The sequence below is a fragment of the Urocampus carinirostris genome, chromosome 6 (genome assembly GCF_059441175.1).
Source record: "Urocampus carinirostris isolate Australia breed hairy pipefish chromosome 6, RoL_Ucar_1.0, whole genome shotgun sequence".
NCBI lineage: Eukaryota > Metazoa > Chordata > Actinopteri > Syngnathiformes > Syngnathidae > Urocampus > Urocampus carinirostris.
Window position 1 is genome coordinate 7,325,321 of NC_142354.1, and position 144,179 is coordinate 7,469,499.

At 41.2% G+C, this 144,179-nt stretch overlaps 5 protein-coding genes and 2 pseudogenes across 12 annotated transcripts in view; 4 read left to right on the forward strand and 3 right to left on the reverse strand.

The window, feature by feature from the left end:
- The first annotated feature begins 5,671 nt into the window (after window positions 1–5,671).
- On the forward strand, window positions 5,672–5,760 carry LOC148363689 (U2 spliceosomal RNA; annotated as a pseudogene).
- A 4,374-nt stretch (window positions 5,761–10,134) lies between these two features.
- On the forward strand, window positions 10,135–21,669 carry LOC148363690 (snaclec rhodocetin subunit delta-like). The gene is made up of 5 exons (XM_088337673.1): window positions 10,135–10,265; window positions 14,608–14,699; window positions 14,856–14,993; window positions 17,299–17,389; window positions 21,147–21,669. Exons 1-5 carry the CDS (start codon window positions 10,181–10,183, stop codon window positions 21,290–21,292), a joined length of 552 nt encoding a protein of 183 aa, XP_088193799.1. The 5' UTR covers window positions 10,135–10,180; the 3' UTR covers window positions 21,293–21,669.
- An 11,216-nt stretch (window positions 21,670–32,885) lies between these two features.
- On the reverse strand, window positions 32,886–84,597 carry LOC148363691 (uncharacterized). 8 transcript variants are annotated; one of them, XM_088337667.1, is made up of 26 exons: window positions 83,571–84,597; window positions 73,371–73,498; window positions 71,858–72,022; window positions 67,838–67,942; window positions 64,002–64,044; window positions 61,649–61,724; window positions 59,472–59,690; window positions 58,456–58,543; window positions 58,232–58,384; window positions 53,632–53,729; window positions 51,784–51,959; window positions 46,594–46,790; window positions 46,433–46,468; window positions 45,375–45,410; window positions 43,364–43,513; window positions 43,211–43,273; window positions 41,722–42,693; window positions 41,575–41,625; window positions 40,096–40,347; window positions 39,107–39,223; window positions 37,621–37,761; window positions 36,709–36,762; window positions 36,543–36,620; window positions 35,382–35,462; window positions 35,201–35,326; window positions 32,886–35,140 (listed from the first exon to the last, which is right to left on the reverse strand). In XM_088337667.1, the coding sequence occupies exons 2-26, from the start codon at window positions 73,407–73,409 to the stop codon at window positions 35,060–35,062; spliced, it is 3,597 nt and encodes a 1,198-aa protein (XP_088193793.1). In that variant the 5' UTR covers window positions 73,410–73,498; window positions 83,571–84,597; the 3' UTR covers window positions 32,886–35,059. The 8 variants fall into 8 exon arrangements, with proteins under 8 accessions (XP_088193793.1, XP_088193789.1, XP_088193794.1 ...); XM_088337663.1 differs by having other exon boundaries at window positions 40,096–40,350; XM_088337668.1 differs by having other exon boundaries at window positions 37,621–37,737; window positions 40,096–40,350; window positions 83,571–84,596.
- A 5,356-nt stretch (window positions 84,598–89,953) lies between these two features.
- On the forward strand, window positions 89,954–91,124 carry LOC148363692 (bactericidal permeability-increasing protein-like; annotated as a pseudogene).
- A 73-nt stretch (window positions 91,125–91,197) lies between these two features.
- Window positions 91,198–116,231, reverse strand: cdk5rap1 (CDK5 regulatory subunit associated protein 1). Its single transcript, XM_088337674.1, has 13 exons — window positions 115,922–116,231; window positions 114,378–114,481; window positions 114,282–114,316; window positions 114,094–114,194; window positions 112,862–113,072; window positions 109,762–109,882; window positions 107,121–107,351; window positions 105,691–105,788; window positions 105,554–105,609; window positions 98,875–99,005; window positions 98,663–98,812; window positions 95,563–95,667; window positions 91,198–93,161 (listed from the first exon to the last, which is right to left on the reverse strand). Exons 1-13 carry the CDS (start codon window positions 116,196–116,198, stop codon window positions 93,051–93,053), a joined length of 1,731 nt encoding a protein of 576 aa, XP_088193800.1. The 5' UTR covers window positions 116,199–116,231; the 3' UTR covers window positions 91,198–93,050.
- A 2,832-nt stretch (window positions 116,232–119,063) lies between these two features.
- ghrh (growth hormone releasing hormone) lies at window positions 119,064–122,087 on the forward strand. Its single transcript, XM_088337088.1, has 5 exons — window positions 119,064–119,329; window positions 120,461–120,553; window positions 121,675–121,779; window positions 121,871–121,975; window positions 122,048–122,087. The coding sequence occupies exons 1-4, from the start codon at window positions 119,250–119,252 to the stop codon at window positions 121,968–121,970; spliced, it is 378 nt and encodes a 125-aa protein (XP_088193214.1). The 5' UTR covers window positions 119,064–119,249; the 3' UTR covers window positions 121,971–121,975; window positions 122,048–122,087.
- A 7,453-nt stretch (window positions 122,088–129,540) lies between these two features.
- Window positions 129,541–144,179, reverse strand: part of klhdc8a (kelch domain containing 8A) — a 21,084-nt gene continuing 6,445 nt past the window's right edge. The window contains exons 4-8 of the mRNA XM_088337675.1: window positions 143,770–143,934; window positions 137,913–138,128; window positions 134,389–134,490; window positions 134,032–134,180; window positions 129,541–131,624 (exon numbers count right to left, since the gene is read on the reverse strand). Coding sequence (XP_088193801.1) covers window positions 131,571–131,624; window positions 134,032–134,180; window positions 134,389–134,490; window positions 137,913–138,128; window positions 143,770–143,934 — 686 coding nt within the window. The 3' untranslated portion in view covers window positions 129,541–131,570. The remainder of the gene's footprint in view (window positions 131,625–134,031; window positions 134,181–134,388; window positions 134,491–137,912; window positions 138,129–143,769; window positions 143,935–144,179) is intronic.

The window sequence follows — 144,179 nt, forward strand, 5'->3', positions numbered from 1 at the left end:
ATACAAATAAACATGACTTGACTTAGTATAACACATCCTTAAAACCTAAAGGGACTATGTTTAATTTGACCACTAGATGTCGCTGTTGTGTAGTGCAGGGGTCACCAAACTTTTTGAAGCTTTGAGCGACTATTTTGATATGCATTTGTCAAATTACAACTTGTGTTATCACTATATTGTTACTATGCAATTACGACCTTGTAATTATTAGATTTTAGGTCAACCACTGAGAACTAACAGAGAACTAATTTACTAGAAAATGGCAATGACCTGTCACTGCTATTTTTGGAACCTGTTCCCCAAGTTAGTGTTCTCAGCTCAGAGGGGTATTTGGTGCCTGCCAGCAACTCGTTTGAGACCCCTGGTGTAGTGCAACCGAAAATACGTGCTACAAAGCATAAGGACGAATACAAACAGTGACTCAAAGTGACAAAAAACCTTGGGGGGGTTCCAAGGTTATCGCCCGACTTAATTTAGAATTAGCAGTCACCAGACCCTGACATCCAGTTCTATAATATTATGCTGTCAGGTGAAAGCCTTCCAAAATTGTGGAGGGAACCCTCCAAATGAGTAAAGAGTTTACACTCATCCTCTGAGATGATTTTTTTTTTCTAAATTAAGAAAAAAATAAAAAATAATAATGTTATGCAGCCATGCTCTGAAAGCAGGACGTTCTGAGGATTTCCACAAAAGTAGAATCCTCTGACGGGCTTTCAGAGAAGCGAAGGCTAAAAGGTTATCCTGAATGACAGTTGTCGAAAGATTGTCAGGGGACCTGCATGCGGCGACTAATCGATATCCATCCAGCCATTATATGTGCCGCTTATCCTCAGTAGGGTCGTGGGGGAGCTGGAGCCCATCCCAGCTATCTTTGAGCAGTGGGCAGGGGACACCCTGAACTGGTTGCCAACCAGTCGCAGGGCACACAGACAGTCAACTCACTCGCTCATTCACACCTAGGGACAATATGGACCGTCCAATTAACCTGACCTGAATACTTTTGGGATGTGGCAGGAAACCGGAATGCTCGGTGGAAAGCCACGTAAGCACGGGGAGAACCTGCAAACTCCGAACAGGAAGGTCCGACCTCATGACCTCAGAACTGTGCCACACGCGCGCTAACCACTGCGCCGCTGTGCTGCACGAATTGATATGTTTTCCCAAAATATCTGAAATGCACCCAAAAAATAATCTCCAATATTCAATCAGTTTAGAACTTAACCAAAACATATGAGTTGAGTGACAATGATTTTGAGAGCACCTGTCTTGGAATGTTCATAACTTGAATTGGGAAAGATCTTGTGAAGTTTGTTTGCTATAATGGAGTCTGTGGAAAACCTTGAATTGAATAGGAGCCAGCTTTGCACAGCTAGTGGAGGAATTAACGGCTACAAGGGCCTTTTCCCAAAACTCTTGGGCGAAGTTCCATTATAACTCATACTTTCCGTCAACTTTTATCTCCATTAAGGTATATTCTATGTTTCAGAATAAAAGGCTATAGAGAATTGAAGAGACTTTTAGGTGAATGAGTTTCTTTAAGGGCCAAGCCAATTCCTGAGGAATTTGGGCTCTGTGGGAATGATGATGTGTTTTCTAGCAAAGTCCAGCAGCTGAAAGAACCCGAAAAAATCAGAGCCATTCAAACCAAACGCTGTGCATAATTGATTGAATTTTGCAAAGGTATTCTCCAGTGTTTTAAATCTTCCATTTATCATAGTTGGTGTAAAAAGGTAATTATTGTAGATGGGTGTCAGCTTCGGCAGTGACAGCAACCCAAAGTGTCGCCTGAGTTGAGAGCTCAATTAATTCACCTCAATTAGTTCACCTTTTTGTTGCAGTATGGATTTCAACATGTCCATGTCATTCCCAGGTTTAATTTGAGATGTTAGTGTAATTGTCATTTTGGTTGTCAATACAAATGCTGTCTACTTTGATACATGGCTGTTTAGTTTAGAAGATATTGAATCAACTCAAGACATTGCAATTTTTTTATTATTGTTATTTTTTATTATTAAAAAAAAAAAATGAACGACCACTGTAAGAGTGGTAAACTTGGAGTAACGGTACACTGTGAGCGATGTGGAGCAAGAATAGGCTTCCAACCGAAGCCAGCTACAATCAGTTCGCGATACCCTATTTATAAACTGCCCTATTTACGAACAAGACGATCGTTTGTAAGTTGAATTTGTTCATAAGTTGCTCCAGTGCTATATTTTGTATGAAATGTATGTTTAAGGTACATATATGAGTATGTTTAAGGCTTGTATAAGTAACCTGTTTTGTTTTGAAACTGAAAAACAAACGTTTAATAAAGTAATATGCTTTATAACGTTACAATGCAGGCTGAATTATATAGCATAGTACTGAAACAAAGCTACATATTAGGCGTTGACATTCTGTGGTCTGTGAACCTTTTAAGACTCAGTATGATTCAGGGCTATACAAATAAACATGACTTGACTTGACCATAAATATGAATAAAGTAAAGTTTAACTTACTTTTGGAAGAGTTAGGCAACTTCCTCCTCTGTGCTAAAAAGTGGACGAAAAAAAAGCGATCCAACTATTTTCTCAACCACATCAAGCTTTTTTATTCCACTTTCATTTCAAAAATAACGTTAAAACAACCATATTACATTAGCAAACGAATGCCTCCTTTTATAAAGCCTGTTTGGTCATGAATTTTCATGTCAACTGAAAGACGATAAACTGAGCAATCTGTCGGAAAAAGTAAATGGTGATTTAATTTGTTCACTCTGTAAAATGTCTTAGCCTTTTAGTCAAAAAACGTGCATGTATGAGATGGTTAGCCATGACATGATAAATTTTATGATCAGTCGCTATGTGTTCCATTTAATGACAGCAGCTCCAAGCAAAAAAAGGTCATTTAACTGTTTCTGTTAAAGAGGATATTGTGTATAATTCAGCGCCTTCTATGGGTAAAAAAAAACAAAAACCTTCAGAGTTCACAGATCCCTTAACTGCCTGGGCTATTGGTGCACCACTGAGGACGCAACTCTGGACAGCTTTCTCGATTGCTGCCCGTTCCAGGTCGAAGTTTGGGTTGCCGCAAAGTTGGCACCAGACTATTGCTTGATGTTGTTGGCCCAGTTATTTTTACGAGTTTCTCTCCTCCTGCCCCCTTGAACTGTGCCCTGGATAATAATCTTGGCCAGTCCTGATGAACTTCTGACGTGACCACTTTTAGGTTTTTAAATTGCACAATTCGGGCGCTATGAGGTAGACGGCAGCAAGGGAAGTAGCTCTGGCAAAAATCACTAAAGACTAATGTAATACTTACTAGGAAAATGACAGAAAGGGTACTATTTGTAACTCATATCAAAGAAAAACACTTCAAGAAAACATGGTCAAGAAGGGGAGACTTGTTGAGGAAACTGGCGCTACGGAGAAAAAGATCGAGGGAGCAGAAGGAATGTCATCGGTCGACGAGGGACGCGACTCGGCCATCCTCCATGAAATCCGTAAATTAAGGCAAGAACATGCCGAAGCAACCAGCGAGAACAAGATTGCCATGGCAAGACTTGAAAAAAACATCGAAGAGCTTCTGGAGCGCACTGCGTTGCTGGAGAGGAGGGTGGAAGGCACGGAGGAGCTCCATGCTAACGCGGAAGAGCGAACGATACGACTAGAACAATTCACAGCCTTCCTGCTCCAACAAACCGCCAAACTAGCAACAAAGTGTGAGGACTTGGAGTCAAGATCACGACGGAACAACATTTAAATACATGGCATTCCGGAGGGTGCCGAGAGGAACGACATAATCGGCTTCATAACAAACTTCGTGAAGTCGAACATTCCGACAACGGGACATATGGATTTGCGCAATGAGAGGGCACACCGCTCACTGTTGAACAAGTCTCATGGTAAAGCACTGCCACGGGCAATTATCGTACGTTTCACTGACTACAGAGTGAAAGAATCCGTGATGAAAGAAGCATGGAAACAGAAGACAACGTACGAACGCAAGACCGTTTACTTCAACAAAGACTACACCACGGAAATCCAAAAATAGAGGTAACAAGTAAGGGACGTCATCAAAAAGCTAAAGGAAAAAAACGTAAAGGCACAATCCCCATATCCCGCCCAGCTGAAGATGTTTTTGGACTCTGGAATAAAAACATTTTCTACACTGACGGAGGCAGCAACATTGCTAAAAGAAATGGGGATCGAAGTGGAAGAAGACAACACGGAGACATTTCAAAATATGTTGTCAAAGAACATTTGGACCACAGTGACCGGAACGAGAGGAGGGCGAAGGAACACCCCCATCACAGAAGGTGACTTCTGAGCTCTCATGAAGCAAGACAAAGCTAAATTCTGATTTGGGGTGAAGGAGTAAGGACAATTTCTACCCTTTCTATTAAATATTCAATAAAATAGAAGTACCGTAAATTCCGGACTATAAGTGCTACTTTTTTCCCAAACTTTCAACCCTGCGGCTTATTCAGTGATGCGGCCAATATATGTAATTTTTCTAACAGCCGCCAGCGACGCTCGAGTTCAAGGCACATGACGCAGCCTACAAGCTAAATGCAATCGAACAGTCCGTTAAAGAAGGAAACAGAGCTACTGCACTCACTTTACCTTGCGAGCATGTTTCTAGCGTGTTTTTGAATAAGGGAGCGTGGGATGACGACTATATGACAAAGTTTCTTTCCCATACTAAAGGAGGACAGCTTTGATGACGATGGTTATAGGGAGGAGGATGAGAATGGTTTACTGTGATTTCTACATAGATAGATAGATAGATGGCTGTGGGGATAAAACTGTCTCTGAGTCTGTTTGTTTTTGCTTTGTGTGACCTGTAGTGCTTGCCGGAAGGCAGCAGGTCGAAGAGGTCGTGGCTGGGGTGAGAAACGTCCTTGATGATGTTTTCTGCTCTGCTGAGGTAGCGAGAGCAGGCAACGTCCTCAAGACTGGGCAGAGAGCAACCGACGATTTTCTGGGCTGTTTTGATGATCCTCTGGAGCTTTTTCCTGTCTGCTGCTGTGCACCCAGCATACCACACCGTGCAGTATGTTAGAATGCTCTCCACTGTGGCTTTGTAAAAGGACACCTGCAGCTGCTGTTTTAGATTATTTTTCCTGAGCAATCTCAGGAAGTGCAGTCGCTGCTGGGCCTTCCCCACCACCGCTCTGGTGTTTGCAGACCAGGAGAGGTCATCGGAGATGTGCAAACCCAGAAATTTGAAGGAGTGGACTCTCTCTACACAGTCTCCTTTTATGATGAGTGGTTCTGGATTCCTGCTATTCCTTCTGAAATCCAGAATCAGTTCTTTTGTTTTTGTGGTGTTCAGTATGAGGTGGTTTTCCGAACACCACGTTGAAAGTGACTCCACCTCATCCTTGTATGCCGCCTCGTCCTCTTCAGAGATGAGGCCGATCAAGGTGGTATCATCAGCGAACTTAATTAGTGTTTGTGGGTAACTACCGGTATCATTTTCCGTTCAATTTGCCGGCTGTGGCTGTTGAACTGAGTACTTTATACGCATCAGACCTCTGTTAAAAAATATACGGCATAAGAGCTTGCTCTGCGTACTTTGTATTCAGTTTTTGAACTGCATACTTTATATTCAGTTTTGGACTGTGTACTTGTTTTGAAACTGCGTACTTTTTATGCCGGTTGTGAAGTGAGCACGGTAAGCCGTCCTCTTGATTTTTGCAATCGGGAGATGGAATAAGAGCTTGCTCTGTCCACTCCACGCATCGGCCCGGTATTGCAGTACCTCCGGGAACGGTGCATTCGCACTGATCGCTGCTTGGCGCTGTGGCTAGGACCTTGACTCAGCCTCTTGGCTGGGAGCAAGTGTCTCGGCCTCTTGGCTTTGTAGTATTATTATGATTTGACCGATAACGGATAATGGATAATTGATAAAGAATATAGAACAATAAACCTCTACAAAATACTAATAATAATAAAATGGGTGTTTTTTTTCTTTTTGGTGGGGTATTATGTTTGCTTGTTAGTATGTTTGCTAATTAGTTGGTTTGTTTTGTCAGTGAAGGTGTTAGCAGTCAATGTATTGTTTTTGTATGCTTCAAAAATCAGTGGGACTCAATATAAATCATGAGTACGTAATCTAAATATTGTTCCATTTAATGTACATGGGCTATACCACCCCAGCAAGAGAAAGAAGATATTGAATCAACTCAAGACATTGCAAAGCTCAATAGCCTTATTACAAGAGACACATTTGACAGAGATTGAACATAAGAAGCTAAAAAGATAACGGGTGAACCAGGTGTTTAAAGTCGAAAAAGAAGTGAAGGACAATCTGGGGCTATATATATATAATGATTCTAGGGTCAACGGCCGGTAGGGAAATATCAATAATGAATGTTTATGCACCAATTGAGGAAAAGGGGACATTTTTTCAAGTATTAGCCGAAGTAATAACCAACTGCGCGAAGGGAATGTTACTTATAATAATAATAATAATAATAATAATTTCCTTGTATTGTCATTCTGTGTAACAATGTACACAGAACGAAATGTCGATTGCACCTGACCCGTTGTAGCGAGCCGATGCAGCCGCAGCCAACAGAGGGCGCCGCCGACCACTTTTTAAGTCTTAGGAATGACTCGGCCGGGGCGCGAACCCGAACCTCCCAGTCTCAAAGCGGGCGCCTGGGAGGTTAGGAGGTGACTTTAACACTGTACAAAATGGCAAAGTGGACAAGTATCCATCAGTACATGGAACAAATACAAAGAGGTTGAGGATGTTAAATAACATAACTAAAGAATTGGGATTGATAGATCCATGGAGAGAGAAAAATCCCCAGACTAAAGACTATACTTTCTATTCAAACCCCATGGCAGCTATTCAAGATTTGATTTCTTTAACATTTCAAAGACAACATATACATACAGTAGTGGAGTGTGGTATAGAGAATATCACTATAAGTGACCATGCTCCAATTACTTTGAAATTAAGTTTAGACAATGAACCACATTTTAGGTATTGGAGGATGAATGTATCTCTCCTCTCAGATAAAAAAAAAAATAATTGAAATATTTCCCGACTGAAACAAACCCGATTAAAGAACCAGAAGGAATTGGAGGATAAGATTAAGGAACTAGAAGAAGAACATAAAAAACACGAAATGAATCCAGATTACAGGTATTAAAAACAACCAGAAGCAAATTAGATGAACTTTTGACAAATAAAGCAGAAGGGGCTCTGCATTTTGTGAACCAGAGATACTATGAAATGGGCAAGAGAGCCAGTCGATTGCCTTCCAACTTAAAAAGGCCCAAACAGATACAGTAGAATTATATCACAAATAAAACATCCTATCTCTACACAATGTTTAGTAAAACCCAAAGGTATTGCAGAAGCATTTGCAGATTACTGTAAAGATTTATACTAGGACTCAGAAAATGACTTGGATAACAACACGGCACAAAACTTTTTGGTAAAACTACATTTACCAATACTAACAGGGCGGGATACATTAGAAATGATTCGCCCCATTACAAAACAGGAAATACAAGATACAATAAATGAATTAAAAATAAATAAATCACCAGGAACAGATGGATTCCCGGGGGTGTTCTACAAAAGCTTTAAGGAAGAATTAACACCAGTACTGCATAAAGTATTTAACTATGCGCTAACAAAAGGAGATCCCCCAAATCATGGTCAGAAGCCATCATAACAGTCTTGCACAAAGAAGGAAAAGACCCAATATTGTGTGAAAGCTATAGACCAGTTAGTTTATTGTGTAACGATCTAAAAATTCTTACAAGCATACTGGCAAAAAGAATGCAGAAATTCATAGCGGAATTAATTAGAAATGATCAAACAGGGTTTATTCCGGGAAGGCAGGGTGCAAACAATATTAGGAGGATACTAAACATAATTACGAGCACAAAATCTTAGACCCAACCCTCGATGTTACTAAGCTTGGATGCACAAAAGGCTTTCGATAGGGTGAAATGGAGCTTCTTACATCAAACACTTGTAGCTTTTGGCTTCCCTCAAAAATTTGTAGAATGGGTGAAAATAATCTATAAAAATCCTAAATCTCGTTTTAGAGTAAATGGTCACTGCTCAGATTTATTCGATATCAAAAGAGGAGTCCGGCAAGGGGACTGATTAAGTCCACTCTTGTTTGCAATAAGCATAGAACCACTCGCGGAATCAATAAGTCAAAATGAGCAAACAAGGGGGATATTAGATGAAGGAGGAACAGAACATAAAATATCATTGTTTGCAGATGACCTGTTGGTAATGCTGAAAGAACCTTCGTTATCAATACCACCACTGTTGGAGAGCCATAAAATATATGGAGAAGTAGCTGGGTATTCGAATAATGAGAGCAAATCAATAGCAATGATGATATCAGGAAAATGTCCAACAGATGTGATTGAAAGATTTGATCTCAAATGGACAAATAAAGGGTTTAAATACTTGGGGGTGACCATTACACCACATTCCACACAGCTGTTTGATGCACATTATGGAATGTTGATAAAAGAAATAAGGAAAGATTTGGAAAGATGGGAAATTTTGCCCTTAAGCCTTATGGGAAGGATAGAAACAATTAGAATGAATATATTACCAAGACTATTATTTCTGTTTCAATCTCTTCCTATTCTGATCCCGGCATCCACATTTAAAATGTTAAATAAATTGATAACAAAATTCCTTTGGCAAAACAAGAAACCTAGAATAAAATACAAAACCCTGTTAGCTTCTAAAGAAAAAGGGGGCCTAGACCTACACAATATTAAATATTACTATTGGGCAGCTCAAATTAAAGCACTTATTTTGTGGATTACTGCAGACAAAGATATGATATGGGTGGACATGGAGCAGCGATCTTGTCCAAATATGCCTGTGGAATTGTTACCATACATATCAGTCAGAAGGTGGAAGAAATTAAAAATCCAGAATGAATGGATTAAGGGAACTATTAAAACTTGGTCAACAATACAAAAAAATTAAAAATATCAAGATCTGTGAATAGGGCTACAAAAATAGCGAAAAACCCAGCAACTAAGGCATTACCTCCAGAAACATGATGTATGCGGGAAAATTTGTAAGGAGCCAACTAAAGTTGAGGAATTATTAATTTCATATTCAAAAGGACAATCAATAAAGGGGGTTATATCAAAACTATATAAAGCCCTGAGAATGGATCTCGGTAATGATGACATGGTGGTTAAGGAAAAATGGGAACAAGAAACTAATGTAGTGATAAAAGACAACGAATGGGAAAAAACGTTGAAAGAGGGACACAAAATAACCAACAGCCGACATGGAGGGAGTTTGAATGGAAAGTAAAAATGTGATTCTTCTATACTCCCTCTATCACTTCAAAATATAAGAATACATCAAATCTATGTTGGCGTAACTCTGGGGGGGTCAGAGCATATTTTATGGAATTGCCCTGTAATATTAAATTTTTGGAGAAGTATCCAGACAGAAATAAAATTAGTTATTGGCTGCGAGTTGTGGTTGGACCCAATGGCCTACGTAGTAGGAATTTTTCCAGAAGAATTACTGTCTGGTCAACAGAAATATATACTAAAGTTTATGCTTCTGGTAGCAAAGAAAATGATCACAGTGTCCTGGCTGAAACCACAACCCCCTGACATAAAACAATGGAGAGACAAATTAAAGCAACTGTACATTATGGAAAAAAACTTAACGGAAACTCGATCAATTCACACAAATTTTACTTGGTGTCTAAACACCTCCCCTCCATTTTTATTGTATTGATTGTATTGTATTAACATTTATTTTTTTTATTTTTTTTTATTTTAATTTATTTTTTCCTGTTGTTCCTTCTGTTATTTATGGGTGTGTCAAGTGTATATGTTTTGTGTTTGTGTTGTTGTATGATGGTGGAATCGAACCTCTGTCAAAATTTGTGTGAGAAATAAAAAGTTATAAAAAAAAAATTGCACAATTCGTTCTTTTGATAATCTAAGAATTTGAATTTTTTTTATTCGTTTATTTGTGGTATAACCTGTCTGATGAACCATTAGTTTCTAATTGAGGTCCTCACATAAAAAGAAGCCTCTCCCTTCTCACACTTGTCACAACGAATCTCTACTGCTAAGGTATGGCTCCTCTTTTTTACTAGTATTCAATGAGATTTTGCTTTCAAAGACTGTATGGCAATGTATACTACTTAATTGTTTCTCTACAGATGGCATTGGCTCTTCGTTCGTTGCTTCTGCTTTTTGGAATCAGTCAACTGATCACCGGGCTTCTGAGTCAATCCATCATTCAGGGTAGACAAAATGTTTACGATAATGTACCAAAAAATACTGCCAGTTATAACTCATACTACTTTGTACAGTCGATTGATTAATACCTATTGTGATTGACCCATTAAGAGGGATGGGCAAACATCGAGGGTTAAAAAAATTGTCAAAAGGGCCGGGAAGAAAAAACAAGGATTTTATTGTTTGTATCTACCAATATAGTCTGTAATCCGATACCTCTGCAATACATGTGATACGATAATGTAGGTCTATCTTTTTTAGAAATTACTTTTTTTTACCCAATTTATTTAGCAAAAATAAATGATAACCAAAACATGGAGATAAAATGGCTTCATAGATTAAAAAACACTTATTAAATTGGTTGTGAAACACTCAGAATTCAAGCAAAGTAATAAATAGTGTCCCTGTTTAAATCACCCAATTTGCAATGAAAAACCCAAAAAGCCCAGTTATTTTTCTAAAACAAATTGAGAAATATCTTGATAAATAAAATGAATATATAATAAAAAATGGCAAGTTAAGAAAAATGTTAGAATGTTGGAATTGGTTTGGGGAAGAGTGGCACCTTATAAACACATTTTCATTAGTAGTGGTTTAAGAAAAATACATACGATATTATATTTTCAACATTTTTGTTTGGCGGGACAGATAAAAAAAAGCCTGACAGGCCGCATGTAGCCAGTGGGCCGTAGTTGGCCCACCCTGCCCTATAAAGTCCGATTAACACTTTCATAGTATTAAAATCACAATATGTGCTATGTTACATTTCAATACAGGAGAAATGAAACAAAATCTCAATGTCAAGTCCGTTTTACAGAACAAATAATCACTATAATGTCCGCACTTAAAATGGCATACTTTCTTTCTGCTTTTCTTAAGGCTTGTCTTGGCTCCTAATCTGGTGGACATGCCAACCAGTAAAAAGAAAAAATACTTGTAAGGTTCTGATTTAAAAGACAACAATAAGAATTCCCCAAATCATTTGCAGATTGTGTAACAAAGTGGTTTTCTCATGGAGCTCTTTGGCACGCCTTAGTCAATTTAATGTTAATGAGGGAGAGGTTTATAAAGCAAAAGAAGGAGGTAGCAGAGGGACTAGTTCAACAGCAATTAAAAACTGGCTTGAACTTCTGCTGCACCATGCTTCAGAGCACAAAATGTAATGGCCAATGCTTTTAAATACACCCAAATAACCTTATGAATATTGAAATCCAAATAACTCCTCTTGACTTTCGGGCCATTAAAATAGTGTTATCTTGATTAATTCTAATTGCAATTCCAAAATAAATTCTTTAAAATACCCTATTTTCTCAAACTGTTTATAAGGCGCATCTCTAAAATATAGTCTTTTGTCTTTCTTTTTTTTTCAAACATAAGGCGCACTGGACTACAAGGCAGTAATTAATTACAGTCATTAAAACAACAGTAAAATCTAAATATTCTAGTAATCATTTCAGGTGTATATTAGTGGAATGAGTGATCATTCGACATTAATGTCGCTGACCGAAATGATATCGTACGCAACGGGAATCGAAATCAGGTTGCGACAATGAGAGCGTCAAAACTAACCACTAAACCACGAGTGATACAGCATTACAAATGAAAAGGCAATTAAATTCTATCCCTCTATCACACTATACTTACAATGAGAGCATCAAAACTAACCACGAGATCACTAGTGATACAGATGACAAATGAAAAGGCATTCTTTTATCTCATTATCACACTATTTTTACGATGACAGGAAGAAATGTTAAAGAATGGAGAAAAAAGAACGTCGTTCTGAAAGATATAAATAAACGCAAAAAAAACACAACTCAGAGAAACAACTCTTTATTTATAACTTTCAGAAAGGCTTTTTGGTCTGTCCATTCTGTAACATTAATTTCTAGCTCCGTGCATAAAAATATTGTGATAATGAGATAAAACCTAAAGCCTTTTCATTTGTCCTCTGTATCACGGTGGTCTAGTGGTTTTGGGTTGGTGCTCACTGCTGCTATTTGTGTTTGATTCCCATAGCGATTTTGGTCTTTTTAGATTGACACAAGTAGGTACTGTATTTTGTAGTATGAAAGGCGCTCCGGAATTTTAAAGTGCACATCCAAAGTCAATTTGGGGTTTTTAGGTGCACCAGAGGCGTGTTCAGGAGAGTGAGTGATTGCTATCGCGAGCTATCGCTAGCTTCTGAACGGCCAGTGATTATTGAGCGCTCGCGTGCCCGAGTAATCACGGGAGAAAGACCGCTTACTTTGATTTCCAACATGGCGTCGACAGTGCAGAAGATGGAGGATCTCACCCTGACGAGTGCTGTTGGCGATGTAATATATCGTCTTACATTGCCTGGTAATGTTTGTGAACAATGCAAGACAGGTATGACCCTTCCACTGCGTTTAGGATAACCTTAACTGTGTCAATATGCGAACTGTCGCTCATATCAGCCAACTCGCTCAAAGCAAGCTGTAGAACGAAATCCATTGTACTGTCGTCGGCCATTTTGGTTTAGTAAGGCAATCACAGTGAGCGATTACAAAACGTTCAGCAGTGCGCGGCAAGCGATTATCAAGAGACTACATGTCTGATCACTCTCCTGAACACGCCTCTGATATTCTTAAAAATATGTGAAGTTCTTCTCACAAGTGTAATCAAGGCATTTGGCTAATAATTACATTTTGGAAAACACATTTTGAAGAAAAATCCAACTGTTTTATCCATCTGAAGGGCGGCCATTTTCAAACGAATTGTCGCGTAAAGATTACATTACAGTTGCCAGGCCTCCTAGGACCAATAACAGCTTTACTTCGGAAAGCAGGCGAACTTGATCCCTAGGAAATTTTTATATCATTTTTAATGTACAACATAAAACAAAATGGCCGCCCCCGAAATTGACTAAAACAGCTGGTTTTGCTAATTCTTCTTATATACAACCACAAAATTAATCAAAATGCATTACTACAAATTATTTGTAATAATCAGAATCATAATTATACCCGCCTTTGAGCAAATGCTACTGGTGGATCAGTGTATGTGCCAATGTGAATGATGCAGGAGTATTTAGCAATCAGAGAACACTGCGTTTCATGATCTGCATTTAATAGAAAGCGAATTAACGCAGTAGTGCACCAAGTACAGTGGAACCTCGGTTCTCGACCATAATCTGTTCCAGAACCCTGTTCGAAAACCGATTTGTTCGTTCACCGAAATCATTTTTCCCATTAAAAATAATGTAAATCGTTTTAATCCGTTCCGACACCCTGAATGTTTACCTTGAATGTTTAACGTAAACATAAGGCTAACCCAGGCTAATCGTACATTCGCGTTATTGTAATCTTCCGTACGAAAGATTACGCTAACGTGAACGTGTAAAAATTAAAAAATCAGGTCGTTTACAAGTCATTTAGCACCCGGGTCTCCACAACAAGTGGTGAGCGGTTCATTGGAAAGGGGGCTCCGTTCCAACACCTTGAATGTTGGACTCCGTTCCAATACCCTGAATGTTTACCTTGAATGTTTAACGTAAACATAAAGCTAACCCAGGCTAATCGTACGTTCGCGTTATTGCAATCTTTCGTACCGAAGATTACGATAACATGAACGTGTAGAAAATAAAAAACAGGATAAAGAAAAGAATGGATATGAATAGGATTTCTTACCTTTGTGGTGGTCAGCAGAAGGCGCAGGTGGACAGTGGGGAGAGGAATGGAGGAGGAAGGAAAATTATAGTTTGGAAGGATGTTCTTTTCTCTTAAAATACTGATCTAATGACACTTGCTTCTGCCTTCTTTTTAGCACTTTTCTTAAGTGACTCATGACTGTCATTAAAGTCCTTATTCTTTAGTATCGACTGATCGTAGATATAGCCATGCTGTATTCCCTAGCAAGATCAGACACTCGCACACCTCCTTCATATTTTGCTATTATTTCTTTCTTAAATGCAATAGTTGTACGCACTACTTTTCTTTTTTCACCTGTAGCAACATTTCTGCTTGCACTGACTTTCTTCGGAGGCATAATTAGGGGCTAAAACACTTCGCACAACTCACTCACACTTCTACACCCGTATTCCGCTCAGCATCGCACCCTAGCGTACGCACTCGCGCATTACCGGCGTTCGAACTCCGATTTTTTTGACCGTACAGCGTAGCAAGAATTTCTCGAAATTTTTGGTCGGACTCCGATTTGTTCAAACTGAGAAGCGTTTGAAAACCGAGGTTCCACTGTAGTAACAAAAGTAGTCGTGAAATTGCAAAAGGTTCTTAATAAAATATTAAAGTACTCATTACCGAGAACAGTAATTGTAAAGTTCCTTTGTAACGCGTTCGTCCCCAAACTGGTAATCCAATTTTTTCAGTTGCTGGTGATAGATGCCCCGCAGGCTGGACTCAGTTCAACAATCGCTGTTTCATCCTTCGAAGCGATTTAAGAACGTTTGACCAAGCAGAGGTGTGAAATTACTGCACAATGGCACTGTAATGAACATCAATACACAGAAAACACAAAACATTGAATGTATGTTCAACCTTTGCCTGTTTCTTGGGTTTTACAACCAAACCCCCCCCCCCCCCCCCCCACCCCCCCGTGATTGTCTGTTCCAATCAGATTGCATGCACATCTTTAGGAGCGAATCTGGTGTCCATCCATAATGAACTAGAAGACGCTTTGGTCGGTGGACTCATTTTTCTCAATAGAGGCATTGAAGGTGGAGATACTTACTGGATTGGACTCAGCTCGGATGAGGTGAATACTGACACATAGCTTTATAAATTACCATTTAAAACAGAGCTTCTTGGCGGATTGAATAATTTTTCATGTTTTTTTTTAATAAATTGTTTTCACTAAAGATATTCAAGAGATTTTTTTTATGTGTTTCAAATTATTTTCAGGGTTTTAAAAGATACTTTTCAGGGGTTTCTCCTATATTTATTTGTTATCTAAGTTTTTTAGTTTTAAAGAAAATACAGTTCCTAGCAAAAGTTTTACCCCTTGCCCCGCTCCCAAGAATCAGGCTACAGCTAAAAATTGAAAGTATTTCCTAGGAATCAATATCATGTGAGACACAATTTTGAAGTGGAATACAATTTTTAAACATTCTTTTTCATAGCTATAACAACAAAAACTGTAAAGTAGGTGTTGCGAAAATATTGCCCCCCTGTTCTCTCAGCTCAGCCAACCAAATCTAAAAGTTCCCTGATGACTTCTAAATGATCCAATATCATGTTAAATGACTAATTTTGCATATTTACACATCTACGGGAGCAATGTGTGAGCAATAATATCAAAATGGGGAGAGCATAAAACCACTGCAAATCTACCAAGACCTGTCTGTCCCTCCAAACCTTCGGCCCAAACAAGAAGAAAACTAATCAGAGAAGTAACCAGGAGGCCCATGATTACATTGGATGACCTGCAGGGGTACACATCTGAGCTGGAATAATCTGTGTATGGAAGTGTGGCAAGAAGAAAGCCCTTTCTGAAAGAATACCATAAAAAGGCCAAAACGCTGTTTACAAGATGCTACATGGGAGACACAGAAAAGACATGGAACAAGGTGCTCTGGTCAGATGAGAACAAAATTGAACTTTTTGGGCTTAAAGCAAATCGTTATGTTTGGCGTAAGAGTAACACTGCACATCCCCTTGAAAACACCATCCCCACTCTCAAACATGGTGGTGGCATCATCATGTTCTGGGTTTCTTTTCTTCTGCAAAGAAGATTGTTAGAGTTGATGGGGACATGGATGGAGTAGTACTTTTACAAGGCACTGTATCACCAAAAATAGAAACTTTTGAAAATCGTTTTTGATCTTTTTAGTCAATTCAGTTTGTTTTTTGTTATAAACACTGGAAATTATACTTACAGAATAATGACTGCCAGGTAAAAAGTTGACCCTGAACTTTGTGTTAAATTTTCAATTTTAATGTTTATTTCATATATAAGTGACAGTGTGTATTACTAATGGAAAAAACTATTGTTTATTAAAAAAAACCAACAACATTGATCTAGATTATAATTAAAAATGTATGAACTATCACATAAACGTGTATTTTTAAAATACTCGAAGATTGAGAAATTAGCATTGATTTAAAAACAATTTAAACCTCACTAAGGGGAGCTGGGATATTTGCTTGCCATCTTGCTGCTTCAAGTACCAAAAAAGGCCGGGCTCCGTAGTTTGCATTCTTCTGTCTGCTTTTTAGCACTTGTTTTATATATGCACTAGACCATGCAGCGACATTTTGTGGTCAAATAATACGCATTGTCCCTTTAAAAGAAAAACTTGAAGTGTTTTGAATTTAGGGGTATGCAAAAAATCCCTGGCGTTCAAAATTTCACCCTGATGTTTTTTTCAATTGTAGCCCGGAGCATGTAAAACAAAAATGACAAAAGATGAAACCTCGAAATATCTACCATTCTTTTCTAAGGAAATGTGCATTGCCGCAAAAAACATCTTGTTTTCTTTTCTTAAACAATCTAAGCAAGTTTTGTGCAAACAGTTCTTACCTAGAAGTAAATCACTTTGTTGAAGAAAACCACACCTCTCTCAACCAAAGCAGCGTTGACATTTTGCACATACGAGCGGTAGATTCAAAGAACAGGCAGACAGTCTGAACTTTAAAAAATTCAAAGAAATAGCTCTGGTATCTGAATATTTTGATGTCGTTATATTCCAGGTCTTTAACATAAATTACTTCTACAAAAATTAAGTTCTCCAAATGAGCTTTATTTGATCAACTCTCATTGTATCAGATGCACAAGCATGGCTGAGAAAACAGTGACCTGCTGCGTCTGTCAAGATTTTGAGACAGGGAGCTGTCAATCGGACTTATTGCATTCATTTATTACTTAAATTGAATGCTGGTGTTGATTGTATTATCTTTTAGTGCCCCTGCGATGTACATTGCAGGGGGTGTTAGTTGGAGTGCAAGCATGTGCTCTAATTTTTACAGATTTGTGATTTTGCATTTTAGAAATGTCAAAAGATCTGAAAGGTTGATGCAGATGTACCTGTAGTTTTAAATCTATGGTGATTTTTATCTTACAGACAGGCCTGATGTGGACTGATGGCTCAGTAGTAGACTTTAACAAAGGAGTGATCCCAGACGGCGTTGCCTGTTATGCAATTGACGCTAACGGTACTGTGTTCTCTTTGACTAAATTCAACAATACGCTGATTGTACCCCAACGTTCTTCTGATGGTGCTTGGTAGCAAACATTTGTGTAGGAATCTTAGGTCAATAGTCGTAACACACTTGTATACCATCCACCTCTATGTGAAACCAGCTACACTGGAACTCCGAATTGTTGAAAACAGAACTTTTATTGATGACATAAAACAAGGGTTGGCATGCATCCATCCGTCCATCCATTATCTACACCGCTTATCCCCAGTAGGGTAGCAGGGGTGCTGGATCCCATCCCAGTCATATTCGGGCAGTGTGCAGGGGACACCCTGAACTGGTTGCCAGCCAGTAGCAGTACACACAGGAACAGACAACTCACTTACTCATTCACACATAGGGACGATTTGCATGTTTTTGGAATGTGGGAGGGAATCGGAGTGCCCGGAGGAAACCCACGCAAGCACAGGGAGAACATGCAAACTCTGCACAGCCTGGTAGCTTTTTTTGAAACCTTGACCTGAGAACTGTGCCGTGGATGCGCTAACCACTCAGCTGCCGTGCCGCCCGCCCCCATCCATACATTGCATAATTACCGTAGTCGACAAACACAATCTTAGAAAGCTACCACAGAAAAACACACCTGGCCTAAACGCTATGTCAGAAAACAGTATTTTAAAGCAGTGAAAGAGTCAAATAAGACTAAATGAATACCAAAAACATAAGTATTCACATCTTTCAAAGGCACTCATCTCTATCAGTTTTATGAATGTGCATGCGCAATGGCCATTGGTAGGAAAGTTATTTGGGTAGGACGGAATTTCAGAACAACAGATCTAGACTTTATGTTCTCAGTAAAAAATGTCAACAGCAAATATTTGGCTTAGTTTTTAGTACAATGTTTTAACATTCAGCCTACATTTGTAGGAAATTATATATATATATATATATATATATATATATATATATATATATATATATATATATATATATATATATATATTGATATATATATATTGATATATATATATCTCATCTCATCTCATTAGCCGTACTACTTATCCTCATTAGGGTTGCGGGGGGGCTGGAGCCCATCCCAGCCATCTTCGGGCAGTGGGCAGGGGACACCCTGAACTGGTTGCCAGCCAATTGCAGGGCACACGGGGACAGACAACTCATTCGCTCATTCACACCTAGGGACAATTTGGACCGGCCAATTCACCTGAAAATGCATGTTTTTGGAATGTGGGAGGAAACCGGAGTGCCCGGAGGAAACCCACGCAAGCACGGGGAGAACATACAAACTCCGCACAGAAAGTCTGGAGCTGGATTTGAACCCACGACAGGTTCCCATGACATGAACTGTGCCGCACAAGTGCTAACCACTGCGCCGCCGTGCTGCCCATATATATATATATATATATATATATATATATATATATATATATATATATATATATATATATATATATATATATATATATATATATATATATATATATATATATATATACAGGACTGTCTCAGAAAATTAGAATATTGTGATAAAGTTCTTTATTTTCTGTAATGCAAATAAAAAAACAAAAATGTCATACATTCTGGATTCATTACACATCAACTGAACTATTTCAAGCCTTTTATTATTTGAATATTGCTGAATTTGGCTTACAGCTTAAGAAAACTCAAAATATATCAAAATATTAGATTATCATGAAAAAGTATACAAGTAGGCTATTCAACTAATCACCTGAATCATCTAATTAACTCGAAACACCTTGCGAGGGTTTCCTGAGCCTTAAAAACACTGAGCTTGGTTCAGTAAACTAAATCACAAGTATAGGGAAGACTGCTGATCTGACTGCTGTCCAGAGGACCATCATTGATACCCTCCATCAGGAGGGTAAGACACAAAAAGAAATTTCTCAAAGAGCAGGCTGTTCACAGAGTGCAGTTTCAAAGCATATCCACAAAAAGTCTGTTGGAAGGGAAAAATCTGGCCGGAAACGCTGCACAACCAAGAGAGATGACCGCAGCCTTAACAAAATTGTGAAGAAGAGCCGCTTCCAGAATTTGGGGGAGCTTCAAAGACAGTGGGCTGAAGCTGGAGTCCAGGAATCAAAAGCCACAGTTCACAGACGTGCCCGGGAAATGGGCTACAATAGCCGTATTCCCATGGTCAAGCCACTTCTGAACTCAAGACAACGGAAGAAGCGTCTGACTTGGGCTATGGAGAAGAAACACTGGACAGTTGCAGAGTGGTCCAAAGTCCTCTTTTCAGACGAAAGCAAGTTTTGCATTTCATTTGGAAGTCAAGGCGCCAGAGTCTGGAGAAAGGCTGGAGAGGAGCAAAATCCAAGTTGCTTGAAATCCAGTGTGAAGTTCCCACAGTCAGCAATGGTTTGGGGAGCCATGTCAGCTGCTGGTGTTGGTCCACTGTGTTTCATCAAGTCCAGAGTAAATGCAACTGTGTACCAAGAGATTTTAGAGCACTACATGCTTCCATCTGCTGAAAAGCTCTATGGAGATGAGGATTTCATTTTCCAGCACCTGCCCACAGTGCCAAAACCACCAGTAACTGGTGCACTGACCATGGCATCACTGTCCTTGATTGGCCTGCTAATTCCCCTGACCTGAACCCCATCGAGAATTTGTGGGGTATAGTTAAGAAGAAGATGAAAGACACCAGACCTACAAATGCAAATGAGCTGAAGGCCGCTATCGAAGCATCCTGGGCATCAATAACACCTCAGCAATGCCACAGGCTGATTGCCTCCATGCCCCGCCGGCTTGATGCAGTAATCCGTGCAAAAGGATTCCCAACCAAGTACTGAGTGCATCAATGGACATTTTCAAATGTTTGATTTAGTTTTGCTGTTATAAAATTATTTTTTTACTTGGTCCGAGGAAGTATTCTAATATTTTGAGATAGGATTTTTGAGTTTTTTTCAGCTGTAAGCCAAAATCAGCAATATTCAAATAATAAAAGGCTTGAAATAGTTCAGTTGATGTGTAATGAATCCAGAATGTATGACATTTTTGTTTTTAAAATTGCATTACAGAAAATAAAGAACTTTATCACAATATTCTAATTTTCTGAGACAGTCCTGTATGTGTATATATATATATATATATATATATATATATATATATATATATATATATATATATATATATATATATATATATATATATATATATATATATATATATATATATATATATATATATAATTAGAAATTATAATCACAGATCAAACGGGATATTTTCCAAGCACAACACTTTTATTCACAAACAATGGAAATAAATTATTTTCATGTTTGGCATTAAATGTTTTAACAGTATGTCTTTTTTAATGGTGGACCACAAACATCACACACAAAAACAAACTCAAGTGTTATTTATGAATAAAAAACATGCTTGCATTGATTCTCATACAGCTTTGTAAGATATAAAAGACATACAAAATAAAAGTTTTAGTAGCGAACGAACAATAACAGCACATCAAACTTGAAAAGATGTCTTTAACATGACACCAGACTGGACGTCTGCTCTTTTACGACTTTACTGCTCTCAAGTGGCAGGAAGGAGAATTGGGTTTGTAGTTACAGTATTTAAAAAAAAAAAACATAACTTTTGATAGAAATAAACTGGAGACCCCCTTTTTTTACATACCTAGAAATTAAATCATCCAATGGGTCGGATGTCTGACATGCCTGTTTGATATGAAATGTTCATATTGTGTTGATGTTCCTGTGGTAATGTTTTATTGCAGGTCTTGCCTGGTTTCCTGAGAATTGTGACACGGCAAACCCTTATATTTGTACCAGAGATGTGTTCCAATGTGCATCCGTCTGCTGGATAGAGAACTTGATAGTGAACATACCTCCCATAGATGACCCTCCTATCGCCCAGCAGTAAATTAACGAACCTCTAAATACGTGTTTAACTGTTATGACTTTAGGACCCGACATACCACACTCAAGATAAAAAGAAAAATCACTTTCCCTTACAGTCTGTAACGATCGTAAAGCCGAAATTTGGCTGCTAGAATGAAATCAGAATAAATAAATATGTCTTTCAAAACTTTCTGTTCAGATGTTTTGAACTTTTGGTTTTATATTGTTTGAACGTTTTTGGGATTTTCATACTAATTAAGAATTTGAGGAAATTATTGTGGAAAATACACAATTTTACCTAACATTCAGTGCAAAGCAATTGTTCAAAAGAATGATCTATTTAGTTACCTGATAAATTCAAGTCGGTAATGACGGTAAAAAATTGGCATAATGCTTTAATGTTTTTTTCTCCAAGATGTAAATTGCTCATGTGACTATTTTACATTTTGTGTTTGGACACTGCATTCTGGAAATTAACTAATGTATCACCGACATTCTTTTACCATAGAGGTGGATCTGTCATTAAATCATTAAATATGAGCAAATCTTCAGGAGTTTGAAAGTGCACTTTTTTTTAACCCAGTACTCAGAAAATATCTTGTTTTTGTCATAATGTGAAGACAACAACTCCAGGCTGAATTGTAACTCTTGTGTTCAGTTGGGGTAGGAGTTTCATGAGTTTATCTGCTTAAGTCAGTTTTGGATTATTTCAGAGGTGACCAAACTTTTCAGAAAACGGGATACATTTGGTGGACTGAAAATGTGTTAAGGCCAACTATTCGGCCTTAACACAATTTTGAACAGTTTGAACAATTTTTAATAAATTCCCCCTCCAGGAAAGGTTTGCAGCGCTCTTCAATCAGTGTCGCAACGTTGTAGATCGCTTTTTTACATTTTGACCCGCAGGGTCTCGAGAAAAATTTTGCTGTGCCATTAAAAGAGCTTCCAGTTGCTTCGCCTTTTCATTGTTTGTTTCCAGTAAGCTTTTTGTAGTCAGCATGTTTTGTCTGGCAGTGCCTCTTCATATTATATCTATTGAAAGCAGCCACACTCTCTTGGCAAATTAGGCAGTTGTTTTGGATCAGGGGGAAAATATACTCCAATTTCCACTTGTCCTGGAAGCGGCGGCTCTCACAGTCAACTTTCCTTTTTATTTCCAGCCGCCATGTTGAAAATGGGGTGGGCTAAAATTCTCGCAGAAAGCAAAAGGGCAAGGTGGCCAAAGGGCTACTGCTATCTTCTGGTGAAATGAAAAATATTTATTTGTCCTAATTTATTTTATACTGTGGTCAAGATTATTTGCGTCTCACATATTAATTTTATGACAGAGGCCGTGGGCCAGTAAAAATGTGATCATAGGCTGTAATTGGCACCCGGCCAAACTTTGGATATGCCTGGTTTACGAGAAACACTGTGTTCTTGTGAGGAATTGTTGAATGTTGATGATGATTATTATTTTAATTGTATGTGACTATTAAGGCCATTATCATTAATATTATTAACATTATCCGTATTCAAATAATGTTAGAGCAGAAGCCTTATACAGTCAAGCTTAATGTTATTATGAGTATTATCTTGACTATTATTTTAGTTGTTACTGATATTATCATTATTAATATCATTATTATCATCATCATCAACGATGACTATACATATTGTTCTTGTTGAACGTTGTTATTTTCATTATATTGTCGTCACCATTATTCTATCCAAATTCATGACAATCTAGATCTGTGTTTATTTAACAAAACAGTGAGATGAATAAATATGTTGGTGTTGATGGTAAAAACCAAACAAAAACTAAAAAAAATGGAGATACAATTACAGGGAGTGCAGAATTATTAGGCAAATGAGTATTTTGACCACATCATCCTCTTTATGCATGTTGTCTTACTCCAAGCTGTATAGGCTCGAAAGCCTACTACCAATTAAGCATATCAGGTGATGTGCATCTCTGTAATGAGAAGGGGTGTGGTCTAATGACATCAACACCCTATATCAGGTGTGCATAATTATTAGGCAACTTCCTTTCCTTTGGCAAAATGGGTCAGAAGAGGGACTTGACAGGCTCTGAAAAGTCAAAAATAGTGAGATATCTTGCAGAGGGATGCAGCACTCTTAAAATTGCCAAGCTTCTGAAGCGTGATCATCGAACAATCAAGCGTTACATTCAAAATAGTCAACAGGGTCGCAAGAAGCGTGTAGAAAAACCAAGGCGCAAAATAACTGCCCGTGAACTGAGAAAAGTCAAGCATACAACTGCCAAGATGCCACTTGCCACCAGTTTTGCCATATTTCAGAGCTGCAACATCACTGGAGTGCCCAAAAGCACAAAGTGTGCAATACTCAGAGACATGGCCAAGGTAAGAAAGGCTGAAAAACGACCACCACTGAACAAGACACACAAGCTGAAACGTCAAGACTGGGCCAAGAAAAATCTCAAGACGGATTTTTCTAAGGTTTTATGGACTGATGAAATGAGAGTGAGTCTTGATGGGCCAGATGGATGGGCCCGTGGCTGCATCGGTAAAGGGCAGAGAGCTCCAGTCCGCCTCAGACGCCAGCAAGGTGGAGGTGGGGTACTGGTATGGGCTGGTATCATCAAAGATGAGCTTGTGGGGCCTTTTCGGGTTGAGGATGGACTCAAGCTCAACTCCCAGTCCTACTGCCAGTTTCTGGAAGACACCTTCTTCAAGCAGTGGTACAGGAAGAAGTCCGCATCCTTCAAGAAAAACATGATTTTCATGCAGGACAACGCTCCATCACACGCATCCAAGTACTCCACAGCGTGGCTGGCAAGAAAGGGTCTAAAAGAAGAAAAACTAATGACATGGCCTCCTTGTTCACCTGATCTGAACCCCATAGAGAACCTGTGGTCCCTCATCAAATGTGAGATTTACAAGGAGGGAAAACAGTACACCTCTCTGAACAGTGTCTGGGAGGCTGTGGTTGCTGCTGCACGCAATGTTGATCGTGAACAGATCAAAGCACTGACAGAATCCATGGATGGCAGGCTTTTGAGTGTCCTTGCAAAGAAAGGTGGCTATATTGGTCACTGATTTGTTTTTGTTTTGTTTTTGAATGTCAGAAATGTATATTTGTGAATGTTGAGCTGTTATATTGGTTTCCCTGATGAAAATAAATAATTGAAATGGGTATACATTTGTTTTTTGTTAAGTTGCCTAATAATTATGCACAGTAATAGTCACCTGCACACACAGATATCCTCCTAAAATAGCTAAAACTAAAAAAGCCCCACTCCAACTTCCAAAATATTCAGCTTTGATATTAATGAGACTTTTGGGTTCATTAGGAACATGGTTGTTGTTCAATAATAAAATTAATCCTCAAAAATACAACTTGCCTAATAATTCTGCACTCCCTGTACATAGAGATAACTTTTAATAAATCACAAAACAGACATACCTGCACAACTCATAGTTAGGAAGGAGAGGGAGTTTTGATGCTGGAGGCATATGGTTCAAGCTTCCATGATTTGTCTTTTTAATGCACAGATCAGGGCATTTTGCTATTTGTGATCCTGCTGCTTAGGAGCGCCTCTCCTGTAGCCGCAGGTTCAATGATATTTTGTATGATGGTCAGCACACACCACAGAACAGTCAGTTGTCACTATGAGCACCAATAAGAATGATTGTCATTATAATAGATTATCTTATTATATGGTATGCTGAAAATATATGGAGGCAGCAATGATGAGGACAATGAAGATGATGACGTGACTGTGCATCCACAAAACCTATGTAAAAATTTATATTCATGAGAGTTTGTTATATGTAAATACACAGGAGCTGTAATACACAATTATCAAGGTAGTCGAAGGGGTAGGATCAAATAAGCATATGCTTCTTCCTATTCCTTTTCAGACATGTTTCTCTAACATTGTTTTTTTGGGTCTTGTTTTGTTCTCTTATGTTCAAAATAAAGTTTCATTCATTCATTAATTCAATGTAGTTGAATGGTTGGCCACCAAATACGACTTAATCTGCTAGTGTGGCGACTCATGACCAAATGAGCATGGACTAAACTATTGACAGCAAAATAAGGAGTCTGTTAACCACACAAGTCTAACTGTGCATTGAAAATTCCCATTGTATCATTGCTTATGGTGAAAAGGGGCTTCCATGCTTGTTAAATTTCATTAATGGTTTCCATCTAGCTTTATTTATACTACAATCAAAACTTTAATTTCACTTTCCTGCCATTGACGCTACTGGAAATATTGGTCTCATTTTGTTCGAACAAGTCACAGCTACCTGGCCTTGAAGACCATTTTTTTCATTAAGTTTTATTAAAGTTGTGTGTGAGCTTTTTAGATAAATTAAACACTATAACATATAGAGCGAGGAGTGTTTGTTATTATTACTAATGTTTTTGTTGAGCCGGGCTGCTAGAATATTGTCAGACATTAAACTGATCCATGGTACACCAAAGGTTGCAAACCACTGGCCTAGAGCACATTACTATCCAGGGTGGAATATGCTCAGAATTCCCTCATCTTCTCACTGTCTGTCGTCTCTCCCTTCATAGTTGTCTCAGTTTTAGACATCAGTCCACAGAATGTTTCTCCAAAAGTCTTGAGGATAATCAAGATGCTTTTTAGTAAATGTGAGACGACTCGTTTTTTGGTGACACCAGGGTTTACACCATGGAAGCTGACATTTTAGGTTAGTGTCTTTCTTATAGTGGAGTCATTAGCACTGACCTAAACTGGGCTGCTTTGCTGCCCCAAGACCAGGACAACTAGCTGTAGTTGACATAATAATGATGATAATAATAATAATAAAAATAATTCCGGTGTCCACCAGAAGATCCTGAAGGAAAACATCCGGCCATCAGTTCGTGTCTTCAAACTCAAGTGCTCTTGGATCATGCAGCAGGACAACGATCTGAAACACACCAGTTAGTCCACCTCAAAGTGCTAAAAACACAAAACAAAATGAAAGTTCTGGAGGGGCACCTGGTTTAGATTAAGTCAGGTGTTGGTCAGCAGTTAGAAAGAGTGCAGTTGTCAGACCTTGGAGGCCTCCTGGACTGAGTTGATTGGCAAGAATCATGGCTCCAACAAGAGATCCAATTGATAAGCTATGAAGTGATGTTGAACGGGCAGTTCATGCTAGAAAATCCTCCAATATGGCATTTTTGAAACAGATTTTGCAAGGAAGGGTGGGTCAAAATGCATCCACAGCATCGTGACAGACTCGTTACAAATTATCGTGAACGTTTGATTTCTTGTATCGCTGCCAAAGTTGGCCCAACTTCCTATTAGGTTCTGGGGGGTATTACTTTTTTCACATAGGGAATGAATGGTTTTGATTTTTTTGGGTGCCATAATAAATTTAATCAAAATTTTAAAACTACATTTTGTATCTTCTTGGGTTGACTCTGAATGATATTAAAATTAGGTTGATGATCTAAAACCATTGTTAGTGATAAATATGCAAAAAAATAATAATACAGAAATCAGGAAGGGGGCAAATACCTTTTCACGGAACTGTACTACCCCTGGCAAAAAGTATGGAATCATAAATCTTGGACTAGTACTGTACTCACTTCAACATTTTATTCTGTAGAAAAAACTCAGATAAAAAGCATTAAAAATGTCAAGAACCGGAACAGGAGGAGAACCCAAATGCGTGACGTTTCTCACACAAGCTTTTATTTGACGAGAAATTGGGCACTCATGCACGTTAACACAAAACGCCAGTGATTCGTTAATCGCTGGGCGAAAGAAGACAGAAGTCTGGCGTGGAAAAACAGAAAGCAAGGGACCAACGAGATCGATACCAGTTACACGAGCGGATGATGTTGATACCGGACAGAACGGGATTGCAAGGATTGATAACAGATATAAGAGACTGGAGACAGATATCAGACAGGACGAGAATGACAGGCACGATACTAGACACTGGAGACCAGAGACTGAAATCAAAACAGGACGAAACAGTCGAGTTCGAAACCAGACAGGGTACACAAACGGGAAACCGGACAGAGTCAAAACCCACGTCTAGCGGGTGCAGAGGTTCGTTGACGGACTGACAAAGGGTGAGTGAGAGTACTGAGCTTAAATAGAAGGGAAGCCAATCTGTCAACGAGCCGCAGCTGGCTCCAACTGGGCTCCATGGCAACCGTGACAAAAATATAATGAAGTTTTTCAAAAGTGCAATTCCTTGACGTTCAGAAATACTAAAATAAATGAATAAAAAGTTTTTGGTGGTCAGTAAATGCTACTATTTTAGACCAAACACTGAGGAGAAAATATGGAATCACTTCATTCCGAGGAAAAAAAATAGGAATCCTTAAAAACAGATAAGGAAATAACAGAATATATCACTAGTTTTTAGTTGCACCACCTTTGGCTTTTAAGACAGCTCGCAGTCTCTGGACTTGATGAGTGACAAACATTATTCTTCATCAGTCTGGTGCCAACTCTCTTTAGTTGCAGTTGCCAGATAATCTTTGCAGGTCGGAGTCTTGTTGTGGACATTTTTTCTCAATTTTCACCGCAGGTTTTCAATTGGGTTGGGATTTGGGCTATATGCAGGCTATGACATTGACTGGATGCATCTTTCTCCAAGGAATACTTTCACAGTTTTTGCTCTGTGGCACAATGCATTGTCATCGTGGAAAATGAGATCATCATCCCCAAACATTTTTTCAATTGAAGGAATAAGAAAGGTGTCCAAAATGTCAATGTCAAGTTGTGCATTTATTGCCTGACATGCAGAACCACTTCAGATTCAGATATATTTTATTGTCATTCTTGTACACGTGTATACAGAACTAAATGTCGATACATCCGACCCGCACAGTTTCCTTGAATGTACAGATATAAATAAAATGTTGTATTGTGTTGGAGTATTGAAGTACGAATAATATACTAAATAGTTATAGCTATGTACAGTGGGACCTCGGTTATCGTGGTTAATGGGGACCAAAACCACCCGCGAAAAGTGAAAATCCGCCAAGTAGCGGCATCCTGATGTGGAACCGCTTTCACTGCAGGGGTGCCATTATGTGCCTCGAACCTCCCAAAGAAGTTGTTGAGGTCATTCAGGAAGTCCATGCTAGTGTCCCCCACTGGGGCAGTGGTTGGCTTGTATCTGGCGATGGCCTGAATGCCTTTCCACATATCCCTGGTGTTGGTTGTGCTGAGGAAAAGGTCCTGGATTTTTTGACTGTGCGATCGCTTTGCTTGTCTGATAGCACGGTTCAGGTTGGCCCTCGCAGATCTCAGTGTCTCCTCATCACCAGATTTAAAGGCAAGGTTCCGTGCTTTTACAATTTGCGTATCTCAGCAGTCTCCAGGGCTTCTGATTGGCACGGGTGCAGATGGTTTTGGTGTTGCTGACGTCCTCTGCACATTTACTGATGTAGGCTGACACAGACATGGTGTACTCATCTATGTTTATTTTGTTGTTGTAAGTGGCAGCCAATTAAAACATGTCCCAACCTGTGCATTCAAAGCAGTCCTGTAGTATCTCCATTTCCCCCTCATTTCACACCCTCACCTGCTTCACTGTAGGTTTTTCTCTGGTCAGCAGGGGCTTGTATGCAGGAATTAGCATAACAGAAAGGTGATCCAAGAAGAGGTTCGCCCCCAACTTGGATCCAAAATGTTTGCCGTAGAGATGCTATAGGCTTGGTTATGATGGATGAGTGGAATGGATGGACGGATGGATAGAGAGAGGAATAAGGGTGGGGGCAGAGAAACTCAGGGATTGGGCCTCTGCTTGAAATTTCACATTAAGTGAGGACGTGTGCTATATTCTGTGTGTCAGTAGTGAGTAAAGAAATAAAAATCAACAAAAAGGTATCTATTATGGAGTGCTTTTCGGCCTGGACTGGGATATCCCTCGCTGTTAGCCAGGCAAAAAAAGCCGCCTTGTATCGTCACGTAACGTTGAAACGTATTTCCTTGGAAATATCTGATCCCGGACTACCAAGGGCTCGCACATAGACACAGCATAAACTGGTAGATGAATGAAAAGGCTGCTAAAATAATTTATTTCAATCAACAGCTATCCGAGATTTTTACTGAAAATACATTTGAATACCAATATATTTAATCACTAACATGGCATTTAATTTTATGGCAATTGGTCATTGTTTTAGTTTTAGACTCCTGATTGTTAAAAATTAAAAAGGTAAAAAAAAAAAAGATTGGCACCTTTACTGTTACCGGTTATTGCTCCTCCCTATAATTTATAGTTACATGTGTTGTCCAGTTACCTTAGTAATTCTCATATACCTTTTTTGTAGTTTTGTGAAAACAATATTCTTCTATCATCATAATTGCATTTCAAATCATTTATCAGTATAGTGGTAAAATAATTTCATACAATGTAAACCATTCACCACTTTTTGTGTTCTAACAAACATTTTTAAAGTATGAGAGTGAGAATCTGTAAGATAGAGAGTTAGTTTTCGAGGAAGATAAACAAAATTGTATATTCCGGTGTTTTATGTGTTTCAGTCAGTGTACATGCTCTGTTAGAAAATCAGTAATTCATTTTCCCATGTAGCTTGTTGTGCATTGTTAACACTAATCCAAAAAAGCTGTTCAAAGACCAAACAAACATGGTACCTCTTCATACGATTTTAATTTGCACCCAGGCTCTAGTTTTTTTCATATCTTGGTAGAATTTTCCCCATACAAAATAACTGAAAACTATTTAAGCCGTTCCCCGCCTCCAAAAGGCATTACTTAAAGTTAACAATAAATAGCGTAAAACACATCTTTTTGGTTACTAAAAACACATTCAAATTGTAATTGAACATAAAAATACAGCAATAAGATACTATACATAAGATGATCGTAAAATGACTTTAAAGTCAAAGGCTGGGTACAGGTTCCAAGAGCGGCGTGCATGGACAGGGAACAAGTTTGGGCCGAACTAATGCTGGCGGTGCGCAGTCTCGAGCAGTCCCTAGTGGTAGTGTCTAGAATTTATTGTATTTTGTATTTTCTCTCATATGTCAGGCAAGACTTTCGATCGAAATAATCGTGTGCAACGAGTTGAGGTGGGGGCCACGTTCTGGTCAAAAGAAAAACACAGGGGCCGGACTAGTCGATTTAAGAGAGGGAGAAACAAAGAGGGAGTGAGAAAAAGAGAGAGCAGGAAAAAGACAGATGAAGAGAGAGAAAATACAAAAGAGACGGCTTAAGACAGAAAAAGAAAGAAAGGGAGAATGAAAAGAGAGAAAAAGAGAGAGAACCAAATGAAGTAGAAAGAAAGAAACACAGCTAGAGAAAGAGAAAATAATGGGAGAAAGAGCGAGAAAGAAAGAAAAAGAGGGAAATCGAAAGGAAGTACAAAGAAAGAAAGCTGGTTAGAGAAAGAGAAAGAAGGGGATGATGAAAGAAAGGGAACCAAAAGAAGCAGCTAGAAAAAAAGAGATAAACAGAAAGAAAGGGATGATGAAAGAAATAAAAAGAGTGCGAACCCAAGGAAATAGAAAGAAAGAAAGAAAGAAAGAAAGAAAGAGAAAGAGGAAAAAAACGAGAAAGAAAGAGAAAGACAGAGAAAAGAAGAGAGAAGAGGGGTTAAATGGACTCAGCCAAACACTAAAAAAAATAATAATTTATCTAGAAAATCCCAATGACCCCGCATTTGTGAGCTCTTTTCAGATCAGTTCCGCGGGCACCAGGTTGAAAACCCCTCACCGATTGAGAATATCATCCCGGAATCCGAACGAGCGCCTTTGGGCCACCCGCCGCCATTTCTCCTTGGCGATCTACGTTACTTTGACTCTCTCTTGCGGTCACTTGACTCAAGTCCCAAGGCTAAGAATGCATAGGCGTCTCATTGATGGAATCAAAGAGACATTTTTAGGTGGGGAAACACTTGTGACTGTAATATGGTATGCATAAAAGTCTCAATTGTGGATTCAAAAGTAGAAATTCTAGGCAAAAATTAACGATTGTATCCATAAAAGTCCAATGGATAGAAGTGCAGACTTTTAGCCTAGTATATGGCGCACTCTAGTGGACCTTTTGCCTCATTGGTGCAAGACGGGAAAAATATTAATTTCATTAAAACAAAACAAAGAAAATAAATTAAGCGTTTCCTCGCCTCATTTATTCTATGACGAGAATCCGTTTCTAGGCGTAAACAACGACAAGACCGGGAAACAGCCGAAAAACAACCGGAAATCAAACCCAGGGTTCCTATTTTATGTTACTCAACTTTACCGGAGACTTCAGTGTGTACCTTGCAAATTGGTGCCCCCCTAGACCGCATCGGGTGAATCACATACATTGTAACAGCATAACCCCCACCCCCCAAACACAAAACATCCAAAACACACCAAAATGTGAGGGGAAACAACCGCAAAATAACCAAAAAACGCCTGAAAAAAAACAACTGAAAATCAAGCCAAAAAAATAAATAAATAAGAAACACGAATGGATGGAAAACAACCGAAACAAAACAAAAAACACCAAAATCAAGCAGAAAATAATTCTTGAAAAAGCTTGAAAAACGACCGGAAAAATAAACCCAAAACACCCCAAAAAAAACAAACATAAACGACCAAAAATCGACCAAAAAAAAAAAAAGGAAATTGAACAGAAAAGGCAGAAAAACGTCTGACAAACCATTCATGAAACAGAATCAACATCCATATTACGACATCGATGTCACAGCTACCATGGTGCCCAATTGGCCCCGCCCATGTGGCGCCAGCTGTGGCTCGTTGACAGATTGGATTCCCTTCTATTTAGGCTCGGTGCTCCCACTCTTCCTTTGTCAGTCCGTCAACGAACCTCTGCCCTGCAAAACGTAGGTTTTGACTCTGTCCTGTTTCCTGTTGGTATTTCCTGTCTGGTATTGTTCCTGTTTATTTTGTTCTGTTTAATATCGGTTTCCAGTTTCATCCCCGTTTATTTTTGTCCTGTTTATTATTCTCTCCAGTTTCCGTTCCCGTCTAGTTTGTCCGGTTTAATTTCAATATCCTGTTTTAATATCAATCCCATCAGTCCCGTCCTGTCCGGTATCGACCCCATTTGTCCGATATCTGCTCAGGCAATTGGTATTGATCTCGTCATTCTCTGGCTTCCTGTCTTTCCACGCCATGACTCCCAATTTCCCGTAAAATAAAAGCTTGTGTTAGAATCGTCATGCATTTGGGTCCTGATCCTTTTCTCGACACTCAAAACGACCAAAAAAAAAGAGCCAAAAAATCATACAAAAACAACCCAAAAATAAGCCCTGGTTGCCACTAAGCCAGGCACCACTCATTGAGCAACAGGAGCCGTATTTATCTCTCTCTATATATATATTTATATCCTTCCCAGTCTTTTATTTCCCTCGCTCTTTCTTCATATCTTTATTTCTTTTTGTCTCGCTCTTTGTCTTTTTTCTCTCTCCTGCTCTCCTCTTTCTCTCGCTTTATAACTATCTCTCTCTCTCCGTCTCTTTAATCTACCAGAACGCCCCCTGTGTGTTTTTTTTTTCCTACCATGCGGCCCCCGAGATGAAATGAGTTTGACAGCCTTGTTCTAAATTGTGTAGACTGCATGGACTCACTTTGTCCACTAGAGGGCACCCCCGTGACTGTTTTCCAGTTTCTAACACACACAAAATAAGGCAGAGTCCTTTTTGATGCATTTACCATTTTTTTTGTTCAGGCAAAGAAAAAGACAGCAGCACGTTTAGAAAACCGGAAATGGAATCTTTTTGAGGAATATCGTATCTCACGGTTTTTTTCCATTCAAGCAAAAGAAGAAAAAGAGGCTTTCCTCATCTTATCTACAACATGACTCCTTCGTACATTTCTCCACCGCAGTTAAAAAGACGAAAAAGCGTAACCCTGGATCCTGCCTTATAAGACGGTTTTGCGGCCCCTCCATAAAGCTTGCTTTTTAAGGCAGCTGTCTGCTATTGGTCAACGTCATTTAAGATGTCGGTTCGGTTGAACTTCAACTCCCATAATGCATTTCTCTATTGTACTTTGTTCGCCTTATAAATTAATTTGTGGATATAAACACGAAATGTACATCATTTTTTTCTATCGCTATTGCTAAAGTCAATGCTAAAATGGGAATGGCAGCAACAAGGGAAGGTTTATATGGAAAACGATCGGAAAACGACCGGGAAACGACAGAAAAAGGGACCAAAAAATGTAACAATGGTAAAAACCCCAAAACGATCCCATGAAGGACAAACATGGGGGCGGCAGTAGCTCAGGAGGTAGAGCGATCGTCTTAGGATTAAGGGATCCCAGTTCGAATTCCGGCTTGTCTGTGTTACATGTCGAAGTGTCCTTGGGTAAGACACTGAACCCCCGATACCCCCGATAAGCAGGTTGGCGCCTTACATGGCTGCACAGATCACGGCCGCTATTGGGAAATGTGAAGCACAATGTAAAGCGCTTTGGGAAGTCATTGACTTGAAAAGCGCTATATAAATGCAGACCATTTCATTTCACAAACAAATGCCCCAAAACGACAGAAAAAAATGTATAAAGATGACCCCAAAATCGACAACCAAAATGACTGAAAAATGATCGAAAATGAATCAAGAATTGACACGTAAAACAACCATCAACAAGCCGCAAAAGACCAAAAAAGACAAAAAAAACGACTACAAAAAGCCGAAAAAAAATGACAAAATAACAACTATAAACCGAGCACTAACCGACCTAAGAAATGACTGAAAAAAAACTAAAAAATAAACCGAAATACAAAAAAACAGATGGAAAAATACTAATGCCTAAGTCAATGCTAATGTCAATGCTAAAAGGAAACGAGCTGCGCTGAAGTTTTTTTTTCATATCTAATTCATATGCTCTTGGTCCATGAAAACTCTCACGATGCCCTTGCCATTGTAGTTTGATTGTTTCTTTAAATAAATATGCAGGAAGAAAAATCTTGGATATGAACACAGAAGGTGCATTTTTTGTCTAGCGCTAATGCTAAAGTGAATATTAAAAGGGAAATAGCAGGATGGATCTAGTTCAACGCTTTGACCTTTTTTCATATCGAAACCATCGGAAAAACAACCCAAAAGACTGAAAAATAAAGGACATTAGAAGGAATAAGCGACCGGAAAATGACAAAAAAATTATCAAACGACAACCATATAACGACCCTAAAACTATGCCATAGTTAACAAAGAATGCCCCAAAACAACAGAAAAATGGCAAAAAAAAACAACAAAAAAGACCCAACGTTTGACACAAAAAACGTCCAAAAAAAGAACAGAAAATGATCCAAAAAACAAGTACAAATAGTCCGAAAAACGACCACGACTGACCCAAAAAAAAAAAAAACACAGATTAGATGTAATGTTAAAGGGAGAAGCAAAAGAACGTTGAGTAAAATAAAAAAGCTTGTAAAAAAAGGAGGAAAGCGAAGCAAAATATTATCGTAATAGTGTTATTGTTAGTCCTTTTTAAAATCAGTATTGAATCCGACGTCTCATCCACGTCTTTGCATCCACCTGCTACTCCACTCCACCAGCTTGAGACACGTCACACCAAAAGTACATAAAATGTCATTTTTCAAATTTGTTATAATACAATCCTATACATAAAATAATTTCCTATATACTATTGTGTTTTCTAAACAGCAGGAGTTCAGGGCACATGAGTCCCTCGCCATACGGCCATTTCAGTTGGCGGACTGCGCCGCAAAACCCGTTGACGATGCGTCCTGGGAATATACTTTACACTTTACACCAGGGTCTCAAAAGACGGCTAGAGAGTGAGACTCCGCCCCTTTGTTTCCCGCAAAAAAGCGTCCCTCGCCGGCGTGGGCCCAAAGACGTCAGCGGGCGGGGTTACTGGGCGGGGGAGGAGCCAGCTGCTCGGAGGCGGGGCCGCACGTTGCGTCCTCTTCCGATGGGGACTGCGAGAGCGAGAAAAGACACGTTAAATTTTCGTTTTTTTTTTTTTTTTACGGGCTGACCGATATGGGTTGCAACGGGCGGACCTTGGGCGGCGAGACGGTGTCGCTCTCCCGGATGACCACGGCTTTGGTCACCAGCATGCCGGGATGCTGCTGCCGAGCCTCCCGGATGGCCATCGCCAGCGCCTGTCCGGAGGGGGCGGGGTCAAAGCTCGGAGGCGGAGTCTGTCGGCTTCCTCACCTGGTGCTGGTCCACGTCGTCGTCTCCCGTGATGACGATCCGCTTCTCAATTCGCGTTTCCGAGTAGCCGCCTTTCGCCGTCTGGTCCGAAAAACAAAGACTTTGACGCGTGGACGTTTAAACTCAAAGAGGGACGGGGAGAAAAAGTGTAGGAAAATGACCGGAAAACGACAAAAAAACAGACCAAAAATCACATAATGAAAACTGGAAACATCGACAGAAAAAGGACCCGAAAAACAACCAGAAAAGATCAAATAATGACTGAAAGAAGACAGAAAAAACAGCCAAAAAACAACGAATAAAATGACAAAATAACAATAAAAAAAAACATCTGTCAGGACCAGAACGAAAATGGGACCCACTCGCGTAACGTTTCTCACAAGTTTTATTAGAAGAAAGGAAAGGGGTTCGATTTGGTGATCACTGGTCGCGGGGAGCAGATCGAAGTGGGACTTCCGTGGCGAGTGATGGCGGTGTCGGGAACGGAAAAAACGGGTCAGTAGCTGGGATAGAAAAAAACGTGGTCGAGATGGGGAACAAGTCGAAAGCTAAGAGAGGAGAGTAGAAGTGGTCGAGATCAAAAAACGGATCGTTATCCGGGACGGGAGAACAGACGTGGTCGAGATCAAAACAGGTCGTAATTCGAGACGGGAGAGCAGACGTGGTCAAGATCAAAACAGATCGTAGCGGGAGACGAACAGGAGCAAAAAAACAGGACAGGTGAAAAAGAGCTTGCCGTGTAAAAACAGAGATTCACTGACAGACCGACAAAAGGGGACTGACAGGACAGAGTTTAAATACTTACAGGGAGACAATCCGTCAACAAGCTGCAGCTGGCGCCACACGGGCGGGGCCAATTGGGCGCCATGGCAATTGTGACACATGGGCGGGGCCAATTGGGCGCCATGGCAACCGTGACATTATCAATAGATCAACCAAGAAAATACAGCAAAAGACTGACAGAAAAGTGTCGGGAAAAAAAAAACTCAAAACGACAACAATCCAGAGAAAAATTCAACAACATAACCATCTGAAAATTACCGAAAAATAAAAAATGAGGACCAAAAAAACAATTGAAATTCAGTCCAAAAATGACATAAAAATATCCGAGCGGTCGGAAAAACGACCCGAAAGATAAGTGAAAAGTGACGGAAAACTGACCTTGGTCACTTGCGTGGTGGTTGCCGTGGTAACGCTCTCGGCCGTGACGTTGAGCAGCGACGGCCCCGACGCGTCCGCCTGTTTTGATCGTAGTACAAATACGTAAACTTTGGCAGATGAAAGCCGTCGCACAGCGAGACGCGATTCCGGCGAGGGTGGAGCTTACCGGCGATCCGTTTTCTTTAAGACTGCCGGAAGCGTCTCTGGCAAAAGACGTTTTCTGGAAAAAAGAACGGAAATTCAAATGAGAAGAAGGACGCATCGTATACACTGTTGATGTCAATTCACGTCAAAACACCAAAAATTGGATGCCTGACTCCCGACTTCAATCACGAAAACAGCCACAGTTTCTGGGTTTCTTTCAGAACTTTCATTTTTGTCTTTATAAATGAATCCCTGCCAACCCAGAAACGTGTCAAAACGTGTACCTCATAGATGTGGAAACCGTACTTTGAAACTCTCATGCAAAACCCTACCAAGCTCCAGACAGGTTTAAAAGCAGAATTTGAAACCCTACTACGGCTAAACTCTATTTTGAAACAAAAAAAGTTGAAACCTGACTTGAGAGAGAATTTCAAACCCTACTTTGAAAGCTCCAGACGAGTCTAAAACCTAAGTCTGAATTCAAAACCTCTTTAGAAAGGCCCTAACCAGCCGAAAACCTGAATTTAAAAACCAAACTGGTTTCAAAATCAAAGCGAAGTTTCAACACAATTTGGCCTTTGAAACCCAAATATTCATTTAGAACCCTACTCTAAAACCCCAAACCTGCGTTTGAAACCATGGGAAGATTTTAAAACGCTAAACTTATAAAGAGACAACGGGGCAGCGTGCTCAACCCGGGACCAAACGGTCACAGGTTCGATTCCCCGGCAAACCTTAATTTGTAACCCTCAAGATATTTTGAAACCCGAGGTGGTTTTTCAAAACCTATTTAGAAACATCCAAAACTTGAATTTCAAACCCTAAATTGGTTCACTGAATTCCTGTCAACTACAAATTGTAATTGAAGTCCGTTCCAGGCAGGGAGAAGGAGTCAAACCCCGAAAAAACGAGTGTGGCTGGACCTTTACTTTACCTTTGGGGAAACGGGCGAGACGGGACCTCGAGTTTCCGAGGCGTCGGGTCGAGAACTGGCCCGCTCGAGTCTTTGGGGCGCCGTCACGGCGCTGGGGTCTCTCCTCGTCACTGGAGGCTGTCCACAAAAAACCCCGCTTAGCTTCGTAAAAAGCAAAAAAACAAAACGGAAGTAGCGCAAGTTACCTGCAATGGAAATGTAGCATGAAGGCGACCGAACAAATGACAAAAAAAATCCATGGCAACAGTTGATGAAAGACTACTTTAAAACTATAACATAATCATAAAACAACTTGAAACAATAGGGAGAGTTGGAAACCCTCTGTCAAGACCAGAACGCAGACAGGACCCACTTGCGTTGCGTTTCTCAAAAGTTTTATTGGAAGAAAGAGAAAGGGTTGCGCCCACGATCCGGTGATAGCTGGACGCAGGAAGCAGGTCGCTCTGAACGCGAAGTGGATCTTCTGTGGCGAGCGATGGCGTTGTCGGGGACGGAAAAACCGGTCAGTAGCCGGGACAGAAGAGCAAAAAAGTGGTCGGGGTCGGAAGCGAGTTGTAAGCCAGAAAAGGAGAGAAGACGTGGACAAAAAGAGGTCGAAAGCCGGGATGGGAAAGTAGACAAGGTCAGGATCAAAACGGGTCAAGCCGGGGGGACAGACAGGAACAAAAAACTGGACAAGTGGGAATCAGGTTTAAAAAGGCTTGCCTAGTGTTAACTGAGGTTCGCAGACGGACTGACAAAAGGGGACAGACAGGACTGGGTACGAATACTGATCGGGAGCTAATCAGAGCTCGTGGCAGTTGGTGCCAAAGGAGCAGGCATAGCTGAATACCTCAGTAATCATGACACCCTCCTTTTAAACCCTAAAAATGATATCAAATCTTAAAAGGAAACGCTAAGATAAGTTTAAAACTTACATTTGAAATGACAACAACAATCTAAAATCCCCCCAAAATGACCAATAAACGACCGATAATGAACGAAAAAAAAACCATAAAAATACCCCAAAAAACAACTGAAAAGCAATCAGAAAACGGCGGAAAAACGGCCAGAAGAAAAGCAGAAAAAGGTCCCTAAAAATACAGATAATGTCCTAGGAAATCATTAACAAAGGACCCAAAAACGGGTTAAAATACGAAGCCCTAAAAATAATGTAAAACCCTCATTTCAAACCTGATGATGTATTCAATTTCCAACTTTGAAACCCTAAAAGTGACATCAAATTGGAATTTGCAACAATAGAAGTTTCAAACCCTGCCTTGAAAAAACACAAGAAGAATTTGAAACCCTACTTTCAATCCAAAAGTGTCAAAAACAATTTAAAACACAAATTCTAATCCCTAGGGGGAGTTTTAAACCCTAGCTAGAAACATCTTTTCAATTTGATTTCGACAATTCCCTTTCAACAACAAATTTTAATCAAAGCCCGCGCTGGGCAGGTGGAGGAAGCTGAAACCCAAAAAATCCAAGACAAAGAGAACCTTACTTGTGGAGAAACGGGCGATACGGGGGTTGGGGTTTCCGAGGCTTCCGTCTGAGAGCCGGCACGCTTGAGTCTTTGGGCCACCGTCACAGCGCCAGGGTCTCTCCTTGCCACGGGGGGCTGTCCGCAAAAACAAAACAAAAACACTTAGCTTGGTAAAAATGAACAACAAAACGAGGGAGAAGCACGAGAAACTTGAAATGGAAATGTAGCATAAAAGCGACAGAATAAATGAGAAAAATAGATGAATGAATACTTTGGAACCCGAGAAAAACGACATAAAAGCCTCATTTGAAACCCCAAAAGTTTCAAACCTTACTTTGAAACCCTAAAAATAATGTAACACTCTCATTTGAAACCCTAATATGAACCATAAAGTCCATGTAAAGCTCTCATAGAAAAGGAGTTTGAATAAAAGACCCCCAAAAACTTTCAAAAAATACCACAAATGGCCAAAAACATCATTGATTTGGACATAAATTGAGATTTTGAAAAATGACTGAAAAAACTTGACAAAAAGAAAAACAACCTCAGAAAAAAAAAATCACAAAATCAACCAAGAGATGACCTAAAAAGATTCAAAATATGACCAAAAAAACAAACGAAAAAGGACAACAACAAAAAAAACCAAAACATTTTCGATCAAAAAAAAAAAAAGGACTAGGAAAACAACCAGACGACCGAAAAACAATTGAGGAGTAACTGAAAATGACAAAAGAAAAAAGGACAAACAAAACCTAAATAACACGTCGAAATTAACAAAATAAAGGACCCAAAATGTCCATAAAATAACTGAAAAACAACCCATGGAAATGGAAATATAGCAGGCAGGCAACCCATGAAAAAAAATCCATTGTGATGGTGAATGAAATAAACGAACAAAGGGGGAGAGCCGTGAAAACTGTAACAAAAATGGGGCGGGGCTGACATGTCCAAGTCAACTAAAAAGGGGCGGGGTCAAGCGTGAAAAATCCCCCAAGAGTTCTGCAAACCTCCCCGATGAGATTTTCCTCCGCGGTGTCAGCTTGGCCCGTGAGCCTGGCGTCGTAGAACCTTGAAGAGTCTTCAAAGTCCTCCCGCCCCCCGGGGACCCCCCGCCGCTCCCCTCCACAGGACCTGTCGGCCGTGGCAGTGAAGTCGGCCTCGGCCTCCGGGCTGGAGGTGGAGCTCACCGTCACGCCGGAGCTCTTGCGTTCCTTGGCCAGAGGGGGCGCCACCGCCACCGACTGCTCCTCTGCTGACCTCTGCTGGAGGAGGACAGAACTACAGCGGTTGCTCCGCGATATGGCCACGGCGTGGGATGGCATGCTTTTTAAATTTCGAGTAAGACATGCTGGGACATTTCTGGGCAAATTTGGGGGAGTGATGGTGGCAGAGGTGAACGTGAGAGGATGAATTTCAAAGCCTGGTGTAAACTCTGAAAAGGCTGAAAAACCCTAATTTCATTTGTTTGAAACCCAAAAAATTATTTCAAAGCAATGAAAAAAAGCCGTAAAACAGGTTAAAAATAGGTCGAATCTTTATTTGCAACCCGAGGATGAGTTTAAAACCCTACTTCAAAAGCCAAAGAACAACAACAAATACTAATAAGTTTAAATCCTAGTCCACCCAAAAAAAAAAAAAATCGGAAACCCTACGAGGACTTCCAGACCCTGTGCAAAACCCTCAAAATAATTCAAACCCATAACTTGAAACCCTAGGAGGAGTTCAAAAGTCCATTTTGAAACCCTGAAAACAACGTAAAACCCTCGGTTGACTTCTCGGAAAGCTTAAAACCCTACTTTGAAACCCCAAAATCAATTTACTATCCTCATTTCAAACCCTAACTTTAAAACCTAATGTGAGTTAAAACACAAAAAAATATTTCAAAGCAATGAAAACAAAAGCCGAAAAACAGATTAAAAATAGATCAAACCCTTATTTGAAACCCAAGGATGAGTTTAAAACCCTACTTCGAAAGCCGACACCCAAAAAAAAAAAATCGGAAACCCTAGGAGGACTTCACGACCCTCTATGAAACCCTCAAAATAATTCAAAGCCATGACTTGAAACTTCGGTTGACTTCTCGGAAAGCTTGAAATCCTACTTTCAACCCCAAAATCAATTTACTACCCTCATTAGCAACCCAAGGAAGAGTTGGAAAACAATACTAAGAAACCCCAAAAGCAAAGGAAGGCCCTAACTTCAAAACCTAATGTTAGGGTTAGGGTAACCTAACCCTAACCCTCACCCCAACCCTAAACCTAACCCTATGTGAGTAAGTTTTCAACCCTATTTTAAACCCAAAAATTATCTTAAAACCCTAGAATGAGTTTTAAAGCCTGAGAAGTGAAGCCAATCCCTAATTTAAAGCAATAAAACGTCTTTATAACTCTAGTTTGCAACCTTATCCCTACGTCAAAGTTTGAAACCCTACATAAAAGCCTAAAGATGAATCCATTGATGAAGAAATGACCAAATGAAAGAAAAACCTTGGCGTCGAAGAGCGCCTCGTCGTAAACAAAGAGAGGGGAAACGGGCTCCTGCAAGTGCAAGCAGAACAAACGTTAGCCGGATCGGACGCCCGCCACGAAAACCGGAACAGAACCCGTGCCGGAGTGGACTCCCTAGGACGTTACCGAGTATCTCTTCCTGCCGACTTCCGCACCGCCGGTCCGGCTGTGGCGCAGGATCAGACCCGACTCCCGGGCCTTCTTGGTTTTGACGGGCGGGGGCGGGGCCGCTTTGCCGAGCCCAGCCCCTACGGGACTCTGCCGGACCTCCTCGGAACCGGATCTTTCCGAGCAGTCCTCGGACGGCGGCCGCAAGCCGGATATCCTCGTCCAAGCCTGATCGGAGGATGCTTCCGGAGAACCTAGTGACCAGCGGTACTCTCTCCTACTGGCGCTGGTGTTCTGATCTTGGTGGTCCTTGCCCGCCACACTCCTGGAACGCTCCGGTTTCAGCGGAACGATGCGAGTGATTTCGGCGGTATGTCCGCCGGAAAATCGATGGAGCGAGGACCGGTGGTCTCCGGAAGCACCGACCTTGCGCTGGTTCGTCTGGACTTGCCGAAGTTTGACCTCTGACAGTTCTTGGTCGTCGACGAAGCGCTTTTCTCGGTGTCGGCGGACCTTGCCGGGTCCGTTGGTTTCTGACGGCCCCTTCGAGGTCCAGGGGAGGGCTTCGGGATCTCGGACGACCGTTTCGTCTTCGCGCGGTGTTACCGTTTGAGATTGTTCTCCGCCTTCTGGAGAACGTCCATCTCCGGTTTCAGAACCTCCATCTAGGTCCGAGTCCTGGATTTCTTCTTCAGAAGAATCCTGAGGCATTCCCAGACCGATGCTTTCAGGTGGCGTCTCGTTTTTCCGGACAGGATCCGCCGTAGGGTCCGAGATGTCCGAATTTGCCGATAATTGAATCCGAAAACGTCCTTTGCTAGTTGGCGGCTCACAGAACCCGGTTTCCTCCCTGATAGATTTCCTCGACAGGAATTCGTCCGTACGACTTTTCATTTCTTGTCCGTCCAACTCGGAGCTACGGTCTTCCGGTTTCCTGTCCTGGTCTTGAGAACTTTTTACGTGTTCAATGAATACCCAATCCTCAGAGCCCTACGTTATAGTATAGACATAACAAAGTAAGATAAATAAAACACCAAACTAGAAATACAAAGAGCTCAATGGAAGTCATGGGAATGGTGTTGAAAGAGTTGGAATAATTTGGAATGAGTTAAAAACGTTACTTAAAAATCCTGAAAATACCAAAATATGGGAAACGAGTTATAAAATCAAAAGTTGCAAAATGTCCTGAAAATACTGAAAAGTATGAAGAAGGCATACAAATGTGGAAGAATATGCAAAAAAAACATACAATTCCAGAGATCTGGGAATTCTGGGAAAACCGGGGATGCCAAAAACAAGAATATGTTGAAATGATGAAGAATGCGGAGGGATGCAATTCTCAAAAAGAATCACGAATTTCTGGAAAAAGCGGAATTTTAGGAATACCAAAAGGAAAGCCTGGTAATGCGGGAACTGATCAGACTTGAATTTCAAAAGAAATAATTAAAAATAAGATGATGGACAATGGACGTGATGGACAAAAAGGGAACCTCATCACAAAAACAACCTCAGGAGAAGAGGCCAGGTTCTTCAAGACCGAAGCCTCGAGAGACGCCTCATCTTCTAAGGACTGGCCGCGAAAAGGACATATAGGAAGGAGAAGGAGACCGTTTGCAAAGAGACCAGGTCTGCTCTGATTGGTCGAAAATGTGGGACTCACAGCTTTTTTGAGGGGCGTGGCCGGCGGCGAGGAACCCGAGAGATGCTTTTCCCGGTTGCCCAACGTGCTGTTGGGTTCCTTCAGGGCTCGCTTGAGTTCGTCGATGCTGGCTTGGTGCTTCAGCAGGACCTCTTGCGACTTATCCCGGAACTGAAAAAGACGGCGGACGTCAGACACATTTGTCTCGTCGACGGTCTCCGTTACCACGTGACACACAGGTGGGCAACTGTTTGGGTTGGGGCCCATCTCAGGGACATATCCGCTTTTTTCATTTATCAATAACGAGCGTAATGGCCCGGCGATGGTGGGCATTCTACTCAAGCGAGGTGGTCGGGGCCGAGTGCCAAAGAGACGCAAGGCTGCGCGCAGCTCCGAGAGCACATGTTTATGGATTTTGTTGGTATCTACTGGGGGTACCATGACACAGAAACTAGCTAAAAACACTCCCAGAGGCCTTAAGTATAACTGTGTACATTTTCACCAAAATGGGTTCGGCTGTGTCGTAGCCTATATGTCACATACGAACACAGGCACACGCGTGTGCAAATCGTTTGGATTTAACAAGTTCTATTCCTTTCTATATTTGTCTTAAAAAGAAATAACTTCATCAAATTGGTTTTGAAATGCTCACATTTGAAACAAAAATGGAGTTTTACACTGAAAATCAATAGCAACCAGAAGAAGGTGCTGTATCTGAGTCAGTCCTGTCTGTGTCATGTGGGGGAAAAACCCACTAGTCCAAAAAATAGCCTGGAGAGGGATTGGTGCAACCAGGCTGAGGGATTATATTAGGACTCAAGTTAATATTTAGGTTTTTAAGATGAATAGAGTTTTGGAATTTTGTATTATTGCTGCAGGATTTTCCCCAGCCCACTGCCCGAAGATAGCTGGGATGGGCTCCAGCACCCCCGCGACCCTATTGAGGATAAGCGGCGCAGATAATGGATGGATGGATGGATGGATGGGTTTTATTGTAGTATTTCCATGGTAATGTTTTTGTAATATTACTGCAGTTGTATTTTTTTGTGGTTTGTCTGTCATCATATTTCTTAAGTAGTATTTTTGTAGTATTTGTCTACACATTTCTGTGGTAGAGTTTTGTATTCTAACATTACTGTGATGGTGTTTTTGTAGTATTTCTTTACATGTCGTCTTGAAGTATTTCCATTGCAGTATTTTTGTAGTATTTACATGTTAGTGTTTTTGTAGTATTCTTTTGTAATTTTTGTGGTGGTATTTCTATGGAATTTGTTTTCTTTCCAGAATAAAAGAAAATACATGTTTTTAAGCAATACATTACAAATTTAATTTTGCAGTATCTCTGTGAAATGTTTTTGTCGTTGTAGACACACAAAGGGACAATAGGGACAAAGTTGGCAGCCAAAAATATATTTTTATTAGTAGTTCTTTGTTTATCATTTTTTATATCGTCATTATAGATTGACCATTTTGGTTTGGTGGGCCGGATTTAATAGCCTGACAGACCCTGTGTGGTCTGAAGTATCATGACGATAAAACAGAATGTGTCCTTTAAATGAAGTTCTTTTTGAATGCGGTAGTACACTACAAATTATGTTAGAGCAACCCCACTCTGTGACACTTTCCGGCAGGGGTCTCAAACACGCGGCCTTTGAGAGGACTGTTTGAGGCCCCAACCTTTGAATCAAACTCATAGCACGCGAAAGACTTATTTTCGTTTACGTTTTTGAAAATCTTTGAAAATGTCAAACTTTGGACAAAGCTTTCCATGGCTATGTGGCGTGACTGATTGGAGTGACTGCTGACATTGTGAAGCCGCAACTTTGGTTCTGGAGCTACTTTTATCGATTCATTGTCGCAGCCCTACATTAGAATGTGCAGGAAAGCCAAAGAAAAAAGCAGAGGGCCAATGAGAATGAGACAAATAAGCCATAAAAAACCCAGAAACAAATAGAAAAACAAAGCCTTGTTGACTTTTTATGGCGTCTGGCAAAATCCTCTCCAAAAACCGTAATGTGAGCGAGTGCCATACCTCCTGTTTACTGTTCGCGGGTGAAGTTGGCGCCTCCTTTTGGTCAGCAGGGAAAATAAGAAATCAAGCCCGCATTACGAAGAGGTCGAGTGGAGGCTTGACCGAGTGTCGCTGCTACTTTTATAGAGAAGCAAAATCAATTCCCTGGGGAACATAAATGCTTCGAATAGCCACGCTCTCCAGTGCATCGCCCGCATTGCAGAGGAATCGATAGGAGACACAACCAAGTTGTGCAATAAATCCCATAGAAAATCACAATACATCATATATATCAAAAGGAGGAGAGACAACCAGATTGTGCTATGAATTTGATTAAAAAAAATTCCAAATATACTCTAAAGAGAAACATAAAGGCTTCACATTGTATCTTGGCCACTCACATTAAGAAGTGGTGCAGAGGGGACACAACCAAGATGTGCTACAACTTCTATAGAAAATCAATATCAATTTTAATGTGCATGATAATTCCTAAAAATATCCAAGTTTTCCAGTGCCTCGCACACATTACAAAGAGGTGGAGAGGAGACACAACTAAGTGGTGCCCATACTTGTAGAGATAAACGAAATATACAGCTCTAATTTTAGACATTGTGAAAGAATTGTAAACGTTTGACTACTTTTTCCAGAAGTCAATCATTGGTTGTGCACATTTGCGTGTGATATTTGAGGAACATAAACGCTTTGAATTTCATTTTGGCCGAGCTCTTCAGTGTCTCACGTACATTACGAAGAAGGAGGAAGGAGACAGGACCAAGTTGCGCTTCTTACTTCGGTAGAAGAGTCAAAATCTAATCTATTGAGGGAGTTAAAAACTTTGAATTGCCAATCTCTCCAGTGCCTCATGCACATTACAAGAAGGAAGAGAGAAGACAGGGCCCCGTGTTGCTGCTTCTTCTAGAGAAAATCAAAATCTATTCTTGTGAGGAACATGAATTCTTTGTTACCTATCTTGGCCAAGCTCTTTACAAAGAGGTAGGGAGGAAACACAACCAAGTGTTGCTACTACTTCTTTAAGAAATCAAAATATGCTTTAGTTATGGCGAGTCTGTTTGTCCTACCTCCTGTTTATCGTCAACAGGTGAAGTTGGCGCCTCCTTTAGGCCAGTTAGTGCAAAATAAGAAATGAAATAAGAGAAAGAGAGAGCACCACAAAGTCAAAGGTGAAGTTAAGCAAGCTAAAAATCCAGAAAAGTTTGCCCAATCGTACACGAGCACCCACCAACATTTCCTTATTCTTGCTGGGTGTGACTTCCCCGTCGTGTCCTTCGTCCTGCTCCAAACTGGGTTCAGTTTCCAGTTCTTCCGTCTCCGGTTCTTCCGCCGAGAGGGTTCGAACCCGGCGCCGTCGCTCGCCGAGGCCGGAACCCAAAAAAACGTCGCGGTTGTCGCAGGCCACCGAGGCCGGTCGGGTGAATTCTGCAGACAAAGTAATCCCCGTCAAGTCAAGTCTATTTGTTTGGACCTCGCAGGGGCTGCACAGAGTACAGAGTAGTATCACACCGTCCCCTGATCTGAAACCAAGGAAAAACTCAAAAAGTACAGCATGAGGAAATGAAGAAACATTGGGAGGGCGCTACACATGAGGTAATCCCCCCTTCCAGAGCAGGAACATTAAGACTAGAAGAGCCAAAAAATTTCTTACCTCTCCAGAACAACCAGCGGACAGCCAAAAGGCTGTGCTGTTTACAACTAACAACTTAACAACGAATCTCGTCACCATTGTTCTGAAAATGCGGCAATGTGGGTTGTTTGAATGGATTGCATTGGGTTGGGTGTGTTGTTGATAGAGATGCCTGAAGAGTCAGCGGGCAAAAATACGACAAAAATACGACAAAAATACGACAAAAATACGACAAAAATACGACAAATTTCCTACAAAATTATGACAAAATTAAATTACAAATTAAGTGCTTGAAAACAGATAGAACAGGAATACAGTACTATGATACAAAAATACTATTACAGATAGAACGATAGATATATAGATAGATAAATAGATAGAAAGATAGATAAATATATCCTTTATTCATACCCATAGGGAAATTCACACTTCTAGCAGTATCCTTGTGTTTAAAAATAAACACACCTGTGGCAATCGTTTGGCGCGCCGGAGAGCGCTCTCTGATTTGCTGACGTTCACTTCTTAAGCGGTCAGCGTCCAGACAAGGACGTCCGATCGTACTCCTGTGTTCCTGTGTGTTTCGCCAGATTAGCAAGTACCAAAGACTACTCTCCTGTTCTTTTACCTCTCATCTTTTCTTTGCTAAATACCTGCTCGGCAACTATCACCTTAAGTCGCCAGGAACTTAGTAACCTGGGTCTAAGATTAGATTTTCGACTCATTTCACGACTACAACACCAACAACAACATCCCAAAGGACATACGAAGACCACCGAGATCTCCCTGGGTGATCTGCCCGCCCAACAAGCGACGGAGACGGCGGAGGGAACGTAAACAAAAACGAGGCTCTCGGGAGGCTTAGCGGAGAAGCTAAAAAGGCGACCACACCGACAAGCGCTTCCAAATATCTTCCTGACCAACGCCAGATCCATCGTACACAAAATCAGTGAACTTGAGCTGCGGATAACTACCAACAGCTTCGTACGGAATAGCAATATTTTTGTGATCACGGAGTCTTGGCTTGACCCGCGGATCCCCGATGCTGCTCTCCAGCTAGCAGGACGCACGCTACACCGCTACGACCGCAACGAAGACTCCGGCAAAAAAAGAGGTGGGGGACTATGCATTTACGTACATAATGCGTGGTGCAATAACAGCAGAATCATTGATACACACTGCTCGCCCGATATAGAGTTTCTGGCGGTATCGTGTAGACCATTCTATATACCGCGAGAGCTAACTGCTCATTGTGATAGCTGTTTACATTCCTCCGAATGCTATCGCTAGCACAGCGCTAAACCTCCTGCTCGCTGCCATCAACAAACAACAGCTTGCACACCCCGACGGAGCTTTCATTATCGCTGGCGACTTTAATAAGGCATGTTTAAGGACTGTTCTTCCAAAATTCTTTCAACATGTGAACTGTGCAACAAGGGGTGAAAAAACTTAAGACCGCGTATACAGCAACATCAAAAACGCATACAAAGCCTCCCCCCCGCCCCCACCTAGTAAATTCCGATCACCTATGCCTATCCCTCACCCCCTCATACACCCCCATCCGGGGAAAAACAAAGCCTGTAACAAGGGCAATACAAACGTGGCCTGAGGGAGCCCTCTCTAAGCTGCAGGACTGTTTTGATCAAACTTGCTGGGAGGTATTTGAACACCATGACCTCCAGAAATTCACTGACACTGTTTTATCCTACATCCGATACTGCACGGATGAAGTCAGAGTAAATAAAAAAATTAAGGTCTACTCAAATCAAAAACCCTGGATGTCCAGTGAGGTGCGCACCCTCCTCAAACACCGCAACACCGCTTTCAGGTCTGGAGACAAGGCTCTTTACGGGGTGGCCAGGGCTGACCTGAAGAGAGGCATCAAGAAAGCAAAAGCAGTCTACACAAGGAGGATCGAGCACCTCTTCACTGGAAATTATCTGAGGATGTGGCAGGGCCTTCAACACATCACCAACTTCAGAGGCCACAACCTGGCAACTGTTGAGGCTGAGGCTTCACTAGCTGCGGACCTTAATCAGTTCTTCGCTCGCTTTGAATCCGGAAGGCCACAAACAGCCACATCACACCCACCAACAACCAGCAGCAACTCACTCATATTTCAGGAGCACGAAGTTAGGCGTGCGCTGAAAACCATAAACCCAAGGAAGGCAACTGGCCCGGATGGAGTATCAGGGAGGGTACTCAGGGACCGTTCTGATCCGCTGGCTGGGGTCTTCACCACCAGCTTCAACCGGTCCCTGTCACAGGCGACTGTCCCACCTTGCCTCAAAACCTCCACCATCATTCCCATCCCCAAAAAGTCCGCAGTGGAAAGCTTCAACGACTACAGGCCTGTCGCTCTTACGCTTGTGGTCATGAAGTGCTTCGAGAGGTTAGTGTCCCAGCACATCAAGAACTCCCTGCCACTCACACTGGACCCCCAACAGTTTGCCTACAGGGCAAACCGCTCCACTGACGACGCCATAAACACAGCACTTCACACCGTGCTGAAACACCTGGACCACCGGGGGAGCAACGTCAGAATGCTCTTTCTGGACTTCAGCTCAGCCTTCAACACCATTATCTCGGAGATGCTGGTGGAGAAACTTGCACACCTAGGACTCTCTCCCTCCATCTGCTACTGGATAATGGACTTCCTCTCCAACCGCCCACAGTCTGTGAAACTCGGTAACCACGTCTCTCCCACCCTAACACTGAACACTGGCTCCCCCCAAGGTTGTGCACTGAGCCCCCTGCTTTTAACCCTCTACAGCTCCGACTGCTCACCGACCCACCCCACAAACACTATAATTAAGTTCGCTGACGATACCACCTTGATCGGCCTCATCTCTGAAGGGGACATACAGGGATGAGGTGGAGTTACTTTCAACGTGGTGTTCGGAAAACCACCTCATACTGTACACCACAAAAACAAAAGAACTGATTCTGGATTTCAGAAGGAATGGCAGGAATCCAGAACCACTCATCATAAAAGGAGACTGTGTAGAGAGAGTCCACTCCTTCAAATTTCTGGGTGTGCACATCTCCGACGACCTCTCCTGGTCTGCAAACACCAGAGCGGTGGTAGGGAAGGCCCAGCAGCGACTGCACTTCCTGAGAGTGCTCAGGATAAATAATCTATAACAGCAGCTGCAGGTGTCATTTTACAAAGCCACAGTGGAGAGCATTCTAACATACTGCATCTCGGTGTGGTATGCTGGGTGCACAGCAGCAGACAGGAAAAAGCTCCAGAGGGTCATCAAAACAGCCCAGGAAATCGTCGGTTGCTCTCTGCCCAGTCTGGAGGACATTGCCTGCTCTCACTACTTCAGCAGAGCAGAAAACATCATCAAAAACTTTTCTCACCCCGGCCACCACCTCTTCGACCTGCTGCCTTCCGGCAAGCGCTACAGGTCACACAAAGCAAAAACAAACCACACAGCCATTACCACCCTTAACAGACACTGCACAAAAAAATGAAAACTCTTGCAAAAAACTACCTCACACAAATGTAAAATGGTACTCACGTACATGCTGACTGATGTTTGTTCACTGCTCAAACAGACACCGCACATAAAACTGGAAACTCTTGCCAACACTACCTCATACGAATGTAATGGTACTCATGTCTATGTTCTTGCACATGTCGACTGCACTATGTTTACTGCTCAGCTCACCTTGCACAATGTCTGACCATTTCTTTTTTTTGCACTGTGATGACTTTGTTTGCACCAATGCATATGCTGACTATTTTTTTGCACTATGATGACTTTTGCACCAAATGCAAAATCGCACAACCCTTACAATACCAACGGTATCACGATAACACTGTATGTAACATCCCACATGCCGACATTTCTTGTGTATATACCATGTAAATTATAACTATAGCCTTATCCCCCTTGTTTTATAACCTCATCTTCTCTGTTCCCTTATCTTCTTGGCTCATACCTCACTGTGAATGTGTAAATCTGGAGTGTCATGCCCAATTTCGTTGTCACAATATGTTAACCCATTTTGTAACAATGACAATAAAGGTATATTGTATTCTATTCTACTGTCATGAAAATATGGTAATTTGCAAATGTAGGGGTGGAGTTAAAGAGCCTCATGGCATGAGGAAGAAATGATCTCAGTCTGTCCGTGGAATATTACAACACAAATACTACAATCACTCAACTATAGTAATAGTGCAAGATAATAAAGAAATACTACAAAAATACTGGTGTGGAAATACTTCTACAGAAAAACTACAAAAATACCACTAATACTACAATACATAAATACTGCTACAAAAAATATTACAAAAGTAAAACTACAAAGGTTACCCAAGGGAAACACTACAAAATACTTCAAAATAAAAATACAGTTATGCTATAAAAATACGACAGAAATACAACTGGAGTAATATTAAAAAAGTAGGGTCTGGTTACGCCCCCACCAAACATTCTTTTCTTCACATTCGCGTGCAAAATGAGTTGTTGACATCAGAGTTTGCCTCGAATTTAAATGAATGGGGAAACTCATCCAGCCAGTTGGCTGTATTTTGGGCATTCTATGTAAGAAACACAAAGGGGTTGGCTGCCCTACTTCAAATGTTAAATCAGAAAGATATGAGAGGGCAAGTTCAGCAGAATATTAAAAACATATCTTAAACTGACAGTACAGGACCAGCTGCAGGCTTTTGATGCCAGACTTGGGGAGACCGGAGAGTACGGCATTACAGTCACGGAGACTTGAATCCTAATGCCAGCTGTTCTAGTCGTATTCTGAAGAGCAGTTTCGCCTCACCGCCGTCTAAGCTCCGGGAGAGGAGGTGCCTGGTGCTGGCGGAGCGCAGGACCTGCGGCGCCGGTCGGTGGATGAGAGCGCTCGCCTGACGACTTTGGGCTTGCGTCCGGCCACTGTAGCGGAATTTGGAACCCGTCACCAGGAAACCTTTGGGGGGCGGTTCGGGACAAACCAACCTGCCACAGGACCCAAAAAAAAGAAATGAGAAAACTTGAACGGGAACAAAGTCTTTATATTGATCATGTCACGGCTTCGACATTTGGGTAAAAAATATCCCAATATCCCAATCGATTGAATTAGATTATAAAATGTGTGGATCGTCGTTTCGTAGTATCGCGTAATTTGCGAGTCAAAAAGTACTTAAAATCAATGCGAATAAGAGGGCACGCTGAGAGTTGTAGTACCACTTTGGTCCAGCAGAGGATGCTAAGACATTTTTTCTAAAAAAAAATGGATCTTATTTTTTTTCAAAATCTTTTTTTATTGAAAATTGCGTCGTTACAAAAAAATTGGCATGAACGTTTCACCTTTGTAGTGTTAGACTGTTTCATCATGAAACAGTAACAATTTTCAAGAAAACAAAGTGCTGTTCAAGTACAGGGAAAGAAAACAAGATAGCTGGGATGGGCTCCAGCACCCCCACGACCCTACTGAGGATAAGCGGTGCAGATAATGGATAGATGGATGGACTATTGATGACATGTTTAACTATACACAAGGGGCGGATTCCTAAGCATATTATACATCGTTTTCATATCGAGAATGTTGATCATATTCAAAGATTTAACCAAAAACAAATGTGTTTAGAAAAGTCGGTTTACATTTCAAAAAAATGCTGCACATAAAATCAAATGTATTTCTTACTTTTTTGTTTTGGATGATAAGTCGAAACGTGATATTGGATAAGGTGTCATGACTTCTGATGTGAATTACCTGTGCCTGCTTCAACTGCCTCATTCTCTGATGGGCTCCCAATCAGTATTTGTACCCAGTCCTGTCTGTCCCCTTTTGTCAGTCCATCTGCGAACCTCAGTGTATACTAGGCAAGCCTTTTTCGACCCCGACTCCCACCTGTCCCATTTTTGCTCCAGTCTGTCTCCGGCTACGACCTGTTTTGATCCTGAGCACGTCTACTCCCCCGTTCTGGCTTACGACTCGTTTCCGACCCTGACCACATTTTCGACCTGTTTTCCCTTCCTTGACACCGCCATCGCTCGCTACGGAAGATCCACTTCCGTGTTCGGAGCGCAATCCGATTATCAGAGCGACTTTCTTCCTGCGTCCAGCGAATACTGGATTGTGGGCGCAGCCCTTTCTCTTTTTTCCAATACAACGTGTGACAAACGCTATGCAATTGGGTACTGTTTCCGTTCTGGTCCTGACATAAGGCGGACACATTTGTACATATTTTTGTCTATTGTCAAGATAGTTGAAGAACACAGGGATTTCTTTTAATGTTTTCCATTATCTAAAATAGCTTTGTGCACGTATTTTTCTATCCGTTCCAAACTTCGATATCAGAATAAAGAGGAGAAAATGCGATTCGTCTATTAATTGAAGAAGTCATCGATCATTTCGTCAATTATGAAAATATTTGTGCGTTGCAACCCAAATTTTGGATCAGGTGAGGACTGATCCGTTACTTGGGTTCCTAGTTGGCATATAAAAAACCTCAAGGTGAATTAATTTTGTTTTCATGAAAAAAATGAAAAAGAAAAGCTTGAAAATGTCAAATTGTTGATTACAACCCCACAACTGTACCAAAAACGATTGAAGGCAGGGAATAAACTTGCTTTTCCCGCCTCGATGATTTCGGTGCCTTTTCCAAAGTACCTAAAGTATTCTTACCTGAAGAAGGTGTGATGCTCAATGCAGACTTTCCACAACCTCTTGGCAGCTTTGTGGTTTGGTAGTTTGAAACCGATGGTGCTTTCAAACTGCTCGTACTGCGCAAAGGCAAATAAGAAAAGCGCAAGTTAGGATCCCGACAACCTTAGCCAGGTGAACCATGACGCCCGGAACACGTCTAAATTGTGCTAATACCTCGAAAGATAAGTCCCACAACAATCTCATGAAGAATGTAAATGCTTCAAATCTCATCACGGCCAAATACTTTAGTGCCTGGCTCACGTTAAGAAGCGATAGTGAGGAGACACAACCCAGTTGTGCTAAAACTATCCATCTACCTTGGTCATATCCCTTAATAATAATAATAATAATAATAATAATAATTTCCTTTGTATTGTCATTCTTTGTAACAATGTACACAGAACAAAATGTCGATACACCTGACCCGTTGTAGCGAGTCGGTGCAGTCGCAGCCAGAGGGCGCCGCCATTATACCAATTAGGTATGTCTCGGTCGAGGCGCGAACCAGCGACCTCCCAGTCTCAAAGCCGGCACACTACCATCTAGGCTACTGAGCTGGTTAAGAGGGGCGACTGACAGCAAGACAAACACATACACCTAAACAAAGAAAAATAAAAAAAGGAAAAAGTAGCAAAAAAACACACAACATTTTTTGGACCATGGCCAACCCAAATGCCCAAACACCCAAACAAGTTAGGCACCTCGGCACCCAGGTTGGTCATGCTTTTGTCCCTCCGGATGAAACGGGACACAGGTAGCGTCCGTGTCACTCGGGTCAGGGTGACACAACAGGGCCTGGCATCTTTCGCTGGTTTACCCCTGCCGCATCATACAGGTACCCTGCCCATCCCTTAGAAGGCGTCCAAACATCCCACTATCCTTTCACAATCATTCCTATCACCAACAAGAGCTCGAGCTTCCACTACATTGAGACCTCTTTTCTGCAGTGCACAATCCATCCATGTGCTAAAACTCCTACGGAAAATCAAAATCTAATCTGACAAGGAACACAAATGCTTCAAATCGTATCTTGGCTGACCTATCTGGTGATTAGCGATTATTATCATTTATGTTTCATCTGTCTTTCAGGAATAGCCTGCAAAACCTACTAAAAGACTGATTCATAGATAATTGGGTGCATCATGTTTGAATGTTATTGATAATATAACATTCAAAAATAACCATATCTGAGGAGCCGTTTGGGAGCCGGTTTTCTCAATGAGACAGTTTTCTAAATAGAGCTGACCTCTTGGGTGTGACCAGTAGGTGACAGTGACACTTCACATGACACCGCTATCATGATAATGTCGGCGTCATTTTCACACACTTTCTTTTTTATTATTATTTATTGCGCAGTCTATGGAGTCAGCCAAGAAACGTGGCAATGGCAACAATTTCAAGCATTTTTAAGCACTTCACCCAAAATCCAATTCTTTTCCTGACCTTGAAAACTCAAGAATATATTTTTATCTTTTTCAGGATTTCAAGCACCCGTGTTATGCTTATGAAGGTGGTCGGGAGTGGATGTTTGGGTTGCTGCAGCTGCTGCCACAACTCTTAAAGGGTCTCTTTATTTGAGGACCACAACCCTCAGCGTGCGGCTGACGCATTCAAGGACCAAGGCCCTCAGCACCAAAACTAAATACAGCGTTGCTTGGGTACTCAAAAGACTCTTTTCAGAACAAATGGGTTTTTGACCCAAAAATTCGAGTCGATGGAGTGAATAGGTACTCTAACACCCAACCAAGTAGCTGGGCGAGACGAGCGACCGGCTTGGCTATTCGGGTAGAATATTCCAGTCACGTTCCTGCGCTTTGGTTCTTGTGTCTCTGTAGACTCCCTCTCTCTTCCTCCCCTCTATGTCTCTCTTTTAATGATTTGGTCACTCACCTCCTGGTTCAAAATTCTTCCTTACCCTCCAATCACGACTCCCTCTGTTCACTATTAAAACACTCTGTCGCCTTGGCTCTGTGCTAGTTCATGCCTTACTCGTCACATCCTATGCCTTCTATAAATCCCTGCGTGACAAACCCTCGCCTGCCCTTCCGGATCGCTAGTGCCATTTGCCAAACCCTTGGACTGTTGCCTTTGCTGAGTGAGTTTACCGGACCACTGACCCCTCATCTGCATCTCGGATTGCGATCGTTGCCTCACCCCTTGGCTTCCTACGTACGAACCCTCCGTTACGGCACCTATTTGTGTTTCTGCGCTGTGCGGGTCGTAGCCGAAGACAGACAGGAGCAAAAACGGGACAGGTGGCAGTCAGGGTCGAAAAAGGCTTGCCTAGTATACACTGAGGTTCGTAGACGGACTGACAAAAGGGCACAGACAGGACTGGGTACAAATACTCTGCGCAGCACCCACAGTAAGTCCTTAACAAATTGATAAGTGATGAGTGATGTTTCTATCCCCTGCTATACGGCAATTAAACTGATTTGGTTTTGAGTTTGAGCTGGAGGTTTTGAGTTTTTCCTTTCCCGCATGTTGGTTTAAGATCAGGCAATGGTGTCATTGTAATCCTGTGCAGTCCTTTGAGACATTTTTGTGATTAAGGGACTAACAAAAAAAATGGGACTTGACTTGACTTAACGTGATCCCTACCTCAGGACCGATTCAGGTTGCCACATGTCTTTCAATGCTTTTCCTTCCCTCCAAATATGAACATTTGTGTCAGTTGGTTGGTACCAGAGTGGAAAATTGCATTGAGTTGATTTCAGTCTGAAATGGTATTTATTTATTTGTTCTGATCTATGTCTGATGCTCCAGAGTTTGGAAACCTCTGCTTCCTGTGAAGTGAAGGTCAGTTTGGCTGCTCAAGGGCATGCGAAACACTTCCTTAATATGGTTGACCAATCAACAGTTTTACCAAAAAGTCAAGCCATGTTTATTTGTTTGGCCCTTATTCAGAAGAAGTCTCAATGGGCTGTGCAGACTATTATGACACATCTGATCTAAAACCAACATGAGGGCCAGGAAAAATGGAGACACCTTGAGGCCCCACATGAGGTCATCACCCTTCCAGGATGACCGGACCGGATCCAAGATGGCGGCGCGCGCGAGTGCAGCGGCTTCAGGCTCTCCAGTTCGTCTTTTTGTCATGTTCTTTTATCCCTCATATTTTCCCTTTGACTCCTTTCACGACTACAATAACACCCACAACATCCCGAGGAATATACAGAGACCACCGGGATCTCCCTGGGTGATCAGCCTGCCGACAAACGACGTAGACGGCGGAGGGGAAAGTAAAAACGAGGCTGCCGAGCATGTTCCTGACCAATGCCATCGTTCACAAAATTAGTGAATTTGAGCTGCGGATCGCCACCAAAAGCTTCGTCCGGAATTGCAGTATTTTTGTCATCACGAAGTCTTGGCTTCTGCGACGCCACAATCCAACGAGCAGGACGCACCCTACACCGGCACGACCAAGACGGAGACTCCGGTAAAAACAGGGGTGGAGGACTATGCGCTGCAATAACAGCAGAATCATTGACACACACCACTCACCCGATATAGAATTTCTCGCAGAATCGGGTAGACCCTTCTATCTACCGAGAGCTAACTGTGGTCATTGCGATTGCTGTTTACGTTCCACCGGATGCTAACGTTAGCATAGTGCTAAATCTCCTGCTCGCTGCTATCAATAAACAGCGGCTCGCACACCCCGACAGAGCTTTTATCGTTGCCAGCAACTTTAATCAGGCATGCTTAAGGACTGTACTTCCCGAATTCATTGTAACTTAGGGGGAGAAAACACTGGACCGTGTGTACAGTAACATCAAACATGTGTACAGAGCTTCCCCCCTCCCCCACCTAGCTGGATCCGACCATCTCTGTCTGTCCCTCACCCCCTCATTCACCCCCTCTGGAGAAAAACAAAGCCTGCAACAAAGACAATACAAATATCTTCTTTGTTCCTTTATCTTCTTTCTTCTCTTCTATCCTCACTGTAAAATGTGAACTGGAGTGCCACGTCCAGTTTTGTTGCCACAATATGTTCAACCCATTTTGTAACAATGACAATAAAGGTATATTCTATTATTTTCTATTCTAAATGGATGCTGCAAAATACAATAGACAGTCGTCTCCTGAGGGCACACCTACATCTGCTGTTGTGAATAAACCCGCCCCCCGTGCGAAATTGCAGACTGCCTGATCATTTTTTTTATTTTCTCTCAAAAAACGAGCACACATGACTGTTGGGTGAATTTAGGAATCCAACACTATCTAAAAACTCTTGGGGTCCTGGTCTCTAAAAGTGCGAGATCTTCATTGTTCAACAACACTTGCTTGGAATGGGATGTCTCAGTGTATGAGCATATCCCATCATCTCCGCACTTGTCTTTGAGTTATTTTCCTGACCTTGAAGTGTCGTGTTCGTCAGCACGATAGTTAGATAGTTATTAACAGTCTTCGTATTCGTAATTCTGCTTTATTTTTTCTTTATTTTCGAACGATATCGCAGAAAAATCCGAAAGAGGAACAGACAGAAGCTTACCGATGTTTCGCATAAGAAGACTCTCAATGTGATGGATTATGAAGGACTCTCAGAAAACCATTTTGGACGAGGAGTCTCGCTTACCTCTCCAGGTCTTATCTTGATGTAGAAGTTGCTCCTTTTGTAGGAAATCTTCAGGATCTTGGGCCAAGCGAAACGGTTGATCCGCAGACGGTCTCTGTAAATCAGGAGGCCGTTGGCGCACACACCCAACATGATTTCGATCCCTTCCGAGTCCTGCGGCGGACAAAAACCACTGAGTGAGGACGAGCATCCCAAAAAGTCCGCGTTGGCCGATTCCGACCTACCTTGGCGGGGTGCAGGTCCACTCCGTACATGGACAGTTTCTTGGCGTTCTCCAAGAAGTTCATTTCAGCCTCGGCCGGAGTCATGCCCCTGAAGGTACAAGAGTCGGTCGCTGACATCAGCGAAAATTATGATGTAATAATATGCATAACATGATTTAAAAGGGGGGGGGGGGTGTTAAAGGATAATAAGGATAAATGAGACCAAAATGAAAAATAAGTCAAAAGGTGAGGAGAAAAAGAAACTGGGAAAGAAAAAAAGGAAAGGGAAAAGAGAAAAGAATAAAAGCAGGAAAGAAAATAAGAAAAAGAGGAAAAAGCAAGAAAAATAAGCAAAAAGCTCGGAAAAAAAAATAAAAAATAAAGAAAAATTACAAGGTAAAAGGAAAAACAGAACAACAGAAGAAAAAGGGAAAAAGAAATAAAAAGTGAGGAAAAATGAAAGAAAATGAGTAAAAGATAAAGAAAAAAGTAGAAAAATAAAGCAGGAGAAAAAGAAGGAAAAGTACAGGAAAAAAAAGGGGTTTTGGGGTCTCTTAGATTGGTCTCGTGTTGCATTCAAATCATTTCCAAAGATATCAAGTCAATCTCGATGCCAACATTGTACTTCCACTAAAAAGTGTGATTTAACGCGTTTCTGTATTGCAACTGAATAAAGAAATCCCCCAAAATGTGAGTACTTTATTATGTAACAAAAGATGGTTGGTTGTATCTCTTAAGCGGATGGCTGGCAAGGTTGTGTCTTGGGCAAGTACAGCCTGGCGGCGCCCATCTTTCTCCATAACATCCTATGTTTCCACCCAGTCTTTTTGAAAATACCAAATAAGTGACGTTTGCAACCTTTCCAATATAAAAATAAGCCCACTCATTTAATTGCGAAATCCTAACAAGTGCTGCCAGAAAGCCGGCAGAATGCAACCCGCTTTGATTCGGTTTGCGGAGTCGGGATCGATGTTCCTCTCCATTATGCGAACCTGCGGAAGATCAGAGCGAACGTCGAGCGCGAGCGGCTTCCTTACTTGTAATTGCGATGGAGCTCCATAACTCTCTCCTCCAGTTCCGGAGTCTGGTTGGGAGCCAACGGGAAACGGGAGACGTAGTCCCGGCCGTGCTCGTCCCGGTCGTAGTCGCCCAGTTGGGCCTGCACCGAGTACGAGCCCAGCAGGGCGTGCGTGACGAAGGAGCACGGAAGCCCGCCTGAGAGCATGTCGGACCTCAGCTGCAGACACAGGTAGTACCTGCCAAAACCGGGGAAGGGGTTGGACTTTGGGAACCGAAAACATTGATTTCAAGGTTCGCCTAGAGGACGTTGCGACTTCGGGAATAGCCCCCCGCTCTTAGTCTCTTCCACGGGACACCAAAAGAACAGAAACCTAAAACCTGATGGGCTCCCCCCTATTTAAACTCAGTGCTCTCATTCACTATTGGTCAGTCCGTCAACGAACCTTTTCACTTGCAAGACTTGTGTTTTGACTCTGTCCAGTATCCTGCTCGTGTATCCAGTATCCGGTTTTGATCTCGCCTGTCTCGTCTTGTACGGTATCTTGCTCCAGTCTCCAGTATCCGGTATCGATCCTATGTGTCTCGTCCTGTCCAGTATCTTGCTCCAGTCTCCAGTACCCTGTATCGATCCCGCCTGTCTCGTCCTGTCCAGTATCTTGCTCCAGTATCCAGTATTGATCCCGTCCTGTCCAGTATCTTGCTCGTGTATCCAGTATCAGGTATCAATCCCGTATGTCCCATCCTGTCCAGTATCTGCTCGTGTATCCTGTATCTGGTATCAATCCCGTCTGTCCTGACCGGTTTTGATCTCTTCTGCCCAGCAATCGATGGATCACTGACGTTTGTGTTCTTCTCGTAAAATAAAGCTTGTGTGAAAAGGTTACACGTCTGGGTCCACCGTCTGTTCGGGTTCTGACACCAAAATCAAAAGAATCTTCTCATTTTGTAATTTTGATGACTAAAATAAAGTGGCTATCTTGCTGCTAGCACATAGTTCTTTCTATTTTAAGCTATTCCTATATATGATCTTTTTGCGTCATTGGGCTGCTATAAACTGACACAAATTATGCCTCAGCTATGCACGTGCAGCTGGGTTTTGTAGATCTGGGAGTATTTTAATTTGTATTTCATGTGTTTTTCAGATATCCCCTGCAATACATAGGAAATCACTCAATAGTTTGGTGCGTGATGACTGGCCGGCAAGCAGTCGAGGGTGGGAGGGGCTCCGGCACCCCCGCGACACCGCTGAAGATAAGCCCTGCAGATAACGAATGGCTGGATGGATATGTCATTCAACAAAATGAAATTTGAGAAACCGTTTAGAAGACGAAAAAAGAGCTGCCCTCTCGGATGCAACCAGTAGGGGGAGGTAGCGCTTCACGTGACAACGCTTTAATGACTGAGAGCAGGCGTGTCGGCGTCGTTGTCACACACGTTTTTTAAAAATGTTCGCGTTTATTGCACGGTTTTATCAGGACCAGAATGGAAACAGGACACACTTGCGTAACGTTTACTACAAGTTTCATTGAAGTTCGCTGGACGCAGGAAGCAGGTAGATCTCGTACTCAACTTGTGATCCTAACACGAAAGTGGATCTTCCGTGGCAAGCAATGGCGGCGTCGGGGACAGAAAAAATGGGTCGGTAGCTGGGACAAGAGAGCAAAAACACGGTCGGAAGCGAGTCGCAAGCCAGAACTGGAGAGCAGACGTAATCGGGGTCGGAAAAGAGTCGTAAGCCAAGACGGGAGAGCAGACGTGATCGGGATCAAAATGGGTTGTAGTCAGAGACAAACTGGAGCAAAACGGGACAAGCGAGGGTCAGGGTCGAAAAAGGCTGGCCTTGAACACACGAAGATTCGCAGACGGACCCACTAAAGGGAATTGACAGGACATGGTTTAAATAGCGGGGAAGCCAATTCGTCAACAAGCTGCAGCCAGCGCCACACGGGCGGCGCCAATTGGGCGTAATGGCAACCGTGACAGGTCTATAGAGTTAGACTGCCAAGAAACATGGCAATTGCAACAATTTCAAGCACTTCAGCCAAAATTCAAATGTTTTCAAGGAAGTTTCGAATTGTTACTCGTTAGTTCTGGTCGATACATTTGACATTTTTGGTTGATTTAGTTTATAAACGAGGGAGGGATGCCGGGTCCCGGAGTCAAACCAGTTGAGAAGGACCGGTTGGGACGGTACCTGGTGATGTCCTCGCTGAGCTGAGTTGGGTCCGGCGGGTAGAACTTGACGGCGAAGGCAAAGTGCCAGGGATTGTCTGCACACAAAAAGGGAAAAAAAGGAGGCGTTATGAAGGTACGCTCGGGTAACGTTTCATCCTGTCCAATTCGAACTGGCTGAAAGCTGACGTTTCACTCGGAGCCCTGGCAAAATCCAACACGACTACTTGTTTTCTATCAAATCCAGCTATCGCAAAGAAACGTATTCTTTTGAATGCAATTGTCAGGGTTATGGTGCTTGCAGTCCTCCTTTTCTCCAAAAGATGGCAGCTTTACTTCACTTTTCCTCTCCCTAGGTGTTTGCAATCAGACAGACAGCCTCCACGACCCAAAAAACTCCGGGCTCCCACCTCACTCTGCTAGAACATTTGGATTCATGAAACCTTTCACTCTCTAAAATCATAACCCTTCCATGTTTCAGTTTTGTCAAACCAAGACCCGCCACACCATCTTCTCCTTCAGTTTCCTCCTTGTTCTTCATTGTCCAAGCAAGCAATCGTCCTTAAGGGTATTACCAAATCTTGACTTCAAGATTGTTTTCCACAGGTTATGATTGGCTCCCTGTCACTATTTGAACCCGTCCCTGTCAATCCCCTGTTGTCAGTCCATCTGCGAATCTCCGTGATACAAGGCAAGCCTTTTTTTTACCCTGACTCTCATTTGTCCCGTTTTTTTGTTCCCGTTTATCTCCAGCTACGACCCGTTTTTGATCCTGACCACATATACTCTGCCATCCCGACTTATGACCCATTTTTGATCCCGACCACATCTGCTCTCCGATTCTGGCTTGCGACTCGCTTACGACCACGTTTTTGCTCTCCTGTCCCGGCTACCGACCCATTTTTTCTGTCCCCCAAACCGCCATCACTCGCCATGGGAGATCAACTTCAGTGTTCGGATCACAGGCCAAGTACGAGAGCGTACACCGGATCGTGGGCGCAGCCCTTCCTCGTTCCTTCTATAAAACTTGTGGTAAACGATACGCAAGTAGGTCCTGCTTCCGTTCTGGTCCTGACAGCCTCCCTTTTAAGATCTTCTTTGCCTTCCTGGTCCCGCACCCCCTTCCTACCGGTACAGTTTTTGGTTGTAGCAGTCTAAAAAAAACCGCCCTCCCTCGTGGGGTTTTTGGAGAGATCGTCGTTGGGCATCACCCCAAAATATACGCAGAGAGGAGATATGGCAAAAAGGGAACGTGCTTTATTCCATTCGGGACACATTCAATGTTCCAGACGTTCAACATTGGCTTTTATAGTGTTCTCAAATAAAGTTAAGCTATTGGGTTATTATTATTATGACTAAGGGCAATTTTCAAAGCACTATGTTGTGATTATTTATTTTTTGCCTATATATCCTGACAGTATTTTCTCTGACATGTTTTACCCTGGAGTGCCATGTCTAATCTCATTTCACGCAATGTTTCTCATCTTTGGTATCAACGACAATAAAGACAATTCTATTCTATTCGATATTTGGTGCTTAAAATGTGACCGATAATCGAGAGACGGAATCTGTTTTGCGCATGAAATAGCTTTTAACAGGGTTCCTACACCTTATTTTATGAGCAAATTCAAGCACTTTTGAAGGATTTTCAAAGCCAATTTTTTTCTAGTACCACCCAAAAAAGAAATGCCGCATCCATCCACAGGACATAGGCCTAAACCTTAGTTTCAAACCGTAACTCTAGCCCCAACCTTATTTTAGAACCCCTAAAATCGGTTTGAAATCCTAACATGTAGCCCAAACCCTAGCTTCTGGCCCTATACCAAGCCTATCCCTGTTTCAAACCATAGTTCCAAACCTGTACATTTAGTTTGGAACCCTCATATAGGGCTTAAATTCTAGTATCTCACTTTAGCTGTAACCCTAGCCCCAACCCTATTACTGACCCTTAATTCAGTTTAATACCCTAATCAAAAGCTACAACCTTAGCCTTGATCCATTTTTGAAACCATAAAATAAGATTAAATAATAATATAATAATAATTTCCTTGTATTGTCATTCTGTGTAACAATGTACACAGAACGAAATGTCGATTGCACCTGACCCGTTGTAGCGAGCCGATGCAGCCGCAGCCAACAGAGGGCGCCACCGACCACTTTTTAAGTCTTAGGAATGACTCGGCCGGGGCGCGAACCCGAACCTCCCAGTCTCAAAGCGGGCGCCTTACCATCTAGGCTACTGAGCCTCACCTAAGAAACATGGCAAGGATTTCAAGCACTTCATCTCAAATTCCAACTTGAAAACACAACAGTAAAATCCAAGGATTTCAAGCACCCATGCCAACCCTGATTTTAATGTGAAATCCGATACTCACTGCGCATCTGTTTCTTGATCTCTTTGGAGAGGTCCAACCAGTTCTGGGGGACACAAATTGAGGTTTTAGTTTGGATTTTGCTGATATTTGGTCTAAAAAGGTTTCCAAAAGTGGCCTTCAGAAGATGACCAGTTCACAGCCCTTAAACGTTTGTTTATTTTACTTTGGCCAATTTTTAGACATTGTGAAAGAGTTGTTAATGTTTGACTTCTCTTTAGAGAAGTCAATCCATGACGGTGCACACTCGCGTTTAACAATGGTCAGTGTTTTCGTTTTCCCGCGTCCATGTGTCCTAGAGGCATCATTTTTGCTGGGTACGCATAGTCTCAAATCAAGGTGCGTCCCCGGGACGCAACCTTTTTGACACAAAATTGTCATTATTACCCGATTACCCTTTTTTTTTCTTTTTTTTTAATCAAAGAGATGCACTCCAAACATTTCGTCAGGCAGATCCGCCATTGTTGTTTTGGTCTCGCGGTTCGAGTTTTCGTCTGCACGCCGATCTCGGCAAACGAGATCTCGTTGCTTTGAGATGACGTCATTGTTGTGGTGCTTGTCGTTGAGTGAAGGTTAAGTATGCATACCTGTCAACCTGTATGTTTTTGCCGTACAAAGTACGTTTATTATGCATTTTAAGACTTTTACCACGCACAAGAAAATCTGTATGGAAAAAAAGCAAATTTGTCAATTATGGGTACTGTCCGGAATACATTGACTATCACGAAACGGCAAATCAATCAAGTCAAACGAGTTCGAGTTGTGTAGTGAAAGTCCGACTCTTTTTAGAGAACCGGCTTTTTCGGCTCAAGTCATTAAAGAGAGCCGGCTCTCAAATGGCTCACTTGCTTTGATGCATTATATTACGAATTATTATGTTGTATAGAGAAGTTAAGAAAAAATATAAAAGGAGAAAACGAAAAAAGACAGGTTTGTGGTTATCCCTTTAATCAGTATATTACCAAAAATAATTTAATGCAGAAAATGAATTAATCATTTAAATAAGAAAATGTATTATTCTACTTAATTATATTTGCATGTACGCTTGAAACAACACTAAGCAACCATAATCCCAAGTGTGGCAAGATAATTAATTCTCAAACATGTCCAAACTTGACATCAAGTTACATTTTGCTGAGTTTCCGGCAATGCAATACTATTTTTCTCTTTTGAATGAATTGACTCATGTACTATTGCAAAGGTTGTACGGCCTACATGCGTCGTTTGTTCTTACAATTCTTTCACAAGATATCTTTTTATTTCCTGATATATTTTGTCGCATAATATTAACATTTTGGGGGGCTTATTTAGTCGGCTATAAGATACAGAACTGTACTTAATCACATTTTTTAGTGGAAGTACGATGTTGGCAAAAAGATTTACTATATATAATTGGAAGTTATTTGAATGCAACACAAACTCCATGTTTTTTTTATACTTTTTTTTAGTTCCTAAAAAAAAATCTCATTGTGTTTATTTTTTCCGAGTTGTTACTTTTTTCTTTTTGTTCTCTATTTACTTTTTTCCTACATTTCTTTCTTTTCTTTTTTTCTTGCTTTTTCTAAATTTTTCCTTCTTTTTTTCTCTTCGTTTCTTTTCTTTTTTTTCCCCAGCTTTTCACTACCTTTTCATTTTGGTATTTTTTTCTTTTTTGTTCTAATTCCCCCTTCCTTTAAGTCATTTTGTGCACAATTTCACATAATATTTGGTTATGTTGGGATTAAAGAAGCAAAAATAACCGGATGGACCGTTTAGGACCCGAAAGAGTCGGTTCCTTTTAGTGAGCCGAGCCGAAGAAGCCGTTTCTTGACAAACTCTACTAACTTTACTCAACTTCGTTCTACTTCGACTCGACTTCAAAATACCGCATTTAGGACACAATGTCAGGGGAACCCGTGTATTTTTACCTTCATGCACCGTAACTTTGACTTAAGACGCTTCTTAATTAGTAATTTTGAGCCCTCATTTTTGCGCGCTGGCTAGATTTTCAGAGAATGTGCGAGCAGTGCGCAATTGCGCACACGCGCAGCTTAGAGGGAACACGCGTTGGGACCCATAGATTTTTGAGCATGCGAGTCCCCGGGACCCATCACTTTTCAGAGGTAAAACGAACACTGATGGTGCGTGAAAATGGATCCCAGGTTCCATTTATACGAGTTCATTTCCGACTGTGATTTGAATACATCCCGAAAAATAGCATAAAATGATATCAGCAATTTTATTGGCTAACCGATGTGTCAATCAACATTGGAATTGGGGACTACTGGCTGAAGATATTCAGAGCTACCGCAGAAGATTTTCGTTTTATCAAAACAGCCTGCTGTAGGCCAAGACTGGTGTCATTTAAAAGGCTAAACACCTTATTGGGTATAAATTTAAGAGTCTGTTTATTTGTAAAGGCGAGTTTTGGAGCGAAACGAACGAATTACAAGAAGAAACGTCAAATCAGGCAGCCATGCTTTGAGGCGGACTTTTTTTTTGGTCTGCATTATCGGTTGTTTTAGAGTCAATATTTGACACGGTTGGATTCCCTGGAATGTCCTGGATGTCACCGAGCCATTTTTGCGGACATTCGATGAATTTGAAGTCGGCCAGGGAACAGTAAATGGTGAGGTACGCCGGCTTTATAGTTTTCGGGTATCTATTTTAGACTGATGATGTTTCTGTGATGAGTACTTTTGTAAATACTACAAAAATACTTTTATAAACATACCGTACTTCTTCTACAGAAATTCTAGAAAAGACTACTACAGTAATACTACAAAAATACTACGACAAATATATTACAACAGAAAAACTGCAACAGTACAAGTGCAATAACATTAAAAATACTACAAAGTAGAACTATGGGAATCCTTCAAAACACTTTGATAGAAATAATTCAGAAATACCGCTACAGTAATACTATAATACAAAAATACTTCTATAGAAACACCGTACTTAAAAAATACTTCTACTGAAATACTAGAAAAGACTACTACAGCAATACTACAAAAATACTACGACAGATATATTACAACAGAAATATGACAAAAATAAAATAACATTGAAAAAATTCTAGAAAGTAGAACTATGGGAATCCTTCAAAACATTTTGATAGAAATAATTCAGAAATACCACTACAGTAATACTATAATACAAAAATACTACTACAAAAATATCACGGCATAAAGAAAAGAAAAATACCTAGAGTGCAGGTTCGATTACCGGCTCCTCCGTGTTATATGTCAAAATGTCCTTGGGCAATACACTGAAACCCTAATGATAAGCAGGTAAAGTGCCTTGCATGGCTGACTTCCTTTTGGTGTGTGAGTGTGTGTGTGAATAGGTAAGTGTGAAGCACATTGTAAAGCGCTTGGGGAGCGCTATAGAAATGCAGTCCATTTTCCATTTCCATTTTGATTAAATTGGTTCTGGGAGTGGCTTTGTAACCTGAAACATTTGTAAGTGGAGACGCTTTTTGAATGTAAATGCGCTAATCCGTTTCAAGGATAAATAAGAAGTCATAAATCGGAACAGGAAAGAAATACATGTTAAAATGAGATTACTGCACAATAAACATAAAGCGAGAGGTGTCCAAAAAAAAAAAAGAATAAAGGAGATCATCCAAATACTCATTTACCAGTTAACTTGAACCGGGGACACGAAGAGCATGCCGGGATTCACGCATGTGCACCGAGTTGCCGGGTAGAACTACGCTTACTGTACTGTATTTTGGACTTTGTATTCTGAAAGGCCTTTGTAACCAGAGGCAAGGTTTTCCCTTTGAGGTACTTTGGAACCTTCAACTTTTGTGTGTAGAGACATTTGTAAGGGGGGGTAGCAACGAGTGAAAAGACCTTGTGTCCGTCCGTGTCCGTGAAGGTCAAGCCGAAATAATCTTTCTCCAGCAAGTTGAGATGCTCGCAGACCGTGTCCAACAGCGTTTCTCCTTTGGAGGATTTCTGAAAACGGGAAAGCGGGGCGCAAATAGTCAGTCGGATCCGCCCGGAGCGGTTGAAAAGAGACAATCGCTGGAGTTGGACAGAGCTGGATCGAAAAAAGCCAGTTGGATTTACTGTCGTTGTGTTTTTGGAGTATATCGATATTTGTAGTACTTCTATAGTCACTGTTTTTGTATATCTCTAATATTTTGTAGTGATACTTTAGTTTCATTTTTGTAGTATTTCTGACATACTATTTCTGGTGCAGTATTTTTTGTTGTTGTTGTTGTATTTCCATGGACTAACTAGAAACAAATATTTTTTTAAAGTAACGTTCCCAACACTTCTCATAAACTTGACTTGGCTAAAAAGTACTGTATTTTGAAGTATTTCCATAGTAGTATTTCTGTAGTATACTGGACTGTCTCAGAAAATTAGAATATTGTGATAAAGTTCTTTATTTTCTGTAATGCAATTAAAAAAACAAAAATGTCATACATTCTGGATTCATTACACATCAACTGAACTGTTTCAAGCCTTTTATTATTTTAATATTGCTGAATTTGGCTTACAGCTTAAGAAAACTCAAAAATCCTATCTCAAAATATTAGAATATCATGAAAAAGTATACAAGTAGGCTATTCAACTAATCACCTGAATCATCTAATTAACTCGAAACACCTTGCGAGGTTTCCTGAGCCTTAAAAACACTCAGCTTTGTTCAGTAAACTCAATCACAAGTATGGGGAAGACTGCTGTCCAGAGGACCATCATTGATACCCTCCATCAGGAGGGTAAGACACAAAAAGAAATTTCTCAAAGAGCAGGCTGTTCACAGAGTGCAGTTTCAAAGCATATCCACAAAAAGTCTGTTGGAAGGGAAAAATGTGGCCGGAAACGCTGCACAACCAAGAGAGATGACCGCAGCCTTAACAAAATTGTGAAGAAGAGCCGCTTCAAGAATTTGAGGGAGCTTCAAAGACAGTGGGCTGAAGCTGGAGTCCAGGTATCAAAAGCCACAGTTCACAGACGTGTCCGGGAAATGGGCTACAATAGCCGTATTCCCATGGTCAAGCCACCTCTGAACTCAAGACAACGGAAGAAGCGTCTGGACAGTTGCAGAGTGGTCCAAAGTCCTCTTTTCAGACGAAAGCAAGTTTTGCATTTCATTTGGAAGTCAAGGCGCCAGAGTCTGGAGAAAGGCTGGAGAAGAGCAAAATCCAAGTTGCTTGAAATCCAGTGTGAAGTTCCCACAGTCAGCAATGGTTTGGGGAGCCATGTCAGCTGCTGGTGTTGGTCCACTGTGTTTCATCAAGTCCAGAGTAAATGCAACTGTGTACCAAGAGATTTTCGTGCTTCCATCTGCTGAAAAGCTCTATGGAGATGAGTATTTCATTTTCCAGCATGATCTGGCACCTGCCCACAGTGCCAAAACCACTAGTAACTGGTGCACTGACCATGGCATCACTGTCCTTGATTGGCCTGCTAATACCCCTGACCTGAACCCCATCGAGAATTTATGGGGTATAGTTAAGAAGAAGATGAAAGACACCAGACCTACAAATGCAAATGAGCTGAAGGCCGCTATCGAAGCATCCTGGGCATCAATAACACCTCAGCAATGCCACAGGCTGATTGCCTCCATGCCACGCCGGATTGATGCAGTAATCCGTGCAAAAGGATTCCCAACCAAGTACTGAGTGCATCAATGGACATTTTCAAATGTTTGATTTAGTTTTGCTGTTATAAAATTATTTTTTTTACTTGGTCTGAGGAAGTATTCTAATATTTTGGGATAGGATTTTTGAGTTTTTTTCAGCTGTAAGCCAAAATCAGCAATATTCAAATAATAAAAGGCTTGAAATAGTTCAGTTGATGTGTAATGAATCCAGAATGTATGACATTTTTGTTTTTTTAATTGCATTACAGAAAATAAAGAACTTTATCACAATATTCTAATTTTCTGAGACAGTCCAGTATATCAAGAGTTTCTGTTGTATTTCTCTCGTAGTATTTGTGTAATATGTCGTTTTTGTTTTTGCAATATTGCTGTGGTTGTAGTTTTGTAGTATTCGTGTCGCACTATTTCCATGGTAGTATTTCCCTAGTAATATTTGTGTAATATTTTTTAGCATTTTTGCAATATTACCGTAGTTGTATTTTTTGTAGTATTCCTCTTGCAATATTTCTATAGTAGAATGTTTGCATTATAAGGTTACTGTACTAGTATTTCTATATATTTGTACTTTATCTACTTCTGTATATATTGTCAATCTTTTTGGAACATTTTTGACGGGACTGACGGGCCGCAGGTGGCCAGCGAACCCTAGTTTGCCCAACTTTGATTTTCACGGAGCAGATCACAATAAAAATAACGAATATCAGAGAGCCATTGTGGCTCGAGAAGGAAACAGTGGGAAAAAGTGGGAGGTGCCGGGAAAACCAGATGTTGTTGATCCCTGAGTGCTAAAAAGTAAAATGAATAATTCAAACTCCACTCACTAAAAGTGACCAAAAAGAAAATGGAGAAAAAATGAAGAGAACAAACAACTCACAAATGGAAGAGAGAAAGAAAAGTGAACGTAAAAGGAGAAAGAAAAACAAGTAAAAAACAAAAAGAAAAAGGAAAGAGAAAGAAAAAAAGAGCAAAAATGGGAAAAAAATGAGAAAAAGAATAAGGACATTACAAACAAATAATGCAAAAAAAAGGGAAATAAAACAGAAGAGAAGCAAAAATTAAAAAAAAAAACATTTTCAAATTAGATGTGAAAAAATCAATTCTGGCTTGATTGATAATACATATTTCGAAAATAGCAATTTAGCTTGGTGGCTCGCTAAATAGCGAAAATAGCAATTTAGCTTGGTGGCTCGCTAAATAGCGAAAAGGGGAGCTTAATGGCTAGCTAGAAAGGTAAACGGGTCCAATACTAAAAGGGAGCTCAGGCCAACTCGGGCCAACAGCGACGCTATAACAGCTACCTGCTAACATTTAAATGCTAACGACTACATGCGAACAACAACATACTAACGAGTCATGCTAACGAGTACATGCTAACACGTAGACGCTAACGCCTACCTGCTAACGTTTATATGCTATTGACTACATGCTAACTAGCCATGCTAACGACTACATGTTAAAAAGTCATGCTAACGACTGCATGCTAACATGTAGACGCTAATGGCTACCTGCTAACATTTAGATGCTAACGACTACATGCTAACGAGCCATGCTAACGACTACATGCTAACTAGCCATGCTAACGACTACATGCTAACGAGTCATGCTAACAGCTACATGCTAACACGTAGAAGCTAACAGCTACCTGCTAATATTTAGATGCTAAAAAATACATGCTAATGACTACATGCTAAGAAGTCATGCTAATGGCTACATGCTAATCCGTAGACGCTAACGGTTACCTGCTAACATTTAGATGCTAACGACTACATGCTAACAAGCCATGATAACGGCTACATGCTAATAGGTAGACGCTAGCGGCTACGAGCGAACATCTAGATGTAAACGACTACATGCTAACGAGTCATGCTAACAACTACGTGCTAACAAGTCATGCTACATGCTAACACGCAGACGCTAGAGGCTACCTGCTAACATCTAGATTCTAACAACTATATGCTAACGAGTCATGCTAACAACTACACGCTAACAAGTCATGCTAACGACTACATGCTGACAAGTCATGCAAGCGGCTGATTGCTAACACGTAGACGCTAACAACTACCTGCAAACATTTTGATGCTAATGACTGTATGCTAACAACTACACGCTAACAAGTCATGCTAACGGCTACATGCTAACACGTAGACGCTAACAACTACCTGCTAACATTTAGATGCTAACGACTACATGCTAACGACTACCTGCTAACATTTAGATGCTAACGACGACATGCAATCGTTATTTTTCCGGCTTACCTCGATTTCTCCTTGGAAATCAGACGAATCCAGGAGCGTCACTTTGAAGGTGGCGCCTTTATGCCTCCTGGAGCTTTTTCTTGGAGATTTTTCCATTTTAGTCGGAGAAGTTTTCCCCGACGCGGCCTCGTTCTCTTTCTGCTCGTCCCTCCGGGAATTCGTCTCCTTCCAAATTGGAAAATTCAAACGAGATTCGTCACAAAGTACCGATTCGGCCTTTCGCACTAGATAACGCTGAAAGTGGCAAACCCGACTAGATCGGGTTCATCGTTCATCTGCAAATCAGGCAAAATCTGGCGTGGACAACTCGGTAACGATCTTTCGCTGTCACAACCGGAACAAGCAGTGGACCCAAATGCGTAACGTTTCGCACAATGCTTTATTAAAGGATTGGGGAAGTTAGGGCGAGAGAAAAAAAGACAGCGATCTTGTGCTCGCTGGGTAGGGGGAGCAGGAAGCCCTTGCGGCCGGTGACAGGTAGACAGGGGAACGAAGCGTGGTCGTGGATCGGAAACGAGTCGGGTAGTCGGGACGGGATAAGAAAGCGCAGTCGGGGATCGGAAACAAGTTGGGTAGCCGGGACAGGCGAACGAAGCGCGGTCGGTGATCGGAAGCGAGTCGGTTAGCCGTAGATGATCCGGAAGCCAGGGACAGGGGATCAATACAGGAAACGGGAGACGGAATCGGGCAGGATACAGGAACAGGTCGGAATCAAAACGTGAGCCAGAGTCAAAAAGTGCTCGCCTTGCATGCGTGAGGTTCGCTGACGGACTGACAAGGAGTGAACGAGAACAAAGTGCTTAAATATGGAGAGGGATAATTAGGGAACGAGTGGCAGCTGGGGCTGAAAGAGTGAGCGCAGGTGGGGGCAATTAGAGGGAAAGTGACTTTTGAAAACTTTTTAAAACTTTTAGCTTGCTACTTTTTAAGCCTTTTACCATTTTAGCTAGCTATCTTTAAATCCTTTTACCATTTTAGCAGTTTATGTTTGCAGCTTATTACCTATTAAGCTGGATACCTTTGAAACCTTTTACTTTTTTAGCAAGCTACACTTTCAACTTTTTACTTTTCTAGCTAGCAATTTAGCTATCTCTCTTTGTACAATTATCGCCAACTACTTTAGAAAATTGTGACCTTTTTACTGTTTTAGCTAGCTACATTTAAAGCTTTTTACTATTGAAGCTAGGAATTTGGCAATCCATCTCTCTACCTTTGTACATTTCTAGCTAATTACTTTTGAAAATGGTGACCTTTTTAGCTGTCTGCTTTTGTTTTGAGCTAATTTTTGGAAACGATTCGTAGCAAAAGTCAAGTATCGGTGACATTTCCGTTCCTCGACTTATTGATTTTTGGACCGCGAAATGAGCGCAGTCGTTGTTCTAATCAGCCAGGCAATTCGTACTCGGTACATCTCCGGACAAAATGGATCGCGATTTTTCGTGAAAAACGAGGGCTGAACGCTATACACTAATCAAAACAGTATAACGTAACAAAATGTCAAAATTCATCTCACCCGTTTGTCCGTCTTGCCGTCCGAGAGGGACTCCTGCATATTTGCTGCCACCGCCCCCTGCTGGCAGGGAGGACCCAAGACTTTTCTTTTGCGGCACGCAAAATCCTGTCAATCCCGTATGCCCGAACCTGAAGATGAAAAGACAAGTTCTGAGAATCCAGGAATGAAAGAAACGCTTCCGTAAGAAATACGATAGTGCTCTATTTCCTGAATGGTGAGCAAAGATGAAAGAAGGAAGAAGAAGACCAATACCAAACCGAATGAACTTTGCACCTATTGGTGGTAAAGGCTTCGCAGTTGATTGGCACACTCCTCCATTTGTTGGAAAAACGTTTTGTTGTGAGAAAATGAGATAAGGAAAGAAAGAAATGATCAAATATGCAAATCGATAAATACCGAAATAAAAAAAAAAATACACAATACAGGAAAAAAAAAACAATAATAAAATTTAAAAATGACAAGATAAAAGATGCAATGCATGACAAAACTTGCCACAAAATACAGAAAAAGAAAAAAGACAAAATACAAGACGGAATACAAGACAAAATATGTGACATGAAAAAGAAATGGCTACCAAACGACAAAATATGCGACAAAATAAATACTGAAAAAAACACACGAAAAAATGCAAGGTGGGATAAACAACAAAATACACGACAAAACATCCACGGAAATAAATAAATGACCAAATACAGAGAGAACTAACTACATGAAGAAATAAATGGTCAACAAATGAAACCCGTTAGCATGTAGCCATTAGCATGACTTGGTGGCATGTAGACGTTAGCATGACTCGTTAGCAGGTAGTCGTTAGCATCTAAATGTTAGAAAGTAGCCGTTAGCGTCTACGTGTTAACATGTAGCCGTTAGCATGACTTGTTAGCATGTAGACATTAGCATGACCTATTAACATGTAGTCGTTAGCATGACATAAGAAAATGAATACTGAAATACATCCAAAATAAATGATGAAATACTTGACAAACTACCTGAAAAAATGAAATCGATAAATAACAAAATAAAAAGAGAAATTCTGTCACGGTTGCTATGGCGCCCAATTGGCCCCGCCCGTGTGGTGCCAGCTGCGGCTCGTTAACAAATTGGCTTTCTGTCTATTTTAAGCTCAGAGGTCAACGAACTTCTGCCCCGCAAGACGTGGGTTTCGACTCGGTCCTGTTCCTGTTGATATTTCCTGTCCGGTATTTTTTCCGTTTATTTTGTCCTGTTTAATTTCGGTTTACAGTTTTGTTTCCTGTTTATTATTTACCCCAGTTTTCCTTCCCGTCGACTTTCTCCTGTTTATTTTCAATATCCCGATTCATTATCTCTCCTGTCCGTTCCGTCCTGTCCGGTATCAACCCCAGCCGTCCGATATCAACTCATGCAATTGGTATCGATCTCGTTGGTCTCTGGTTTCCTGTCTTTCCACTCCAGGCCGCTGCCTAACGTGCACGACTCCCCATTTCCCGTAATATAAAAGGCTTATGTGAGAACGTCACGCGTTTGGGTCCTGATCCTTTTCTGTTTCTTGACAAATTCATGAATGAGCCAATGCGGAACAAAATTGAAATAAACCGATTTCGTGGTATGAGGTGATTTATTGGCATATATTTATGGAGGTATTTTTTTATTTCTACATGTAATTATTTTAATGTCGGGACGGCTGGAACCGATCGGTATCGGCGTCGGTGTCAGCTCACAAAACCGTGCAATAAGACGGAGGTCGAGCACGGAGCTTTTGTTGCCGCGGCAACAGCACAACTCGCATCGGATATTTATATACCTATATTTGAATATCCTGGTTTTCCCGATTGTCTCTCTCGGGCGGCAAAAATGAGATTCGGGACGGCGCTAAAGAAAGGTCTGCGCTCTCCGCTTAGCAAAGGGTCCTAGCTAGCAAAGGTGACACGGCTAACGCGATACATAAGACTAACTCTCAACGGTCCGTCCCGAGAAACGTCGTTTGCCGCGTAGTGACGAGGCCGAGAGCCTTTTAAGGGAGGCTTGGCGCAAGCTAATCCTCAGAGTCAGGAACTCCCATGACAGCTATCATGCTAACCTCGCTAACACCCAAAAAACAAAGAACATGTAGCGAAAATTCCTCAGATACGGTCCTACCCCGGGATACAGCGTCCCCGCCTTACAACTTTTACGCTTTACAGTGTGGGACCCGTTTTTCTTTTTTGTGTTAATTTAAGAAGACGATATGCGTGACACATCCTACATGTCAAAAACAACAATAAAACTGTCGGAACCAGAAACATAAACTAAACCTCATAAATCCGGATGACACTAGAAAAAGGGGATCCTGACTGTGGAAAATAAAATGTCCTTATGAAGGGTCAGACTAATTAGAGACAAGCGTGGGTCAATAGCACACTTTTGTCCCGATTAAAAAGACGATTAGGCGCCCTATGGTGGAGGCAAAACTACACTCTAACATCCACCTTAGAACTGTTTTATGTCATTTCCCGAGCGTCAGACTTTTAATCAAACAGTACTGTCATGATTACCGATGTGACTCAGCTGTGCCCGCTCAGTTGGCACTAACTGCCGCGGGCTCTGATTGGCTCCCTGTCCCTATTTAAACCCACTCCTATCTGTCCCTTGTTGCCAGTCTGTCTGCGAACCTCTGTTTGTACAAGGCAAGCCTTTTTCTACTCTGACTCCCACCTGTCTCGTTTTTGCTCCTGTATGTCTCCGGTGACGACCTGTTTAGATCCCGACCACGTCTCCTCTCCCGTCCTGAATTACGACCCGTTTTTGATCCCGACCACGTCTGCTCCCCATCCCGGCCTACGACCCGTTTCTGACCCCGACCACGTTTTTGCTCTCCGCCATCGCTCGCTACGGAACATTCACTTCCGTGTTCGAATCACAAACTGAGTACGAGAGCGACTTGCTTCCCGCGTCCAGCAAACACCGGATCGTGGGCGCAGCCCTTCCTCTCTCTTTCAATAAAACTTGTGGTAAATGTCACGCAATTGGGTCCTGTTTACGTTCTGGTCCTGACATGTACAGTACAGAAAAATTTAATTAGGGGTCTCAAAGTGAGCCTGAGAAGCTAGGGTCCGGGTGAGCTTGCGCCAAATAGGCTTTTCGACAAAAACATTCCACTCTTCTTAGAGACAGTGTTTGATATTTGGCCACTAGACGTTGCTTTCATGTGTGGTGCGTTTTTCTTTTTTTTTTTTTGTCCTTTTTCTGTTCATTTTTTTATTCCTCTCTTATTTCATTTTTATTTTCCTATTTTGCTTGAGTTTTAATTTTTTGTCTTTTTTTCGCTCACTTTTCTGTTCTTATTTCTCTCCTTTTCAAAAGTCTTAAGGTGTGTTTCAGTCACTTTGAATCTCTGTATTTTTCACTGGTTTTGGGCGGCGCGACAGAACAAAGCGACGACTCGTGGGACAATAATACACGCTGTCCCTTTAACGTTCACATTAAAGCGAGCGCTTAAAACGATCATCCTGGGGCCTCAGGTTTGAGACCCCTGATTTTAAAAGAGGGCTTTCATGTTGCACACGCATGACTGCAATAACAAGGATGCTAACTTTGCAGACAACAACATGTCAAGTAGATTTGTGACCATTTCAGGGAAGAATTAGCCTACGGTGAAATGACAGCTGCCGCTAATCCGCCTCCGACAGTGCATCCATCCGCCAAATCTAAGAACAGGATTTTGTACTAAGCACGAGGTGAACCGGTTTGCTAGCCGGTTTGCTAGCGAGCGAGTCGTAAAGCTTTCGAGTGTGTTTGTCTTTCGAGCCCCGCCTTAAACAAATTACCTTTGTAGCGCACCCATGCTAAGAGGTGGGCGTTGTGCTAGCCGGGCCTGGGTAGAGTAGACAAAAAAATGGACTCAAGTAAAAGTACTGTGTTTTCGGAGTATTGGGACTCAAGTAGAGCGCCAGCTGCAGCTTGTTGACAGATTGGCTCCCTGTCAGTATTTAAACTCTGTCCTGTCAGTCCCCTTTTGTCGGTCCGTCTGCGAATCTCTGTTTTTACACCGCAAGCCCTTTTCACCTGTCCCGTTTTTTTGCTCCTGTTTGTCTCCAGCTTCGATCTGTTTTGATCTCGACGACGTCTGCTCTCCCGTCCCAAATAACAATCCCTTTTTTGATCTTGACCACGTCTACTCTCCTCTCCTGGCTTTCTACTTGTTCCTGATCTGGCCCACGTTTTTTGCTCTCTTGTCCCGGCTACTGACCTGTTTTTTACTTGTGTAAAAGTAAAAAGTATAGTGATTTAAAAATACTCACTGACTACAAAATATCCCAAAATTTACTCAAGTCAATGTAACTCGTTGCTACCCAACTCTTAAAAGGGAATTGAATTTTGTAGAACAATCTGAATCAATCATTTATAACAAGAGAAAAAAACAAACCCCCCTGAACATGGCATTTGCCGGTATAACTGTGACAAAGAGCGAGCAGGAGCAGCAACAGACCCAAACGCAGGAAGCAGGAAAAGGCAAGGTGCTCAAAAACAGATGGCATTGAAACATAAAATCATCATTAAAGTAACAAAGTGTCAAAAACAACAATAAAGTATCTGAAACAACAACAAACTTCAGAAACCAAGTTGGAACTGCAAAAAAGTGATGGTATTATTGGTGGAAAATGGATGTGGACAATGACAATGACCTGACCATGGGTGCTGTTCAACATGTCCTTGTGAAGGGTCAGGCTGATTAGGGACAAGTGTGAGCTGATTGGACACGCTTTTCCCGAATACAAGCGGACGAGGCGCCCCCTGGTGGACGGAGGTGCGAAAGACCCCAACGAGCGTCATGACCCCCAAAAAACTTTTATATGCATTTTACTTTTTTATATATTGTCATTCGTGCTGGTTTTGCTCCAAAAGTCCGCTCCGTTTCTGCATCTCAATTTGCTCGTCTCAAAAGCATAGACTTACACTATACGGACGGATACAAATTTTGCATTTTGGCTTCTGGGGCAGAATTGTCAGAGAGTAATGAACTGATGCGCAAGAGGCCATTTTAGCGAGTGAGCTGGAATTTGCCTTTATGATCCATGTCTGTACTACAAGTCCCAGAGTGCTTTGCTGCATCAAAATATTCCAGATGAGGTGAATTGCACATTCTTTGACATTCTTATATCTGTACATTCAAGGAAACTGTGCGGGTCAGATGTATCGACATTTCGTTCTGTATACACGTGTACTAGAATGACAATAAAGTAGATCTGAATCTGAAATTGACTTCATTTGGGTTGCCTTGCATCTGACTGGCAACCAGTTGAGGGTGTCCTCTGCCCATTGCCCGAAGATAGCTTGGATGGGCTCCAGCACTCCCGCGACCCTACTGAGGATAAGCGGTGTAGATAATGGATGGACTTCATACAGGTGATTAAAAACTGTGGGAATGCTCCACAATTATGCGGATTTCGTGCCAATGAACAAGAAACATTGAACCGAATCGCACAGCCGAAAGCAAAGACTTACACTATATACGGATGGATACAACCGTGACACATTAGCGTCAGTATAAAAACATAACGTGCCAGAGAAATGAACCGATACACGTGAAGCCAGTTTAGCGAGTTTGCCAGAAACTGCTTGAACTACAAATCCCAGAGTGCTTTGCAGCATCAAAACATCCAGGATGAGGGAAACAACGACACAAATGAACGTATGCACGCGAGAAATGTAGAAAAAGGAAAGGACTCGCGCGGCGGTGGACAATCTACCGCTCTCGCACCAGACGAGGCAATCCAAGAAAGGCGCTGAGATGATGTCTCTCCCAAGGAGGGCAATAAAGCACGTACGTCGTCTTGTGGGGGGAAAGACCCAAACGCAGACGGCGCTAAAAAGCGGGCTAACGTCATCCAACCTGTCGGAGGAGTAGAGACGCACGACGAGACCAACGGGACCGACTTGTCTTCTGTGGTGAAGAGTTAAACCGGGCGAATTTAAAAGAGCTACTAAATGTTGAAACACGGACAGATCTAAAAGAACAAGACATAAAAGGGAGACGACACGGGAAATATATTCACACTCGGCTAGTATAGAGAAACATAACACGGATGTTTACTAGGCTGTTCCGAATACAAAGATGTCAAAACTATACTAAAAAAAACGCTTGACGAGGGACCAAGAGAGAGACAGAGAGGGGGAAAAGAGAAAGAAAGAGGGAAATAAAAAAGGAGAGTAAAGGGGAATAAAAAGGTAAAAGAACAAACGAAAGAAAAAAAGAGAATAAGTGAGAGGAAGAACGAAAGAACGAAAAAACGAAAGAAAAAAGACAGAGAGAAAAAAAAAAGACAAAGAAAAAAGAAAGAAAGAAAAAAAGAAAAAAAGAAAAAAAGAAAAAAAGAAAAAAAGAAAAAAGAAAAAAGAAAAAAGAAAAAAGAAAAAAGAAAAAAGAAAAAAGAAAAAAGAAAGAATGAAAGAAAGAAAAGGACGAGAGGAAGAGAGATAACCAAGAGGTAGGGTTCATTTGACTTGGTCAACCACAATAAAATCCTCTTAGTAGAAAATCCCAATGACCCAACATGGGTGGGCCGTTTTCAGAACGGGTCGGCTTTCCTCGAGGAGACGCGGTCGATCCTCCTTTAGTTGTTTGCTAAACTTTCTGGTTCGGTTCCTTTACACTAGCCGATCGCCATTCCTTTTCGGTTCATGAATCTTATTCCGTGTCTTCGTTTTACGTCTTGTGCTTCTCCGGCCGGGACGCGTTCGTCATTGGGTCACCTTGTCGCTCTTTGCCAAATTTGAGACTTGCGCTGAGTCATACCTGACCCGAGAAATGAAGGAGAAAATATCTCAAGTAGAAATACCATATAAAATATACCAGGGGTGCGCAGACTGAGGCCCGCGGGCCACGGGCAGCCCGTCAGGCATTTTCACCTGGCCCACCAAAACAAAAAAGCCAAACACAATGACAACATGCATAATTTTACATCAAATAATACAAAAAAAAGTGTTTTAAAACCAAATATTAAGACAAAAATACTAAATCTTCCAAAATTGCTACAAAACTAAATGTCAAATTTAGGGCTTGAAAAAAGGGACCTTCTTTTCACTCAGAAAAGAAAAAAGTACGATAGAAATACTGCAAAAATACTAGTACAAAAATATTACAACAAAAATACTACAAACATGCAACTCCATCAATCAACAAAAATACGAAATAGATACTATAAAATATTACAGTGGAAAAACTATAAACATACTACTATGGAAATACTTCAAAGATACTACTTTAGAAATACTACAAATCACCCCTGCGGAAATAATTCCACAGAAATACAACAAAAAATACCAGTCCGGTAATACTATAGTATTAAAATACTACGACAAAAATATTAAAACATAAATACGACCAAAATACGACGACACTAATATTACAAGAGAGATACTACAGATAAAATGTAAAACACCACAAAAAATACCACTTCAGTAATACTACAATAAAAAAAATACCACTAGAGAAGTATCACAACAGAAATACTTCAAAAATACAATTCTAAAGAAATATTACAGTGATCTTATTAAATACTACTACAGAAATATTACAACAAAAATACTACAAACATACATCTCCATCAATATAACAAAAATACGAAATAAATACTATAAAATATTACAGTGAAGAAACTACAAACATACTACTATGGAAATACTACTTTAGAAATACTACAAATCACCCCTGCGGAAATAATTCCACAGAAATACTACTAAAAATACCACTCCGGTAATACTATAGTAGTAAAATACTACAGCAAAAATATTACATTATAAATACTTCCAAAATACGACAACACGAATATTACAACAGAAATACTACAGATAAAATGCAAAGCACGACAAAAAATAACACTAGAGTAATATCACAACAAAAATACTACAAACATACAACTACATCAGTAGAACAAAAATACTAATTGCATACGATAAAATATTACAGTGGAAAAAACTATCAACATACTACTGTGGAAATACTTAAAAAATAATACAAATTACCCTTATAGAAATACTTCTAAAGAAATACAACAAAAAATACCACTCTGGTAATATTATAGTACAAAAATACTATGACAAAAATTCTACAACATAAATACTCACAAAATACGACTACACAAATATTTCAACAGAAATACTACAGATAAAATGCAAAACACTAGAAAAAAAATACCACTAAAGTACTATTACAATCCAAAATTACCACTAGAGAAATATCACAACAGAAATACTACCAAAATACGACGACACAAATATTACAAGAGAAATACTCAAGATAAAACGCAAAACATACCACGGAAACACTGCAAAAAATACCACCACAGTAATACTACAATCCAAAAATACTACTACAGTAATACTATAATACTTAAATACTACTACAAAATACAACGACGCAAATATTACAAGAGAAATACTACAGATAAAATGCAAAACATACCACTACAGTAATACTATGATCCAAAAATACCACTAGAGAAATATCACAACAGAAATACTTCAATTATAGAGAAATATTACAGTCATACTATTAAATACTACTACAGAAATATTACGACAGGAATACTAAAGAAATACTACAAAAATACCACTCAGGTAATACCATAGTACTAAAATACTACAACAAAGATATTACAACATAAATACAATCAAAATACGACGACGCAAATTTTACAACAGAAATACAGTAATACAGTTAAAATGCAAAACATTACAGTAATACGACAATACAAAAATACCACTAGATAAATATCAGAAATACTGCAAAAGTACAATTCTATAGAAATATTACAAAGATACGTGTATACAGAACGAAATGTCGATGGATCTGACTCCCACAGTTTCCCTCAGTGTCCTTCAGTGTACAGATATAAATAAAGCTGTATTGTGTTATTTACCATAGTGCCGATAGTGCAAGAAGAGACGCTAACCAGATGTGCAAGATGGGCAGTCAGGTTAACAAGTCAGGTACACAGTACCATTATATTGTAAACAATAACACTGTAAGTAATAACACTGTAAGTAACAATAGTGCAGAGATCAAATGTGCAAGGAGTGGCAAGCTATAAAAAAACTGCCACTAGTGCAAAAGTCAAATTAGCAGCCGTTTAGATTTAAGTTAACTATATGTTAGATTGACCATTTAACAGTCTAATGGCCAGGGGGACTAGACTATTGCGGAGCTCTGAATCTGAATCTGAATCTGAAATACTACTACGGAAATATTACGACAGGAATACTTAAGAAATACTACAAAAATTACTTGCAAACAGAGTGATGGTGAAATCTCATTATCTCATCTCATTAGCTGCACCGTTTATCCTCAGTAGGGTCGCGGGGGTGCTGGAGCCCATCCCAGCAATCATCGGGCAGTGGGCAGGGGACACCCTAAACTGGTTGCCAGCCAATTGCAGGGCACACAGGGACAGACAACTCGCTCGCTCATTCACACCTAGGGACAATTTGGACCGGCCAATCCACCTGAAATGCATGTCTTTGGAATAGGGGAGGAAACCGGAGTGCCCGGAGGAAACCCACGCAAGCACGGGGAGAACATACAAACTCCGCACAGGTAGCTGGATTTGAACCCACACAGGAGGTTCCCAAGACTTCAGAACTGTGACGCACACGCGCTAACCACTGCGCCGCCATGCTGCCCTGACGGTGAAATCATTCCAATATAATGTAGCGTATATGCTAAATGGACGCCCAATGCAGCCCCCCCAATTCCAAAAACTTGATAACCCCCTCCCCCTCGACCCCACCCACTCACCGATATATCCATATAATAGTAGACAAAATAGTCGCTATAAGAATGCAGCAGCAAGACAAGCCCGTGCACGAAACCTGTCGTTTGGCGGTAAGTGGGCGTGTCCTCGTCACAGGCCTGAGCGCGCACCCGGAACCAACAGCTGATCACAGAACATGAAAGAAGCAAGGGGGAGGGGGGACCCCAACCCCGACTCGACTAAGGGGTACTGTTCCCCCCCACCAAAAACCTGTGATGACGTCAGAACCGGACTCACCGATCCGACGGTCCCCGACGTGCACGCGCCTTCCTTCGTTCGCGAAAGCAAAGCGAGCGAACACAAGCACCCCCCCCCCCGTCAAACCCCCTAGGGTACTGCAACAGTGCCATCGTTCCAGGTGACGTCATCAAGACAATACGCTAGTATGACGTCATCGGGGAAACAAGGAAAAGAAAGGAAGGCGAGCTACCTGGAGAAAACGTCATCGGTCGTGGCTGCTTGGCTGCCGCAGTCGGCGGCTCCAGTCAACACTTGATTCCGGAGCGTCTTCTTCCGGGGAGAGGGGGGGGGAGGCGGGGAAAGAGAGGGAGAGAAAAAGGGAGAGCGGGAGAGAAAGAGAGAGAGAGAGAGAGAAGGTAAAGGAGAGAAAGGTAAAGAGAGAGGCAGTCAGATAGGGAAAGGGAGAGAGACAGAGAAAAAGAGGCTGTGTTTAGTATGAGACTTATAAAGAAAAAGTGCGAAAAGAAAAGAGGGATGAGAAAAGAGTGTGAGAAATAGAGAAATAAGGGGAGAGACGTAAAAGAATGGAAAAGGAAAAGAGAAAAGTTAGAGAAACAGAAAGAAAAGGTAAAGAGTGACGTTGAGAGAAAGAGATGGCGAGAAAGAGAACAAATAAAGAGGGAGAGAATGTCAGAATAAGAACAATAAAGAAGGTGAAGAAATATAGATAAACAGAAGGGTGTAAAAGAGAGACACAGAAAGAGAGAGAGAGAATTGTGAGGAGGAGAAAGAGACATGGAAAGACAGGGAGGGAGTGAAAGGGAGAGCAGGAGACAAAGAGAGAGCGAGAGAGAGAGCGAGCGAGAAGTTAAGACAGAGGAAGACCGAGAAACAGTGTAAGAGGTAAATGAGAGAAAGGTAAAGAGAGAGGGAGTTGGATAGGGAAAGGGAGAAAATGCACAAAGTCAGAGTAAGAGAGACACAAAGAGAGAGAAGCAAAAAGAGAGAGAGAAAGAAAAAGAGGCTGTGTTTTATATGAGACTTATAAAGAAAGAGAGGGAAAATAAAAAAATAAGGGGATGAGAAAAGAGTGTGAGCCATAGAGAAAAAAGGGGAGTGACGCAAAAAGTTAGAGAAACAGAAAAAGTAAAGAGTGACGTAGAGAAAGAGATGGCGAGAAAGAGAAAAAATAAAGAGGGAGAGAATGACAGAATAAGAACAATATAGAAGGTGAAGAAAGATAGAGAAACTGAGGGGGGTAAACGAAAGAGAGACACAGAAAGAGAGAGAGAGAGAAATATGAGAAAGAGACACATGAAAGACAAAAGAGAGGGAGAGAGAGAGGAGAAAAAAGAGGGCGGGCGTGCGTTACCTGTCAAGTGAATTTCGTTTCCTGCGCAAGAACGCATTCAACGTTCACGCTGACGTATCACGTGACAACGTGACGTCACAGTGAACTCCAATTCCCCAGCTCGCGTTGGTGACGTCACGCCGGATACGCTCAACTCAAAGGGTCTTCGCGGGGTGCAGGGCGAAAACTTGACCACTAGAGAGCGCCGTTAACAAAGGAAGGACCACAGAAAGTGCCAGAAAACAACGGCCTCAATCGTAGTTTTTGTTTTTCTCAATTTTCGAACAAAAGAGAATAAAAACAAATGTGGATGAATTTCCTCGAGTTATTCTGATTCGTTCTTAAACATATCATGAAAAACAAAAACCCGGAAATAGATCAAGTTCTTTGGGGGTTTGAATCAAGTGCGAAGATTCCTCATTCTGGATAGCATTTACAATTTGCCTGTATGATCCATCTCTGTACCACAAGTCCCATATTGCTTTGCGGAAACGGAATATTCTAGATGAGGTGAATTGCACATTCTTTGTGGAAAACGTCAAACTAAGATCTCGTTATTCGAACGAGGATCGGTCGTCGAAAGGAAAACAAATGAGCGTCGTATTATTTATACGTGCATTATTTAAGAAACAAACCACTCCATTAGAATGACGTCATACATCCTAATAGTGACGCATGAGAAAAATTAAACGAATACCTGTGCTAAGCAATTGACCACTAGAGGAAGCCATAATCCCACAAAGGAAACCACTTTTAACAACGGAGCTCTTCATATGGCGAATTTCATCTTGTGATACAGAAATTGCCGTTATAGTGACAGTAGTAGTATTATTTAAGAGCATCTTTTGTTGTTTTGAATACAATTAATCAGATTAAGTGTTTCATAGTTTCATAAAACATCTTGAGGCACAAAATCTGTCATTTTAAATCCTGGCACTAGTTTAATTTTTTTTTTTTAAATCTTAAATTATAGCGTTGCCTTAATTGACATGATTACGTTTTTCTTATCAATGATGGCCACTTAAGGTAATACAGGTTATTCCTTTAATAAATTCAGCAGTAATTCTAGATTTTAGTATATTTCTTTAAATATTTACTATATTTTACTGTTGATTACGATAAAAATAACAATTAGCAACACTTATCAGCAAGTATAATATTTAATTCCACCACATCTTAACCTTTTACAGTTTTTGGGTTATTTTATTTAAATAAGAATAGGCAAATTTTGCTTAATTTTAATATATTATTTTTGGGGAGTCCAATCTTAAACAGCTTCTTAAAAAATATGTTATTGAATACATGACGGATGATTAATCGTTTGCTCAACATTTGCTTTGAGCAGTATGATATTTTGAAATATTACACAAGACAAAAATACAAAAAGTAGAACACCAAGCCGTTAGTTATCAAGGTAACATTGCCAGTTATGTACAGTTTAGCACAGTGGTCGGGAACCTTTAATCCCAAATGCCCCCGCTAAGCAGGTCGGGGCCTTGCATGGCTGCATGGCCGCTATTGGTGTGTGAGTGAATGGGTAAGTGTGAAGCACATTGTAAAGCGCTTTGGGAGGTCTTCAGTGGCTTGAAAAGCGCTATATAAACGCAGACTATTTACATTTTACAGCTGACTTAATGCTTCTAATATGGCGAGGCTATACAGTATTGTGCCGATAATATCACAATATTGCCGTTAGAGTGAGAACCTTACAGGGTAGTACGAGTAGTATTCGTAGTATTTTGGGAGGCCAGGATTTCGAAGCTTATTTTTTACAACGAATCGAATGTTTTCAAAATTATGACGACAGTATATTGTGCAATTTTTAGGATGGGGTGTCGTAAAATTACTATTAAAATTTGTAACTACATAGTCAGTATTCCGGGGGTAACACAATTATTTTTAAAAGCAATAACTAGTAACAGTAACTAATTACTTCAGTGGCTTGCCCAACACTGGTGTTCACATTATACTATGATGCACAGAAAGTCCACAAAAAAACGCACAATTATCAAATTAACCTCGGTGGAATCAAAACAGGAAGTAGAAACCCAACAAAATAAAAGCGAAGAAGGATGAGAGCGGGCTGGTGTGAAGTCATTAAGACGTAATGTGACTCTAAAAACGTGTGTGCGTAATCCCAAAAAGAGGAAAGATTATCGCCACACCGATGAGATCCCCCCTAAATTAACATTTACATTTTCGAAGATTTCTTTACTTTAATGGCCCCCCCTTTTTTGAATATTGTTGATTTGCTGCATGCAATTTAGCGAGGGTGGTAATAGATATTTCTTGATAACTGAAAGCTTCATTTTAATGTTTATCATCTTCTGATTTAAAAATATCAATTGTTTTCAAATCTAGTAGAAAAATATACTACACAAGATCTAAAAAAAAGTTAAAGAATTAATGTGAAAATCCATCAATAAGTAATAAACGAATCCATAATTTGCAAGGGGCCGCATTTACATCAAAGGGACAGTGTGTGTTTGCAAAAGTCTGTGGTCTGTGCAGCCTTTGATACTCCTTGTGATTAAGGGCCAAACAAATAAACAGGATTTGACTTGACTTTCCTGGACCTAACTTGGAAGATAATATATCAAAAAAGATTTTAGCATCCTGTTGTTAAAGGCTGTCTCTGTAATTTTTTATCCAAATGTGAATAAAAACGTTTCATTTCTTTTATTCAAGGAAGACATCACATTTTAAGTTAGAAAGGTGGGTCATTTTGACCCGAGGATGACAGGAATGTCCGGTCCAGATACATGAGGATGATCTATTGTGTCCATTTTCATAGAGTGTGATTCACATTGCAGTTCCAGACGTTACTGCCAGTACGAGGACTATTTCTTGGACATAACAGGAGGGACGGGCTTTTATCATCTTACTCGGACTCGTGTCTCAACGTCTAAAACATTTACCAACACTGTAAAGTCCGTTCTTTGCCGGGCCGTGGATTCATTTCCTGACACGAGGTCTTTTCATCCGTTTGCCTAATAGGGGACGGTCCGAATACGGAAGTGTATTTTCTGTAGCGAGCGATGGCGGTGTCAGGGATAGAAAAACGGGTCAGTAGCCGGGACTGGGAAAGCAAACCGTGGTCGGGGTCAGAAATGTGTCGTAAGCCAGGACGGGAGAGTAGACGTAGTCGGAATCAAAAATTGGTCGAAAGCCGGGACGGGAGAGCAGACGTGGTCAGGATTAAAACAGGTTGTAGCCAGAGACAAATGGGAGCAAAATCGGGACAAGCGGGAGTCAGGATTGGAAAAGGCTTGCCTTGTATAAACAGAGGTTTGCAGACGACCTGACAACAGGGGACTGACAGGACTGGGTTTAAGCTGGGACAGGGAGCCGATCAGTATGTTTTGTATGTTTCGTTCCCTTAGAACTAGATATACTTTATTCATCCCCGCAGGGAAATTCACATTTCCAGCAGCACCCCTGCGCTGAGAACAATAAATAAATAAAGCAAAAAGAATACAATATACAAATACCCAATGTGATGTGCTAATACTCTCTGTAGTGTGTAGAGTATCTAGATAGTGCTACACAGAATATACATTGCAATTAAATATGGTAATGTGCAATGTAGGGGGTGTGGTTTAATGTGGGCCTTTACTCCGCCGGGTGGAGTTAACTAGCCTCATGGCACGAGGAAGGAAAGATCTCAGCATTTCAGTCTGTCCGTGGTACAAGACAGTGACAGCAGTCTGGCGCTGAAGCTGCTCTTCTGTCTGGATATAATGCAGTGTAGTGGATGTGATGAATTGTTCATGATTTACCGCAGCTTTTTCAGTGCCCGTCTCTCAGCTACTGTTGTCAGGCTGTCCAGCTCTGTGCCCACAACAGAGCTCGCTTTCCTCGCCAGTTTATCGAGACGAGAGGCATCCTTCTTCATGACGCTGCCTCCCCAACACGCTACGCATAGAAAAAGGCGCTTGCCACAACTGTCTCAGAATATTTTCAGGAGCTTTTTGCAGATGTTGAAGGGGGCCAGCCTTCTGAGGAAGTAAAGTCGGCTTTGACCTTTCCTACGTAGAGCTTCTGTGTTGACAGTCCAGTCCGGTTTATTGTCCAGCTGCACACCCAGGTATTTGTAGGTCTGGACAAATTCTACACATTCTCCTTTGATGGTTACGGGAACCGGGTGAGTTCTAGTTCTCCTGAAGTCCACCACCAACTCCCTGGTCTTGGTGGTGTTCAGGTGCAGGTGGTTTGCGTCGCTCTATTGGACAAAGTCCTGAATCAATTTCCTGTACTAGTTGGTATTCAAACACAGTCTGGGTTGTCTTTTTTGCATGTTTTGTCAGGTTAAAGCTAGATTGAGTTCAAACACATCCTGCTTTGCCTTTCATTTTTGGTTCTCTTAAAAATGGATGTTTTCTTGTTTTTGTTACCCAACACTTATAACTCTTTTTTGTTCTCTTTAAACTAGATGGTATTCAAATACATCCCAGATGGTCCTCCTTTCACGTTTTGTTTGGCACGAGCAAGTTTGTGTCCCAACATATCCGGCTTTGGCTTTCATGTTTAATGGGAGCTGGTTGGTGTTTGAACATGATGTAGTTCTAGCCACCGACGAGCATGTTTTCCGGGTCCTTGTAATTTTATGTTTTGTTACATTAGAACCAGAAGGTATTCTATCAGAACTTGTCTTTGATTGTTTTGTTCATTTTGAGCTTGTTGAGCCAGCATGAAATGTGCTTGTCTCGTCATGATGACATTCTTGTTTCGTTTCTTGCGCAGGCGTCCTTCCACTTTTGGTACTGTTAGAAAACATTCTTTCCAAGTTTTGTTGTATTGGAGTGGGTAGGTGTTGGAACATGACGTATTTGTTCTTTCCATGAACGATTATGTTCCCTTCATTCTCATTCTTTCATGTTTTGTTCAGCAAAATGCCAGTTTAGTATTCTGTGGTTGTCGTCCTTTCACGTATTGTTCATTTAGAGATCGTCATGGTTTCAACATGATGTAGCAGGGATGCGTGGTCAAGCCCGTGTTAGCGTAGTTTCATAACTTTGAATTCTAAAGATCCTAGCAAACTTCCATGTGCTGTTCCTGTACACTGTCAATAATCCATTTTCTTATATCTTGTTTTGTGTCGACATGTATGGGTTTTGTTTTTTTGGGCCACTCCTGAAGAAACCAGATTTGTGGAGGATTGGGACAGAGGAAAAACTTGGTACTCACTCCTCTTATCCAGTGAAAGAGAAAATAATTGCGTACAAAAGTAAAGCTTGAATTAAGGACTTGCGATTTGTTTTTTCCCCTCAGAAAATATAAAGATGTTCCTGTGGTGTTGGTTGTCCTCGACGACCTTCAGTCCTTCCACGTCGAGCGGCAATCCCGGCGTCCGGATCAAACTGACCTCCAAAGGCATCGAATACGGTAAATTGAAACTCCAGAGAAGGAGAACAAATACTCTAAGTCAAGACTCGAAGACAAAAAAGCAATCCGTTAAATCCAATGTGGAGATGAGAATTGAATACGTAAGTTTCAGGAATTAAAGACAAAAAAAAATGACGGCGAATCAGGAACGCAAGAGGAAACCCGATTCTTTGCTGAGCCATGTTCCTGCCTAGGTCGCCAACAACTGAGAATGGCGTCCATCCGGAAAAAGCTGGGGAGCATCAGCATTCCAAAACGTCTCGGGAACTGAAAACGTGTCCGTTGTCAGGAAAGTCCGGTACCGATTGTCTGAGTAAGACCTGACCCCGTTCCCCGGTATTGTTGGAATTGGTGTTCGCCAACAACCCATCCTCCTCCTGCCGGCTTTTGGAAGCGAATGATGGGAGCCGACTCCCTGCTAATAGGGAGACTGCCATAGGTTTGTGTCGTATGTGAACAAAACAACTCTTCCTAGACTGGTTTTGTTAACGAACGACATATCACTGTCCGGAATCGGCAATCTTTTTGTCATTTCTCGCTTGCATGCAAACGGATGCCTCAACATTAGCCGACTTGAGCGTGGTCTTGGTCCCCGGTACGGGCGTCCGACTGTCCGTGGGCGACACCCCCATTGGCATGACGGGTAGCTGGAGGGTCAAATACCGCCGGATCTTGTGAGTGGGGGCGGGGCTAAGGCACTGCCAATCAGGTTTTAGCAAAGTCCTAGTCCCTGGCAGGTTGAATGGCGGGTCCTTCGAGCTTTGGGTCCAGGTCGCGGCGGTGAAGAACGACGTCTTGCCTTTGAGGGACCTGAGCGGACGTCCCCAGGTCCGAAACCTGGACTGCGAGGCGAGCGTTAGGGACGTTTTCGTCAAACTGCGAGGCGGGGCCAGGTAAAAAGAAGCGGGGCCATGTTTCATAACGGCTGCTCACTAGTTATCATGTTCCGTTTCTTGTTCTTTTCTCAGTTGGCTGTATAACTTGTTCTGGAACTAACTCAACAAAGCTTTGAAGGATACGCTCCGAAAAAAGCTAAGTCTCTTTAAAGGGGCATTGCCGACCACTTGATGTCTCTGTGTGTAAAGGGCAACTGAAATCAAGTGCTAAAAAGTATGACAATACAATCTACGGAGACTCTGAGTGAGCAAAAATGCAGCATTTTATTTCAAATTATTTGCGTAAACAGAGAAAGGCTTTTTTTTAAAGAGAAAAAGCAAAATATAAAAGGAGACAAGAAGCATGAAAAATAAGAAGAGAAAAAATGAAAAGAAGGGAAAAAAAAGCAAAAGATAAAACCTAACAAAGGCCAAAATGAAGTGAAAAACAATTACAAATGCAAAAACAAAAGAGAAAAAGAAGTCGAGGCTGTTTTTCATGAATCCTTATTGGTCGGGAGCCATCCGCTGTAACAAGCTCGACAAGCGAGTTGAAGAAAAAGGCTTCCCATTATCATAATGGGGAAGAAATGGAGGGGCCAAAGGTTCCTCTCTGGGAACAAAGGAAGACATGTTTGATGGGGTCCTGCTCCCCACACAACGGAGCTGACCCCGGCAGCCGGTGACGTGGGAGACTTCTAGGTAAGCGGAATGCAAACGAGGGTTTGAATGCTAATTGCGAAAACTCGGGTCGGATCCGTGGACGGGATCTCGAAGGCGCTCCAGCGAGTGGCGGTGTGACCAAAACTCAACGGTAAATTGCTAACCCATTGCTCTTTGTGACTGTAGGGAGGAGTGTTGGACTCGTTTGAGTTGGGAGGGGCAGAGGTGTGTGTGTGAGTGTGTGAGTGAGAGAGAAAACAAAAAAAGCGAGAGACAGAGAGAGAGAGAGAGAACAAAGAGAGAGAGAGAAAGAGAGAAAGCGAAAGTGAGAGAGCGAGAACAAAGAGAGAGAGAGAGCAAAAGCAAGAGAGCGAGAGCGAACAGAGAGCGAAATAGAAAGCTAAAACAAAAAGAGAGAGAGAGAACAAAGAGAGACAGAGCGAGAACAAAAAGAGCGAGAGAGAGAGAGAGCAAAAGCAAGAGAACGAGAGCAAACAAAGAGAGCGAAATACAGAGCTAGAGCAAGAACAAAGAACAGAGAGAGAACAAAGAGAGCAAGAGAACAGCAAAGCACCAGAGTGAGACAGAGACAGAGAGAGCAAAAGCGAGAGAGCGAGAGCGAACAAAGAGAGCAAAATAGAGAGCGAGAGAGACGTTTACAATACGTCACGGATCCTCAGTCAACATCAGAATATAACTACTCATGCCACAGCCGTCAAGCAGTTTGATCGTGATGCATGATAAATGACTTTTTCACTCCATTTTTTTTTTGGTTCAAACTAATATCAATCTCGTTAACATGTCCATACTTTTAAGACTTTTGAAAACGGGATTTGAGACATTTGAATGCTGACCAAGGCCTTATTTCTACGGTCATGAATTCAATGCCATTTAAGACTTTTCAGGGATCAGCGGGAACATTATATATATATATATATATATATATATATTACATATAAATATATATCCCGACACCTCAAAGATGGAGGTTGCGCTGGGCTGAAACGAGCTCATCCAAGAAATCTCCGCCTCTCAAAGTCTGTCAACCGTCTGCTCAAGATAGCGTTTCATGATTTCTTATTTGTACGCGATTGAAATATAAGGATCATTTCTATTTCTCATTTGGTTGTTGTGCCCTTTTCCCTTGGTTTTCTGCTCCCCCTTTTCTTCAATTCCTACCTTTTTTTTATTTTCTTTCAATCCAAACTGCAATTGCCTATTTCTTACTTCCCTTTTCTCCCGCTTTCGTTTGTATTCCCGTTTTTTCAGTTTTCCCTTCTTGTACGAGACGTTCTTTTCTTCATTTGTCTTTTTTATTCTTTATAAATTCCGAAACACCCAAAAGATGAATAGATGCACCTTAGCAAGAATAAAAACTGCCGACAGGAGAGCTGCGATGATTCCGTTCCTCTCTTCCATCGAATAAATAGCCTCGGTGCCCTGAGTAGACTGGAACCTACTCCATTTGGATCCCGAGACGTCGACGACGTTCCGACTCGGCCGAGTCTGGAGGAGATCGGAGGCAAAGCAGTTGCCCTCGTAGAGTCTGGGAGGTAGCCGACACGATCTGCAACACAGACACGATTCTATCTCCATGCATTTTCACCGGGGACGCAACAACTCATCGATGCCATGGTTGATTCAGACTCATTATGGCTTGAGATAAGCCTGGTGGATGCCGCCGAAGCCACTCTCCCTCAGTGTCTGTATATATTTCTCTCTCACTTTCCATTTCTGTTCTTTCTCCTTCTCTTTTTAATCTTGCTATTTCTTTTCTCTCTCCCTCTCATTCTCGGTTTCTTTATTTTTGTCTCTCTTTCTCCACATCTCGTTTTTTTTTCTTTGTCTTTTTCTCTCGTTTATTTTACTCTCTCAGTTTCTTTAGCTCTCTCTATCTGTATCTTCTCTTTCTTCTTTATTTTTCCTCTTTTTTTACTTTCTCCTTCTCCCAGTCTCTTTTTACTCTCGCTAATTCTTTTCTCTCTCCCTCCCGTTCTCTCTTTGTCTCTTTATTTTTGTCCCTCTTTCTCCCCGTCTCGTTTTTTCTTTCTCTGTCTTTTTCCACTCTATTTTACTCTCTCAGTTTCTTGAGCTCTCTATCTTCTCTTTCTTCTGTATTTTTCCCTCTTTTTTTAACTTTCTCTTTCTCTCAGTCTCTTTTTACTCTTGCTATTTCTTTCTCCCTCCCTCTCGTTCTCTTTGTTTCTTGATTTTAATCTCTTTCTACCCGTCTCATTTTTTTCTTTCTGTCTTTTTCCCCTCTATTTTACTCTCTCTTACTTGAGCTCCCTCTATCTATCTTCTCTTTCTTCTTTATTTTTTCCTCGTTTTTACTTTCTCTTTCTCTCAGTCTCTTTACTCTCACTATTTTTCTCCCTCCCTCTCATTCTCTATGTTTCTTTATTTTCGTCTCTCTTTCTTCCTGTCTCATTTTTTTTCTCTGTCTTTCTCCTCTCTATTTTACTCTCAGTTTCTTTAGCTCTCTCTATCTGTATCTTCTCTTTCTTATTCATTTTTTCCTCCCCATCTCTCTTTTTTTCTCTCCCAGTGTCTTTATTTCTCTCTTAATCTGTATTCTTCTCCATTTTTTCATCTCTCTCTCTCTGCTATTTTAGCTGTTCTTTTCTACAATTTTTGTCTCAATAGGGTTTGCTATAAACTGGCATGAATTATGCCGTTCTGCTTGTCTAGAAACACAGAAAGGGCTGTACAGGTATAATTGACTTCGTTACAGAGGACAAAAAAGAAGAAAGCAAGTACTGTTCGTAGTAAAGGCATAAAAATGATGCATATGGATTGCTCCGAAGCGGAGTGCATTCAATCTTTGCAAAACATTCCAAAAGATTCCTAATGACAAAGCGCTTCGGTGCATCATGTTTGAAAATTGACGAAATATTTTTAAAAACAAATAGGAGAAGCTGTTTGGGAGCCAAAAGAGTCGAATCTTCTCAGAGAACCTAGCCAAAAGAGCTAGGTCTAGAAAAAGAGCCATTTCCCAAGTATCACAAAAACAATTTTTTTTTTTTAACTTTCATTTTCTTTAGCGCTTTGTTTTTCCCTCCTTTTTTTCTCTTTTATTCATCGCGCTCGTTTCCCTCTTTATCTCTTTCTTTTTTTATCTTTTCCCTTCGATGTTTTTCCTTTTTAATGTATATTTTTTCATTTCGCTTTCTCTTTCCCTCTCTTTGTCTCATAATTCCTCCCCTCATATCCCTCTCCTTCACTTTTTTTCTTAAACTCTTTAGTCTCGATTTCCCCCCTCACCGTCTTTCCGTTTGTCGCTCTTTTTTTCTTATACCTCTCTTTTCCTTTATCTCTCTCCATCTCCTTTTCTATATTTTTATCTCTCCTGTTTTTTTCAGTTTATTTCTCCTTCTCTATCTGTCTTTTCCTTTTATCGCTCTATCTTTCAATTTCTTTCTCCTTTCTTGATGTCTCATTTTTCCCACTTGTTGGTTCTCACACTCTTGTTTTCCCTCATTCTCTGTTTTTCTATTTTCCTCTCTTGCTCTGTCTCCCAACATCTTTTTACCCCTCACCCTCTTTCCATTTGTTGCCCTTTTTTTCTTATCCCTCTCTTTTCCTTTATCTCTATCCATCTCTATTTCTATTTTTTTTTCTCTCCATTATTTCCCCACTTCTTTTTTCAGTTTATTTCTCCTTCTCTATCTGTCTTTTCCTTTTCACGCTCTATTTTTCAATTTCTTTCTCCTTTCTTGACGTCATACTTTTTTCTCTCTTTTGTTCTCTCTTGTTCTCTCTCATTCTCTCTTTTTCTATTTGTTCTTTTCTTTTCTTCCCTCTCGCTATGTCTTTTTCTATTTCTGTCTCTCGACGTCTCTTTTTTCCCCTCTCTTTGGTCCTCACACTCTTGTTTTCTCTCACTCTCTCTTTTTCTATTTGTTTTTCTCTTATCATCTCTCTCGCTCTGTCTCCGGACATCTCTTTTTTTTACCCCTCAATCTCACCTGGACAAGAACGTAGTGCCCGGCGTGGACGCAGTCTCCGGGGAAGACGACTCTCACGTTCCCGTCCGTCCTTCCGCACATTTCGGCGGCGCTCCTTTTGCTCTCCTAGAGAGAAAAAAAGAGCAAAGCCCGTATTGTCGGCGTCCGGCTTTCCATTAACCCGGCGTCTTCGAAAAGAGTACGCCGTGTTACGCCGTCTGCCGGCTTTACAAATGCAAAGCGGGGGAAAAGGGGAGACCGTTGCCGCTCGAGAATAAAGAAAACGGGAAAATGTCTTATATTTACTGATTAAGGATTTATAATAATCATCTTCAACACAATATGAAAAAAGGGTCCAAAAACTAGAAAAGGATGACAGGTTGAAGCAAAAGGCTAATAAGAAACAAGTCCCCAAAATATAATCAACTATAGATAGCCATATCAATCTGCTGTTTTTCTTTTTAGTTTAGCTTAAAAGTGAAAGAGAGACACTCCAAAATGAGTTGCTTTTCAGGACATTTTTTGTTACTCTTTCAATAATGAATGTTAAAAAATTTACATTGACAAATAAAAAAAAAATATTTCTATTTGTAGCTAAACAGAGACACGAAAGCCGGGGGGAATCGGAGAGGAGGCGGACTTGCTAACACGAGGTGGTGTATCCCTGGATTTTCACAAAGAAAAGTTTTCCATCTGCCGCAGGGATGTCGAATTTTTGGACTGGCGTGACGTCATCCACTTCGCTACAAGCACCCCTAGGGCATCATGTTCATCTGTTAATAAACAACAGGGTAGACTGCTGGAAGTGTGAATTTCCCTACGGGGATGAATAAAGTATCTATCTATCTATCTATCAATTGGGGCAGCATCAGGAGGCAGCGAGATTGTCTGGGGATCAAGAGGTCGCAGGTTTGATTCCCGGCTCCTCTGTGTTATATGTCGAAGTGTCTTTGGGCAAGACACTGAACCCCTGATGCCCCCGAAAGCAGGTAGGCGCCTTGCATGGCTGACGCTGCCATCGATTAGTTAGTGCGTAAAAGGGTGAATGTGTGAAGAACATTGTAAAGCGCTTTGGGAACTCTTCATTGACTTGAAAAGCGCTATAGAAATGCAGAACTTTTACATTGACAGCTCTAGACTTCAAACATCCATCTTCGAGAGTATTTAATCATTTATATAATATTTGTATATATTTTGGGAATTTTTTTTCATTTTGCTCCAGCATGTCTGATGTTTTTTACAGTATATCATTGCCGTATTATTCTTTTTTTTCCCGATGGAAATGACCCGGTGTTGGTATCAATAGGAACGGCTTGAAATAAAAACAAGTGTGTCTACCGTTTCTAAAATTTTTCCTGACATAGATCACAGAATTCTCCGTAGTATGGGAAGATCCTGACGGGCCACTGGGATGAAATCGGCCCCACCAGAGTCTTGTGAACTTGTATCGTTAATTTTATTTTTAATGATAACCCTTTTAAAAACAGTATATAGAAACATGAAGTTAATCCAAATAACTTTTAGATAAATGGTAAATGGTCTGCATTTCTATAGTCCTTTTCAAGTCAACGAAGACCTGCCAAAGTTCTTTACAATGTGCTTCACACTTACCCATTCACACACACACTCACACACCAATAGCGGCCATGCAGCCATGAAAGGTGCCGACCTGCTTATCGGGGGCATTAGGGATTCAGTGTCTTGCCCAAGGACACTTCGACATATAACTCGGAGGAGCCGGTATTCAAACCTGCCACCTCTTGATCCCAAGACGAGCGCTCCACCTCCTGAGTTTTTTTTTATTAATCAAGTTTTTACCACTATGATAATAATAATAATAATACACATTGTCTCTTTAAAAACATTGTGATTTATTTTGCAGTTTACACATGCTAAGAAAAAGAAAAGGCAATATAAGGCCTTTCCAACGAGTTGATAATTAGCTTAATTCTACTGTATTTAGAGAACTTGTAATATAAATGATGGCAAACGCCGCGGTGTGCCTCCCCTGTGCCACGCCTGCACTGCGGTTAGACGGCCGGGTGAGATGTGACTTTGACGAGCGTGGCGTTTTGCAAGGGATTCGAAAATCAGTCTCAGAGCAGGAAAACCCTTTGATGGACACGACTGTCGCTCAAAAGTCGCCCCTTGCAATAACCTCCTGTGGACCCTCGAAGAAGAAGCGGCACCCAATCACAATAGCAGCAGTACTGATATTTAATACCGTCAGGGTGATTTGGTCCGCTTGCTCGCCGCTCCGATACCTTAAAATATTAGGCATCGGAACACAACCTGTTTGTTTAAGTCTTGTCGGATGACGAGCAGATTTTTTGCAGGAAACTCCTGTCTGGTTTAGCATGAGTTGTGGGTTAGATTTGTTTGCCGTGCCTTTCAGAATTAGTCAAGTCCTGTTTATTTGTTTGGCTCTTAATCACAAAAAGTCTCAAAGGACTACACAGATCAAAGACTATTGCAAACTACAGACTATGATAATAATATAATATACTAATGAAATGCGAGTCGATAAGGCTATTTATTAGTGACAAGTATGCGTCATATTATATTGAATGAATGAGAAAAGATAGTTGATTATGATTATAGTAAGAGGAAACAACAATTAAAAGGTTTTTGACGTCGAGTTCCATTTGGCCATTTTTTGAGATTTTTGATGTTTAGGCAGTGTGATCGTTTAGAATTTAACATGGTTGAACATTTGCAGGCAACACGGTAATGAGGTCATGAGTTTAGGAACACTAGAGCCCTCCCTGTGAGGACCTGCATGGAATGGACATTCAGTGAAAGACAAGTTTCACTTGTGTGGGTGCGTAGGAAGAGAACTGATAGGAAGAGCTAACAGAAAGTGTGAGATAAACCACATGGTAAATTTTTAAGTACGAGCGCATTACGACTGACAAACGATTAACAAATGCATTAAAAAATGTTGATTTACAGTTTGGTTAAATTAAACAACAATTTCGCTATCTATGGAAAGAGCGTTTTCAAAAGACAATGAGAAAAAGATTAGTTTAGGATTCAATCATTTACAAGGGCGCACATTTATCATAGATCAAAAATGCACCAATGCACCAAAAATCTGATAAAAAGGCCTCGCAGTACCCACCCCCTCCACCAGGACGATCTGCGTGCTTCCGACGAGGGCGCCGTTGATTTTGGCAGCCTCCTGCCTGAAGAGGGCGACGCATTCCTCCAATCGCCGTTGCTTCACTTCGGCCGGAACGTTGTCTGGAAGCTTGTGGAAGGCGTGAGTTTTCTACGTGGAGGAGCATAAGCGTCAAAATCCGACCGGGAAAACCGATCCGGAGCGTTTCTCACCGTCCTCATGCTGTAGGCAAAGAGGAAGGCCGAATTGTAGCCGACTTCTCGGATGAGGGACAATGTTTGTTGGTGGTCTTCCTCTGTCTCGCCGCAAAATCCGGAAATGAAGTCGCTGCTGAGGCTGACCCCTGAAAATGAAGAACAGATCATCAATAGGGACGTCTGATCATTATGGAACCAAAAATGTCCGATAAGGAGTTACTCATAGCCACACTTTGCTTGTTTGAAAGCATTCGTGTTCCTCATGAGAACCCAGTTTGATTTTCTCCTTTCTCCCTTTTCTAGAGCGTACAAGGCACTGGAGAGCTCATTTTATCAGAAAGATTTGAAGTCAAGGTGGTCCAAGATGCACCAGAGTATTATGAAGCGATAAGCTGAAGAGCACCAATACAGGCGTGCAAGCACACAGACACACTTATAAAAATAGAAAAAGGAGCAATGATACACTGAGCTCACAAAAAGCATTTATCTTCATTGTTGGAAAATATTTGGACCCTGTGCGCAAGTAGCACAACTTGGTCGTGTCCCCTCTCTACCTCTTTTTGAGCAACCAGAGAGCTGGCCAAAACGAGAATCTAAGCATTCCTGTTCTACATTAAAATATATTTGGATTTTCTAAGCGAGTAGTAGCGCAACTTGGTCGTGTCATCTCTCTACCTCTTTATTTTGGGGTTGAGGAACTGAGGAACTCGTCCAAGATGTTATTCCAATCATTAATGATCATCATTAGAATATATTTTGATATTCGATAGTATGAGCAAAACTTGGTCGTGTCACCTCTTTATCCCTTCATTTTGGAGTTGAGGCACCGAAGAGCTGGGCCAGGATATTATTCCAATCATTAATGATCTTCATTTGAATATATTTTGATCTTCGATAGAAGTATAAGCAAAACTTGGTCGTGTCTCCTCTCTACCTCTTTGTAATATGTGCCAGGAACTGTTCTTCACTTCACTAAAATATATTTTGACTTTGTATACAAGTAGTAGCACAATTTGGTCTTGTCTACTCACTGCCTCCATATAATGTTGTTAAGGCACTGGAAAGCTTGGCCAAGGTAATAATCGAAGCATTTATGTTTTTCACTAAAATCTATGTTGTTTTTTACAGAAGTAACACAACTTCTATCCCTTCATAATATGGTTGAGGCACTGCTCTAAAGTTAAGTTTTGGTTTAAAGAAAGTTTTCTTTTTTTAAGGGACAGTGTGTAATATTTATTGTCTCCTAGTGGTACAAAAAACTAATTTGGTAAAAAAAGAATCATTCACTTGAACACTAGGCAAAATACATAAACTACCATACCAATGTTAATTTGTATAAATATTTATCATACATGGTGGAATCCATACAAGGTAGTCGCAGCCATTTTTGTCTGGCATCTTGCTGCTACTCTGTGCGCATTTGGCACTGATTTTCCTCTGCATTAGACAACAGTGCCCTGTAGTGGTCAAATATTACACACTGGGGCTTTGGGGAAAATAAAACATAAAATATATGAACAAAAGAATCAAGAAAATGTACAGGACTGTCTCAGAAAATTAGAATATTGTGATAAAGTTCTTTATTTTCTGTAATGCAATTAAAAAAACAAAAATGTCATACATTCTGGATTCATTACACATCAACTGAACTATTTCAAGCCTTTTATTAATTGAATATTGCTGATTTTGGCTTACAGCTGAAAAAAACTCAAAAATCCTATCTCAAAATATTAGAATACTTCCTCAGACCAAGTAAAAAAATAATTTTATAACAGCAAAACTAAATCAAACATTTGAAAATGTCCATTGATGCACTCAGTACTTGGTTGGGGATCCTTTTGCACGGATTACTGCATCAATCCGGCGTGGCATGGAGGCAATCAGCCTGTGGCATTGCTGAGGTGTTATTGATGCCCAGGATGCTTCGATAGCGGCCTTCAGCTCATTTGCATTTGTAGGTCTGGTGTCTTTCATCTTCTTCTTAACTATACCCCACAAATTCTCGATGGGGTTCAGGTCAGGGGAATTAGCAGGCCAATCAAGGACAGTGATGCCATGGTCAGTGCACCAGTTACTGGTGGTTTTGGCACTGTGGGCAGGTGCCAGATCATGCTGGAAAATGAAATCCTCATCTCCATAGAGCTTTTCAGCAGATGGAAGCATGTAGTGCTCTAAAATCTCTTGGTACACAGTTGCATTTACTCTGGACTTGATGAAACACAGTGGACCAACACCAGCAGCTGACATGGCTCCCCAAACCATTGCTGACTGTGGGAACTTCACACTGGATTTCAAGCAACTTGGATTTTGCTCCTCTCCAGCCTTTCTCCAGACTCTGGCGCCTTGACTTCCAAATGAAATGCAAAACTTGCTTTTGTCTGAAAAGAGGACTTTGGACCACTCTGCAACTGTCCAGTGCTTCTTCTCCATAGCCCAAGTCAGACGCTTCTTCCGTTGTCTTGAGTTCAGAAGTGGCTTGACCATGGGAATACGGCTATTGTAACCCATTTCCCGGACACGTGAACTGTGGCTTTTGATACCTGGACTCCAGCTTCAGCCCACTGTCTTTGAAGCTCCCCCAAATTCTGGAAGTGGCTCTTCTTCACAATTTTGTTAAGGCTGCGGTCATTTCTCTTGGTTGTGCAGCGTTTCCGGCCACATTTTTCCCTTCCAACAGACTTTTTGTGGATATGCTTTGAAACTGCACTCTGTGAACAGCCTGCTCTTTGAGAAATTTCTTTTTGTGTCTTACCCTCCTGATGGAGGGTATCAATGATGGTCTTCTGAACAGCAGTCTTCCCCATACTTGTGATTTAGTTTACTGAACCAAGCTGGGTGTTTTTAAGGCTCAAGAAACCCTCGCAAGGTGTTTCGAGTTAATTAGATGATTCTGGTGATTAGTTGAATAGCCTACTTGTATACTTTTTCATGATATTCTAATATTTTGAGATAGGATTTTTGAGTTTTCTTAAGCTGTAAGCCAAATTCAGCAATATTAAAATAATAAAAGGCTTGAAATAGTTCAGTTGATGTGTAATGAATCCAGAATGTTTGACATTTTTGTTTTTTTAATTGCATTACAGAAAATAAAGAACTTTATCACAATATTCTAATTTTCTGAGACAGTCCTGTAAGTTATACTTGTGTTTTTTTACTTTTTTATCAGTTTTACTTGCGGGTCTTTCTATTCATTTTCTAAATATAGCCTGAGATAAATAGAAAAGCACAATTATGAGGATTTGGTATGACAAAATGGAGGTGTCATATTTGACCCCGATCTGTCCCTTCAAACACACGTGAAGAATATTACTAGAACAGCCTTCTTCCATCCTCGCAGCATTGCTAAAATGCTGTCTCATTCGTCCTATACTTTCTCAGTCGGATGCGAAGATTATAATTCACACGTTTGTTACTTCCCGTCTCAATGACTGTAACGCACTACTCTCGGGTCTCCCGAAGTCCCGCATCAAGAGCCTTCAGCTGGTACCAAATGCTGCAGGGAGGCTTTTAACTAAGACAAGAAAGTTTGATCGCAAGACCCTGATTTGAGCTAACCTGCATTGGCTCCCTGTTAGCTTAAGATGTGATTTTAAGGTTCTGTTGGTCGTATACAAAATCATGCAAGGACTTGCTCCCTCATATCTTTTAGATTTCATTTCCCCCTATGTTCGCTCTGAAAACCCTTGTCTACTAGTGATCCCAAGAGCCAAGATGAGATCCGCAGGTTCGAGAGCGTTCTCCATTCGGGCCCCGGTGCTGTGGAATGCGTTTCCCCCTGAGATTCTATCTGCAACCTCAATGGAAATGTTGAAATCTAGGCTTAAAACACACTTCTATTCTATAGCATATGAATAACCTATATTTTATGTTGACAAAATTAGTGTATTATTTGTTATTGAAACATCCATTGCAGCCTGGTTATCCTAGAAGGGGATTACCTCATGTGCAGTCCCTTCTCAAGGTTTCTTCATTTTTGTTCTTGAGTTTTTCCTTCCCTCGTGTAGGTTTTAGATTAGGGGATGGTGTAACAACAGTCTGTAGTTTGCAATAGTCTGTGGAGCCCTTTGAGAATCTTTGTAATTAAGGGCGTCACAAACAGGACTTGACCTGACATACATAAGATATTCTACATCATTATAGAAAGAAGCCAACTGGTCCTGAAACTCTCAATAGCTGAAGAACCAATTTTGAATGCGAGAGAAGCTTTCTAAAGTTGAATTTTGCGAAGGGAAATAGCAAAGAACGCCATTACACTAATGCATGTCAAATATGGCAGACCGGACTGTTCTCAATTCCTTCTTGCGGAAAGCAAAGAAGGTTCGGTGCAAACATGAAACAAATGAGAAAATGATGCCTTTTAGATGACATTCATGTCAATCCAATGTTCAATCTCAAAATGACAGCAGCGCAATTGACTTCCTATCCAAAGCATTAGCGTTGGCTTTCCAAGAGAGAAGCCCGAAAAGCAAAAATATATTAGACATGAGTGCCTTGCCATATATTTAAAGACCAAATTCCAGCGCTGTTAGGGACGGAGACACAAAAGCCTGCGGGAAGAGGAAAGGGAGCCGGACTCGCTATCTTCGTGAACACCAGGTGGTGTAACCCTGGGCACAGAGATTTCCATCTGCTGCAGGGACGTCCATCTTTTGGCCTAGGGTGTGACATCATCCACTCCGCTGTCGCTAAACTACACCAGAGCACCCCGAGGCCATCCTGTTACTAAACAACATAAGGATACTGCTGGAAGTGTGAATTTCCCTACGGAAATGAAAAAAGTATCTATCTATCTATCTATCTATCTATCTATCTATCTATCTGTTTGGATTTTAATTGCAACATGTCTCAAAGGGCTCCGTACACTACAGACTATAATGACACTATCCCCTGATCTAAAACCCATGTTATGGCAAGGGAAAACTCCTCAGCATGAGGAAAATGAAGAAACCTTGAGAAGGGGCCGCACATGGGGAAATCCCCCTTCTAAGACGAAGAGGCCAAAACAATCGTAAACTATAGAATATTAGTGTGTTTTAAGCTTAGATTGAAACAGTTTCACTGAGGTTGCAGATGGAATCTCAGGGGCCCCAATGGAGAACGCTCTCCAACCTGTGGATTTCTTCGTGGCTCTTGGAGTCAATGTAAGAACAGCATTTTCTGACCGAAGGCTCCGAGCAGGAACCTCGAGGGGAATGAAATTGGCTGCATGCTCAGCTACAAAATGGCCGAACCATTTTTCAGCACATTTCTGTTATTCGATGGTTTGATCAAATCTATGAAATAATAATGGCTGTGTCTCATATCCATACAAGTATACTGCTTAAGAATCGTTTCCTTCCCGCAGTTACTTAAAGTGTGTTGGACTCATTTTGACCATCATTTTTGTCCTCAATAATAGTTTCAAAACAAGGTGCAAGCAAAGTTCTTGAAAACACAATGTCACAAAATACTGCAAACAATTAGAAACCCGTCGTGAGAGAAAGAAGGGAGTGCTTTGCGCTGTGTGCAGAAACATGCCCACCTCTACCGCGCACCCAATTATATTGCTGCATGCTTGGCTGACATTTCTGGTTGTTTGCAGTTTGTTCTGAGGGTTTTTATCATAACACAATTTAGTGCTACCTCTTCCACTCACTCAGATAAAAGTAAGTGTATCCTTCAACCATAATACCTAAATCAATACACGTTAACTCATCATTGTTCAAGTTTGTCAAGGATTTGAGTAGCGTTTAGGGACTTTGTGTATTAAGCGTCTCCTATTGGTAAAAAAACTTCACTGAAAATAACAGTATTGATTTGAATAGTAAGCAAAACACATGAACTATTATACGCGCATGTATTTTTGTAAAGAAATGTGTAAGGCTCTCTTTAATGGGGCTGACGTGATCGTTCACCTACTCGCAAAAACGTGTATATATTAATTTCATTTTCTTTTCATTTGTTCCCATCCCTCATTTTTTCCCTTTTGTTCTTTTTTGTTCCTCTTTTTTCCCCCGCTTATGTTTTCCTTTTGTTTTACCTTTTCAATCTTTTATTTTTTCTACACATCTATTTTTACTTTTCCCCTTTTTTCTTCCTTTTCCCTATTATATATTCCCCTTTCCCTTCCATTTTTGTGTTTTGTATTCATGACTTTTACTTATTTTATCCCTCTTTTCTTATTGTTTATCTTAATTTTCCTTTTCTTCTTTTTCCCCTTTTCTGGTCTCTTTTTTTTACTCTTTTCTTCATTTTTCCTATTCTATTTTTTTCCTTCCTTTTTTGTTCTCCTTTTTCCAATTTTTCTATAATTTTGTTTTCCTGTTTTTTTGTACTTTTTCCAGTTTCTCAATATTTCCTTCTTTTTTATCTTTTCCTGCTTATTTTTCTTAATATCTTCACCATTTTTCCTGTTTTTTCCTCCTTGTCCATTTTTCTCTTTTTCCCTTTTTTTATTTCCTTTTTTCTCGGTTTCGTTTATTATCCCCTTTCCTGCTTTTTCTTTCCTTTTGTTTCTTTATTTTCCCTTTCTGTTTCCTCTTTTTCTCTAGTTTTCTTTTATTATCACCCTTTTCCTCCTGTATTTTCCTTTTGTAATTTTTTTTCCTTTCAGCTTACGGCCTATCTTTTTGGACCACTCTATGACAAAATCCTCGGGGCTTAAGTTCAACTTTTGCGGCGAACCTCTTTTTCGACCGAGGACGGCGTCACTCACCCGGAATAATATTCCTGATGTTCTGCACCAGTTCAAGGTACGACTCCCTCGTATACCTGAAACGAAGAATAAGTGTCTTTATGAACTCGCGGGAAGTCTGATTTTCTTGAGCATGAAGTCGGAGTTTGCGTCCTCACCCGCGGCGCATGGCCTTCAGGACCCGCGTGCTCCCGCTCTGAGCCGGAAGATGGATCTGCTTGCAAATGTTTGGCCTCTCTGCTATCAAATGCAAAACCTTTGGGAAAAAAAGACCCCCAAAAAGTTTGGATTTTGTCCGTGAATTAACATCTGGTGCAGATTTAGACCCCAGAAGACCTAGGAGCTAAATCTACTCTGGTTTCTGATAAACTACAGCCCCTTTTTATCCTCCAAAAACGGGCAATTAGAACCATACACAGGGTAGGATATCGAGATCATACTTATATTTTATTCCTGCAGTCCAAATGATTAAAATTGGATGATTTCGTCAAATTTGTCACTGCGCAACTGCTATTTAAGGTCAACAAAAACATAGTGCCAGAAAACATCCATAAATGATTCATTCGGGAAGAGGGAAATTATAATTTAAGGGGCTGTCGTAAATTCATAATCCCAAAGGTGAGAACCACCAGGGAAAGTATGTGTGCGTCTGTGTGCGGAGTCAAACTTTGGAACAATTTACAAGACGAGATCAAACAATATCCAACTATTCACGTGTTCAAATTTAAATCCAAAAAAACATTACTGGCGGAATACCGAGATGAAAAAAATGGGGTATGAGTGATACGAGAGATTGGGAATAGTGCGTCTACAACTATGGTTAACTTTGTGTTATTGTTGCTATTGTTATATCACAACTGTTATTATTATTATTGTTGTTATATCATTGGTGTATTTCATAGGGAAGATGAAGGGGTAGCGAAAATTAGCATCTGCTTCTTGCTACCCCTTTTCGAACAAGTTATGTAACATTATTTTGTTGTTGAGTGTTGTTTTCATTCCATTTTCATTAGGGCGGCAGTAGCTCAGGAGGTAGAGCGATCGTTTTAGGATTAAGGGATCCCAGTTCGAATCCCGGCTTCTCCGTGTTACATGTCGAAGTGTCCTTGGGTAAGACACTGAACCCCTAATGCCCCAATTAGAAGGTTTGCGCTTTACATGGCTGCACGGCCTCTATTGGGAAATGTGAAACACATTGTAAAGCGCTTTGGAAAGTCTTCATTGACTTGAAAAGCGCTATATAAATGCACATCATTTCATTTCATTCATTCAAAAAAAACTCGGTTGAATCTAAAAATAAACATCTAGCGAAAATTCAGCCTTTTACATCAGATTTTAGTCTGGTTTCTTATAGACTTGCTCAAGTCAGATAATTGAAATCTCGTCCAAATTTAGCCCCCAAAAAGACGTCTTTTAGAGAGTAGATTTTAAGCTAAATCTGCTGTAGTTTGAAAATAGGACATTTAAATTCCAAGGATTTCAAAGCCCTGTACGAACCCTTCAGATTTCTCTGTTATCGGTGCGATATTGATCCTGCATCCGCAATATAAAGCGAGTTTTGGTTTCCGATTTCGATTCGGCGACCAACCTCGTCGGGAAAGTCTTTGGGATGAGGCGAAGTGAATCGGATCCTCATGTCGGGATCGACCCTAGACACTCGATCCAGCAGGTCGGCGAAGCGCATCCCGCCCGCTTTGGGTCGGTACACGGTCTGGAAGCCGCGACTCAGATTGGTGGGGACGGCGCCCGAAAACTGCTCTTCTGAAGTGTCTCGGTAGCTGTTTACGTTCTGACCCAGAAGTGTCACCTCCTTCACGCCCTGTAGAGGGAGACAAATCGCATCGTTAAGAGACTCATTTTATTCCACATATGAAACAAATCACTAGGAATTCTTTTTAAAGCTTCGGAAGATAACCAAAGTACATACATTTTTTCTCTCAGGAAAACAGGGAGGTATGAATGCATGCCTTTATCTCTTTTTAAACCATTATAATTCCCTTCTCTCCGGATTCCCCCCCAAAAAAGTGAAGAGTAATTTGTTCATATTTAAAAATATATATAAACTTTTTACCTCCTTTTATTAAACAATTGTAATTCCCTGATCTCCATATTCCCCAAAAAGAATGTCACAAGTGATACCGTCATATTTAGAAAAACATCATATAGCATGAGTCAACCCATATTTCTCTAGTACAAACACTGAGGTGTCAATGCATTTATCTCCTCTTTAGATTATTGTAATTCATTGCTCTCTGGACTCCACAAAAAGAAGACGATTGTATTTCCCTGCTCTCTGGACTCCCCCAAAACAATATCACAAGCATTTGTTTTGATCATTGACAATAAGATAGCAAGAGTATGCCCATTGATCTTTCCGGCAACCAGATTCTGATGCATGCTTTCATCTCTCTCATTGAGATGATTGTAATTCCTTGCTCTCCGGACTCAATGAAAAAGGATTGTAGTACCCTGCTCTACAGATTTCCATGAATGAAATCACAAGCGATTGTTTTTAATCAATAAAACAACATAGCCGGACACTGCAACAAAGATGCCAATGCATGCATTTTCTTCTCCTGCTTAGATTATTATAATTCCTTGCTCTCCAGATTCCCCCAAAAGAAGGTATTAAACTATAGCTTTTTTCAAATATTTGACGAGAAAAGCCAGACTCTGCCCATTTCAATTCAATCCAAAATGTAATTGTATAGCACTTTTCACAAACTGAAATGCGACTCAAAGTGCTTGATAGAAAAATATCTAGAAAACCTCTAGAAACTTAAGGGCTGGTGTCTTTATTTGATATTAGGATCTTTATTATAAGTGTATCAGCAGGATGCTCCCTCAAGCAAACACACGCTAAACCTTTGATCTCCTTCGCTAGAGATCATTCAAATTCCCTTCTCTCCAGATTACCTGAAAAGAGTGTCCTGAGCGACCGTTTAGTATAATTTGCTGAAAATAGGCAGACAGTGGCCATTTCTCTCGGGAAAACACGGGAATTCTGATGCATGCTTTGAGCTTCTCTCCTTTGGATTATTGCAATTCCTTGCTCTCTGAACTCCCCGAAATATGACAAGCCTGTCTGAAAAACGTTATACAGTAATCTCTGGCTACAACATCGTTTACTTTTTATGGTTTTGCTGATTCACAGATTTGCAATGTGCATCATGTTCTGCATTCTGATCGTCTCCCTGCTGATTTTTTGAGAGTCCAGTATATATTTGTTAAAATAATGAAAAACGTGCGGACAGTACTTTTCTTTTTAACTTTCCTAAATCTGCTTAAAACAGTCTCCTCTTTTTAGTGCACTATGCTTTTATCATTTCTTTTTGTTTTCAGTCACTTTTCTATATTCTGTGTACATTGGCCTTGTGTGTCCTAAAGTATTATTATTATTGCCAAGTCATTTGTTTGGCCCTTAATCACAAAGAGTCTCAAAGGGCTGCATTGACCACAAATTATTGCAAACCAGACTATTATGACACCATCCCCTGATCTAAAACCTACACGAGAGCAAGGAAAAAAATCAAAAACCTCAAGTCAAGTCCTGTTTATTTGTTTGGCCCTTAATCACAAAGAGTCTCAAAGGGCTGCACAGACCACAGATTATTGCAAACCACAGGCTATTATGACACCATCCCCTGATCTAAAACCTACATGAGGGCAAGGAAAAACTCAAAAACGTCAAGTCAAGTCATGTTTATTTACATAGCCCTTAATCACAAAGAGGCTCAAAGAGCTGCACAGACCACAGATTATTGCAAACCAGACTATTATGACACTATCCCCTAATCTAAAACCTACATGAGGGCAAGGAAAAACTCAAAAACCTCAAGTCAAGTCCTGTTTATTTGTTTGGCCCTTAATCAAAAGAGTCTCTAAGGGCTGCACAGACCACAGATTATTGCAAACCACAGGCTATTATGACACCATCCCCTGATCTAAAACCCACATGAGTGCAAGGAAAAATTGTCATTTGTAAAATGAATGCTCACCCTTGTAAAAAAGCTTTGTTATTCGGTTTCAGTATAGAACATAATTGTATTAAAGTTCAAAAAAAGAAAAGTTATGACTTCCTGGATTTCGCCAATTGCGGGTTCTTTTTGAAACGAAAGCCTGATGATACGCAGGAGATTAATGTATAAATACATTTTAATTTGAAGACATGTGACGAGGTACCGGAGGGCACCAGACCCGTATCGCTCTCGGACGCGGTTCCGACTCACCTGGTCCGAGAGGATCCGGACTTCTTGGATGACGGAGCTGGCGGGTCGACTCCTCTCCCGGCCTCGGACGAAGGGAACGATGCAATAAGTGCACATGTTGTCGCACCCTCGCATGATGGACCTGCACAAAATATCCTCATTTGCAAGTTTTTAAAACCACACGCTGGATTATATCTTCTTCTAAACATTGACCATTCTTAGGTCATGAAAAGCCTCATACTGTATGAGTGGTTAGCGCGTGTGCGGCACAGTTCTAAGGTCTTGGGAACCTCCTGCGTGGGTTCAAATCCAGCTAACGGACTTCCTGTGCAGAGTTTGTATGTTCTCCCCGTGGTTGCGTGGGTTTCCTTCGGGCACTCCGGTTTGCTCCCACATTCCAAAGACATGCATTTCAGGTGGATTGCCCAGTCCAAATTGTCCCTAGGTGTGAATGAGCGAGCGAGTTGTCTGTCCCTGTGTGTCCTGCGATTGGCTGGCAACCAGTTCAGGGTGTCCCCTGCCCACTGCCCGATGATTGCTGGGATGGGCTCCAGCACCCCCGCGACCCTACTGAGGATAAGCGGTGCAGCTAATGAGATGAGATATTTGTCCATTGATGATTGGAATATATCACTGATCACAATTGCATATTATTGGATGCAACAGGAATCAAACCTAAATAGCAGCAGAACGCGCGCTGGACCCTATCCACTATATAAAACCAGGGATACAGATGACGCATGAAAAGTCATCGGGTTTTATCTTGAAGGGGCCGTACACCTTTTTAATGGCCAAATTCAAGGCCAATTTTCCAATTTTTTTCAGTACTTTCAAAGGAGGAAATCCAGCGCTGATCAAAATGATCCTGTAAAATTGATGTTGACATTTTTTTTCACGGGATTTGTGTCTTAATTGGTTAAAAACTAATTGAGAATATATATATTTTTTTTGCATTTCATCATTTATTTGTAGCACCAAGTTTATATTTTCCATCGTTATTTTTTTTTTGCTTTTTCAGGGATTCCTTTGTTGGACTTTGAATCTGTTCATTGTGTAAAAAGTTACTATTTTAACTGATATTTTACGTGTTTTGCTGGGGTCCCCTGCAAAACCTATGGAATAACAAACTACAAAATAATTTGGTGCATAATGTTTAATTATTACTGATAATATATTGTGAGAAAATATATAGATGTTATTCTCCCAAGAGCCAAGAAGAGATCCGCACGTACAAGTGCATTCTCCATTCGTGCCCCGGTGCTGTGGAATGCTCTTCCCCCTGAGATTGGATCTGCAACCTCAGTGCAAAGGTTTAAGTCTAAGCTTAAAACACACTTCTACTCTATAGCATAGAAATAACCTAGTTTATGTTGACAATATCTGTGTATTATTTGCCCTCATGTAGGTTTTAGATCAAGGGATGGTGCCATAATAGTCTGTAATTTGCAATTATTTGTGGTCTGTGCAGCCCTTTGAGACTCTTTGTGATTAAGGGCCAAACAAATAAACATGACTTGACTTGGGAGTTGTTTGGGGGCTAAAACTAAAGAGATTGTTTTCTAAATAGAGCTGTCCTCTTGGGTGCAACCAGTAGGAGGCGGTGACACTTCACATGACAACGCCGTAAAGACAGGCCACCAGAGCAAGTGTGTCTGCGCCATTTTCACACACTTTAATCTTTACTTTTTCTTATTTTTTTGCTAGGTCTAGAGTCAGACTGCCAAGAAACATGGCAACAATTTCAAGCGTTTTTAAGCACTTTGCCCAAAATTCAGGCATGTTCCTGACCTTCGGAACACAACATTCAAATTCGAGCATTTTTAAGTATTTCAAGGGCCCTGACTAACCCCGTACTAAAAGTGCGCTAACGAGACAAGTCCTTTTCACGTGTCATCTATAACACAAGTGGTTTAATGATTTTTCGATTTCCGTTTCATCTGATGTATCCAAAACGCATCGACTGATCAAAATTTGCACCATTATGGTAAACACATTCTCAATTTTTTTCTGCATAGAAGGCGAACATTCCAACTTCTGCCAACTTTGGGTGCACCTTAAAGATCCTTTCGCTTGTTTGTTAAAATTGGAGCCTGGAGACAAAAGCTAGGGCGAGAAGATGTGTCTACAAGACAATGTGCTAAGTGTTTAGCTTTGTATGATAAACATGGATAACTTTCACCTTACTTATAATATCCTATGTCACAGTCCCAGGTACAGGAGGAACAAGAGACTGAGGAAATATGTGTTTGGGTGTCAGAATCAGAGAAAAAACCTTTGTGGTCTTGAATTGAAATTTTACAGGATCCTAGCGGAAACTCCTGAACAGGGAAGAGAGTGTTGTGCTTAAATGCAGAAAAGCGAAAAGATTGGACCGAGGCACTTGACAAAACCCCCAGGTTTGCAGGTTGCATATTCATATTCAGTAAAGAAACTTTACATTTTTAATTGCTGCTATTGAGTCTATTTGACTTATTAAAGCGGCAAAATATCTTTTTTTTTTAAGTTTCGGCTAACTTTTAGCGTGTAGCCTAATAGCCATCGTTAGCTTTGTAAACACTGCGTCCGGTTGGTTCGACAAGCCCACATTGCTAACAAACTTTAGGCACACAATTTTAGTCATTTATTAGATACATTTAATTATCATTTATATTGGGTTTTTTTGGGGGGGGGAGAAGCACCTCTTGGTGGCATTTAAGCTAGACGCTAACAGTTAGCCAAAGCTAAGAATATAACAAGATATTTTGCCGATAGAGTAAAATGGCCTTGATGTGTGTCTAAACGTTTAATTTCTCTTACCTGATATGAAGTGTGCGCTGCAAACCCCAGCGTTTTTGATGAGTGCCTCAGTCCAATCTTTTTGCTTGAATGCGTTGAAGCACAACTCTCTTCTTAGATCAGGAATGTCAGCTGGGTTGTTGTTAAAATTTACAATCGTTCATGTTTTTTCTACGATTCTGGCAAACAAACACAGAACATGACGACAACTTTCTTTTTATCTTCCTTCTGACCAGGGCAAGTATTATTTTGCCACAGGGACTATGGTCCGAAAAATACGGTAACGACGGATTTTAAGTAACGTCCCCATCAGCCCGTACCAAAAATATCATGAAAACGATCGTACACAAAGGCGCTGTGTCCGCGAGGGGATCGGTGGACGGGCATGACGTCGGCGTAGGTTTCCTCCAATGAGAGGAGGACGTTGCTGGCCTGCTGACCTCCGTGGGCCACGCTCAGAAGTCGGGGGAGGTCCCGGTAAGCGTCCGGGCCCGCCAGGACGTCCACGAGTTTCTCTCGTTCCAAAAGTTTCGTTTTTAGTCTCTCCGCCATGCAGCCTACAAAGCAGGAAGACAAGACAAATGTGAACACACTGCATTTAAACGTTGCTCATCTTAACTGAATAGCCCGATTGGATTCACCGAAATCAAGCCAATTTTGTGCTCGTTAATCAGAATCTGCGAATGGAGACAATGCAGCCACACGTTGTCCCTCATACAAAGGGCGTTTCACTGTCTTTATTCATGTATAAAAAAATAATAACTCCGTTTGCGAGGGGCAGCCTTTCCAGCAGCTCCGTGTTATTTCGCTCGTTTTGTAATTTATTGTTTTAAGTGTCTGCTTCTATCTTCGGTGTACATGGGTTTTAACGCACAAAAATGCGTTTATTCAAGAAATCAACTCCTTGCCCTGCAAAAGTCTCGTGCCGGCGTGATGAGGAGGCCCTATTGTGGATGCAGAGCCGGGGCTAGCTAAGCGGCTAGCGGCGTTATAAGTCTTTGGTACTGTCCGTAATCATGGTAAATGTCAACTCTCTACCAAATAAGACCGACAAACTGGCTGTGCTGGTGTAAAACATCAAAGCGTACAGGGAGTGCTGTTTGCTGTGTTTTACGGAAACGTGGCTCACATCTAGCATCCCGGATGCTAACGTGGAGCTACCCGGCTTCAGCGCTGTTAGGGTAGACAGAGACACAAAAGCCTGTGGGAAGCGGAGAGGACTCGCTATCTACGTGAACAGGATGTGGTGTAACCCTGGGCACAAAGATTTCCATCTGCTGCAGGGACGTCGAACTTTTGGCCTGGCCTGTGACGTCATCCACTCTGCTGTTGCTGAACTACAACACAGCACCCTGAGGCCATCCTGTTAATCTGTTAATAAACAACAAAAGGATACTGCTGGAAGTGTGAATTTCCCTACAGGGATGAATAAAGTATCTATCTAGTGAGAATGACCCAAATGTTACTAGGATAAAAATGTCATTTACCGTATCTAAGTATTTCTGATGCTTACTCGTTTAAAAAATGAATGATCAGCTGGGTGGAGTATCAGTCTAAGAAAAGAAACGCACACAGTACCCAAGATGCCGATTTTCATGGGCGTGGGACTTCTCCGCCGCTTGATTTTCATGGCTGTCAGTGCTTGGAGTCGTTTCCAGATGGTTTGTTCTGCCTTTTCCCTGGAGTACAAAATTCAACTTCAGTCAACAGAAGCTTTCATTCATTTGTTTTTGTTTCCGATACTGTTATGGTTCAAGGATGAACACCTGATGGAGCAGGTCACGAGAAGTACGACGTCTGCCTGCGGAGAACACGACACGTGAACGTCAATACCTAAGACAATTTGAAACGGAACCCTTCACCTCTTGCAAATGTTGCGTGCGTCGATAGCCGTTCTTCTGGAGGATGGACCAGGCGATATCTGTGTCGTTGACGTTCATTTGACAGCCATACGTTTCAAAATACACTGGAAGAAACAACAGAAATGCTAAATGGTCTGCATTCATGTAGTAGATTAGAGGCGTTCCGCAGGGCTCAGTACTTGGTCCCCTTCTTTTCAGCATTTATATGCTTCCTTTAGGTGATATTATTTGCAAGTATAATATCGGTTTTTATTGCTATGCAGAAAGCGTCCCAAAAAGCAAAAACGGGTTCAAAACATATCAAACAGAAGCCAATATTCTTTCCTCGCCCTAATGTAGGTTTTAAATCAGGGGATGGTGTCATAATACTGTATAGACTGTGGTTTGCAATAAGCTGCGGTCTGTGCAGCCCTTTGAGACTCTTTGTGATTAAGGGGCGAACAAATAAACATGACCCGACTTGGGAGCTGTTTGGGGGCTGAGACTAAAGAGATTGTTTTCTAAATAGAACTGTACTCTTGGGTGCGACCAGTAGGAGGCGGTGACACTTCACATGACAACGCCGTAAAGACAAGCCACCAGAGCAAGTGTGTCTGCGCCATTTTCACACACTTTAATCTTTACTTTTTCTTAATGTTTTGCTTGGTCTAGAGTCAGACTGCCATGAAACATGGCAATGGCAACAATTTCAAGCGTTTTAAGCACTTTGGCCAAAATTCCGACATGTTCCTGACCTTTAAAACACAACATTCAAATTCAAGCATTTTTATTTATATAGTACATTAAAGGCGTTCTGCAGGGCTCAGTACTTGGTCCCCTTCTTTTCAGCATTTATATGATTCGCAAAAACTGGTTCAAAACATACCAAACAGAATCCAATGTTGTCTTCATTTGGTTGAAAAAACATATTTGGAAGACGTTAAAGAGACGTTTGTGGGCCGTTGTTCGTGTTCAGTTGACTAGGTGAAAAAAAATAAAATAAAATGTCTACAATGTCCATTTTCGAAACCTCCAAAACAAAAACAAAAAAACTTGAGACATTTTGGGACTATGTCCGAAACAGACTGTCGTCTAAAAGACGTCAGGTGTAGGACGGGACATCTCTACCAAATAATCTAAAAAGAAACTTGATATTTTTTTTTCTGTTGCAACTTCCCAGCTCGAAATTTGTAGAAAAAAAATCAAGATGGTCGTCTCTGTCTGGATTTTGTTGAAAAGTGTTGAAAAAAAAAAAAAGGATTTTAGTAGCCGTTGAAAAGACGGCCTTTCGGGGGTAACAAACGGATCACATTCAATGCCGGAGTGTCAAAGCGGAAGAACGGGATATTTCAAAACCAAACTCATACCATTTTTCACTACAATTACTTTTATATTTAATGGTCTGAAAACACACGGTGGGGCAGTGGTTAGCGCGTGGGCGGCACAATTCTGAGGTCATGAGGTCGAACCCCCTGTGTGGAGATTGCATGTTCTCCCCGTGCATGCGTGGGTTCCCTCCGGGCACTCCGGTTTCATTCAAAGGAAGTTGAAAGATTTGAATTTACCTTTCCGAGAGTTGCCGAAATCCAAATCTGCAGATACACGTTCCAGTTGCTCGTCTCCGTCTGAAGGAGAAGCACTTTTATCGAGTCCTCGAATGAAATCCTGCAAGTTGGGGCCAGAATCGAATCGAGTCTTGAAATGATTCGCCTTGGCAAGTTTTTCACTCGTCGCAGTGCTGCACAATCTGATTTTGGAGCATCTGAGAGGAAAATAAAATCTGGGGGGGCAAAAACACCGGGATGAATTTAAAAGTTGGTGAATACTCGGAGAGGGCAACATTGTTGCGGCAGGTGTTGCTTCCGGGTTATGCGCAGGCGCATGCGCAGATAGCGCTTGTGGAGTGACTTCTTTGGTCGTGTAGAAACGGGCGCATGCGTACTTGCCGTCGTTTGCGTCAAATGAATCAAACATTATTTCGAACATGAGCAACCAAAATAAAACAAGTAAAAAAACAACCACAATGTTCACATAACATGTCTGAAAAGGAATAGGAAGGAGCATAAGCTTCGACTTCCTTAATAATTGTGTCTTATAGCTTGATCTCCTGTGCATGTACATACAACAAAGACCGCACGAAAGTACATATTTAGATAGATAGATACTTTATTCATCCCTGTATTGAAATTCACACTTCCAGCAGTACCCTTTTGTTGTTTATTAACAGATTAACAGGATGGCCTCGGGGTGCTGTGTTGTAGTTTAGCCACAGCGAAGTGGATGACGTCACACGCTAGGCCAAAATTTGGACGTCCCTGCAGCAGATGGAAGTCTTTGTGCCCAGGGTTACACCACCTCGTGTTCACGTAGATAGCGAGTCCGCCTCCTCTCCTCATCCCGCAGGCTTTTTTGTCTCCGTCCCTAACAGCGCTGAAGCCGGGTAGCACCGGATATCTCCGGGTAGCTCCACGTTAGCGTCCAGGATGCTAGACGTGAGCCACGTTTCCGCAAAATACAGCAAACTGCACTACCTGTACGCTTTGATGTTTTTTCACCAGCACAGCCAGTTCGTCGGTCTTATTTGGTAGAGAGTTCACATTTACCATGATTACGAACGGTACCGAAGGCTTATAACGCCGCTAGCCGCTTAGCCTTCACCTTAGCTCCGGCTCTGCAGCCACGAAAGGGCCCCCTCATCATGCCGGCACAAGAATTTTTCAGGGCAATGAGTTGATTCATCGAATAAACACATTTTTGTGCGTTAAAACCCGTAACCATAGTATAGAAAGTCATCCAAAGTGTAGTTGTTGAACGGGACGAAAAACACAGAAGATAGAAGCAGACACTAAAGACAAAAAATCACAAAAAGAGCTAAATAACACGGAACTGCTGGAAAGGCTGCCGCTCGCAGGGACGCCTATGATGTATTTACATAGGTTATGCGGATGCACAGTCACTTTATCATCATCATCATATCTATTTTCACTGTCATCATCATCATTGCTGTCTCCATGCATTTTCAGCATACTTAATACGCTTATGGTGACAACTGACTGGTTTGTGGTGTGTTCTTCATCATACAAGTATCTTTGGTCCTGCTGCTAGAGGGGGTCTGCCCCCAAGCAGCAAAACCGCCTATTGCGATGTGTCCTGATTCGTGCATTAAAAAGACAAGACATGGGAGCTTGAGCCCGATGCCTCCACCATCAAGCTCCCACTTGTCTGCCCTAACTACGATTTTGTAGTACATGAATGTTTTGTGTTTTATGAAAGGTTATCTCTACGTGATTGTACCTCCATTTAGTTTTTGTTTAGTTTTCACCATCATCACTAACATATTTACGCACACGATTGTTTTATTTATACATATAGACCAATATCGTAACAAATTTTCATAACATAATGGTGACAGCATCGAATAACAATAACAATGTTCAGAAATAACAATAAGAGTAGTCATAAAATTGATGATGATTATACAGTAATAATAAACAATAACAACAACGACAATATTAATAGTCATGATAATAGTTATAATAATAACAGGCTTAATTATTAGTTTGACCCATCTACAGTATTGACTGAATAAGGTTTCTGCTCCAACATTATTTGGATACAGATAATACTAATGATATTATTATTATTATTATTATTAACAACAACAATAGTCACAAAAGAGTTATAATACTAATCATCATACTTAACAATACCAGATTAAGTATTAGTTTTACCTGCCTTTTACCTCTATAATGCAACTCATCACAAAATATAATTCAAAGACCAATAATAATGATAATAAGAACAATAGTGACAATAAAAGTTAATAACAGTTATGATAATAATATTTCCAATAATATTGATAACAATAACAAAGTTAGTTATTGGCTTAAACCATCCATTTGCAATATAATGGTTTTAATCTCTAAATATCGTTCATAAATGTATTGAACCAAATACACTCATCTTACATATAAATATCACTTCCTATATACTTGTCAAGACCAGAACGGAGAGAGGACCCACTTGCGTTATGTTTCTCTCAGTTTTATTGGAAGAAATAAAAAGGGTTGCACCCACGATCCGGTGATCGATGGGCGCGGGAAGCAGGTCCCTCTGAACACGGAAGTGGGACTTCCGTGGCGAGCGATGGCGGCGTCTGGAACGAAAAAACCGGGGTCGGAAACGAGTCAAAAGCCAGGAGAGGGGAGTGGACGTGATCAGGATCGAAAAACAGGTTGAAGTCGAGGAACAGACGGGAGCAAAAAACAGGTGGGAGTCAGGGTCGAGATAGGCTTGCCTAGCGTTAACTGAGGTTCATAGATGGACTGACAAAAGGGAACAGATAGGATGGTATTAAATAGGAACAGGGAACCAATCAGAGTCCGGGGCAGTTGGCGCCAAAGGAGCGAGCAGTAGCTGAGGTTGGGAGCTCGTTCGCTAATTAACATAGGGTTGTATCCCCCGCCTTACAGTGATTTCACTTTATGAACTTCACCTCAGAATCTTGTATCACGGTGCTCTACTGTGTTTAAATTTGTATGTATTGATCTTGTATTTCTCAGGATCACTTTTGATTGGTGCAGCAAAGAAGTGGGCGTTGTCTAGGCCATTGTGGGAGTGACCAGAGAGGTGGACTATAAAGGGAGCTTGGACAGAACCCCCCCAAAAAATTCCTCAGTTTGTGAGATGAAGACGGTAGAGAGGAAATAAGAAAGGAAGAGCAGAAAAATAAATAGATGTCATACAGTATATTGTTTCTTCCTTTGTACTGCTGCTCCTGCACATTTCAAGACTCATAGAAGAAAAGTGCCATATTTTTTTTCTCCCAATTGAATTTCCTCGTTTTGTCGTTCCCCCTTCGTGGTCCGTTTTTTCCCCGGAACAAGTTCGAGGATGAAGAAATCTTTTTTCTTTTTCCTTTTCTGCATGCTGCTGTCTTTCTCCGAAGCTTCCCCACTCTACCCTTCTTTCAGGTACGGTTACTCTTACTCAGGTAAGAACATGAAATCTCTGATCAATATGTACTGCCCTTAACCTCATAATTATATATTTGTTTGTATTCATTTTTTCACAAGAGATGCACGCTAGCCGATTTTTCCAACCCACAATGATAAAATCCTGCTTCTGGTGACGGATACTAGAAGACTTTTGCTTTTTCAATCAGACGAATTCATATTTGCTTTGTGTGCCATTAATAACTGCTGAATTCGAGGAAAAACATTGAATGGAGGAAAGTATTTGAAAAGCCAAGAAGAAAATGTGGAGGAAAAGGGTCAGAAAAAAGAAAAATTAATCGATTAAAAAACAAGGGGAGAGGGGAACAAAAATTGAAAAAACAAGGGTAAAAAGGGACAAAATGAGTCAAAATAAAAGGGAAATAATTGGAAAAAGAGGAAAAGGAAAGAAAAGGAAGAAAATCAAAAAAGGCAAAAAGAAGAAAAAAATTGAAAAAGGGAAGCAGAAAGGAAAAAATACCAAGTAAAAAGACACGAAAAACTGAAGGCAAGAAAAAAGAAGAAAACAAAAAGAAAAGGAGAAAAAAGGGCAGGTGGAAAAAGGGTACAAATGAAAAGGCAATGAAAAAGGAGTCCAAAAAGTAAGGAAAGAAATTGGAAAAATTAGAACAAAGCAAAAATGAAAGAAAAATGGAAAAGACACAAAAGTCAAAAACGACAAAAACATGAGAAAAAAATGGCAAAAAGGAGGACAGAAGTTTAAAAGGAGGTAATGATAGGAAAATAGAGAAAAGAAGAAAAAGAATGAACACAAATGGACATGGAAAATCTTTGAACAGGAGATTAACAGAAAAAAGAAAGGAAAAAATGAAAACAGGAAGAAAAATTAAAAACGGGAAGAAAAAAATATTTAAAAGAGGAGACAAGAGTGGCAGAATAAAAGAAAAATATGAAACTAGTGGGGGAAAGGCAAAATAAAATAAAGAAAAAAAAAGCCTTGTATTCTTTTATTGTACGCTTCTTACTCTCTAGCAATAAAACCCGGTACACATTTATAAAAGGGAACGAGTGAGTCGTGGGGGCCCGGCAGGGTCCCGGTGGGGGACCCTGATGAGTCTCACCTTTCTGACTTAGACATTGTTTTTGAAGGTTCGGGCAGAGGGACACGTCCATCCTGCTAACATCTTCTCTGGAGAATCCGCGACAGGCCCAAGAATCTGCCCAAGAAAGAAAAGATTTACGGTGAGTCATTCCATTTCACTATTTCACGTTTCATTTTCAACCGATTCAATTCCTGCTCAATTGAACCACAGTATATCCTTCTCTGAGTCAGGGGTCTCAGACTCAATTGACTGGCAAAAAAAGAAAAAGCAGAAGAAAAAAACGAATGGAGAAAAAAAGAAAGAAACAATAGAAAACAGAAGAAAAAGAATAAAAAAGAAAAATAATTCAATCAGTTACGCCTAACCCCATTACAATGTTCTACACAGGGAGCAATCATTGAGTCAACTAACAGCGATGCAAGGGTGTGTCAGGTCCAGTCTCACAGACTATTATTACACTTTCCCCTGATCTAAAACCTACAGAAGAGCAAGGAAAAACTCAAAACCTCAGCATGAGGAGAACGAAGAAACCCCATATCCCTTCTAGGACCGTCAGGCCAAATGGGATCATCATAAGAGTGTTTTGTGCCTAGATTGAAACATTGAGGGTGCAGATGGAATCTCAGAGGGCAGAGCGTTCCACAGCACCAGGGCCCCAATGGAGAAGGCTCTCCAACCTCTGGATTTCTTCTTGGCTCTTGGCATCACTAGTACACAGGCATTTCCAGGGCAAAAGCTCCGAATAGGGAGAAAATAAATCAACAACAGGGAAGCATGGTGGGGCAGTGGTTAACGCGTATGCGGCACAGTTCTGACGTCATGAGATCGAACCTCCTGTGTGGAGTTTGCATGTTCTCCCTGTGCTTGCATGGGTTTCCTCCCACATTCCAAAAGCATGCATGTCAGGTCTATTGGCCTAACCAAATTGTCCCTAGTTGGAAATGAGCGTGTCTCCTTGTGCCCTGCGACTGGCTGGCAACCAGTTGCGGGTGTCCCCTGCCCACTGCCCGAAGACAGCTGGTATGGGCTCCAGCACCCTCGAGACCCTACTGAGGTTAAGCGGTGCAGATAATGAATGGATGAATAAATCTGCAATAAACAGAACCTTAAAATCCATTAAAAGGCCTTACTTTTCGACAGTTGATTTTGCCAACTGGGCCGGAATTTCGTCAGTTATACCTAAACCAATTCTAAGGTTCTATATCAGAAGGGATGGGGACTAATTTTCCTTTTCTCTCCATTCCATTTTGTGGTTTTCAGTCTAGGCCGTCACGCCGACGCCATCTTCACAAACAGTTACCGGAAAGTCTTGGGCCAAATCTCGGCCAGGAAGTTCCTCCAGACCATCATGGGAAAACGTCTGGAGTAGGTTTCGCCGAAAAATCCGAAAGAGGAAATGATTTTCTTTGCGGCCATTGTGGAAAGGCGGTGACTCACCGGGGATTTGTTCCCGCAGGGACCAGAGTTTCGTCAAGGGACGTTCCGATATTTATCGAGGAACTTACAGAGAAAACGTCACGTCCGTCCGGAGCGATCGGATACGGAGGAGCTCCTGAATTTGGTAAGACCGGGCTAAGGTGAAGGCTTGCGGGGAAAACTCCTTCTAAGGATGTTTTTTTTTTTGTTCCTTCAGACGGCAGAGAAAACAAAACGGCAAGGAAAACGTTTGCCGCTTATTTTCTTCAAATAAAGTTATTTGGAATTTTCAATGACTGTGTGGAATATCTCGAAGCACTCCCAACGCCACTGAGTTTTCCCCGCAGATCCATCAATGGACTGCATTTCTATTGCGCTTTTCCAGCCACTGAGTACCTCCAAAGCGCTTTACAATACACTTCACACTTTACCCATTCACACACACACACACACAGATAGAGGCCATCAGCCATGTAAGGCGCCTATCTGCTCACGAGGGCATTAGGGCGTCAGTGTCTTGCCCAAGGACCCTTTGACACATAACTCAAATGAGCTAGGAATCAAACCTGTAACTTCTCGGTTCCAGGATGAGCACTCTACAATGTACTTCGCACTTGACCCATTCGCACAAACCGGCAATAGCGGAGTCAGCCTACCTGCTTATCGCGGGCATTAAGGGTTGAGTGTCACGCCCAAGGATACTTTAAGATTTAACTTGGAATAGCTGGTGTCACAGACCAGGAACGGAGATGGAACCCAATAGCGTTAGTTTTACTCAGTTTTATTAAGAAGGAGAACAGGACTTGCATCCACGATTCGATAATCGTCGGTCACGGATAGCAGATAGCAGGAACGCGGAAGTGGCACTTCCGTGTTGAGCGAGGGTAGTCGTTGACAGCGAGGAAAACAGGTCGATGGCCAGGATGGAGGAGCAAAACAGAAACAGGTCCAGAAAAGAGGTCGGCAACAGGTATCAAGCAAGAAAACAGGGCAGGATAGTGTCGGAGAGTACAAAAGCTTGCCTAGCTGAGAGCATAGGTTCGCAGATGTTCTGACGGCTTCCTTTCGGAAGACAGAAGTTTAAAAGTAGTCCAACAGCCAATCAGGTCCCGTGGCTGTTGGCGCCAACGGGGCAGTCGAAGGTGCCCCGTAGCAGCAATCATGACAGCCGGGAATCAAACCTGCAACAGCTTTGGTCCCAAGACGATTGCTTTTCAATGTACTTCACACTTTACCCATCCACACACACACTAACACACCCATAGCAGAATTAGCCACGCATGGCGCCGACCTGCCTATCGGGGACATTACAGGTTTAGTGCCCAAAAAAGCCAGGAATCAACCAGCAACCACTCTAGTCCCAAGACAGCCCGCGGGCTGTACCCAGCTCATTGGATGATCTAATCCAGCCCCCGTCGAATGTCAAAAAAAGCAGAACCATCATAACCTATTGAATCTAAGTGTGTTTGAAGCCTATTTTTCAACACTTCCACTGAGGTTACCGATCGAATCTCAGGGGGCAGAACGTTCCACAGGACTGGGGCCCCAATGGAGAACGCTCTCCAACCTGCAGATTTCTTCTTGGCTCTTGGGAACACGAGTAGACCGCCTAAGGTCCCCCTTAACAATAAGTGTTTGGAAGTTAAAAAAAAAAGAGAAGAAGAAATCAGAAATGACTCATTTATGACACCGCAAAGGCGTTAAAGGATTTTATACGATTGACTCACTGACTGGGCTGTAATTCAAAGTCACGGCAGGCTGTTCCAAAAGCATAATATTTTGTCTAGGAAATTTTGATAACAGGACTCGTGGATTTGTTGATGACAAGGCGCTGTCTTGTGAGATCGTTGGGCGCAAACAATTCCTTGGCACGCCCATGGGAGGAGTCTTGTGGGCCAATGAGAGAAAGCTAAAGGACTTCAGAAGAAGGCTTCCCACACACACTCCAACTTCACTTCTTCAGCCGTCATCGATGGAGTACACTTAGTTCTTCTGTTAGGAAAAATAAACATCCGCCCCCGTGTGAAATGTCGGCTTTCCTGAACATTTTTCTCTCAAGAAATGAGCGTGCGTAATTGTTGGATGAATGTAGGTTGTGTTTGGTTAATCGAGTCAGATAACTAATTGGAACAATTTGGTACATTTTGATAGTTAATTCCCAACAGTGTGGACATTACATGGTTAAAATACCTGGAGTGTAGTTATTTCTAACCTCAAGGGTTAAGGAGCATTTCGTGGTTATGATGCATTTCCAATTTTATTGGCAGTATTTTGTGGAAGAAAGGTGCACCAGCAAATGTATGGCCATTTTTGGTTTTTTTAGTTCGTAAAATACGGTCATGAATAAAATATCCGAAATATGCAAAATTACAGATATCCCTGGGAAGAACATTTGAAGAAAAATGAAGAATTGTGAAAGCCCTCCAAGAAATCGTCCAATCAGGACGTGACCACTGTCGTCGGGTGTCGTCTCCCTCGAGGAAATTTGAACGAGACACTTTCCTCGATAAGTAGTACTTCTCTCAAGTACTTTTGTCTTCCCGTAGAGGAGAAGGAACTCGTTTCAAGGATTTTATCGTCGTCTGCACCTGCAATTAACAAATACTTAAGGGGACAGAGGAAAATAAAGCTATCGTCACACCGTGTGATTTTGTGCCAGAATGGGAGAAAAAAACGTTAATGATCCTAAATTGTAGTTTTCCAGGATCACACTGGAAACTCCCCATCAAAGAAAAAAGAGTAGAGTTATGGTTAAAGGGAGAAAATTAAAGGATTTTATACATTTGACTATAAAGGATTTTATACGATTGACTCAATTTAATGCAATAAAGATATTCACTTACTGGGCTTTAGTTCAATGTCAGGGCAGGCTGTTTGAAATGCATAATATTTTGTCTAGGAAATTTTGAAAACAGGACTCGTGGATTTGCTGACGACAAGGCGCTGTGTTGTGAGATCGTTGGGCGCAAACAGCGCCTTGGCATGCTCATGGGAGGAGCCGAGACGCCATCTTGCGGGGAGACGTGGGCCAATAAGAGAAAGCTAAGGGGCTTCAGAAGAAGGCTTCACACACAATCCAATGTCACTACTTCGGCCGTTTCCTGAGTACACTTAGTTTTTCTGTTAGGAAAAATAAACACCCGCCCCCGTGTGGAAATGTTGGCTTCCTGGTCATTTTTCTCTCGAGGAATGAGCGCGCATGAATTGTTGGGTGAATGTAGGTTGTGTTTGGTTAATGGAGTCAGATAACTAATTCGAACAATTTGGTAAACGGTACATTTTGATAATTAATTCCCAACAAAAGCGAAAAGATTGGACTGAGGCAATCATCGAATATGCTCATGTTTGCAGCGCACACTATATATTAGGTAAGAGAATTTATACATTTATGCTTCTTGCTATCGAGTCCATATAACGTATTATATCGGCAAAATATCTTATTTTCTTTTGTTTCGGCTAACTGTTAGCGTGCAGCCTGAATGCCAGTTTGTTGTTTTTGTTTAGGGGAAGCATTTCCTGATGGTAAATAGGCTACACGCTCGCACTTAGCTGAAGCTAAAAAAATAACAAAATACATTGCCGCTCTAACAAGTAGTATGGACTCGATAGCAGCATAAACGTTTGATTTCTAATTCCTGATATGAAGTGTGCGCTGCAAACCTGAGCATAATTGACGAGTGCCTCGGTCCAATCTTTTCACTTAAATGCAAGCAACCTGTAAAACGTCAATTTACGGTCACTCGAGTTTTTTTTCTCGTATTCTGGCACACAGACAACACACAACATAACAACAAGTATCAGCTACGACGGCTTTCTTTTCCTCTGACTTCTGACCAGCGCAGGTATTCTTTTGCCTCCAGTTTCAGGCAAGAAAATACATAAACTATCATATGAATATTAATTTATATAAAAAATAATAGGTGGAGAAATGTGTATTTCTTTTATATCGTGGAATCCCAAACTAGCAGTCCCCATCATGTTTGTTTGGCATCTTGCTGCTACACTGGTACTCCGGGGTAAAACGTTTCATATAAAGACTTTTAAAACAAAGAAAAAAAAGACTGTCAGGATGAATAGGCAAAAAATAATAATAATGACAACGTAGTGCTTAAAAACTGGCTAAGTGATAACAATCGAGGAATAGTGCGACATAAAAATAGTGCAATGAAAATAAGTGAAATCACATTTAGCAGCAACAAAAAACTCTAAATTAAGTCACAAATAGTCTTATAGTAATATACATACTGTATCAATTAATAACATTATAAATAAATATACATGTATGGGGAAAATGAAATGAGATTAACGAGATGCCAATTTACTCACCCTTCCTGATATCAGCATTATTCTTCCATGATGTGACTCCAATTGTAAACATTAAACAAAAAAAAATGTGTTATGATACAAAAAAAATGTGAGCACAACCTTTTGAAACTAAATTCATGTATACGTATATAAAGAAACAGCGTGTCCATATGACATAAGATAGTCTTATCTCATCAGCTGCATCGCTTATCCTCAGTAGGGTCGCGGGGGTGCTGGAGCCCATCCCAGCAGTCATTGGGCAGTGGGCAGGGGACATCCTGAACTGGGTGCCAGCCAATCGCAGGGCACACGGGGACAGACAACTCACTCGCTCATTCTCACCTAGGGACAATTTGGACCGGCTAATTCACCTGAAATGCATGTTTTTTTTGGAATGTGGGAGGAAACCGGAGTGCCCGGAGGAAACCCACGCAAGCACGAGGAGAACATACAAACTCCGCACAGGAAGTCTGGAGCTGGATTTGAACCCACGCAGGAGGTTCCCAAGACATGAACTGTGCTGCACATGCGCTAACCACTGCGCCGCCGTGCTGCCCGACATAAGATAGTAAAAACGAAAATGAGTTAAACTAAAAAGTCAAGCACCGGAAGTGATGCTCAAAGGGAGCACCACAGCGTCACCTGCCGGATGAGAACAACAATCTTGTTGTTTTTTCAGAGTTGCGCTTAAAATGGCCCCAAATTCTATTTGTCATGTCATATTTATTTGTGACGCCCTCTGTCACAAAAAGTCTCAAAGGGCTGTACAGAGCACAACAACAACAACAAAATAACATCATCTTCATAAAATATTTGTGTAGGAGCGGAAATATGTTAAGAAAAATATGGAAAATTAAATTTGTAACTCTGATTACATCGAATCCAAATGCCAAATATGATTATGTAAATGATAACAATATTGTAATGTAAAGTTCATACACAGGTAAACTAAATTGGAGCTAGATAGCTAGCTAAAACAGTAAAAAATATCATGCAAAAAATGTAAAAAGCTAGGTAAATAGCTTACTAAATAGCTAAAAATGTAACGAAAATAGCTAGCAAAAAAAAAACCTGCACAGCTAAAAATGTAACGAAAATAGCTAGCAAAAAAAATAACCCTGCACATGTTTTGCTCATTCGCTTTATGAAACCCAATGACTAGATTGAAGTTTTTCGTAGCACTAAGAGGCACTAAATATTACACACGGTCCCTTTAAAGACTAACACTGCTCCAAATGTGACACTAAATGCAAACTGAAACCCCCAAAAAGATAAAAGACAGTATTCAAATTTTTTTCAAATGTTTGACTGGCCTCAAATCGAGAAAGGAAATCAAGGATCGCAATGCGGATTCAAATTCACCAATATTGAATAGTAACAACGAAAAAATATTAATAAAGCCAATTTCTAGCATGAATACAAAAAAATATCAGATGGCAGATTATGTATATCTTCTATTCTTTTCACGACGTTGATTTCAATGACATGGGAGTAACCAGCCGGATTTTAGGGATGCTCAAATAGGAGATTTATTTTTGATGCACCTATTTATTCTTTGCCCTGTTAGGGGCCGGTCGCACAGACATTTGCGGCTGAATCACGGCCAGAAATTTCTGCCTGTGAGGCGGACGCTATTGGACGCTTTGAGATCGCCATACAGACGAGATTCAGCGGTGCTTAACACGCAGTCGGAAATTCGCGCGCGGGTGGCAGCGCGATCAAGTTTTGCGCTGTTCAATTCTTCAGAGCGCGGGTACACAGCCTTTCATGAGCGTACCGAGGCTGAACCACGGCCAGAAATTTCTGGCCGTGAAGCAGACACTGTTGGGCGCTGTTGGACGTTTTGAGACCGCCATATAGACGAGATACAGCAGTGCTTTACTCGCGGTCGGAAATTCACACGCAGTTGGCCGCGCGAAAAAGTTTTGAGCTGCTCAAAAGTTTGAGCACGTGTTAAACCGCGTGCCGCACACGTGGTCAACACGAGGTAATGACGCGGAAATGACGCGGAACGACGTGCTCTGGCCGCGGCCAGGGCGTGGTTACACATGGGTAGGACGGGAAATTTCAGCGGGTAATCGTGGGTGGAGCATGGTAATAGCATGTTCTGCGCCTGTATCGCGGTATTATTACGTGAAATTAGCGTGTTACGCGTGTGACAGTCAAACGCCTTTCTCCGCGTATATACAGCGCGATTTGCCGAGCACACGTCAGTTGTGCTCGAGACGTCAAGGGGGTGAACATGGATCCCCGTCAGCGTAGTGACCTCGTCTTAATCCATTTTTATTTCTTGACATTTCTTTCTTGACAGATAATAAAATAAAAATGATGCCATAGCTTGAAATCTTGATCTTCACGGGACTGTGTCTTGAGTGGTTATGATTTCTACAGCCCGGTGTTATCCGAGAAATGCATCCCCTCGCTACTACAACCACTTTTACCTCGTTTTATCTCACTTTTAGGGAATGTGATGGCGAACATATAACCAAAACCACTTCGTCTTGCATTTGTTGGGAATGTAATACAACTTAAACCATTCCGTCTTTGTTTTTGTTGTGAACGTAATCGAACGGTAATGCACACCGTATATAAAATCCTCCCCCCCTGGCGTGAACGCGCATTCTGCTGTGCTTCCAACAAAAGCGATGTTATTCTATATAAAACGCTTATTAAAACAATAAAGCGAGCTAATTATAACAATTGGGAGATCTTAGTCTATATAACTCGTTTATTTAAACAATAAAGTGCGATCGTATTCTACAAAATGCGTTTGTTAACGCGGATGAAAAATGCGCGTTCATGCGAGGGAGTGGGGGGTGGGGGTGTTGCGTAGGAGTCGGATTGTGGCACAACACCGGCTCGGGAGCTTTTATACCCGTGGTCCACACGAGAAAATGACGCAGAAATGACGCGATGAGGAAGCGGAACAGTCGCCGGCGTCTGTTTTGCGGGCATACCACCGATGAACAGCGGGTTGGCCAATTTTGCGCATTTTCCATTGCGGGCAACCACGGGCAAAAAAAAAACCCGCAAAATTTTAGCCGTGATTCAGCCGCAAACGGCTGTGTGACCGGCCCCTAAATACAGAACAATACATCTTTGATCGTGTTGGGCCATTTACTATTTCAATAAAAGCAAATATTTAGCAATAATGTGTAGATTCGCATCTGGTAAAAATGCCACGGCAGTAAAAGCATACAAATTATATCAAAAGAGAATACGAGGAGCGTATACTTAATATTGCAAATATTCTCCCAATTTAAAAAGCATGTGCCGTGTGACGTCACTTTTGCGCGACATGACTGCCACCTGGTGGATAGAAATGCAAAACTCACTTCTGACGACGACCAAAAGGGAATGCTGTGACGAAGCAAATAGGAACTCTGACACAAAAGGGCCTAAAAATAGGGCAAAGAATACTTGATTTATTAGAATAGAATATAATTTACTTTTGTTGTAATTTTTTGTAACCATGCACACAGAACGAAATGTCGATACACCTGACCCGTACAGTTAAAATGTAGCGAGCCGATGCAGCCGCAGCCAAACAGGGCGCAGCCATTTTAGTCATTAGGTGACCAAACCCCCCAATTCCAACCCTTAATGCCGAGCGCCAAGCAGGGAGGCAATGAGTACCAATGTTGTAAGTCTTAGGTATGACTCGGCCGAGGCTTGAACCAGCGACCTCCCAGTCTCGGAGCGGGCGCTCTACCATCTTAGTTCTTGAATTCATAACGAAGGAACTTCATCCTCCATTTTCAAGGGATCCCTCTTGCTTACTGTAACCTGCCATCAAATTTATTATGGAACACTGTAGAAAATATCATAAATATTGCTGTAAGATTTGTTTTACAATCGCTCGACAGAAGTAACAAAAGTGTAGGATACAATAAAGCCACCAGGATACACCATAAATCGGTCTTGAGGTGGGAATAGCAAAGTGAAATTGCTATATTAGCTAATACGATCATTTACAGCCATGTAACTTGATGAGAGTAGCCATTGAAGTGTCTTTTTTACCTTTCATTCATATCATAAGCTTTGTTTCCATGGTTATCCTATATTATGCCTCTCCATTTGGCATCACTCTCAGTCTTGGGACCAATAGGTAAACAAATTCCAGCTTGTGACATGAAATTCTACGTTATAAAAAAAAAGCACAGAAATTATGAAAAACTTAAGCGTTAGCGCTAGCATAACAAAACACATTTTGTGCTTGCATCAACAATATTTGTCTTTTTTTATGCGTTACGTTAGTTTAAAAAGCAAAATAAAACCACAAGAGAGAAAGAGCATCGTGGGAAGTAGTTCAGCTGATAGTACATCGGCATTTTTGATGATGACCCAAACCGATAGCAGAGCATCATCTTAAATGGCACCAACCCATAGCAGGCTGCCATCTTAAGAGACAAACTGTAAATTTGTTTAAATTGGATACATTTTCAGGCATGTGGGAATATTTGGTCTTGACAACGTATAGTGGGGAGAATGTTGAAAAAAAACGGTATTCAAAAACATAAGGTGAAAACGTTTTGAGGCGAAAGGCCGTATCCTGGTGGTCTGCTGTATCACTATGGGCTTCATCTTTTGGGCCTTTTCCTGGTGTCAGAAGACATGTATGGCTGTCACTTATATAGTTATCATATCCTAATATCAATTCATCCATTATCTGCACTTCCTATCCTCAGTAGGGTCGCGGGGGTGCTGGAGCCCATCCCTGCTATCGTCGGACAGTGGGCAGGGGACACACAATTCGCTCGCTCGTTCCCACCTAGGGACAATTTGGGTCGGCCAATGAACCGGAGTGCCCAGAGGAAACCCACGCAAGCACGGGGAGAACATGCAAACTCCACGAAGGAAAGTTCAATCTCATGACCTCAGAACTGTGCCGCACACGCACTAACCACTGCGCCGCCATGCTGCCCTATATCCTAACAATCAATATATCATAAAAACACCGTAAAGTGAAAATGACATAAGGCGAGGACGCTGTATTGCGGGGGACATAAAACATATAGGAAGTCTCACTTATATATTTATCACATGGATTAATCAATCCACGAACAAAACGTTTTATTTCACACCGTACAGTGAGGAGGTGGGCTCTACTGTACAGCTTTAGTGCAAATGCATGATCACTATAAAAAACATTGCGTTATCTATATGGAGTTGAAGCCATCCATTATTGCACACGGAGAAAAATCATGAATTTAAATCATTCCCTTGAATAAAAGTGCTTATAATACCGATATACTAAGATACAAAAATAAACAACCCCAACGGTGCGCTAGAAAGACTTCCGCAAAAAAGCTAAATTAAAAACGAATCTTCATCCCTGCCTCGAGTTCCTCAGCGTAGCTTGCAGTTCTCTAAAAATCCAAGAGGGGGCGGTATTGCGTCACACAGCGAAGAGTGCGATCAGAGATGAAGACTAATTACAAATACTCTTCTTCTTTGATGTAAAGTATCTCGTGGGCTGAGATGGGAACCTACAAAATGGAAAGAACAAAAATAAAAATCCAATTGGAGACTTTTACTTGTCGTTTTGTGTTTTCTTTTGCCTTTTTTGTGCTAAAGAAACGAATACAAAAGCAAAACGAATAACCTTGTGAACAATAAGAATCCAAGTGAGATATTGAGTCAAAATATAAGAGATGAAACGATCCAAACACCCTACCACAACACAGATAAACAATTAAATAAAAATAATTTGAAATCTCTGTATGCAATATCAAGTCAGTAAAACTAAGAATAAAGGGACAAAAGAACAAAATGGTAAAGGATTTTATGCATTTGACTATAAAGGATTTTATACGATTGACAACAAGTTACAAGTATTCAGTTTAATGTAATAAAGATATTTACAAACTGTGCTTTAATTCAATGTACAATAAAAGGTCAGGGCAGGCTGTGTGGAACGCATAAGTGGGGATGTTTTGTCTAGTACAGTTCTGATAACAGGAGGCGTGGGTGCAGGACAACCAGAGATTGTTGGGCACAAAACAAGAACCTTGGCACGCCCATGGGAGGAGCCGACACGTCATCATGCGGGGAGAAGATAACCAATAAGAGAAAGCTAGTTAGCTGCAGATGACACATAGCCAATAGGGGATAGCCAATAGGTTGATTCTTCACAAGAAATTACAGTTTTATATTTTGATGTTTGAAGTCTGAAATCAGGCAAAAGGTCACAAAGTTCAAGGGGGCCAAATGGTTTCGCAAGCCACTGTAATAAGTAATCGTTCCTAATATATGTTTATATGTCAAATTTAATGCAATATTTTGTCTCGGATCATTTTGTTAATTCATAGAAATATTACAATTAATAAATGTTTACAAAAAAATAATAAAAAACGAAGAAAAAAAAATCAAATTTTGCTAAAAACTCGCGTCAAAATGTAGTTTTAAAAAGCATATAGTTCTAATGATCTTTTTTCTCATTTCAATTGAAAAATACCGATTTTAGAAGTATACACTATAACGAGGTCAAATCAGAATCAATCACGAAATGACAACAAAATGTAACGAAATGTAAAACGGCTGCCAATCAGGAAAAAAGTATTTCGATTTGAATCTCGGCAACAGTACGTCATGTATTCAGATTGAAAAGTTTCATCTTTTTTATAGACCAGTTAGCTTGACTAGCTGCGTCTGTAAAGTGTTTGAGAGAATTATTTCAGATGCCATATGGGAATTTATACAGGAGCACAATGAAATGAAATGAAATGAAATGAAATGATCTGCATTTATATAGCGCTTTTCAAGTCAATGACTTCCCAAAGCGCTTTACATTGTGCTTCACATTTCCCAATAGCAGCCGTGATCTGTGCAGCCATGTAAGGCGCTAACCTGCTTATTGGGGGTATTGGGGGTTCAGTGTCTTTACAAAGGACACTTCGGCATGTAACACGGACAAGCCGGGATTCGAACTGGGATCCCTTAATCCTAAAACGATCGCTCTACCTCCTGAGCTACTGCCGCCCAATCTTTTTACGTTTAAGCAACATGGGTTTAGGTTCGGACATTCTACTAACTTGATAGCTCATTTGAATAATAGTACCAGTATGTTTTTTGTTCGCAATATGGCTGTTCATGTTGTTTACTTAGACTTTTGCAAGGCTTTTGATAAAGTGTCTCATGTCAAGCTTTTACAAAAACTGAAATGTTATGGTATTAGTGGAAAACTGCTTGAATGGATAACTGCAAAGCTAATAAAGTAGCATCAAACATTTACATACATTTTTACAAGAACCCAGCATTCTAAGTTCGAATGTTTTGCGTGTATGTTAGACCCGGGTTAGAATATAATAGCGTTGTGTGGAACCCTTACTTACTCAAAGACATAAACCTACTGGAAGGAGTTCAACGTCGGTATACGAAGCGGATACCTGGGATGCACAATGTGTCATATCCGGAAAGACTACAAAGGCTGAACTTGGACTTTTTGGAGCTCTGCACAATTCTACTTGATTTAATTTTTGTGTTCAAAGTACTACATGGAATGATCAATGTGCCCTTTGATCAATTTTTGGAGTTCTGTCATGTTGATGGTTTACGTGGCCACAGATATAAGTTACGGGTGCCTAGACCTACCAGCAACTTGCACGGAAACTTTATTTCTTTCAGGATACCAAAAATTTGGATTTATTTTGCCTGACCGGGTTGTTAGTGCAAATTCGGTGCAAACTTTTAAGCAAAGGTTGGCAGAGATAGATTTTTCAAATTTTCTTAGAGGAGGGGGCGTAAGGTGACCAAATTTGGCCATGCTCACTCTCAGCATTAGTTTTGTGTCATGTTTTGATTAAAGTATCTAACAATACTTTCAATAAACATTACATTATTATTATCATTTCACAATTACAACGATAGAATACTTAGAGAATACTAGAGGCTTACCTGGTCGACTCCGCCCACCACCAGCAGTCGATCGCGAATGACGATGGAGGAGGCGGAGCATCGGGGAAAGGCCATGGACGATAAACTTTCCCACTTTTTCTTTATAGGGTGAAAAGCTTCGACCGTGGCCAGTGCGGATGGCTTGTGACCTAAAAGCATATGGGAAACTTCACAGTTTTCCTTTTCCATGGTTAGCATGGTTTTGCGTCTCCCTTTAGCATGAATGCAAATCTTGAGCGCAACAAATTCAAGCTTGTTGGGAGAGTAAAACCGCCATCAGATGGGGTCGCTGTATCCAGGGGGTGTACTGGACTTGTAAAAAATGGAAATAAGATAAAATAATAATCGTTTTCTTACCGAGTCCTCCCGCAACGACCATCCGTCCCCGCAGCGAAGCCACCACAAAATCGGCTCTTTTGGTCCTCAGGGACGGCGTCTCGTCCGATTTCAGCCACGAACCTGGAGGAGAAAATCGGAAACGAAAACTAAAGCAGGCCACACTGTTAAAAATTCACAAAATACCTTCGACTTATTTATTTTCTCAGGCTTGCATTTGAAATGTGTTGACTTTTGCCCCCGTGCGTTATCGAAAATTCAAAAGAAAGAACAAATGAAAAAAAACTTTTCAAACAGGAGAGAAAAAACAAAAACAAGATGAGAAAACAATGTCCAAAAAGGAGCCTATACATTTCTTTAACTAGAAAAAAGGATTTCCCAGCGATGCCAGATTGATTAACCTGCCTGCTGTAATGACCTGATGCCTGTTCCAACCCTCGCCTTGGACTCTTAACTTTACTGTCCAGTGCAAGTTTATTTCTTGATCTAGGTATTTTCTCGTTTTTAAAAGAATGCATTCAGGCGTCTCGTGTGTGGGGAATGAAGTTATGTACTATTTTATACACTGTTTTATTTTACGTAAAGTCAAATATACTTGTTCTAAAATCTGACTTCAGTGTTTGAGGGCAAACTATAAGAGGTTTGTCTTTAACCGCACTTTGCCTCGGAATGCGCCTTTTCTTCCTGTTTGTGTAGATAACAATGACTTAATCACAAGGGCGATGACCTGTCACCCTTCTCCCAATGCTTCAAAGGACGATTGGGAAAATTGCATCAACACAGGGCGGACTAATCAGCCAGAGGCTTGATTATGGGGCGTGAACAGTTCAGCCCATGTAGCATAAAAGGGGCAACCCAGAAGCCCCTGTCCTCTCCTGCATACGATTGTAAAATTGGCACAGACAGAGACCTGATTTGTTCAACTATTTGATTCGGCTAAATAAATTGATATGTGGACTATACTCGGCTCAATAACTTCTCCGGCTTCTGGACATGCTCCAACTGTAAGGGTTTGGACAAGACACATGAAGTGTCTTGGAGTCAGATTGCAGCCTAAGAAATGTTAAAACCTTACAGGATCTAGCCACTGCAACGCGCATATTTACTCTATCTGCTCTTTCTAGGTTTGTGGAGGTCCTGTGGTTCTTCTAGTCCTTTTTCTCTGCTGTTGCCCTCCGTGCATTAGGTTTTTTTCGTTCTTTTATTTTCTATCCTCACCTCGGATGCCATATTACGAAGCACAAATAGTTTTGTGTTTGTATTTCCCGGTGATCGAGGATTCAAAAATACCATTAAAAAAGACAAAAAGGCAGACGGCGGCCGCACGGTTATTTAGGTTATGATCACAAAATCGAGAAAAAAAGTGAAGGACAAGATATCTTTTATGCAAAAAGACGCATTTTGTGGCCACCTGTTTTCACAAACGTGTAATTCCGGCTTGCCCGGTTCCCATCTGCAGCTCATCTCACATCTAATTTATTTTCAAATTGGAGAAATGCGACACACCGCGTTCCTTATTTTCGTAAATATGAAAATATTGATATCATAATCGCTATGTTTGTCTAATGCGCCTCCGAAAATCGCTCCATTTCATCTTTGCAGAAACAATACGCATTTCGTTTCTTTCAGTTATCGGTCGCATTCATCCATATCAGTAGGTGGCAGAAGATGAACATTGCTTTCTTTTTTTTATCCGCTCATGAGGTACAACAGGGAAATATATCAAATGGCTTGATTGATTTTTTTGTTAGCTTTCTTGAAAAACAAGAAAAATTTTAAGAAAGATTTTATAAGGATGCAGTTCCTCCAGATAAAGTTTGGTAAACTTTAGTCTTTAGAAGGAGGGAGATTGTTTTTGTAGTACTAATTTGTGATACATTTTGATGTTTTGTCCATGTAAACGCTAAGCTAACTGTATGTGCATGTTTTTGACGTTGTTGGCCGCTAATGCTTAGCTAAGTGTGTTTGTATGGACAAGCGGTTAGCGTACCATTCTTACCATGAAAAACATTGACATTGTTTGCAGCTAACACTAATCTAATTTTGATGTACGTTTGAGCAATTTTCTTGACATTTTTGGTGGCTCACGCTAAGCTTAGTGTGTGTATGTAGATTTGTTTTGGTTGTTTTTGTACCTTTCTTACAATCAAAGTTAATTGTTTTGGCCAGCTAACGGTAAGCTAACTGTATGTGGATTTGTTGCATGTCGTTGCCATTTCTGTACCTTTCTTACAATCAAAAATGATGAAGTTTTCGGCAGCTAAGGATAGGCTAACTGTATGCAGATACGTTGTACGTTTTCAGTTTTTGAGCCTGTTTTACGAACGTACGTTTTTGGCAGCTAACGCTAAGGTCATGGGATGCACGCGTTGTATGTTTTATCCATTTTTGTACCGTTCTTCCAGTTGAACTTTGGACATTTTTGGTGGCTAGTGCTAAGCTAACTGTATGAGGCTACGTTGTAGGTTTACGCAGTTTTCAAGCCCATTTTACGATCGTAGTTTACGTTTTTGGCAGCTTACGCTAAGGTCACGGGATGCACGCTAAAGTGTTTTATTTGTTTTTGTATCGTTCTTCCAGTTGAAATATGGACATTTTTGCTGGCTAATGCTAAGCTAAGTGCGTGTTTCTGGATTTGTCGCATGTTGCAGCCGTTTCCATACCTTTCTTATAATCAAAAATGTTGTCATTGTTGGTAGCTAACACTAAGCTAACTGTGTGTATGTGGATTTGTTGCATGTTTTATCCGTTTTCTTGCCTTTCTTACCATCAAAAACGTTGACGTTTCTAGCATAACGCTTTGCTAACTGCGGCAATTTGGATTTGGGGTATGTTTTATCCATTTCTGCACCTTTTCTATGATCAAAAATGTTGACGTTGCTAGCAACTGACGCTTTTATGTGTTTGGTTTCATGCATGTTTTAACGATTATGGTGCCTTTCTTATAATCAAAGATGTTGACGTTGCAGCGTCTAATGCTAAAATAACTGTATGTGGATTTATTGCGTTTAAGCGGTTTGTGTACCTTTCTTACAATCAAAAATGTTGATGTCGCTAGAGGTTAGCGCTAAGCTAACTATATGTGGATTTGTCGCAATTGTTAAGTTGTTGGCATACCTTTCGTACAATCAAAATTTTGAACTTGCAGGAAATTAACGCTCAGGTAACGTTTTTTGTGTGCGTTTTTTGCATATTTTATCGGTTTGCGTACCTATCTTACAATCAATAATGTTGACGTCGCTAGCGCTAAACTAACTATATGTGGATTTCTTGCAATTTTTAAGCTTTCTCACAATCCAAATTTAATTTTTAAAGTTTTTTTTGTGCACGTTTTTTGCATATTTTCTCGATGCCCGTACCTTTCTTATAATCAAAAACGTTGATATCGCTAGCGGCTAGCGTTAAACTAACCATATGTGGATTTGTTGCAATTGTTAAGCTGTTTGCATACCTTTCTCACAATCCAAATTTTGAACCTGCTGGAAATTAACGCTAAGCGAATGTTTTTTGTGTGCGTTATTTGCATATTTTCTCAATTTCCATACCTTTCTTACAATCAAAAATGTTAACGTTGTCGGTAAACTTGGAGGCCTGGTGCCCGGCTCCCTGGCGTAGGCCACCCAGCAAGCAAAGCCTCCCTCCATCCCAGAGCACGCCAGCGTAAGAGCGCTTGCACGATAGATTAGGAAGAGACGTCCATGAGCGCGACTCCGTGTCGTAGGACTCCAAAGCCTTCACCGGACGCTTGCACTGGCGACCGCCTAAGAAAAAGAGAAAAACTAAGCATTGTATGTGACAAACTTTGAAAACGGTTGGCCATGATTAAAATCATTTATTGACGCTGTAAACTATGAAAAATATAAAGTAGCTCTTGCCTCAGCTAAAGCACCCTTTCTCTCTAAGATTATTGCTGCACATAAAAATCATCCGAAATTTGTGTTTGACACAATGGGAGAACTTAGTAGACGGCGGCTTAACCCAAATAGTTCTACTTATTCTTTCTGCAAATGAATTTATGGTATTCTGTAAAAAAAGATTTGACTCATCCGGGATGACATTTTAAATGAGCATTCTACTGAGACAGCCCTGGCTAAAGTAACCAATGATCTCCTCTTAGCAATTGATTACGGTGCCTCTTCAATGCTAGTGCTGCTGGATCTCAGCGCTGCTTTTGATACTCTGGACCACAACTTGTTCGTCTGGAAAAATGCATCGGTATCTCAGGAAAAGTACTCTCGTGGTGTAGGTCGTACCTGTCAGACAGGACCCAATGTGTTTATCGATGGCAATCTGACCTCTAAGCATTCTGATGTCCCCTTTGGCGTTCCACAGGGCTCTGTACGTGGTCCTCTTCTTTTTAGTATTTGTATGCTTCCGCTTGGTGATAATATTAATTCCCATTGCTATGCGGATGACACTCCACTGTATCTGCCACTGAAAACAACTGCTCAGTTCTGTTGTAGAAATGTGGAGGCCTCCCTTACTGATACAAAGGTGGATGTCACTTCATTTTTTTGTGCCTTAACCCACAAAAAAACTAAATGTTGATTTTTTCCGGTTCCGGTTTCCAACATGGCAGCGCGTATTTTCGTTGCGGCTGATTGTTATCCGGCTATCCTACTATTTACCACTGTCCTCCTGCTTTCCTTTTTGGATACATGCGTGGCCAATAAGACCTACAGTCGGGAGGAGCTCATCCGACTAGGTGGGTGTCTAAATTTCGACTTTTCGGGCACTTTCTATACCACCCACGACATCCCAAATGAGCTCCAAAGGGACTCGGGTTCGCCCTGCTTTCCCGCTCCACCGAAGAAAAAGAAGAAAAATCGGAGACGAAGACGGCGAAAAGATAGAAAACAGAAGCGAGGATGTCGTGCAGGGAAGCGTGTGAAGTTGATGGAACAACGACATGAAGATCTGTCTAATCCAACCATCATTTCTTCGTCGATTCTGCGAGTCAACCGACACCCGAAGCCCAACGCACACAACCGGCATCTCGTGACGATCTCCACAAAGGCTACAGCTAAGTCAAATGATTCAAAGCTAAAATTTGGTCTTTTGAATGTTAGATCACTCGCTCCTAAAGCTTTACTTGTAGATAATATTATTCGCGATTATAAACTTAACTGTATTGGTCTCTGTGAAACGTGGTTACGCCCGGATGAGTATTTAGCTCTAAATTATGCTTCTCCCCCAGATTACGAGAGCAGCCATTTAGCACGCACGTTGAAAAAGGGTGGCGGTGTCGCGCTCATTTCTGAAAAAACGCTCAAATTTACTCCTCGTACCTCTAATAATCACAAGTCGTTCGAGGCTCTTGTTATGAGGTCCTCTCCATTGTCAATCTATGTGATAACTATCTATCGCGCACCAGGACCATACACAACTTTCTTAGACGAATTTGCTGAACTTTTGTCTGAACTAGTAACCTACGCAGACAAAATTATAATTATGGGGGACTTTAACATTCATATGAACTCCCCACTCAGTTCACTCACTGTTGCGTTTCAGTCTATAATTGATGCTTTTGGTTTTAATCAACTGGTTGATTTGCCAACCCATAAAGATGGAAACACGGTCGACTTGGTTCTGACTCGAGGAGTTTCAACCTCAAACATGGCGGTGCTATCGTGTACTACAGTTATCTCGGATCATTATTTAGTTACATTTGAGGTGCTAGCTAAATGTAGTACCAAAAAAACTGAAGGATTCACCGGACGCAATCTAAGCACGGGCACAGTTTCTGAGCTCTCCGATATTCTTCCAGGAGCAGTTGCGTCCTTTCCTTCCTACATAGGCTCCATCGAACCACTCCTAAATGAATTTAACGCTACCCTGGCCAATGCCCTGGATTCAGTTGCGCCCATCCGGCATAAATCACGACCTAAAAGACGCACACCTTGGTTTAATGATGAAACTAGATCCCTTAAACGAGAATGCAGGAAATCTGAAAGAAAATGGCGCGCTACCAAGCTTGAAGTTTTCCATCAAATCTGGTGTGATAGTTTGTTGAAGTATAAAGCGTCCCTGGCCTCTGCAAAATCAGCCTACCTTTCGAAAGTGATTGCGTCACAAAAGAACAATCCCAAGGTCTTTTTCGACACTGTAGCATCGCTAACAAGGCAACAGACTATCCCAGATAGCTCCACACATTCTGCCCACGACATAATGGTCTTCTTTACTAAGAAGATCCAAAGCATACAGGATTAAATTGCTAAAGACAGTATTAATTCAACACATACTAAAGCACTCAAATCTCTAGATGCACGACATGGTGGCTGTCTAGGTATTTTGTCCCGTTTTAGTTAACTGTCACTCGAAAATCTTAAACAGATGGTGAATACGGCCAAACCGACGACTTGCCAGTTCGACCCACTTCCAGGTTCACTTATCAAAGGTCTCTTTGGCGTTCTTGCACCTTCAGTTCTAAATATTTTAAACATATCACTCGCCTCAGGTGTAGTTCCAGCTGCTTTTAAGTCCGCTGTCATTAAACCCACACTGAAACGACCCAACCTAGATCCAGAAAACTTATGTAATTATAGACCTGTGTCAAACCTACCGTTTCTTTCTAAAATACTTGAAAAAGTAGTGGCACAGCAGCTGAATGATTTCATGTCCGAGAACAATCTCTTTGAATCAATGCAATCAGGATTCAGGGCTAACCACTCTACTGAGACAGCTCTGATTAAGGTAACCAATGATCTCCTACGGGCAATGGACTCGGGCGCATCATCACTTTTGCTGCTGCTGGACCTTAGTGCTGCATTTGACACAGTGGACCATATTATCTTGCTAGAACGGTTGGAAAAATGGATTGGTCTCTCAGGAAGCGTCCTATTATGGTTCAGATCCTACCTCTCAGATAGGACACACTGCGTTAAATATGGCGATTTGACATCTGAGCCATTTAGTGTTACTTGTGGTGTTCCGCAGGGTTCAGTGCTTGGCCCCCTTCTCTTCAGCATTTATATGCTTCCACTAGGTGATATTATTCGTAAGTATAATATCAGTTTCCATTGCGACGCAGATGACACTCAACTCTATTTCCCGATGGAGGAATCTGCCACACTAAACTGTGGAACTTTGGAGGCCTGCCTCACTGAGATAAAAGAGTGGATGTCACTCAATTTCCTGCGTCTTAACCCTGAAAAGACTGAAATGTTAGTTATTGGTCCTTCTAAGTCCTGTGACTTATTCTCTAAAACCGCAGTGAACTTGGACAATTGCCACATCACACAGAGTGACTCACTTAAAAATGTAGGTGTCATTTTCGACCCTGATCTGTCCTTTCAAACACATGTGAAGAAAATTACTAGAACCGCTTTCTTCCATCTCCGTAACATTGCTAAAATTCGTCCTATACTTTCTCAGTCGGATGCGGAAATCATAATTCATGCGTTTGTTACCTCCCGTCTCGACTACTGTAATGCACTACTTTCCGGTCATCCAATGACCAGACTCAAGAGTCTTCAGCTGGTACAAAATGCTGCAGCGAGGCTTTTAACAAGGACAAAAAAGTACGATCACATCACCCCAATTTTAGCTAACCTGCATTGGCTCCCTGTTAGCCTAAGATGCGATTTTAAGGTTCTCCTACTACTATACAAAATCATACATGGACTTTCCCCCTCATATCTTTCAGATCTGATCTACCCCTATGTCCCGGCCCGAAGCCTTCGTTCCGAGAGCGCCGGTCTCCTGGTGATCCCAAGAGCCAAGAAGTGTTCCGCTGGTTCGAGAGCGTTCTCCATCCGGGCACCGGTGTTGTGGAATGCTCTTCCCCCTGAGATCCGATCTGCAACCTCGGTGGAAATGTTTAAATCTAGGCTTAAAACTCACTTCTACTCTATAGCATACGAGTAACCTAATCTTATATGTAATAACTTGTGAAGCCCTTAGAGACTAATTGTGATTAAGGGCTATACAAATAAAAATGACTTGACTTGACTTTTGGTCCAGCTTGTGAGTGATTTGTTCTCAAACATGCCCTGAACATCCACAAAGGCAATATCACGCAAAGCAACTCTGGGTGTTATATTTGATTCTAATCTGTCATTTCAGTTACACGTGAAAAATAATACTAGAATAGCTTTCTTCTCCCTACGTAATATTGCAGAGATCCGCCCGATGCTGTCTCAATATGGGGGGGATATTATAATTCGTGCGTTTATTACTTCTTAGCTTAATTCCTGCAATGTACAGACGCTCCCTTACTTACGAACATTTGAGTTAAAAGACGGCAGATACGAACGTTTTTTCGGGATGTCGAAAAATATTCGGACATTGCTGCAAGTTAGATTTTGTGTCGTGTGCACCTTTATCCGAGTAGAGGACAGTACTGTAGTGCTTCTTTCTGCCACGTTGCGCTGTGAGTGGTCACCCATCATCCACCCTGCTTCTACTTCCTAGTTTGTGTGTATACACACTGCACTGTATCTCTAGCGCGCTAAGAACTTTGACGTTTTTATTGAATAATATCTCGTGCATCCATTCGATATGGTTAGCGTAAAGTGTGAAGAAGAAGCGAGCCGTTTCTTTTGAAACGAAAGTGAAACAAGAAAGCTTGATGCGGTTGAGAAAATGGTTGGATTACTTTTTTTTTCATGCACTCCCTACCACAGAGTAGAACCTTCATCTTCCAAAAGTAAGTTAAACTTAACTTTATCTTTATCTTTATAGAGCATATTATTTTATGAAATGTTTATTTTTGCATGGACTTGCCCCCTCTTATGGCTCCGATTTAATTGTTTTATTTTCTTTTGTTGATGTTCACTGTTTTGTGTACTGTTAACCCAATGCTAAATCTATTAAACCCTGGTCATCCTGGAAGGGGGATTGCCAATTGTGAGGCCCCTTCTCAAGGATTCTTATTTTCCTCGTGCTGAGTTTTCCTTGCCTTCATGTTGGTTTCAGATCAGGGGATGGTGTCATTAGAACCTGCTCAGTCCTTTCAGACATTTTGTTTCCCTCGGATGATAATGAAATTAAATGTCTTTTCAAGTGTCCTTTCACTGGAGCTATCGTGGTTTGGATTCGGCACTCTCAACGCCGTGACCTGGGTTTGATTCCTGTTGCATCCATGCAATTGTGGTCAGCGATATGATTTGACTGATCCATTGTTGCACAAATATTCTAATAGTGTAATGTAAATGTCGAGTCCTTTTTTTAGGTTTTAAATAAAAGGACCATACGCCAATAAATTCAGAATCATTTTGCTTTCATTTTTAGAGTTTCAAACCAATTTAATGAAACGGTGTCCCTACGACCCTAGCATTTAAGGGATCCGACCAACCGACCATTTTACCCGGACACCGTATTGCCAGATGCTTTAAATCAGATCAATCAATCATTATTTTCCTCCGTGGCCCCGGCCCTCGAGTATCCACCCCTACATAGTACCTGCCACATAGAGCTTGTTGTCGAAAAAATTAGCGTTAGCGTCGTAGCGATGGGTGGGCATGGGAGGGAGGAGGGCCCAAACGTCCTTGCGAAGGTCGTACTGTTGAAGGACGTTACGGGGGAGAAGGTCGACGCCCATTCCGCCCGCCGCCAGGGCCCGACCGTCTGCAAGTACAAAGAAATTTCATTCGTTTTGTAAACATCTCATAGACACCTTTCCTAGCTATCACCGATTGTTAATGACAACATTACCCTGAACACAGACAAAGTCTTAATCGAACCTCAACTCTGAAAACCGCAAAATTTCAGTTGAAAACGAGCAAAAAAGAATTTGGGGTTTCAGGGTTACCTTTGTTTTTTAATTCAATTGTATTTCTTGTAGTAGCAAAACATGGTATGCCACCAGATAA

Coding starts and splice junctions, on each gene's coding strand:
- LOC148363690 (XM_088337673.1), top strand. CDS start 10,181: ATGGCATTGGCTCTTCGTTCGTTGCTTCTGCTTTTTGGAATCAGTCAA. Junction 10,266..14,607: donor GAGTCAATCCATCATTCAGG/GTAGACAAAATG, acceptor CAATTTTTTCAG/TTGCTGGTGATAGATGCCCC. Junction 14,700..14,855: donor GAACGTTTGACCAAGCAGAG/GTGTGAAATTAC, acceptor TGTTCCAATCAG/ATTGCATGCACATCTTTAGG.
- cdk5rap1 (XM_088337674.1), bottom strand. CDS start 116,198: ATGTTGCCCTCTCCGAGTATTCACCAACTTTTAAATTCATCCCGGTGT. Junction 114,482..115,921: donor TTTCGGCAACTCTCGGAAAG/GTAAATTCAAAT, acceptor TGTTTCTTCCAG/TGTATTTTGAAACGTATGGC. Junction 113,073..114,093: donor CATGAAAATCGGCATCTTGG/GTACTGTGTGCG, acceptor CCTGCTTTGTAG/GCTGCATGGCGGAGAGACTA.
- LOC148363691 (XM_088337663.1), bottom strand. CDS start 73,409: ATGCAGGAGTCCCTCTCGGACGGCAAGACGGACAAACGG. Junction 46,469..46,593: donor GCAAGAATAAGGAAATGTTG/GTGGGTGCTCGT, acceptor ACTGGCCTAAAG/GAGGCGCCAACTTCACCTGT. Junction 39,224..40,095: donor AGGAAAATCTCATCGGGGAG/GTTTGCAGAACT, acceptor TTTTGCGGACAG/CCCCCCGTGGCAAGGAGAGA.
- ghrh (XM_088337088.1), top strand. CDS start 119,250: ATGAAGAAATCTTTTTTCTTTTTCCTTTTCTGCATGCTGCTGTCTTTC. Junction 119,330..120,460: donor CCACTCTACCCTTCTTTCAG/GTACGGTTACTC, acceptor TTGTTTTTGAAG/GTTCGGGCAGAGGGACACGT. Junction 120,554..121,674: donor CAAGAAAGAAAAGATTTACG/GTGAGTCATTCC, acceptor TGTGGTTTTCAG/TCTAGGCCGTCACGCCGACG.